Here is a 144,179-nt window from a genome sequence, read left to right as displayed (position 1 = left end):
GGAGAATGGCATGAATCTGGGAGGCAGAGCTTGCAGTGAGCCGAGATTGCACCACTGCACTCCAGCCTGGGTGACAGAGCAAGACTCCGTCTCAAAAAAAAAAAAAAAAAAAAAAAGAAAAAAAAAATCAGCCTGACAAACTGCAACTGCAACTTGAAGGAAAACCACAGGGGAAATGAGAAAATTGAATGGAATCAAGGTGATAATCTCTAGTCTGGGAATTGGGGCCTCAGATCAGGTTCAGGTATAGGACCTAAAGTTTTTACCTCCTCTCCCTCCAACTCGTGTTGGCTTTATCCTGTTATCTCCTGTGTCTTGAACATGTCTCATGTTTCCCCATGAGATCTCTGGGTATAGCTTTTCCTCGGCTTCTCTTCACTTTCTCAGTCCTTTCAATTTTTGCAAGACATTTATTTCCATTATTATCTCAAATATTTTTTCATCTCCATTTTGATTTTTTTCTGAATCGCCTATCTGGATGTTAGCACTTTTACTTCTGCATCCATCTCATGTAGCTTTTCTTTTACTTAACTAATTCATTCGTTCACTGATTCCTCCTTTGGAGGGATTTCCTTGATCTGTTTTTCCCATTGATTAATTCATTCTTCAGCCATTCATTCCAGTTGTTCTGTTCATTGTGTAATGATTCCATTTCCCATGTACAGTATTTCTCCTGGGTCTTTTTCTTTTTCCTGCTTCATATTGCTATGATCTTCCTTTATCTTCTTTCATGTGTTGATTAGGTTAATTTAAAATTCTTGTTGCCTCTGGTCTAACATTTCTGCTTTGGATGGAATTTCTGTTCCAGAATGCTGCTGCCGTTGATGTTTTGTTGTTGTTTTCTTCTGCCATAGCTGTGCTGCTTAAATGTCTAATGTTTTCCTATAAACTTATCTTTCCCCCAGGGATGTGGGCTACTATCAAGCAATGTGTATGCAGGGAGGCCAGCTTGAGGAAGTGGGCAAGCTGTGGCATCATAAAACCATAGCCAGTTACTCCTCACCTCACTAAACAGGTCCTCAGGTTGGGGTTGGGGTACCTATTGCCCCAGTAAAAAGCAGCATTTCAGCAAACCCCTTCTTAGACTGCTTGAGAGTGTGGAGGGGAAGAAATGGGGAAGGGGCTGCCTGAAGTTAGTTGGCCCCACCTGTTTTTTTAGCCTTTCTCAAGTACAGAGCTCCTGTACCTCTATGATTTTATTCCTGAGGTTTCCTAGGCTACAGATGTGAACTCCTGCAGGTATAGGAGAGGCACGGTTTGTTCCAAGACCGTGGTAGCTGAGAAGGAACTATAAGACTTCACCTGTTCCTCTCCTCCTTTGCCTGCCCACAATCTAGCTAGGCTGACTCCTTACTCAGGTCAAAGACACTCGTCCAAGCCTGTTCAAATAGGACCGCTCCCCAAGAGGTTTCTCACCATTCTCCTGTTTCTCAGTGTCTTCCCTGTCTAGCTCCTTCAGGGCTGACCTTTGGAGAGGGAGCCAGAATGGTGCTAGCTCAGCATTTTAGTCTGTCATCCTTTCCATTCAGCCTCATTTCCATCTATCCCAAACCTCTTCTAGTTTTCTAAACACTTGTCCTTTCCTACCCTTCTGCTCTTGGCCACGCTCTTCCTACTGTCTCTCCCAATGTCCTTCCTGGCAACACTTACTTAAACTTTGCAGCCCTCCCCATCGAGTCTCCTCTGATTTTCTTGATAATAAGTGTAATAATGGACATTCCATGAGCCCTTGCTCTTGATGAGGCCCTATACTAAACACTTTCCATTTATTTCCCATTTAAATTTCATCAGAACCCTGGCAGAGAGAGGTTGAGTGACTTGCACAAGTCTACCCAGCAAGTCAGTGGTGGCAGAAATATTCAAACAGGCATTAGACGCCAGAGTCCATGTGCCTAAGCACTTGATCTGCTGCTTCCTTTTCACAAGTCTTTTCCATCTCTCTGTCCTAGCGTTTACTTCTCTGGGTCATTGTTATTTGTTTCCCTCACTGTCTCTCCTGTTCATCTGGGACTGAGTTTTTTCTCTCTTTCTTTCCCTGTCCAGAGCCTAGCATAGATTCTGGCTTGAAGAAGGTAAAGGAATGGATGGAGTATTCTGCATGTCCCACTCACATCAGATGCCTTTTGAGGATCAGCACTGAGTAAAGTGCTTTATACATAGTAGGAACCAACAAACCAGTCAACCTACCAAGTCACCCATCCACCCGCCCACCAACTAACCCACCAACTAACCAACTCACCAACCAACCAATCAACCAACCAACCAACCAACCTACTAACCAACCAACTAACCAACCAACCAACCAACCAACCAACCAACCAACCAACCAACAAATCATCCAAGCAACCAAGCAACCAACCCACCAACCAAACCATCAACCAGCTATGTAACCCATTCCAGGTGAGAGCTGAGCAAGATGTCATATTCTTGCCATAGTTTACTTATTTCACTTGAGAATTAGTTAATTCAACAAACATTTATTGAGCGTCTGCTATGAGCAGTGTCTTTTTGACTCAGTCTTACAGATTTCTGCCAGAGAGTTTTACCTCTATTCTGTGATACTACTTCCCCAGGGGCAAACAGGAGTCAGATGCCCCCAGGGGCAAACAGGAAACAGGTATCAGGTGCTCGACAGGCGATGATTTAAGAGTTTGGCAATGTAACTGTAAGAATGTGAATCTTTGATTCAGAAACAAGGGAAACAAGAACTCCAGATTCTCCAAGTTTATGAACAAAAGATAAACTATTCATGAGCAAATAGCAAAACTAAGTAAGCATAATACAAAATTAATAAGACATACCTTTTAGAACAAAGTAAAGGAATTAATAATAAACTACTATTTACTACTGAGAATTCAACCCTCCTAAACCCTGTTTGGTGATCACATAATGTTAGTTTATATTATTACTTAAGAGGTGGCTGTGGTTGCTAAAATCAGATTCTCTTCAGTTTATGCTACCTTCATTCCTACTGATGTTTTTTGAGAGTCTCTTGGCTTAAATAGAGGTATAGTTCTTAAATAAAAAATGGTCTGTCTCTTCTGGGGATAAACTTTTTCTTTGCTTCAAGTCCTCTTTACTTTCATAGTCATGTTAATACTACTTTAAACTGACTTACTGCTTTTTTTTTTTATTTTTTAAACAGGGTGTGACTCTGTCACCCATGCTGGAGTGCAGTAGTACCATCATGGTTCACTGCAACCTTTGCCTCCCGGGCTCAAGTGATCTTCCCACTTCAGCCTCCTGAGTAGCTGGGACACAGTCATATGCCAATACACCTGCTAATTTTTGAATTTTTTTGTAGAGGCAAGATTTTGCCATGTTGCTCAAGCTAATCTTGAACTCATGAGATCAAGTTATCTGCCCATCTTGGGCTCCCAAAGTGCTAGTGCTAGAATTACAGGTGTGAGCCATTGCACCTGGCTCTGACCTACTACTCTTGATTGATAAGCCCTTGTAGAAAGCAGTGGTGGATGGTGTTGGTCGATCATCCAATTCTTTTCTTTTTGATTGAGTTTGATTGGGGCCAGTGTGCCCAGAACCAGGGAATAAATCAGGATTTATTTGCCAAGACAGTCATGGTGATACTATTCTTCTTAGCAAAGTTTATGTGAATGAGATGTAAGGGAAAGTTGGCTGGGGGAGTCCCAGAAAGTTTGTCCATTCTTAAGAGCGATAAAGAAGGAGAAAGCGCTTTCCCTAATCCTTCCCTCCTTTCCAGTGGTGACCACTGTCCTGTGAGGAATGTGAGCTACTTTAGCCCGAGACCCTGATAAAAAGGCCAGGAGAACCTGGGAGGGGCTGACCCAGTGCTCTGACAACATTGATTTGCTGAATAAATCAATTCTGGCCCTAAATCCAGGATTCTTCTCATGTGAGATGATTGTATATCTTTATTGCTCAAGGAATTGTTTTTTGTTTTTTTCTGTTACTTGCAGCTGCGTGCATGCCAACAGGTACAACTGTTACAGGGGTCATGCCCTGATTTCTCCGGCACACGTATGTGCCCTGCAATACACTACTCACACACACAACACTCTTCTTTTTAACTCTCTGCAGTGTCTTGTTAATACTGAAGGTCCTATTGTCTCCTTTTAACAGAATGAGAAACAGACTCAGTGAGTGATTTCTTTTATGGCAATTGATTGTGGTGCCGTGCCTCCTGGCTTTTAGTTGCTGTAATTCTCCCAGTAATGTTGGAAATAGAAATAATTCAAATTTGTGCTTCCACACAAGATGTGACACTGTCCTCTTTGAAGATCTTAGCATTGGCTAGAAGTCTTAGGCATTGTGTTGGTTAATTATATGTGTCAGCTTGACTAGACCATGGGATGCCCAGATATTTGGTCAAACATTATCTTGAATGTTTCCATGATGGTGTTTTTGGATGAGCTTAACATTTAAATCAATAGACTGAGTAAAGCAGATTGCACTCCTCAATGTGGGTGGGCCCCATCCAATCAGTTGAAGGCCTAGAAAGGACAAAAGGCTGACCTCTCCTACTGCTCCCCAAATTAAAAGAAATTACTCCTGCCTGACTGCCTTTGAGCTGAGACATCAGTGTTTTTTTTCTTGCCTTCAGACTCAAACTGAAACATCGGCAATTCCTGAGTCTCACATGTGCCGGCCTTCAGACTGGAACTACACAATCATCTCTTCTAGGTCTCCAGCCAACTACAGATCTTGGGACTTGTCAGCCTCTATAATTGCATGAGCCAATTTGTTATAATAAATCTGTTTCTATATATATTCGAATCCCATTGGTTCTATTTTTCTGGAGAACCCTGACTAATATAGGAATCATCTAACTTTGAAGCCAGCAGGATTTCCTTCTAGATGCAGGAAGGGAACAGGAACTGACAGGTTCTCTGTGGCCACTCTGTGCCAGGCACAGACACAGTATCTCATTTAATCTTCTAACAACCCCGAGAGGCTGGTCCTGCTGCTGCCTCTTATCAGTGGAGAGACTGACACTCAGAAGCAGAGTAGCTTGCCCAAGGCTACACAGATGGCAAAGGCAGACCTGGGATTTGTGGGTTTTCTGTTATATCGAACTGTCTGGGTGATGCTGGAGAAATCCGTGGGAGAGCAAATTTTTTGTTTGTTTTCCCATCAGTCCTTAAAAGAACTGTCTGCTTTCTTGTTTGGTCCTGAGACCTAAATCACCCTTCCAGCTCAGGGTCCCCCTGCCCACTTCCAAGGTTCTTGTCATTCACTCGGAAAGCTGAGTAATTTACAAAGACAATTCCTTGGCAGAGTCAGATGACATTTGCAGCATTTCCAGCCAAATGCAGATGATTCATTTTTAGCCTCATGTGAGAATTTTCTCCTGACCTTACAACCTTTATTTTTCTTTCTCTTCTCTTCTTTTTTTGGTTTTAGTCTTAGCCTCCCCCACCTTATTCCTTCCACCCATGAAAGCAATTTTAACTTCATGAAACTAATTAAAGTTTTATATGCCTATGTTCCTTCATTGGACTGATTGTAGATTTCTTAGATTGAAATGGAACCAGGCCAAGAGGGAAATGTCTCTAGGACTTTCTTACAAATGTGGGGTTGTGTGTGCATTGGTGTGGTGACTCAGGATGTCAGCCAACTCTTGGTTTGGGAATCATAGGACTTATTAATGGAACCCAAACTCCTCAGGACTAAGACAGTGTGATGGAAAGTCAGGCAGATGCCTGACTGAGAAAATGCAGAGAAAATGTTTGTTGAATAAATGAATGAATAAATGGACACAAGAGTGAAGGGGAAATTATCACTAGTCATAATTTAAAAAATACTATTAGCACTTTGGGAGGCCGAGGCGGGTGGATCATGAAGTCAGGAGATCAAGACTATCCTGGCTATCATGGTGAAACCCCGTTTCTACTAAAAATACAAAAAATTAGCTGGCTGTGGTGACATGTGCCTGTAGTCCCAGCTACTCGGGAGGCTGAAGTGGGAGAATCACCTGAACCCAGGAGACGGAGGTTACAGTGTCGAGATTGTGCCACTGCACTCCATCTTGGGCAACAGAGAGAGACTCCATCTAAAAAAAAAAAATACTGTATCATTTATGAGTAATTCTCATGTGCCAGGGGCTGTGCCACACACTTTACAGATATTACCTTACTTAATACCTCCTACTCACCTTAAAAATAAGTACTATTATTCTGTTATTCCAGATGATGAAATTGAGGCACAGAAGGTTTAAGAGTTTACCTGTACATACTCAACAAATAATTGGAGTAACTGGGATCCAAAACAGAGTATTTGACCTCAATACACTCTCTGAATGCTGAATATGTTGTGTTATTCACAATTGCTCACTCCCTTCCCTTGCTATGTTTTCCTGTGGATGGCATGGCCTTCCCCACCCCTACTACTTTGCACATTGAACAGGGGCTTTAAAGGCTCATGTGGTTTGGCTCTGTTTCTCGTGAGTTCCTTTCCTCTGTCATGAGAATAACACATCCCTGGCAAGTGCTGCTCCTTCACCCTGGGTCCCAGGATGAGAAAACACATGCAGCAAAATTAAGCAGAGCTGAGCAGATAGACACATAGAACTGACCCAGAGTCAGCAAGCAGCTCCCCAGTAATGTGAACAAAAGACAAACGTTTATATTGTAAGGCATCGAGGTTTTTTTTTTTTTTTTTTTTCCCCTGAGACCAAGTTTCACTGTCGCTTAGGCTGGAGTGCAGTGGTGCGATTTTGGCTCACTGCAACCTCCCCTGCTGGGTTCGAGTGATTCTATTGCCTCAGCCTCCAGAGTAGCTGGGATTACAGGCACCCACAACCACACCTGGCTAATTTTTGTGTTTTTAGTGGAGACAGTGTTTCATCATGTTGGTCGGGCTGGTGTCGAACTCCTGACCTCAAGTGATCTGCTCACCTTGGCCTCCCAAAGTGCTGGGATTACAGGCATGAGCCACTGCACCCAGCTGGCATTGAGATTTTGAGAATGCTTGTTATTGCCTCAGAAGCTAACTAATACAGTCTGTGTGTCATGGAGACTATTTTGCATTGCTTCCTAGAGGAAACTGAATGTAAATTCAGATGGGAAATTGTTTTATTAGGCTGAGAAATGGGAAAAGTACATTCCAGGAGGCAGAAGCTGAGAGAACAAAGGCATAGAGATGGAAAGATACATTGTAATTTAGGGGAATCAATGAGAAAATAGCTTGATTGAAGCCCATAATAGGGAACGAGGAAGACAGTTAGAAAATTGAGAGGTCATTGAGCAACTTTCTAGACATAAGAGACATTCTCTTGAAGGTTTTGGACAGGGGACCATGACAGTTTGTGAACAAGGAACATGGTGCTTTCAGGAACCTTCTCATGGTTTCTTTCCACGTATGGAAAAACATCGCTTGTCACGTATTTCCTCTTATAATTCCTGACTTATCCTGTAAACCTGTTACTCTAGCTATAGCATTCGCCAGCAGCCAGAAAGTTGATTTCTTTTTTCCTTTATCTGGTGTCTATCAGGATGAGTGACTCAGTTCTCTTCAGGGAGGAAAAATGAAGCTGCCTTAGGAATAATAATAGTGATTTGCTTTAAAAAAAATCCAAATTCTATTTATATGTGCTGAGCAGGGCAAGGTCTAAGGTAGAGGAGAGAGAAAGGCCCAACATACCTCAGCAGCTACTATGTGCCAGCAGGCTGGATTCATGTGGGTGTGACCTGTAGGGGTACACAGGGCCCTGCGCTGAGAGGCCCTGGACTTGGATGCAATGCTCTGCTATTGCATCTTAATATTTTGAATATGTTTCTTCCCCTCGCCTCCCCTCCCCTCCCCTCCCCTCCCCTCCCCTCCCCTCTCCTCTCCTTTCTTTGAGATGGAGTCTCGCTCTTGTTGCCCAGGCTGGCGTGCAATTGTGCAATCTCAGCTCACTGCAACCTCCACCTCCCTCCCCAGTTCATGCAATTCTCCTGTCTCAGCCTCGTAAGTACCTGGGCTTACAGGCACCTGCCACCATGCCTGGCAAGTTGTTTTTTGTATTTTTAGTAGACACAGGTTTCACTATGTTGGCCAGGCTGGTCTTGAACACCTGACTTCAGGTGATCTGCCCGCCTCAGCCTCCCAAAGTGTTGGGATTATAGGCGTGAGCCACTGCGCTTGGCCTATATTCCTAATAAATTTTAAACAAGAGACCCTGTATTTTCATGTTGCACTGGGTCTTACAAATTAGACAGCCAGCCCTGTGGTGCTAGGCATTATAGTACAAGTCACTTTACAGACCTTATTTCACTTAATTTTCCTGAAAACCCAGTGAGGAAGGAATGATCATTTTAGCCTATTGCTGTGGAAAGTGAAGCTGAGAGAGGTTAAGTGATTTATCCAAAGCCACACAGCTGGCACGTGGGGGAGCTGGGATTTGAAGCCTGATTACATTGTCTTCAAAGCCAGTGTTCACCTGACATGTTCACAGAACATTTTAGTTTTAAAGCACCTTTCTTTCCATCATTTCAGCTTCAGCTTCTCAACAGTCCTGTGAGGTCAAAGTCATTTTTCTCTTTGACCTTGTCACCTGAATCCCATAGAAAAGTGACTGTCCCATAGCAAGTCAGCACTAAAGTGAAACTGGAATGAAGGTTTTTCAGGCCAGGGCTCCATGAAACCTGGGTCAGCAGGGCCTGTGTCTTGAAGAGTGGGCCCATGGAGGTAGGTGAGACCCAGGGTTAACAAGAGCCCCCCGGTCTCTTCACCTACTCTCTCATCTCTCAGAGTCTCTTAGCATTCAGGGACCATACTCAGAGTTAACTGATGACCTGGATAATGGAAGTTCCGTGACAACACTCAGTCCAAACCCTTTTCTATATGTATGGTGGAACTAGGGACTGAGAGAAATGGGTAACTTGTCCAGAATCACACGCAGAGCTGTGGTAGATCTTCTGGGGACCAGGCACTATGCTGGGTGCTGGGAATGCAGAAGTGAACAGGGCAGTCACAGACCTGCCCTCAAGGAGCTCATGTCTCATAGGAGAGATGGACAAGGCATGCAGGTCCCCTGACTTCAGGGGCCCTCTGCCAGGCAGGCCCTCACTTGGCAGTTACAAGCTGGCTAAGTGCCCTTCAGTAGGAAAGTCTTGGACACTTCTGGCTGGGAGAGATCTCAACTGTTCTCTTAGGGCTGATGCTGGCTTTCAAATCAATTTGCATAAGATAGGTCCTATCCTGTTAGAACAGCAAATTAATAGCTCATTTTATAGATTGAGCAATCAACACCTACAGCCCATTAAATTTAACAACAAACTCAGCTGATGATCAGGCTTTCAGCTTGGTCGCACCGTCAACTCATGTGCTTCCTTTTCCTTCCTCCTGACCTTTTTATTTCCTTTCATCTCCCTTCTCATGAACCCTCCTCCTAGATCCTCATTTTCTCATTAGCAAACATGATGTTAATTTAACTCCCCAGTATCTTTTCCATGTTGGGGCTAGAAGGTCTTCCTAGTCCCCCAAGTGGGTTCCGTCATCAGCAAGTGCCCCAAACTCCAGGCATCAGCACACAAGCTCATTTGGGGGCCCTTGGCTCGGCCATGGGAATGAGCAATCAATATTTTATAAAGGCGTTAAGGTGGTGATAAAAGATGCATGAAGTGGTGTGCAGGGAGGAGCTCGCTGACAAAGGAGTGGGTGACATTATAGCTAACCTTGGTGGCTATGACTTACGTGGATGGAATTCGATAAGGAAGTCTCCACTCAAATCTTCCCAAGAAGATGGGAGGAAGATTTTTCATAAGGATGTTGTTAGATTTCTTAGACCCTTCAACTAAACCTTCCTTAAAAGACTTCTCATTGCTTTAGACTCATGGGCTATATGAATAAGGGGGTGAGGGCCCCAGATGATATGGTTAACTAGAACTCCATTAGCTGTGGCTTTCCATGAATTTTGCATGCTCCTTCCCACGTAGGTGGGGACGTTTTGCATTATAACTATGCCTTACTGGCAGGGTCTGAGGGGGCCTGCAGATTCTGAATAAGTAAGATTGTGCACGACAGCTGGATTATTGGTCCCTATAACTCCACTGGAATAAGATAGCACAGTCTCACCTTTTGCCACTGCTTTGCTCTTTGTAGAGTAAGTGTTGGGTTTGTCCATGTGTGTTGCTTTGGCCAATGGAATGATAGTGCGTAAGACTTGATCAGAGGCCTTCAATATACTTATGCAATTTGGTTTGGGCTCTTGTCATTCTGCCACTTGCCATGAGAAAAATGTGCCTCTGGTCCAAGGGGGTTGAGAGACATGTGGAGTGGCCCTGAGGCAAACCTGCAGCCTGAAGCCTAGCCCAGCCAAGCTCAGCCAAGCTCAGCCAATGTGCAGGCGGAAGCAGAGCTGCCCTGCCAAGTCCAGCCGAGTCCAGCCTTGATCCACCAAACCACAGTGACCTGCAGACCCATGGGCATGAGAACAAATGCCTGATGTTGTATGCCACTGAGTTTTGGGGAGATTTGTTATACAGCATTAACTTCCTCATACATGGTACAAAGGGCATATTGTCTGAAGTTTATCTCCTGCTTAATTCTTCAAGGCCTTTTTCTGCTACATTAAAGTAGATTTCTGAGAATCATTCACCAGCTGAGCCCTGAACTTCCTGCGCTGCCCTGATCTACGCTTGGCTTCCCTTGCATCCCATTCTCAGGTTGCTCATCTTGTGACCTATTTCCCAATTTACAGTTTTACTTTTCTTCTTAGAAATGAATTTTTGGCTGTGATCTCTAGTTTCCTCTTCACCTCTGAGCAAGGCTACACAGCCTTCCTGGCACTCTCATTCATTAGTCAGCTCTCATTTGTTTATACAGGTGTGCAGCAATGAACACCTACCTCGTGCGAGATCCTGTGCTGGGAATTCACAGAACACTCATAGACCCATTGTCAAGGAGTTCACGCTCTAAAGGAAGACATAATTGTTCCTCCCTCCCTGTCTCCTTCCATATTCAAGTGGCCACCAAGCTCTGCAATGTGCATCCATGCCTTCTCAATCCCATTAGAGCACCATCATTTTCAGCCTGAATCATTGCAACAGCTTCCTGACCTCCTCTCCCCTCAATTCTACCCCTTTTCCATCAGCCTTTCAATTTCTCCTCTAAACTAGTGACCTCCTCCAAACTGGCCTGATCTTTCTAAACAAAATCTGGCTGTCTTACTGTCCTGCTAAAATCTGTTAATGGCTTCCTTTCACCTGCTGGATGGAGTCCATCTGCTTACTGGCATCAAGACCCTCCATGACTGGGTTCCTGCCAACCTCACCTGACTCACTTCCTCAGCCCCTCCTTCCGCACCATTTGTCCTCCACACTCTCCTCAAGCTGCTCCCCACATCAACTAGGACCCCTCTGGTCTCTGCACTGTAGTATATGCTCTTCCTTCTGCTGGTCATGACCTTCCTCTATTCTCTACTTGTCAAAAACTTCCCCATGCTTCACAATCAGCACACACGTCACCTCCACGGGGAAGCCTTCCTAAATCCCCCTTGGGCAGAATTCACAGATCCCCTCCCTGTCCCTTACATACACCCTGTACATGTTTCTCTAGTGCAGTATTTACTGCACAGTGTTGTAATGTTTTTTGGATTTAGTAAAATACTATTTTCCTATTTACCAAGTTTGCTTCTAAAGAGAGTGGATTAAGTTAACAGGCAAGCCTTTGTTCTGCCAAGCGCCTTGGTGTATTTGTATGTTAACAACTTTGAGGTGAGAGCCAGAGTGGAGTCACTGTGCCTAATGGAGGTAGAGGATTTTAAAGATCTAGGAGTAGAGTTGGGGGGTGGGAAAGGAACTTGGGGTGGCTCTTCTCTTCCAGGGATAGAGGACCCAGTCAAAAGTCTTTTCCTTCCCTCCATCAGAAGGGCAGATGAGAAGGCACTTAGGGAGTACAGGGAATGCCTGAGACGGGGATTCTGGGCTGATCACTGTAGGAGGTGCACTATGCCTCTCCTATCTGTTATTCAGGAAAGTCTGCATCACTCACGAATGCTTTTGAGTATATTGAGAAGTTGACAAAGTTCGGGTTCTGCTTTAGAGTGGATTTAGAGTGAAAACAAAGAGAGCAGCTTCAGACCCAGGTGCGGGGCAAATGGGCCCAGGAAGCTGCACATCTCTGGGAATAAGAAGCCATGGGAAGAGCATTGTGCTCTTGGAATGAGGATGTCTGAGCCAGGCACCTGCATCTCCCAGGGTCAGGAGGGCCCAGCTGGCATCTTGGTTATATTCCTTTCTATGTTTGTCTCCCACATTAGATTAGCTCGAGGGTGGAACTTGTGCAGAATTTATCAGGATTCCTTCCCCTGTAAGGAATAGAAACCCATCTTGGGTTGACTTAAGTGAAAAAAGAAACTATTGTGTCACATAATTGAAAGGTTCCAGGGATATTTAGTGTCAGATAGGGCTGGATCTAGGTGCTCAAATGATGTCACCGGGATTTAGTCCTTAATTTTCTTTTTTCCTTCACATAAGTTTCATTCCCAGGGAGTTCTCTGTATTGGGTGGGCCTGGCAGTGCTATGGCTCTCTCGTAGCCAGATAGTCGAAAGAGAGATTCTCCTCTGAAATCTGGGGATTGGGACTCACTGGACAAATTTGGATTGCATGTGCATTTCGGAATGGGTCACTGTGACCTGAAGGATTGGCCAGACCTGAGTCATGTCCCATCTTTGATTAAGGGTGTGGAGGAGATTGGAATCAGTTTTACCTGGGTCACCTGGACTGTGAATCAGGGAGGGATATTTTCCTAAAGGAACATGAAGGAGCTGATCTAAGAAATAGAGGAAACATGTGCTGGGGCAGCAAAACCCACAGGCAATCCCATCTCATGCTCTAGTCATCTCTATATCGTGGTGCTTGAAATGGGAGAGAAGTTGACACATTTTACGACATTTGGTTTGGAAGAAAAATATCAGAATTTTGTCATACTCTCAAAATCATTCCATCTGTAAGTATCACTAATATCACCTGTTATTGAATGTACTGGCCTCTTAGGGTACAAACAAGAAACAGCTTTACTTTTCTCCCTCCACTGCCTTCAAACATGTTCTGTTGGCTCTCACTTCTTCACCCCTCCGAGGCATCTCAGACAGATCTCAGAGATTTTCAGTCACTTTTAAAAATGTTTTAAACTTGACTTTATTTCTTAGAGCATTTTTACAGAAAAATTGAGAAGTTAGTACAGAGAGTTTCCATAGTCTCAGGTTTCTGAGATCATCAACATCCTACCTTAGTATGCTACATTAATTATAATTAATGAAGCAATGTTGATACATTATTATTCAATTACTTTTAGGTATTAAACATAGTCCTACTTTAAGGAATTAAGAAGTCCAGGTCTAAATCAAAACTTCAATCTCCCATCTGATTCAAGGCTTCTCTTTGCCCTCAGCTCAGAGCTCATCTGTGGTTTAAGGACCTGTGGTTGGGAAAGGGGCTTGGTTTTGGTCTTCTCATCACTTGAACATCATCACTTTGTTTTTCCACCCCACTCTCCTTCCCGTTGATGGTTTCTCCAGGGTCAGGGCCCAGGAGTGGAGAGATTAGGGGAGAAGCAGTGATGTCTTATGGGCTTATAGGACCAGTACTGTTGTAATTTGATGGCTGGTGACTTCCTGTGGGACGCATTTGTGGTTGAATAGAAACCCACTATGGGACCTTGATGACTACACTCTCTGAAAATGCACGCACAATTTCGGTCCTTGGCAGTTCACCTTCAACCATTCTCTCTTAGGGCCTCCTTCTCCCAGCAGGCAACCTTCTAGGGCAGAGTAGTTTCAGGAACCCTCTAGGGGATCCATTCGGTCCATAGAAACTCATGCACCCCACTGACTTTCATAGCCCCAGCTGCTCCTTCGCTACCTTCCCTTGGCCACCATCACAGGCAGCCTCAGCTACCTCTCCGCTCACATTTGCCCCAAACTCCTGGGACTCCTCAGAACTCCTCTTCAATGCTCCACATAGTCCCTGGCACTGGGATCAAGAATTAACAGCTCAATGGGCACCCATGCTGGGTGGAGGATGCCAGGCTCTGCTTCTTCCCAGCACCCCATAATCTTAAGGGAGCAGTTCACTCTTAGTGTTTTCTCTCCCACAGAGAGGGCAGGGGAAGCCCCACAGCTCTTTCCCCCTACAAATCCCCCCAAAGAATTCCCCTTATTTTTCCTTATAGACTTCTGGGGCAGATTGTGTTTTCCAAAGACAACTGCAACAGTATCTTCTGTCCCACATATTTTTCTAGACACTAGAATCTTGTCATTCCTCCCTCAAGAGGTAGAGTCTAATTCTCCTATTCCCTTCTCCTTGACTCTGTGAGGGTTTGTGATGCGATGATGATGATGATGATGATGATGATGATGATTACTATTCTTGAGACAGAGTCTTGCTCTGTTGCCCAGGCTGGACTGCAGTGGTGTGATCTTGACTCACTGCAATCTCCGCCTCCTGGGTTCAAGTAATTCTCCCTACCTCAGCCTCCTGAGTAACTGGGATTACAGGCACCTACCACCATGCCCAGCTAATTTTTGTATTTTTAGTAGAGATGGGGTTTCACCATGTTGGCCAGGCTGGTCTTGAACTCCTGACCTCAGGTGATTCACCCGCCTTGGTCTCCCAAAGTCCTGGGATTACAGGCGTGAGCCACCACACCCCACCTGTGATGGGCTTATATGTGCCAGAGTGATGCAGTGTGGCTTCTGTGGTGAGGCAGGAAAGGCAGTAACATCCTCTTAGCCTGTTAAACACTCAAATTGGGGCCCTGAGCCTCTACTGAAGCCTGCTGGCCCTGGCCCACCTAAACTAGCCCATGTGAAGAGACTACAGATAGAAACCCCAAGACTACAGGAAGAGAGATAAATGTCCAACTACTCCAGTTTCAGTCATCAACGAACTACTGAGCATGAAACTCCAAGCCAGAGCTGCCCAGCTGAGTCCTTTCTGGATTCTTGATTCAGAGAAACCAGGAGAGATAATAACATGATGTTTTAGGCCACTAACTTTTGGGGTGATGTGTTACAAAGCAGTAATAACTGGAGCACCTCTAGGTTACAGGTGGTAAAGTGGGAGAGTGGTGAGAGGGTGAGTCTTGGAAACTTCTGGCTCTCTTTATTAAGTCCTATGTGGGATGGTAGCATCTCTTACAGAATGAGGGGTCAGGTCACCCTTTGTTCTTGGCTTTGCAGCCCTAGCTGGAATTCCTAGACAATGCTCTTCCTGTCGGATGGTGCTCCTTAAGGGCTGATGGACTAGTGCCAGTCTACAACTGCTCATTAGTTACCTGTGATAAGAACAGAAATTGGCATAAGTGTTTATTCCCCAAATAAATTAGAATAAAATAACTTTTCTAGCAATTTGATAGATCTGTTGACTCTAATGATAAACATTTGGGGTTAGCAATTTGGTTTTTTTTAAAAAAATTTTTGTTTCATTTTTTCTAGCAATTCATTTTTATTGTGTTTTACAAAAGCACTGGTCTGCAATGAGATGGGAGTGAGAAAAAAAATAAAACACTGATCCTTCATAAAAAATAATTTAAGAAGCACTGGTCTAGGAAAACTCCATTTCACAGCAGTCACTGGGAATGGAATAAACAAGGACCTATTAGCTATATTCCAGGAGTTGTACTAGGGTCTTTTACCATCATGATCTCATTTAACTCTTATCATGACTTTGCAAAGGAGAAATTTTTATTTCTAATATGTAGGTGAGAAAACTGAGACTCTGAGAGGTTAAATAATTTATTTATAGTCACATAGAAAGTGGCTATAATCAATTTTATTGTTCTTGCAACTATTCATCACTATCTCTTTCCCCACTAGATGATAGATTTACATCCTTTATCATGTAACTTGCCTGCCTCTGGTGGGTGGAGTATATGTCCCCACATCATTGATTTTGGGCTTAGTTGTATGATCTGCATTGGCCAGTGAAATCTGAGTGGAAGGGCAATGTATCAGTGCTGAACAGATGCTTTAAGAAGCACTATATATTTCCATCACTTCTCTGAACATCCTGCTCTTTGTCATGGGATGTCATGCACCTGATGGAGGCTATTCTTCCAGCCTCACAGAATGGGTCACAGAATGAGAAGAGAGACAGAGTGGACTCGAGTCCATATGCAGCTGGGAACAGATTTAAAGAGCTACAGCTGAACTGTAGATGACATGTAACGAGAGTGATTAATCTTTGTTACTCCAGGCCTCTGAGATAGTGGTATTATTTGTTATGCAGCATTGCTTCCAGAGAAGCTGACTGATACAATGGTAGAGCTGGGATTTTATACCCACCAAGTGGCTCTGAGATAAGTGTCCTTTCTTCCTGTCACATCTGATTTTCATCAATATTATTATTTACTGTTTTCATTGTACTTCTTTTAACTCATGTACAAGAAATACCACCTTGAGTCAAATTCATGGACCAGCCAGCCGGGATAGGCTTGTCTTGTTCTTTAAGCAAATGTCCTGAAATCTCCCTTAACTTGACACAATGTCTGAAACAACATCATTCTGGTGCCTTGTAGTCTTTTCTGTTAAGAAGTCCCTATTAAAGGGGAGAGACACTTGGCAGAGAAACAGTGTGAGACCTGTTGAAACTTTTTTCTTTTTTTTTTTTCTTGAGATAGAGTCTCACTCTGTCATGCAGGCTAGAGTGCAGTGGGGCAATCATGGCTCACTGCAGCCTTGACCTCCCAGGCTTAGGTGATCCTCCCACCTCAGCCTCCCTGGTAGCTGGGATTACAGGCACATACCACCATGCCCAGCTAATTTTTTGTGGAGCCAGGATTTCACCATGTTGCCCAGGCTGGTCTCAAACTCGTAAGTTCAAGTAGTCCTCCTGCCTCAGCCTCCCAAAGTGTTGGGATTACGGGCATTAGCCACTGCACTCTGCCTGAAACTTGTTATAGTTAAGGGAACAGTGTGGATAACTTGATGGCATATGGGTTAGGTTCTGGGATTAGAAGGGACTCACAGGAGAGGGCGTCTGAAAGGGAAGCAGAAATCTGCCAATAACAAGCTTTCCAATGTCACAATTTTACTTAAAACCAGTAATAGTTAGCCCTTGATTCTGTCTCTGCTTTGAGGTTCCATAAATGGATTCATTCATTCATTCATTCATTCATTCATTCATTCATTCATTCAGCATTTCCTGAGATCTTGAGTCATGAAATCTTAGGGACAGACCTATATCTGACCATGTCACTTCCTTGCTTAAAATCCTTCTAGCTTCCCATTGCCCAGAGTGCTGACAAAATCTCCTGGGATCTGTCCTGGGCTTACTCTCCAGCCTTATCTCCCACCACTCCCCCAGGCCCAATTCAAATGCTGGATTGGTTAGAAGTTCAGGCTCTGTATGCGGGTCCAAATTCTGGTTCTTTCACACACTGCCCTTGAGACCATGGACAAGTTACTTAACCTCTCTGTGCCTCAATTTATTCATCTGTAAAATGGAACATCAGATACTAGAGATAGAAGTGTGTAGCATCTTCTCCTCAGATTCCAGCCGTACTGAACTACTCAGAATTTCCAGCAGACATTACACTGAATTATCCTATTGCATTTTCACATTGGCTTCCCTCTTTACCTGGGACTCCTACTCATCTTCTAATATCTGTTTAATAGACACCTTCTCCAGGAAGCCTTCTTTGGGGGACCCTCTTGCTGCTTCCACAGCCAGCTGGGTTTACCTTCATTGTAGTCCTCATTGTCTGTTATTGTTTGTCTTTTAAGTTACCTGCCCCTCCAGGGATTGTCATCTTTGCATATCCAGAAACTATTACACAGTAGCTGCTTCATGGATGCCATTTTTTTTAAGCTCAGAAGATAAAATGTTACTTGACAAAGGCAGATTCAATTACAATGTACAAAATTGGATTATTTGGTAACATATGGTTTGGCTAATAGAAAGCTGTTTTAGATTCTGACTATAATTTGGTTCTCTTGTTCAAAGTAGTTTTTTTTTTTTTTTTTTTTTTTTTGAGACGGAGTCTCGCTCTGTCGCCCAGGCTGGAGTGCAGTGGCACAATCTCGGCTCACTGCAAGCTCCGCCTCCCGGGTTCACGCCATTCTCCTGCCTCAGCCTCCCGAGTAGCTGGGACTACAGGCGCCCGCCACTGCGCCCGGCTAATTTTTTCTATTTTTAGTAGAGACGGGGTTTCACCATGGTCTCGATCTCCTGACCTTGTGATCCGCCCACCTTGGCCTCCCAAAGTGCTGGGATTACAGGCGTGAGCCACCGCGCCCGGCCAAAGTAGTTTTTAAAAAACTTAACAATGTATATATACCTAGTAAAAAAATTTCAACTAAGACATCAGACCATAAAATGAAAACTAAAATTTCACTTCTTTATCTTACTCCACGATTCCTTGTGTTCCATGAGTTATGTATGTACAAAAATTTTTTCATTACCTCTTTAACACACACATGTTGTGCATACGTAAACACACAGAGGCTCATACTATACACAACATCATGGACCTTGCTTTTTTCCCAGATATTTAATCTTACAGGCTTCCATATCAGCATGCTTGGGGTTCTGCCATTCTTTTAAATGACTGCATACTATTTCATTTTATGGGTGTTTTATAATTTGCATAATCAGTGAATTCATCTGTTTTCATGCTGCTGATAAAGACGTACCTGAGACTGGGCAATTTACAAAAGAAAGAGGTTTATTGGACTTAGAATTCCATGTGGCTGGGGAGGCCTCACAATCACGGTGGAAGGTAAAAGGCACATCTCACATAGTAGCAGACAAGAGAAGAGAGCTTGTGCAGGGAAACTCCCCTTTATAAAACCATCAGATCTCATGAGACTTATTCACTATCATGAGAGCAGCATTGTAAAGACCTGCCCCCATGATTCAATTACCTCCCACCAGGTCCCTCCCACGACACATGGGAATTCAAGATGAGATTTGGGTGGGGACACAGCTAAATCATATCAAGCGGTAACCAATGAATGAATTTTTAGGTTGCTTCCAGGCTTTTGCTATTACAATACTGCAATAAAATTATTTGTTCGTGAATATATGCCAAAAAAAATCTGTCAGTTAAAATTTTAAAAGTAGAGTTGCTAGGTCATGAATTATAATCTCTCATACTCATTATTTTTCTTTTTAATTCTGAAGCATTTCAAAAATATTAAGAATTAGGGCAGCAGACATCTTCAGCAGACTTAACCGTTCCTGTCTGACAGCTCTGAAGAGAGCAGTGGTTCTCTCAGCATGGCATTTGAGCTCCAAGGATGGACAGACTGCCTCCTCAAGTGGGTCACTGACCCCCGTGTAGCCTGACTGGGAAACACCTCCCAGTAGGGGCCGACAGACACCTCAAACAGGCAGGTGCCCCTTTGGGACGAAGCTTCCAGAGGAAGGATCAGGCATCAATATTTGCTGTTCTGCAGCCTCCACTGTGACACTCAGGCAAACAGGGTCTGGAGTGGACCTCCAGCAAACCCCATCAGACCTGCAGCTGAGGGACCTGACTACTAGAAGGAAAACTAACAAACAGAAAGGAATATCATCAACATCAACAAAAAGGACATCCACACCAAAACCCTATCTGTAGGTCACCAACAACAAAGACCAAAGGTAGATAAAACCACAAAGATAGGGAGAAACCAGAGCAGAAAAGCTGAAAATTCCAAAAAACAGAGCACCTCTTCTCCAAAGGATCACAGCTCCTTGCCAGCAAGGGAACAAAACTGGATGGAGAATGAGTTTGACAAGCTGACGGAAGTAGGCTTCAGAAGGTCGGTAATAACAAACTTCTCCAAGCTAAAGGAGCATATTCTAACACATTGCAAGGAAGCTAAAAACCTTGAAAAAAGGTTAGACGAATGGTTAACTAGAATAAACAGTATAGAGAAGACCTTAAAAGACCTGATGGAGCTGAAAACCATGGCATGAGAACTTTGTGACACATGCACAAGCTTCAATAACTGATTCAATCAAGTGGAAGAAAGGATATCATGATTGAAGATCAAATTAATGAAATAAAATGAGAAGACAAGATTAGAGAAAAAAGAGTGAAAAGAAACTAACAAAGCCTCCAAGAAATATGGGACTATGTGAAAAGACCACAGTTTGATTGGTGTACCAGAAAGTGATGGGGAGAATGGAATCAAGTTAGAAAACACTCTTCAGGATATTATCCAGGAGATATTACCCAGGAGAACTTCCCTAACCTAGTAAGGCAAGCCAATATTCAAATTCAGGAAATACAGAGAACACCACAAAGACACTCCTTGAGAAGAGAAACCCCAAGATACATAATTGTCAGGTTCACCAAGGTTGAAATGAAGGAAAAAAATGTTAAGAGCAGCCAGAGAGAAAGGTCTGGTTACCCATAAAGGGAAACCCATCAGACTAACAGTGGATCTCTCAGCAGAAATCCTACATGCCAGAAGAGAGTGGGGGCCAATATTCAACATTCTTAAAGAAAAGAATTTTCAACCCAGAATCTCATATCCAACCAAACTAAGCTTCATAAGTGAAGGAGAAATAAAATCCTTTACAGACAAGCAAATGCTGAGAGATTTTGTCACCACCAGGCCTACCTTACAAGAGCTCCTGAAGGAAGGGCTAAACATGGAAAGGAACAACTGGTACCAGCCACTGCAAAAACATGCAAAATGGTAAAGACCATCAATGCTATGAAGAAACTATATCAATTAATGGGCAAAATAACCAGCTAGCATCATAACGACAGAATCAAATTCAAACATAACAATATTAACCTTAAATGTAAGTGGGCTAAATGCCCCAAGTAAAAGACACAGACTGGCAAATTGGATAAAGAGTCAAGACCCATTGCTGTGCTGTATTCAGGAGACCCATCTCACATGCAAAGACACACATAGGCTCAAAATAAGGGGTTAGAGGAAGATCTATCAAGCAAATGGAAAGCAAACAACAACAACAACAACAACAACAAAAAGCAGGGATTGCAATCCTAGTCTCTGATAAAACAGACTTTAAACCAACAAAGATCAAAAGAGACAAAGAAGGCCACTACATAATGCTAAAGGGATCAATTCAACAGGAAGAGCTAACTATCCTGAATATATATGCACCTAATATGGGAGCACCCAGATTCATAAAGCAAGTCCTTAGAGACCTACAAAGAGACCTAGACTCCCACACAATAATCACGAGAGACATTAACACCCCACTGTCAATATTAGACAGATCAACGAGACAGAAGGTTAACAAAGATATCCAGATAGCTAGGACTTGAACTCAGCTCTGGACCAAGCAGACCCAATAGACATCTACAGAACTCTCCACCCCAAATCAATAGAATATACATTCTTCTCAGCACCACATCACACTTATTCTAAAATTGACCACATAATTGGTAGTAAAACACTCCTCAGCAAATGTAAAAGAACAGAAATCACAACAAACTGTCTCTCAGACCACAGCGCAATCAAATTAGAACTCAGGATTAAGAAGCTCACTCAAAACCGCACAACTACATGGAAACTGAACAACCTGCTCCTGAATCACTACTGGGTAAATAGCGAAATGAAGGCAGAAATAAAGATGTTCTTTGAAACATCTTTGAGATGAGAACAAGGACACAATGTACCAGAATTTCTGGGACACATTTAAAGCAGTGTGTAGAGGGAAATTTATAGCACTGAATGCCCACAAAAGAAAGCAGGAAAGATCTAAAATCAATACCCTAACATCACAATTAAAAGAACTAGAGAAGCAAGAGCAAACAAATTCAAAAGCTTGCAGAAGGCAAGAAATAACTAAGATCAGAGCAGAACTGAAGGAGATCGAGACACAAAAACCCTTCAAAATATCAATGAATCCAGGAGCTGGTTTTTTGAAAAGATCAACAAAATTGATAGACCACTAGCAAGACTAATAAAGAAGAAAAGAGAGAAGAATCAAATAGATGCAATAAAGAAATGATAAAGGGGATATTACCACCAATCCCACAGAAATACAAACTACCATCAGAGAATGCTATAAACACCTATATGCAAATAAACAAGAAACTCTAGAAGAAATGGATAAATTCCTGGACACATACACCCTCCCAAGACCAAACCAGGAAGAAGTTGAATCTCTGAATAGACGAATAACAGGTTCTGAAATTGAGGCAATAATCAATAGCCTACCAACCAAAAAAAAGACAAGGACCAGACAGATTCACAGCCTAATTCTACCAGAGGTACAAAGAAGAGCTGGTACCATTCCTTCTGAAACTATTCCAATCAATAGAAAAAGAGGGAATCCTCCCTAACTCATTTTATGAGCATCATCCTGATACCAAAGCCTGGTAGAGACACAACAAAAAAAGAGAATTTTAGGCCAATATCCCTAATGAACACCGATGTGAAAATCCTCAGTAAAATACTGGCAAACCGAAGCCAGCAGCACATCAAAAAGCTTATGCACCACGATCAAGATGGCTTCATCCCTGGGATGCAAGGCGGGTTCAACATATGCAAATCAATAAACGTAATCCAGCATATAAACAGAACCAAAGACAAAAACCACATGATTATCTCAATAGATACAGAAAAGGCCTTTGACAAAATTCAACAGTCCTTCATACTAAAAACTCTCAATAAACTAGGTATTGATGGAATGTATCTCAAAATAATAAGAATTATTTATGATAAACCCACAGCCAATATCATACTGAATGGGCAAAAACTGGAAGCATTCCCTTTGAAAACTGGCACAAGACAAGGATGCCCTCTCTCACCACTCCTATTCAACATAGTGTTGGAAGTTCTGGCTAGGGCAATCAGACAAGAGAAAGAAATAAAGGGTATTCAGTTAGGAAAAGAGGAAGTCAAATTGTCTCTGTTTGCAGATGACATGATTGAATATTTAGAAAACCCCAGCTGGGCACAGTGGCTCACGCCTGTAATTCCAGCACTTGGGAGGCTGAGGCGGGCAGATCACGAGGTCAGGAGATAGAGACCATTCTGGCTAACATGGTGAAACCTGGTCTTTACTAAAAATACAAAAAAATTTGCCAGGCATGGTGGTGGGCACCTGTAGTCCCAGCTACTTGGGAGGCTGAGGCAGGAGAATGGTGTGAACCCAGGAGGTGGAGCTTGCAGTGAGCCGAGATCGTGCCACTGCACTCCAGCCTGGGTGACAGAGCAAGATTCCGTCTCAAAAAAAAAAAAAAAAAAAACAAAACAAAACAAAAAAAAAAAACAAAAAAAAAAACAAGAATACCCCATCGTCTCAGCCCCAAATCTCCTTAAGCTGATAAGCAACTTCAGCAGTCTCAGGATACAAAATCAATGTGCAAAAAATCACAAGCATTCCTCTACACTAATAATAGAGAGTCAAATCATGAGTGAACTCCCATTCACAATTACTACAAAGAGAATAAAATACCTAGGAATCCAACTTATGAGGGATGTGAAGGACCTCTTCAAGGAGAACTACAAACCACTACTCAACAAAATAAAAGAGGACACAAACCAATGGAAGAACATTCCATGCTCATGGATAGGAAGAATCAATATTGTGAAAATGACCATACTGCCCAAAGTAATTTATAGATTCAATGCTATCCCCATCAAGCTACCACTGACTTTCTTCACAGAACTGGAAAAAACTAAAGTTCATACAGAACCAAAAAAGGGCCTGCATAGCCAAGACAATCCTAAACCAAAAGAACAAAGCTGGAGGCATCACACTACCTGACTTCAAACTATACTATAAGGCTACGGTAACCAAAACAGCATGGTACTGGTACCAAAACAGATATATAGACCAATGGAACAGAACAGAGGCCTCAGAAATAACACCACACATCTACAGCCATCTGATCTTTGACAAACCTGAAGAAAACAAGCAATGGGGAAATGATTCCCTATTTAATAAATGGTGCTGGGACTGACTAGCCATATGTAGAAAGCTGAAACTGGATCCCTTCCTTACACTGTATACAAAAATTAACTCAAGATGGATTAAAGACTTAAATGTAAGCCCTAACACCTTAAAAACCCTAGCAGAAAACCTAGACAATACCATTCAGGACATAGGCATGGGCAAATACTTCATGACTACAACACCAAAAGCAATGGCAACGAAAGTCAAAAAAGGCAATAGGATCTAATTAAACTAAAGAGCTTCTGTACAGCAAAAGAAACTACCATCAGCATGAACAGGCAACCTACAGAATGGGAGAGAGTTTTTGCAATCTACCCATCTGACAAAGGGCTAATATCCCTTATCTACAAAGAACTTAAACAAATTTACAAGAAAAAACCCCTTCAAAAAGTGGGCAAAGGGTATGAACAGACACTTCTCAAAAGAAGACATTTATGCAGCCAACAGATACATGAAAAAACGCTCCTCATCACCGGTCATCACAGAAATGCAAATCAAAACCACAATGAGATACCATCTCATGCCAGTTAGATTGGCGATCATTAAAAAGTCAGGAAACAACAGATGCTGGAGAGGATGTGGAGAAATAGGAACACTTTTACACTGTTGGTGGGAGTGTAAGTTAGTTCAACCATTGTGGAAGACAGTGTGGCGATTCCTCAAGGATCTAGAACTAGAAATACCATTTGACCCAGCAATCCCATATACCCAAAGGATTATAAATCATTCTATGATAAGGATACATGCACACATATGTTTTCTGTGGCACTATTCACAATAGCAAAGACTTGCAACCAACCCAATGTCCATCAATGATAGACTGGATTAAGAAAATGTGGCACATATACACCATGCAGCCATAAAAAAGGATGATGAGTTCACGTCCTTTGCAGGGACATAGATAAAGCTGGAAACTATCATTCTAAGCAAGCTATCACAAGGACAGAAAACCAAACACCGCATGTTCTCACTCATAGGTGGGAGTTGAACAATGAGAACACATGGACACAGAGTGGGGAACATCACACATCGGGGCCTGTCTAGGGGTGGGGGGCTGGGGGAGGGATAGCATTAACAGAAATACCTAATGTAAATGATGAGTTGATGGGTGCAGCAAACCAACATGGCACATGTATACCTATGTAACAAACCTGCACGTTGTGCACATGTACCCTAGAACTTAAAGTATAATAAAAAAATAAAGAAGTAACTACTATCACATATATATTCACCAAATTATACATATATAATTTAGAAATATTATATATACATATATAATTTTAAAATATCAAAAATATTAAAAATGAACTGCTATCACATATACTCAAAATTATATACATGTATACACACACACGTATAATACATTTTGCCATATTTCTTTCAAATCTCTCTTTTAAAGAAGTACAATATCACAGCAATATGTCAGGTTCATCTTGGTCCTTTTTCTCAGTCTATTGCCAGAAGCATCCATTCCCCTAATGCATATCATTTTCATATACATATTCAAACTTTTGTTACATATATATGTTTACATTAGCAACATATAGTATGTGTGTTAGGTCTAATTTTTTGAAATAAATATTATTAAAATATATTATTTTGCAACTGTTTTCCATTTAACATTTTGTTGTTGAGTTTATCTCTGTTGTATAAAGATCAGCTACTTTAGCGTCTACATTGCATTTCATTGTACTAACAAATCATTATTTATTTAATTTGCTATTGAAGTTGGGTTATTCTGCTATTTAAATAGTGCTGCAATAAACCTCTTTGTATATATCTCTCTCTGTGTATGTGTGTGTGCATACATACAATACATTATATATGTTGTATTAATATGTTTCTAAGGTAGAAAACTAGAAGCCGAGTTGCTGTCTCTGTGTATGTGTATATATTATATATATAGTTTTCTACTATAGAAATACATTAATGTAGCATATGTAGAACCGTATACCATATATGCTTCTGAGGTAGAAAACTAGAAGCAGAGTTGATGAGAGAAGAATTTGCACATCTGCAGCTTACTAGATAGTGCCAAATTTCGCTCCCTGGTGCTTGTAAAAATTTATATTCTCAACAGCAGTGAACAAACACCTTTTTCTCTAGGTCCTTGCTAATACTTCACGTTACCAGATTTGTAACAACAAATTGGCAAACTTGGTGTGAGATAATACCTCACTGTTTCAATTTGATTGTCTCTATGTGTGTTTATTGGCAGTTTCTGTTTTCTCATCCAAGAATTGCCTGTTCCTATACTTTGCTCACCTTTCTATTGGAATTTTCTTTTCTCATTGACTTTTTTTAGTTGAATTTTTATAGTTGAAAAATTCCTGGCATAACTGTTGATTCATATGAAGTTATAAGAAGTAACACAGAAAGATCGTTGTGCAGTTTCCCCCAATGGCAGCTTTTTGTTAAATAATGGTGTAAGATCGCAACCAGGCTATATCAACATTGATATAATCCATCTTATTCTGATTTACATATATATATGTAATATAAATACAATAAATATGACAAATATTAGATTTCTGCAGTATAATTGGTACTTGTGTGTGCGTGTGTGTGCACGTGCATGCTTTTTGGTAGGTAGACATTCAATTACGGATTCAGTTTTTGCAGTTTCTGTAATGGTTATAGATCTCTTCAGGTTCTAAATTTCTTTTGAAGTCTACTTTGATAAGTTATGTTTCGAGAAAATTGACAATTTTGGTTATTGTCATTATCTTCTGAGCCCTCCCCTTGTAGTTCCTCTCAGCCTGAGGTTCTGTGATTCCTAAATTACAGAGTCCCTGGGATCCACACATCCCAGCACAGCTTCCCTCATCCATGCTAATGTGAGTCATCCTTTAGCGCAGAGTGATCTGAATGCATCAGAATCAGACCTTATTCCAAATTGCTTCCTCCATTCGGGTCTTTAATTCATTTCAAGTGGATTTCTGTGTGTGGTGGGGGGGAACCAGTTTCATTCTTTTGCCTATGGATATGCAGTTTCCCCAACACTGTTTATTGAAGATACTGTCCTTTCCTCAGTGAATATTCTTGGCACCTTTGTCAAATATTAACTGATCACATAGATGTGGTTTTATTTCTGCACTCTCAATTCTGTTCCATTTGTCTATGTGTCTGTTTTTATGCCAGTATCATACATGTTGATCACAATAGTTTTGAAATAAAGGTTGAAATCAGAAAACAAACAAAAAAACAAACAAACAAAAAACCACACCAAATTTCTTCCTCACTATGCAACCATTTTTAAAAGTTTTATTTTAAGTTATTGGGGTACAAGTGGTATTGGTTAAATGAGAAAATTATTTAGTGGAGATTTGTGAGAACCTGGTGCACCCATCACCTGAATAGTATATACTGCACCATATTTGTTGTCTTTTATCCCTCGCCCTCCTCCCACTCTTCCACTCAAGTGCCCAAAGTCCATTGTATCATTCTTATGCCTTTGTGTCCTCATAGCTTAGCTTCCACATATCAGCACACGCACGTTTATAGCAGCACAATTCACAACAGCAAAATTGTAGAACCAACCCAGCCTATCAGTCAACGAGTGCATAAAGAAACTCTGGTATGTAGATACAATGGAATACTACTCAGCCATAAAAAGGAATGAATTAACAGCATTTCCAGTGGTCCAGACGAGATTAGAGACTTATTATTCTAAGTGAAGTAACTCAGGAATGGAAAAACCTCACAATGAGACCTTGAGAAGGCAATTTAATCTCTCTGGGCAGCAGTTCCCATATCTATAAAATGGGGGTAATAACACTGCCTCACAGAGTGAGATGGAGATCAGGAAGACCTTGGTCCAGTACATGGCAAGTACCCAATTAAAGCAGCTCCCTTTCTACTTTGTATCTTAATACTTATATGCAGGTCTTTCTACCATAGGCAGTAGCAGTCTGAAGGTGGAGACTGTGTCTGATCCATTTACGCATCCTTCTGATTCTGGCATGCCACAATCACTCTGAGAATATTTACTGAATGGAAGAGTTGAACCTAGAGGAACAAGATTCAGCATTTTGGTGGTATAGAGAGGGAAGGCACCTGAGGTGAAATCACATATCCAGGGCATTGGAGCTAGGCAATGCCTGATGGTTAGAAATGCAGGCTTTGACTAAACAGAGACGGGTTTAGATCCCAACTTTGCTACTTGGTTAGAATGTAATTTATCTGAGCCTCAGTTTCTTCATTTGTTAAATGGAGTTAATAATAACGATAATAGCTAACAACTAATGAATGCTTACTATGTGCATAGACTGTGTTTTAAGCATTTAAATGTCTTATATTGATTCATTTTATCCTCATAACTCCATGAAACAGGCAATAGCGTCATGCCCACTTTACAGATAAGAAACAGAGAGGCCAGGAGTGGTGGCTCATGCCTGTAATCCCAGCACTTTGGGAGGCTGAGGCATGTGGATCACCTGAGGTCAGGAGTTTGAGACCAGCCTGGCCAACATGGCGAAACCCCATCTCTATTAAAAATACAAAAATTAGCCGGGCGTGGTGGTGGGCACTTGTAATCTTGGTTACTTGGGAGGCTGAGGCAGGAGAATTACTTGAACCAGGAAGGTGGAGGTTACTGTGAGCTGAGATTGTGCCACTGTACTCCAGACTGGGCGACAAGAGTAAACTCCGTCTCAAAAAAAAAAAAAAAAAAAAAAAAGAAACAGAGACAGGGAGAGATTACATATCTTGTCCAATACTTTATAGCCTGTAGGTTGTGTAGGTAGGATTTTAACTGAGGCAGCATGGCTTCAGTGTGGCTCCTGTAGCCTAGATTTGGTGAGGATTAAAGGCGATACTCTGCATAAAGTTCTCAGCAAGGCGCCTCCCACGTAGTGAATGCTCAGCAGGAACGTAGCTATTGTTACTGCCGTTATCCTGGGTTCCACATAGCTCTCCTTGAGCCTTCACCAGGTCCAGTCAGAGTTATTGGAGTGGACTCACAGCCCTTCTCTCGGCTTGGCATCCCATGGCTGATGATGAAACGTGCTTAATAATAGAGCTATCCTTGATCTCCTCCCTGGGGGTTGATGCTGTTTCCCCAGGCAGCTGAGGGAGAGTGTGTAAGCCTACACAGCTGCTATTCTTGGCATCAGTGCTGCCTCTTAGGGAAATGACTTTTTTGACACACCTTTTTCTGTTCTCTCCAGAAGCTTGTGTTTCCTTTGAGCAGAAACCCCTGTTGAAATGGCGAAACAGCTCCTTTTTTAAAAGGACAAAGTCATGCAGGAACACAGTCACGACATTTTTCAATTTTGTGCGCTTTTAGCATGTCTAGTGGATACAGTGGGAGATAAATCTGGAGAGGTCAGCAGGGCCAAGATTCATCTAGCATCCATCCTTCATCTAATCTTCTATTCATTCAGTGAGACATCTAATTGCCCATCTACCCATATATCCATCTATACATGCATCCATGCGTCCATCCATCCATCCATGTATCCATCTGTTCATTCATCCCTTCCTCCATTTTCCATCCATCCATTCATCCATCCATCCATCTGTTCATTTATCCTTTCCTCCATTTTCCTTCCTTCCATCCATCTGTCTATCCAACCATCCATCCATCCAAGACATTTTTTGAGCATACAGTATATGCCAGACATTGTCACATATGCTCAGTGTTCATTACATTTGCCTGATGAAGGTGATAATTCTGGGATACCAGAAGAAAGAGATCCCTGAAGGCTTCCTGAAAGAAGCAGCATTTGATCTGGGCTAGGAAGATTGTTCATACAGTGGGGATATTGGAGCTTATGGCTTAGTAAGTGAGGCAGAATGCATGTAAATGCTGATACATATGAGTGTGTAATTACCAATGAGATATGTGCTCTTAAGGAAAGGAGCCTGGCTCTGTGAGACTCTGAACTAGAGGGTGGGTGGCAGAGGAGTGGTGGCTAGGGGAGGCCTAGAGATCTGTATTTTCAAAAAAGTCCCAGACAATTGTGGTCACACATGTTTAGGATCCATGGCTGTAGATCTATGCTTACCATTTAGTAAGTTGTGAATGACTTGTCAAGGTGCTGAGATTCTGTACTCCTCCAGCCTGGGGTTGGCCAATGGGGCCTCCAGGGCTAGCTACTCCTAGCAATGAGCAGCTCAACTGTTTTCTCCAGTGTGCTGGACAAATGCTGCCATTTTCAATGTGAAATGTGAAGTGATGCAGCTGGAAGCACGACTGGAGCAGCATGAAGCCATCAGAGGTTGTTAAGCAGGGCCATGTCTTGGTCATTTGTGCCTTCTATTAATAGAACGCTCTGAGGCCATAGTGTGCAACAGGTGTTGGTGGAGGAGGGACCAGTAGGAAAGGAGAGCTGTGAGGAGGCCAGGGTGTCATCCCTGGGATACGTGGGGAGGCCTGAGCTCCAGTCATTGTGGCCATGGTAGGGGCTGGAGAGCAGAGGATGAGTCAAGGCACATGTGATGTTCTTACTTCTAAGTGGGATCTAAGCTACGGGCATGCAAGGGCATACAGAATGGTATAATAGACGTTGAACACTCAGAAGAGGGGAGGATAGGAGGTGGGCAAGGGATAAAAAAAAATCACCTCTTGGGTACCATGTACACTCTTTGGGTGATAGGTATACAAAAAGCCCAGATTTCACCATTGTACAATTTATCCATGGAACCAAGAACCACTTGTACCCCTAAAGCTATGGGAAAAAAAGAGCACACGTGGGAGGAAGAATACACACGGTGAGCGGGGAGAGCCAGGGCTGCTGCCCAACTTTCTGGCCGGGCTGATGGGGGCTTCCTTTACTGAGACGGGGACACAGGAGAAGCTGGGCTGGGGGTGGGGATAGGAAAAGATTTCAGTTTTGGATGAAATAAGGACTTTCAAATAGTCCAGATTGCATGTCTGTGATGGTCCTTTGATTACAGTCAGGGGCCCTTGAGCGTGGGCCATTCAAATGGACATTATTCCTGAATCAAAACTTTTGCCATCTGCTCGTCCCCAAAATGTGAAAGCGGAGGGAACTTATTTCCCGATGAGACTGGTAAGGAGGAAGAGAAATGCTCTTTAAATGCACGCAGGACATATGTTCTTCATTCAATATCACATTTGTCTGGAGCGCTCTGCTTATTCCTGGGGGACATGGGGGAGCAGGGAAGAGGAAAGAAGAAATTAGAGGGGGAGGCTGTGTTCCTGAAGAGGGGAGCCGACTTCAGGGCCTAGGAGAGGTCCTCCTGGGCGCCCGTGCCTCTCCAGGTTTAGTTTGTCTTCATAGCCCAAATCGAGTGTTGCTTCTTCTGGGAAGACTTTATGGTTTTCTTCTTAATCTGGGCACTGAGCACAAATAGCCAAATAGTGATTTAGCTTTTCACCAGTAGCTCCAATTGTGGTCTGCCTGTTAAGAAATTGGGTCTGGAGTAGTGGTTCTCAAACTTGGCTGCATGTTGGAATTGCCTAGGGAGCTTTAAAAAATAGTGATACCTCATCCACCCCGAAGATTCTGATGTAATTTCAGGGTGCTGCCCGGGCATCAGGAATTTTCACAGCTCCCCAGGTGACACTAATGTTTAGCCAGGTAAAACTTAATAGCTGATTAATTCCCTTCCACCTAGATATGTGGATGTGCTTTTCTTTTAAGCATTTTTAGAAGGGAAAAGCAGCAATTCCACCCAACTATCACTCAAATAAAAGGGAGCTTACTGCTCTTAGCCAAGAAGATGCCTGTTGTGGCAGGAGTATTAAATGACCAGCAGGGATGGATTCCAGGATGAGGAGCTTTTGGCCGCTGTTTGTGTCTCATCTTGCATGAGCCCGTACCTTGCTTTTGCTGTGCCGTTTTTGAAGGGCAGCTTCCTTCTCTCAGAGCACAGCCGGCAGGGCATTCCAGGGCTGGTGTTCAGATGGAGTCAAGACCTATACACACGGGTTCTGAGAAGCAGCACAACATGGTGGTGTATTCAAACTGCCTGGGAAGCATCCTGCTTCTGCTACTCAGCAGCTTTGTGACTTCAGGCAAACGATTTAACCTCTCTGTGCCTTAGTCTCACTATCAATAAAATGGGAAGATAATAGCAGCTATTCCCCAGTAGCGACTGTTATGAGGAAGAAATGACTTATATGAAAGTTGCTTAGAACAGCGCTGGGCATAGACGAACTCTTTGCTCTCATCAGTGTGGCTGGAGATGTGAGTACTTACTTCCACCAGTTTCTCAGTTTCTTCTTCTTTCTTCTTCCTTCTTCCTTCATCTTTCTTCTCTTCTTCTTCCCTTTTTTTTTTTTTTTTTTTTTTTTTTGAGACAGAGTCTCACTCTGTCACCTAGGCTGCAGTGCAGTGGCATGATCTTGGCTCACTGCTGCAAGCTCCACCTCCCGGGTTCATGCCATTCTCCTGCCTCAGCCCCACAAGTAGCTGGGACTACAGGTGCCCACCACTATGCCCAGCTAATTTTTTGTATTTTTTTAAGTAGAGACTGGGTTTCACCGTGTTAGCTAGGATGGTCTTAATCTCCTGCCTGACCTCACGATCCACCTGCCTCGGCCTCCCAAAGTGCTGGTGTGAGCCACCATGCCCGGCCGATTTTTGTATTTTTAGTAAAGATGAGGTTTTGCGAGGTTGATCTTGAACTCCTAACATCAAGTGATCTGCCCACCTCAGCCTCTCAAAGCGTTGGGATTACAGGCGTGAGCCACCGTGTCCAGCACTTCTATCAATTTCTTTATCTCTGGTTTATCGTTTTCTGCAGGACTGAGGCCTTAACTCAACATGGCCTCTGGTCAGTCCAAGGATGGCTTAAATGGAGAGCAGGGATGGGTTCCAGGATAGTCAGACTGGCTGGACCACAGGTAGGTATATTCTGAGACTGGCAACTTCCCAGAATGGATGATGTCAGAGGCAGGAGTGGGAGTGAAGGTTACCCAATTGTAGTGGACTTAGGACAGGATTTGCAACCTTGGATGCTTATCAGAATCACCTGGGGTGCTTTTAAAAATCAGACCCAGGCCACACCCCAGACCAGTGAGAGCAGACTTGCCGTGAGTGGACCCAGCCATCAGTATTTTTTAAGGCATCTGGAGATGATCGCAATGTGGATCCATAACTGAGAACACTTAATTTTGCTAAAACATTTCCTCAATATCTTTCGGGGCATAGAGCTTTGTGAATGAATGCGTTTCTGTTTCTGTTTTTATGGTTTTTTTCCCCCTCCTTGAGAAAATTTCTTTTTTTCTTTCTTTCTTTTTTTTGAGACGGAGTCTTGCTCTGTCGCCCAGGCTGGAGCGCAGTGGCGGGATCTCAGCTCACTGCAAGCTCCACCTCTGGGGTTCACGCCATTCTCCTGCCTCAGCCTCCCGAGTAGCTGGGACTACAGGCGCCCGCCACCATGCCCGGCTAATTTTTTGTATTTTTAGGAGAGACGGGGTTTCCCTGTGTTAGTCAGGATGGTCTCAATTCCCTGACCTCGTGATCCGCCCGTCTTGGCCTCCCAAAGTGCTGGGATTACAGGGGTGAGCCACCGCGCCCACCAAGAAAACTTCTTAATGGCAGGGTCTTCATCTTAGACTCCTAGTAAAAAGGAATATTAGAGATCATCGGGCAGCTTTCATTTTATAAATGAGGACTTAGAGGTGAGAAGGACTTTGCCCAAGGTCAAACAGCAAGCTGGGAGCACACAGCATCCGTAGCCTCCATTTAGGTCCTTGCTACCCCCATCCACCTCCAGAGGGCGAGCATAGTGCTCTGTAAATACTCACCTAGGAGACAAGATGACGAAGCAATCCCGCTGACAGACAAGGCTTCCCCTGACTCTGCTACTGTTTTGTTATTGGTTCCACTGCCCTCTGCCTTCTCCCCCTCCAGGGGTGCCCTGGGAGTCGGAGGGGCAGAGTAGAGAAGCGGTAGGGCCTAGGTCTCTTAGACAAGGAAACTGTCGCCCAGAGAGGGGGATAGACCTGGTCATGCGCACAGAGCGGCTCTGTGGGACAGCCTTGAACAACCACACCCTAGATACCCACACGAGGGCTCCTCTGTCCCACGCTGCCGCCCTGTCCCTGGCCCCTCTGCTGTCTCTCATTTTCGTTCCTGCCACCTCTCTTTGTCCTTGGACTAGGATTTATTTCAGTTTCTTTGTCCTTGCACTAGGATCTATTTCTGCTTCTTCCAAGCTCAGATCTCGAGGCCCAGGGTTCCTGGTACTGAAGGTGGAGTGTGGAATAGGCTGTGAGTCCTTTCTGAGACCACTCCCAGGGTCAAGTTAGTACAAACCTGGTCTCAGGCTGGCTGGTGTCTAACTTGCAAGGCCACTTTATGAATTCAACTCCATACACATCCTCTTGTTAGGCCCTGGGGTTGGACACTGGGACTAGACATTATTGATTAATTGATCTATGACTTACCTTAATCTAGAAAGAAGGTAAAGTATCTCACAGTGATATGTAACATATGACAAACATTAATATCAATAAGAGGATGAGCAAAGAAAAAAAAGTGTGTGTGTGTTGTAGGGGGTGTTGCGGGGGGACAGAAGGCAGAGCTACCATCATGGGTGGGCCATGATTTAGCCTCCTTGTTCATTCATTCCTTTATTCATTTAGTTATTATTACCTGATCACTGAGTAATTAAAGAAGTATATCTTCTTCATTCATTCAACCTTGCCTTTTATTCTGGGGCACTTTTGTTTTATCTCAGTGGGAGCCAAGTCAATGAGATATTTTCCCCATAGCAATTCAGAAGACGTGTGGCTCTGCCTTTCTGATCAAACTAGGGCCTGGGGAGAGAAGGAGGTGGAGGGAGATAGGGCAGGGAATTGCAGGGTCTGACTGCCCAGATAAGTTAAAAATAAATCTACAAAAGAGGAAATGGCTGTGGCATCATCCACGAGAGGACTCTAAGCCCACCCCCTTCCCGTTCCCCATCTACAGGGGGTATTTAAGTATGCGAGCTTCGTTTGTTGGAAAAGGACAAAGAAACTCTGCAATTGAAGATCCTGATTAATCCACCCTTGTTGCTGAGGTGTCCTGGAAACCCAGTACCCTGCTGGGAACCTGAACTCCATTCTGGGTTCCATGGCTAGTCAGAGCTGTAGATGGGATGTACACAGTGTCTGCTCCAGGATTCCTCCTCTCCCATCTCACAGATGTTAGGACTGAGATCCAGGGAGGCCTTGGCAAGTGTCTCGCTACTGTAAAGAGTGGGAATGCCGAGGCTTGGACCCTGGCCTTTGCATGCCTAACCTCCATGGACCGCAAGCTGGGATGGCCATTCTACCTCCCCTCTCTGTAACCAATCACTGCAGCCTTGCAGTTCATGAGAGCTCTCTGTTGGTATACCTACCTCAGACTGTCACTTACTGGCTTGTGTGGTCATCTCCCCCATCAGACTCTGATGCTTAGCATGAAGTGACCTAGTCTGACTCATGTCTGTATTCCCTCACAGGCAGCACAAGAGCTGTCCTTTAGCAGACACCTGGTAAACATTTGATGAATTGAACTGAACACCAAATTCCTAGCACCACCGTGCTTCTAGTACACAGACAAGAAGACTAACATTAATATCAAAATAGTACCAGTTGACATTTACTAGGGGCTTGCTATGTGGCAGGCATAATGTTAGTTACCCTTTACAACCACTCTGTGAAATAGATTCTCCAGTGCTTATAGTACAGATGAGGTCAAAGAGGTGGAGCCAGGATTGGATTCAGGTCTGTCTGTTGCCCCTGATCTTGGATACCACACTCTCTGCCTCCAGTGGATGCTGAAGAAGCCCTGGATCTGCACAACACTTGCAGTTCTGCTAAACAGAAGTTTCACTTCTGCTAGTACTTTCCTTTGAGATGTTGGGTAAATCCTCAGCCTTCTCTGCTTCAGTTTTCACAGGAGAGGGTTCTAGGAGATGAGCTGGAAGTTCTCTTCCATGTCCAGCCTTCTATGAGCCCATGAAATGTGTAAATGTGTCCTGGTAGAAGCCTTGAACTTGAGCTTTCTAATATGTTGTGGAATGGAGTTACATTCCAGGGAAGTAAGTTGGTCTGTTTATGAAAGGTTGTGTGTTTTTGTGTATCTGTGCATGTGCATGTGGTGTGTGTGTGTGTGCGCGTGCATGTATGCATCATGGGTCTGCATGTGGGAGGATGAGTTCCTCACAAATCACAAAGACAAAGTCACAGGAAATAGCTCACCAAACATGCCCTTATCAAGTGGATTTTCACTCTCTAGTTTACTAAAAATGGATCCTGATCTCAAATCATGTATATTGGAGCCGTGGTGAAGCCAGGAACTCAGAAGAAAATGCATTTTTCTTGTTCTTAGAGCAGAATAACTTACCATCCCCAACTCATCTATATTAAAACCTTAAACTTTCCTTCTTAGTAATAAAAAAAAGCCCTGTAATCCCCAGGGACCCCAGTTATATGCATCGAGAGACTCATCTTTAATCTAGTCAATGAAATTTCTTTACCCTAATGGGGGTATTAATGGAGGACTTTTTAACATCACATTAAAATATGGAATGTGGAAATCAGAGCTGCCCCCAAACATCTTTCTGGTTTCTCCACTTCCTACTGCCTCCTGCTTTATGCCAAAGTTTATGAGTCTGTAATTTCCAGGAAGTTTATATAGCATGAAAGAAGGAGACATGATAAAATATGCAATTTAATTGCAAAAACCACGTACTAATCTTGCTAATGTGCTAGATTAAGACTGTAATGCAAGAAGCTGCAAGGTGGTTAAACTGATTTAGAGCAAATTGTACCCCTAAGTCTCTTTATCTGTGCCCATATTTTATGCTACCCAGACCTAACAATATTCTTATTTTGGTTATTGATTTATAGTCTAAGAATAATAATGTCACGTCAGACTGTACATTATTTAGAATAATCTCCTCTCTTGTTGCGCTGGATGAGTATCTCTAACACAAACCCTGCTCGTGGCACTGTGCCTGTCAAAGGACTCAACTCTGCTCCTAGACCACAGGCCTCTTATTTCTGAGTCACAGCTCAGCCGCCGCCGGGGCTGGTTCCTTGAGGCAACTACCTCTGGTGATGTCCAGAAAAAGAACTTCAACTGGAAGTAGCCACTCTGACTTTCATTCCACATCCTCATAGACACCACGGGAGAGCCAGGGCTCGGCGATCACGTGGACTGGCTTTAAGCTTGCTACACACAGTTCACTCCACATCTCTGAGCCAAAGCTTTGTCATGTAAAATGAGGCTGTTCATGCCCATCTCCTGCTCATCTCATAGAGTTGGGGTGAGGACCCATTGAGTTGATATGCCAAGTTTAGCACACCCAATTATGGGTAATTCCTTCTCCTTTATTTCAGATTATCAGGGAAGGTGAGGGGCTTCTAAGCCATCTTAATAAGGTCATCATTTTTGAGCTTCAAAGCATGTAAAGCCATTTGTGGGAAAAGAAGCAAACCCAATTCACTTAGAAGTAACTGTTCATCTTTTATGTGACAAATTCTACCTCACACATATGAACTTAATAAGGAAAAGTCCTAGAGAGGAAAGAGGATGCTAATGGTATAATAAATGTGCATAAGTCATGAGTGTGTGGTGGGCGGGGCAGGGGACACTGGTGTGGAAATTTCACTGCACAGGAAGTACCAAGACTTGGACTGTGGCCCCAGATCCGTCATGCACCTGGTTGAATTGCCTTGAGCAGCTTCCTTCACTTCTCCAGGCCCCAGTTTTCTCTGATAAAGTCAAGGGTCAAACTGGGTAACATCTAAGGTCTTTCTGCCCCTAGGGATTCCAGGACCTATCTTTGGGGATGGTCACTCTGTGCTGGAAGCAGGTGCAGCTTCGTCCTGAAGGTGGCCAACAATGGAGCCCAAAGGCAGATATTCTAGGCAGATGGGTGGAGACCAAGTAGGGCCAGAACTAGGAGGAGGAATTAACATCAGGCCTGGAATCCAAAGGCAGTCATGTGATTTCCTGGAAATGCGCAGAAAACCAAAGACCATGTATCTCATTGTATTTCTTTCTGACACTTTCTTTTCAGCTCCCCTCTTTATTTCCATCCCTTTGAGATGCCACAGATCACATGATCATATGGTCATTTCATGGTCTTCAACTCTTACGACCCCTTCATAGTATGGACTTCACCATTTCCTTTTAATTTCCTAGTGAGTTAAAAGAATCATGAAATGGAGCCTTTTCTGATCTCCTCAAAAATATTTAATTTTTACAGATATTTACATAGGGTCTACTATGTGCCCTCATCATATTTCATCACATCTTACATCTCTTTCTAAATCTGTCTCTCCTTCCCCCACTAAATTTTGAAACCTTAGATGGCAGAGATTCTGTCTTTTTGTACCTAAAACCATCTGCCAGGTTCCCTACTGTGCCTTCCACATGGCGGGGACACACAAACACCTGCACCAAGCAACATGAGAGAGAACTACACTGGAAAGAAGAAATAATGAAATATTGTCATACAAATTTGAGAATCAATCCCACAACCCACAAACCACTGAGTGTCTTCTAGATGCCAGGCACTGGGCTGGGTTCTTTGGAGAATGTAGAGATTGTAGTGGGAGCTGTGGCATGCCGTGCAGATATCTCTCAGGACCCAGGCTCCCCCAGCTGCTGGAAGTACTGACTACTGTTGACTCACAGCTGAGTCCCTCTAAGCAATTGCCCTTGGCTGAAGGGAGCCACCTCACCCAAGGTTGCACCCCCTCCCTGGGGCAACACTTGGGACAACTTTGCAGTGTTATCTCTGTGTAATTTAGAGCTTTTTTTTTTTTTTTTTTTTTTTTTGAATTGGCTGAGACCTCTGTTGCAACTGCATCACAGTTTAATTTCCGTATCTGCCCAACCTTGCTTCCTTCACTCCCTGACAGCTGTTAATTCTGACAGCACCCCCAAGTAAACAACTTCAATGCAGACATCTATCTTAGAGTTTGCATCTCAGGAACCTGATCTATGATCAGATGAATCAGAATACACACTTATGCTGAGAACCTAAGAACTGGGGACATGACGTGGGAAGAGGAAGAGCTGAAAAGGGAAGACCGTGGGAAGGAGATCACTAGGGAGGCCATGGAAGGCCCTGCTGCATCAGATAATGGCAGCAACATGAAGGAAAGCCTGCTTTGGTTACCATTGGAGAGGGACAGCATTATGGGAATACATAAGCTCCCTGGCATAGTCATCTATTCTGCTCATTGGTGGATTCACATTGCCTGGCACTTAGTGCTCAGTAAACATTTGGTGAATGCTCCAGTGAAGGCAGGAGAGGAAGAAACAAGGCACTCTTCAGGGCGATGGGAGCCAAGGTGTTAGAATTAGAGAGGGGAAGGAGGAGTAAGAATGCATGGCAGGTCACTGTGTCTTACAGAATCTTCCCCAGCAAACACTTTATATGCATTTCACATGGGTGAATACAATGGTTCCTGGTTGATAAGATTTTGCCCTGTGTCTCCACCCAAATCTCATCTCAAATTGTAATCCCCATGTGTTGAGAGAGGTAGGTGATTGGATCGTGGGGACAGCTTCTCTCATGTTGTTCTCATGATAGTGAGTGAATTCTCATGAGATCTGATGGTTTTAAAAATGTCAGACAGAAATGTCTCCTTCTCCCTCCTGCCGCCTTGTGAAGGTGCCTGCTTCCCCTTCCACCATGATTGTGTTTCCTGAGGCTTCCCCAGCCATGTGGAACTGTGAGTCAATTAAACCTCTTTCCTTTATAAATTACCCAGTCTCAGGGAAGTTCTGTTTGGTGGTGTGAAAATGGACTAATACACCAGTGGAAACTTCTTCCTCTTTTCTTCTCCTCTCTAGACTCTCTTATCCTTTGTTCTTTCTTCCACATTTTATTTTCTAGCAGCATGGCTTGGAAGTGGCTACAGGAATAAGTGGGTAACTTTTTCCCCCCTTCTCAAATCACTATTTTTTTCTTCTTCAAAAGTTTACATATAGCATCTTGACATTATATAAATTCAAAAATCACCACTGCATTACCTGGGATAAACTGTGCTCTCATTTCATTCAACCATCTCTAGTTAAGATACTACCAGCATTTTTTTAGAGCTTAAAACTCAGTAAGGGACAGAAAAAGGACCAGTCAAATGGAAACTTACTCCACAAAGGGTATTTCTTAGCAGCAGCAGAAGCCTTGTTTTGATTCCTTCTGTCTCCCCAACTTCTGCCCTGGGCTGGCATGGACTCCTCTGTAGGCTGAGGCTGGCGAGGTCAGATAGGCAAACCAAACCCCTTGGGAGAGTTGAGAAGATTCCTAGATGCATAGAATGGATTAGAAACTCTTTGTGAGTTAACCCGGGACCCTGGGGGAGAAACATGGCTCTGAGGAGCCCCAGGAATTCAGATATTGAGGGAGAGGCTGGGGGTGGGAGGATTCTTTGCCCCCTTCCAGCTTAAATCAAGCCCCCTGTTTTGTTTCTTTCCCTGACACATGTTGGACTTTTGCATAAGATTTGAAAGAATTCCGTGTCTAAACCATTTGGCCAGTCTTCCCACCCATTTTACAGATGAAGAGACTGAGGTCCAGATAGAAGAAACAAGTTATCTGTGGTGACAGGGCATGTCAGGAGTTGACCTGTAGTTCCCATAGTCCTTGCTGAACCGCATGTATTAAATGAAATATTACAAACTCACAGATATTGCTATTGAATATAGGATCTGCAGTGTCTACGAAAGCTGAACATAAGCAACTCCCTCCATCCCTGGGTATCTATCTATCTTCCAAAGGCACAAGTACAGAAATATTCCCAGCAACTTTATTCATAATAGTCCCAAACTGGAAACAATTCAAATGCCCATCAGTGGTAGAATAGATAAATAGATTGTGATATATTCACATAATGAAATACTACATAGCAATACAAAAAGAACAAGTAGGCACTACACACAACAATACAAAGAATGCCACAGATGTAACATTGAAGGACAGAAGCCAGACACTAAAGAGTGCTTATGGTGTAATCCCATTTATATGAAGCTTAGGAACAGGCAAAAGTATTCTATGGAGATAGTGCTCAGAATAGTGGTTTCCTCTGAGAAGAACAGATTGGAAGGGAGCACAAATATGTTCTATGGGGTGGGAAATATTGTACATCTTAATTTGGCAGATGGTTTTGCAGGTATATGCAAATGGAAAAATTCAACAAACTGTACCCTTAAGAGCATTTCCTGTCATTGTGTGTATGTTATTGACAATGTGAATAAGGAAACTATAAATATTAACACAAAATTCGATAGTAGTAGACTCTGGAGTGTTTGTTTATATTAGTAACTGAGGTTCAAATGGAAGATGTCAGCTACTCTCAGGGCTGGGGAGCCATTGTAAAGCACTCTACAACATGCATGGGAATCACCTAGAGAGTATGTTAGTGCCCAGGTTCCTGGACTCCATCCCTGGGGTCCTGGAATCACCGAGTCTGAGGTGGGACTTGAAAGTCTTGCTTTACTCAAAAGTTCCCAGTTGATGCTGATGCTGCTTGTCCACAGGCAACACTCTGAGTAACACTGGTCTAGTGGTCCTCAGAAGCAAGTCAAAAACAATCCATGTAGCATCCCACAGTCCAGTGAGTCTCTTCCCCATGGTCCCACTCCATGCCACCTTCTCCACGAAGCGTTCCTGTATCATCCCCTTCACTGCTGTTGGGCTTTCTCTCCAGAGAACTCTCATTTTTCTCCCTCCTCAAACTTACTGCATTACATTAGAAGTTATAGCATTAATTTATTTGCTAACCTTGAGCAAGTCACTTCACATCTATCAGCCCAAGTTTCTGCACCTAGAGAGTGGGAGAGATAATCCAGCATCAAGTATTTCCTCCTAGGTACTGAGAACAAAGTCCATATTGCTTCCATGGCCCAGGAGATCCCTCTCTGGGTTACTCAGCCACCTCTTCAGTTCCTCTCCTACCACCCTTTTGCCCTTTCTTCCTCCCTTCCAGCCACACTGGCATTCTCTTGGCCTCATTGGGAAGCTTGTTCCTACCTCAGAACCTTTGCACAATCTGTTCCGCTCCTTGGAGTGCACTCTCCCAGTGTTCACACAATTGTTTCTTTCTCGTTATCTTAGTTCATGGACTGTGTCTTCACAGAGGGCTTCTCCATCTAAAGTAGGCTTCTTGTTATTCTCTCTCAGAGTACACTGTTGTGCTTCCTCATGGTACTCCTACCACAGCTTTTAATCATATATTTATTGAATCGTTTATTGTCTCTCTTCGCCTCTGCATTGCAAGCTCCATGAGCCCAGGGATGGAGTCTGTCTTGTTCACACAGGACATCCAGCACCTTGGAGAGTGCCTGGCAAAAGAGCCCCTAGCACAGTAAGTATTTGTTGAATGAATAAATGAAGGAATGAGAGTCTGTTTATTATTCTCCTTTGGAAACAGCAAAACACTGTGAAAATATGGGATTTCTTAATGTTGTGTTTTTCCTCTTCGATCTCAAGTCCTTGAGGGTAGTGATTGTGACCTTGCTTCTTTCTCTCGGCATTTGCTCCCCTTCACCCCGCAACGTAATTGTGTCCACTTCTGCATCTAGCCAGGGATTTAGCATCTCTCAGTCAGACTCTTGCAAGAGTTGCCTAACTGGCTGTATTACACAGAGCGCTGTGGGCTCCAAGGGACAGACACCCAGTGTGGCCTGACATAGGCAGAAAATGGAATTTATTAGAAGGATACTCAGTGCCTCCTAGAACCCAAGAGCAGGAGTGTAACTGGGTCTCAGAAATGGCTGGTACCAGGACTTCAAGTGCTTCCCATCCTTTCCATAAGGATGTCTTCTTTGCTTATGTTATTTTTCTTTTTCTGCCTCCTAATCCCCATTCCTGCCATTTCATCTATCTTTGCATCTCACCTCCACACATGCCTTGCCTAAAGCTTCACACCTTACAGGGCTAAGCACCAACGTGGGGCTTTCTGACTCTCTTTAAGTGCCATGTGCTAAAGCCGACTCACTCAGTTGATTTTTTTCAGTGCAAGCAGTTGTGGCCAAGACATTGGGGCATGTAGGAACTTTTCAGGACATGGATAGAGTAAGGGGAATTCCCAGAAGAAAAGGAGAAAGGTAGTTACCAGGAAAGCAAAACAAGAGGTACCTACCATTCTCCTAACCCTGGTCTTTTCCCTCCAAACCAAGTCACATAGAGTCATTTCTTTCATCAAAACACTACTGGAAGAAAAATGTTGTCAGGGCAGTGACCCTTTTAATCACTACCATATCCCCAGTGCACAGCACAATGACTGGTGCACAGTATGTATTTGACAGATGTTTGTTGAGTGAATAAAGAAAGGAAATGTGACTACAGAATGAAATCTATCTCATGAGTGTAGCAGTCAAGGCCTTTGTGGTTGGTTCTTCCCTGCTGTTATCTCCATCTCTGCCTCTCTCATATGTACCTTGCTGTAGCCCCGCTGGTCTGCTGGCTGAGCTCACTATGATCTACTCAAACAGGTTCCCATTTTCTTCCAAGTAAAACCCTTCCCAGCATTTGAGGTCTGCCCCTATGCTACCTACTCTGTGACATTTTCCTTGATTCTCTTGGTCAGATTCAGCATTTATGGAATGTGGCATCTTCCTCCATTTGGTACTTCCAGACTCTGGCATCATAGCAGGCAAGCAGTAAAAAAATGTTTAACTTGTCATTGGGTTTTATCTTAGAGTCAGCTTGGTACATGTCTGCCTCCTCTTTTAGATCAAAAGGTTCCTATTTTCCAAAATCATGCCTTTGTAGCACCCTACTGTTTAGTTTGGTACACTCTTTCCTTCTGCCTCACATTTTGGCTAGTTTGCGCTGTCTCTCATAATGGACACCAATAATTATGTTCTATTAATCACTATGTTTCCCTGCATTGGAGGAAGGCTGCAACATGGCTGTTTCAAGGGGGAAAATAATGGGTCTGTCTCAGACTTTGCTGATCACAAAAATATGCAGTTGCTGGATTCAAAAGAGAGTAGTGGTGATGTGTCAGAAACTAAGTTTCTACTTGGGAAACGAAATTTTCACTAAGATTCCACTTGGAATTTCTTGCAAAGCCTGGATAAGGTGAACCAATACTCATGTTATTAGTTCTGATATCAGGATGAAGTGTGGTAACAGAATCCAAAGGATTTGAAGCAAAAAAATAATATTGGGCATCAGGCCTTCCAAATGGTTGAAAGAATTGGGATGTGGAAGTCATGGAGCTACCAATGGTCTATTGATTGAAAGGGCACACAACTGTAGCTGTGGTCCAGAGGTTAGGAAGCTGCTGCTGATGCCTCACATTCTCCCCTCATTCATGGAGCTGGTGGCTAGACTGTGGAATACTGAGCCTAGCTGCGGCGACATCCTCGTCTCTACAGCCTTGCTTTCCAGTGGCAATGGAGGTAGGAAGGTGGCCTGTGCCTCCCTTCTGCCATCTGAATCTCACATGAATGCATCTCATTGGTGGAGTCAGATTTGCTTCCAAAACCTTAGCTGCAAGTGCATCTGGGTAGTGTAGTTAGTGTCTGCACCTTGCAGTAGTAGAGGAGGGTATGTAGAAGGAGGATAGATTTCAAGTGTCATTCAATCACAATCTACAGTTCCTACCCAGCTGTCACTGCTGATGCTCCGTGTGCTCAGGGCGCTGATGTGAACACAGGTGTTCTGTCGGGTGACTTGAGCTACTGACAGCTGTTGTCTTCTGGGGATTTTTGACACAGTTTCTAGTCTAGGAAGTCAAGTTTCAGATTGGGAAAGTCTGATAAGAATTGTTAACGGAGACAATAGTTTCCTTGTTTAGCTCAATGATCCAAAAAGAAAACTAGGATTTAGTTCATAGATGGCTAGAGCTAGAAGAAGCAACCCTGTTCTCAGCTGCCCACTCCCCTGCCATTTCTCAGATGAGGAAGCTGAGCCTCCAAAAGGGACAAAGGTCATCTGAGGAGGGCTGAGACTTAAACCCCTATGCCTGCATTTCTGTATTTTGTCTGATATAGCCTGGAGTCAGAGGCCTGCCTTCTGGTCTTGGTTCCTCTGCCTTCTAGCAGTGTGACCATGAAAAAATGACCTAACCTCTCTGTGTCTCAGTTTCCTTTTCTGTGAAATGGATTTACTAATAACAATCTCAAGAGGTCTGGTCAAGAAGGCACGAGATCATAGATTGAAAGTGCTTAGCACGGTGCCTGAAACATCATAAGTCTTGAAAAAATGTTAGCCATTCCTATTTTTCTAAGGTTTTTTCCAAGAAAGTTTCTGAGAGCCTAGTCAGGTACTATCACATTGCCCCTAGAAAGGCTGGTTTCCATAAAATAATAAAATAAAACAATATAAACTAAAACAAAGCAGCAGTTTGGGGAGGGAGGAGGTTAACTGCTAGAGGACAAGTTGATCTCACCTGTAGCTGCAATGAATGGCTACCTTGATGGGATCCTTTGGGGTGAACCACCAAATGACCTTTCTCTAGCGTTTCTCTGGCTCTGTTACAGATAGACGCTGGAGAATGCATTACCATTCTGACGATACTTCTTTGGGCCTACAGTGCGTTTTTCCCGAGGTTTCAGATGGAAACACTTAAATAAGCACCATTAATGCTGGGACTCCTACTTTTCCACCAGCTCTACTCTGGGCCAGTTCTGTGCCGGAAGTTTCACACATGCTATGTCCAATTTTCACTGCAAGTCCCCTTGGTGGAAACTACCTGGCAGCTGGCTGAGCTCCAGATCTTAAAAGAATGAGAGATGGTGGCACTGAGGCAGGCATGGGGATGGCAGAATGGAAGTCTACTAGACGCTAGGCACTGCACCGGGCACCTTGTTTTTGCTATTTCAATGACCTTTCTCAGTGGTTCTGAGAGGTGGAACATTATTCCCGTTTTGCAGATGAAGAAACTGAAGCTTAGAGAAATAACATGCCTGGATCCTAAAGCTAGTAACTGCTGGCTCCAGGATTTGAACTGCAGAAAGATTCCATTTTTCATGTCTCCTTCTGTCTTATAGAAAGGAAAATGGTAAGGGTGAAGTGGATGACCCCAAAAATATATTTGTGACTTCATCATTCCTTGGAGATAATGAAAAGGAGAGGTATAACAGTCCCGGAGGAGTAATTAGTGTCCAACTTCTGCTTATCAAAACTTTGCCAGGAGTCTTGGTCCACAAGATTCCAGGAGTCGTTTGTTCACTTGCACACTCCGTCAGCATCAACCGTTGGAGAGTTTGCTAGTTTCCATCTAATGTCTATCCTTTCTTTCTTTGCAACAGAATCTCAATCTTATTTGCAATGACAAAATACCCAACCGAAAGATTATATTTCCCAGCCTCCTTTTTAGATGTGTCCAAGTGACTGAGTTCTGCCCAATGAGATCTAAACAGATTGTGTGAAGTTTTCACGAAGGCATCTTCTTAAGGGAAGCTTATTCCAAATGATCACCCTGCTTTGCACCCTCCTCCTTCCTGAACCCCCCTGCTCCAGGCAGGACAGCCAGAATGCCAGCAGCCACCCTGGATAGTGAGGAGGATTTGCAAACGGAAGCCACATTAAAAATGATGGGAAAAACAATATAAGTTTGTATCCCCAATGTCTGCTTTTACTTCAGAGAGGAATGAATGTCCTTCTTGTTGAAACTACTGTTATACTGGGTTTTCCGTGATAAGTAGTCAAACCTGAGCTTAATGGCTATATCTACTGTGTAGAGAGAATGGTTGTAGGCACCATGGGGGATACAGGATGAATCTGTCATGGAAAGTCCATCCTCAGAAAGCTCCCTGTCTAGTAGGAGAGATGAAACAAGGATGGAAGACAGGATAAGAGCAGAGAGAAGTTAGTGAGTACTGAGATAGTTGGGTGTGTATGGAGGTCGGGGGCAACACTTGACTAGGGACATCTCCTAGAGAAGGATGTTTTGGGTCTTAACAAGCAATGGGCTAGCAACCTCTATGCAGAAGGAATGACATGGGCAGACCCGTGTGCAGAGCACAGGGCATAACTGTGAAATGGGTGAGTTTGTCTGTATTCATGAAGAATGAATGATTTGACCTGAAAGAAGCTTTGGGGAGGCTTCAAAGGCTGGGGAGTCAGGGAAGGTCATGAGCAGGAGAGCACCTTCATCACCTCATCACCTCATCGTATCTGATCATTGACATCTCCCTCCCACTAGCCGAGGCCAGCCTCAGGTTCCTCCCAACTCCAGATCCCAACCAAGAAGAAGAAACTTGATTCCATGTCTTTGCTCTTGTGAATAGTGCTGTGATGAGCATAGGTGTGCGTGGTTTTTTTTTTTTTTTTTTTTTTTTTTTTTAGATGGAGCCTCACTCTGTCACCCAGGTTGGAGTGCAGTGGTGTGATCTCAGCTCACTGCAACCTCTGCCTCCCTGGTTCAAGTGATTCTCCTGCCTCAGCCTCCTGAGTAGCTGGGACTGCAGGCACATGCCACCATGCCCAGCTAATTTTTGTATTTTTAGTAAAGACGGGGTTTTACCATGTTGGCCAGGCTGGTCTTGAACTCCTGACCTCAGGTGGTAAACCCATCTCGGCCCCCAAATGTGCTGGGATTACAGGTGAGATCCACCACACTCGGCTGCATGTGTTTTTATGGTAGAATGGTTTATATTCCTTTGGGTATATATCCAGTAGTGGGATTGCTGGCTTGACTGATAGTTCTGGTTTTGGTTCTTCGAGGAATCACCACATTGCTTTCCACAATGATTGAACTAATTTACACTCCAGCCAGCAGTGAGTAAGCATTGCCTTTTCTCTACAACCTCGCCAGCATGTTATTTTTTTTTCCCTTTTTTTTTTCTTAACAAAAATCCCCTTTAATATGGGAATCTTCAAGCTTATACAATATTAGAGAGAATGGCATAATGAAACCCCATGGCCCCATTGTCTGACTTTAACAATGATCAACTCCTGGCTAATCTTGATTTATCTACGCTCTTATTTCCAGAATGTTTTAAAATGTTATATATTGATTGATCCATAATAGCCATTCTGACTGGTGTGGGATGGTATCTCATTGTGGTTTTGATTTGCATTTCTGTAATGATGAGTAATACTGAGCGTGTTTTTATATGTATTTTGACCACATGTATGTCTTCTTCTGAAAAGTATCTGCTTATGCCCTTTGCCCACTTTTTAATGGGGTTGTTTGTTTTTTGTTTGTACGTTTGTTTAAGTTCCTTGTAGATTCTGGATATTAGATCTTTGTCAGATGTATAGTTTGCAAATGTTCATCAATGGCAGACTGCATAAAGAAAATGTGCCACATATACACCATGGAATACTATGCAGTCATTAAAAAGAACAACATCATGTCCTTTGCAGGAACATGGATGGGAATGGAGGCCATTATTCTTAGCAAACTAACATAGGAACAGAAAACCAAATACCACATGTTTGCCCTTATAAGTGGGAGCTAAATGATGAGAACAGATGAACTGAAAGAGGGGAACAGCACACACCGGGGCCTACTTGAGGGAGGAAGATAGGAGGAGAGGGAGATTCTGAAAAAAAAAGAAAAACCTATTGGGTACTATACTTAATACCCAGGTGACAAAATAATCCATACACCAGATCCCCAAGTCACGAGTTTACCTGTATAACAAACTGGCACAGGTACCCCGAACCTAAAATAAAAGTTAAAATATTTTAAAGAACACAAAAAAGAAGGAACTTATTTCACTAGTGGTTCTTGTAAACTTTGTAGTGGCTGGAGCCCCATCTTTCACTGTCCATTCCTTTTTTAGAAAACGCATTTAAAGTTTAAAAAAATTGTGGCAAAATACACATAGCATAAAATTTACCATCTTAATCATTTTTAAGTGTGCAGTTCAGCGTCTTTAAGTACATTCACATTGTGCAACCATTACCACCATCCATCTTCAGAACCCTTTTCATTTTCCTGAGCTGAAACTCTGTACACATTAAACAATCACTCCCCATTCCTCCCTCTCCCTACCCACTGGCAAGTAGCATCTTACTTTCTGTTTCTATGAGTTTGACTACCATAGGTACCTTATATAAGTGGAAACATTTAGTGTGTGCCATATTATAACAGGGCTTACTTCACTTAACATAATGCCTTTAAGATTCCTCTGGCATTGTAACATGCACCAGAATTTCCTTCGTTTTCCAAACAATATCCCATTGAAGGTATAAACCACATTTTGCTTATGTGCTCATCCGCTGATGAACACTAGGCACTTGGATTGCTTCTACCTCTTGGTTATTGTGAATAATGCTGTTATGAATGTGGATTTACATGTTCGGGTCTGTGCTTTCAATTCTTTTGGGCATATACCTAGAAGTGAAATTGCTGGATCGTATGGTAATTCTTGTTTAATTTTTTGAGGAATGGCTGTACTGTTTTCCATAGCGGCTGCACCATTTTCCATTCCCATCAAAAGTGGTCAAGGGTTCTGATTCATTATATGCGCTGTGTGTGTTTTCTTTAATAGTAGCCATCCTAATAGTTATGAGGTGGTTGCTGTTCATTCTGTTAGAAAAATTGATGTAACCATTGATTGGAAAAACAAAAACAAAAACAAACCCAGCATCTTGAGAGACTGTGGATTCCAATGAGCCTCAGAAGCTCCTGAGAATCAACCGATAACAGCAGCCCACCAAAAAGCAGCAGAAAATCCCAAAGGGCAGCCAAATGAAATGTCTTCACTCCTTTCCTTCCAAAGAGCAAACACTCCCTGAATCTAAAGAAAACATTTCTGCACACACACCAGACTATTGAAGCCAGTGTGTGGAAATGCTTCTGCTACATTCTGAAGGTCTCCTTCCATTTTTGGCCTCTGGAAGAGGAGTTCTATTTTGCCTTCTCAGTGGCATAGTAACAACCACATAATTCAAAAATAAGTTTTCCTGTGCATTTCCTTGTTGAATCTTGCACATTGAGGTTTTTTTTTTTATATTCATGCATTCTTTCTTGATGCTTAAATGTTTTCTCCGAAATATCTACTGTATTGGTTTGTAAATTAGATAGTCTTCTGTAATAAAATACTATTTGTGCAAAAAAAAAAAAATCTTTATACAGTGGCTGTTGGGAGGGAACTGGAGGGGCAATGTGGGAGGGAGAGAGCCCTATTGAGAAGGTGTTGCAATGAGCTGAGGGAAGAGTTGCGGCCTGGCTAGGGTGGTGGCAGTGAGGACTCATGGGGAGGGAGGTCAACAGACATTTCAGAGACAATGTGCAGGACGTAATGCACAGTCACTGGTCAGGCCTGAGGGATGAGGAGGAGGCAAGAATGACTCCCATTTTTCTGGCTTCATGGAGAGAGAGATGGAGAGTCAGGGAATAGAGCAGAGGGGACAGTGTTGACTTCCATTTAGCCCTTCAGGGCCCTGCAGGCCACCTGAACTTTCAGTCGTGTTCAGTAAGACAGGAGCCTGGGTTTGGGGGAGTGAAGGGGAAAGGAAAGTTGGGGGATGGATTGTAATGGGTCTTGGAGGTGGGCTTTGGTGTGTGAGCTTGACTCTTGGGGATAGAGAGCCAGAAGGTGCATGGTGAGGTGCAGGGTGAGAAAACACAGCTCTGCACTGGGCCAGGCCACTGGAGGTGGACATGAACATGGAATCCTAGGTCTGAAGGGGCCTTCATCCAGTCATTCCAGGTGCTGATGGGGAAGCCGAGTGACTGCCCAAGGTTTTTCAAAGGATTGGTGGGAGAGCAGGGACTGGAACCCAGGTATCCTGACTCCTGGGATGGGAAGGGCTGGTGACCTCTCCATTCCTCCGCCCTTCCTGATGTCCTCAGGGCATCCCATCCCCACATCCTCCCACCCTACTTCCGAGTATGCCCATTGTGGGCTAAGGCCCTGTGCCTGCTTTTGGCTCAGAGTGCCCTAAGTTCGAGTCCTGTTTCCACTCACAAGCTGGAAGGCTTGGGGTGGTGATCTTTGCTCTGAACTTCATTCTCCTTAACTTCACTTTCCTCAATGATCACATGGGGTCACTGATGCTTCTATCCCAGGGTGGGCTCGTTTAATGACATAAGGCACGTTAGAGGGCTGGCAGGTTGCTTGGCACCTGTGAACACTCAGTAAACAGTGTTGAAGTTGGGTCATTTCAGAGTCAGCCTGGACATCATCTCCTCCAGGAAGGCTTCTTTGGTCCTCTCCCCCTTAATCACACAAGGTCAGGTAAGATCACCTTCCTCTATGCCCCCAAAGCACTGAATTGGGCCATCCTCTCTGTCTGTCTGTTTGAGAACAGGGGCTGATATTTAGCAGTATAGTTTAGTTCTGGCATCTTAGAGATCTGAGTTCAAATCCTATCTCTGCGACTTCTTATTTGTGGCATATGGAACAAGTCTGTTAATACCTCTGAGCCTCAGTTTCCTCATCTACAAAAGGGAAATGGTACCAATGATAGCTATCTCTTAGGGTCTTTGTGAGAATTAAATGATAATACATAAACGCAGTCCTTAGAATGATGCTTGACACATAGTAAGTGCTCAATGAACGTTAGCTATTTATGCATTATTATTCATCATCACTGCCATTTTTACTTGTAGGCCTATTGGACTGGAAGTTAGAAGACCTGGATTCTGGTCTCAGCTTTTTATTCTGCTGATCTTTATTAAAATTTGTATGTATCTGGGACTCTTTTGGATAAGTGGTTAGGAAATAAACAAATGAAATTTTTAGTGAAGAGAAGCCCTAGCTCTCCCTCATCTGTGTTATTCACTGGTGCAGGAAAACCCTGGGTGATGCATATGTGTTTGTGGAATGCTCATTTGGGAGTAGACTCTAAAGCGGACTTTGTCTTCCTTCCCATGACCACACAGGTCTCTTTCCTGGGGCTCAAATTCATGGTGGCACCTGCTCCAAGCGGGCTGGGTTCCTATCTCCCTGCTTCCCTTGGACCCTCCCACGGAGGCCCTGTGTGTTTGCAGACACAGCTGAGGCCCTTGGCCTAGGGTGCACACCCAACTCGTTAGACCTTGTTCTCTGCACACACGCATATATACATTTTAGAAATGTTTCTCTTAATCATATCTTGAATTAATGCAGGACTCGTTCATTCCCAGCTCTCATTACCCTCTTAATTAACTCGGCACAGATGGAAAAAGTCGGAATTGCTCTAGCTGAGTTGTTCTGCTAGTTTTAAAATGAGATGGCAGATGGGAGGACGAGGTGGAACGGGCCGGCTCGGAGGGAGGAGATGAGTTTCCAAGCTGTCACCGGAGCGTCAACAAACGCTCCATCTGTCAGTGGTAAGGCCTGGCCGAGGCCTCGTGCAAGGAGCTGGTGTTCTGAGGGCCGGCATGGGCCAAAGCTCAGAGGTCCTGGCCACTGCAGGTATCCTGGGGACGTGGCCTCCAGCACTGGGAAGAGCTCCAGGATTTCTGGGGTTCTGATGCTGATGGAGTCCTCCGCCCAGACCATGAGGGAAACACTCATGTCCCCCATTCCTGTTTTGGAGCCAAGGAAGGGTTTTATTTTCCTTCTTACCTAAAATAGTCTTAAGGAATGAGTTACATCAACTCCACATGGCTGTCAGCGTGAACTTTCTAAAACACACATCACTGCTGCCGGAGACTCGTCATAGGCCCCCGAATCCCTCAAGGCAGGGCTGTCCCTGCCAGAGTCTCTAGCTCTTCCCACCCTAGCCCTCTGCGTGCCCTGCCCTGACAGCAGCCATGCTGGCCTGCTGTGGTCTGTCTTGATGCTGGGTCCTAGCATTTGCTGTTCCTGCTGTTGGAAACCTGTGCCTCCTCCTCCTCCTTCAAGACCAGCTGTATGAAATATCCCCTTAGACTCCTCCCTCTCTCTGCTTCTTGTGCTTCTCCCATCTAAGTGTTTTACAAAATATGCTTTGCTTGTAAATGAATTAATAAATGATTCTTCAGCAACGGCTTATGAGAGGATATTTGACTTGTTCAAGGACGTTTCTCAACCTGCAAAGATCATAGAACCCTAGAATTGAAAGGGATGTTAAGAATCTCTCAGAGTTCACAAATCCTCTCTTATGCATCCTGGTGAACCGAACATTTAGCTTTGTCTCGCATACTCCCAGGGACAGGGAACTCACTGTCTCCTAAGATAGATACCCTATTGATAGATAGGTCTAATTGTTCACTGTTCTCTTGGTTGGACAGGGATCAGATTTTTGTAATAGGCATGGAAATAAAATCTTCTCCCCTGCCCCACCACAGGGAAGTCCTTCAGGGGCTTGACAACAGCACCCAGGTCTTCCCTGAGCTTGTCACCCTCAAAGACAATATGGAAGGCAGAGTCCACTGACTGGTTTCTGATACTCCTATGAAATGACAGGATCTTGGGATAACTGACCATTTTGTCTTATGTCCCAGAGGTTTGTGGAGTGGTAGACAGATCTTGGACTTTGAAGTCAAATAGACCTGTTCTGCTCTTTACTAGTTGTAAGACATCGAACAAGTGCCTTAGCCTCTCTGAAACTTGGCTTGTTCAGCTGTATAATGGGGGTTGAAACAGATGGTTATTAAGGCCTCTTTCAGTTGTGACTCATGGAGTTCCACATTGCTTGTCTCTGAGCCTCCTGCTTCTAATTCAGGGACTTGTTCCTGTCTTTGACCTCCTGACTCTTGTTCCCTGCCCCTGCCCCCAACCCTCTATCATAGTCCCTGGTTTGTTGCACTAACTCTTTGGCTCCCTTCAGCAGGTTTTAAAAAATAATTCTGTTCTGAACAAATCACTCCCTGCTTCTGTCCTTATGGCTCCCAGCAGTTGCTAGTGTGTGTCCAGGCTCCCTAGAGGGCCCTCAAGGCTCCAGTATCAGGCCTTGTCAGTATCTCCAGCTTTACAAACAACTCTCCACTTTCTACTCTTCCTTTGGAATTCTCCAAAAGCACTTTCACTCCACGCTTCGTAGACACTGTTACTTCCACCCGCAAACTCCTATTGATCCTGCAAAACCCTATTCCGGTGTCACCCTTAATATCTGAAGCTCTTCCAGACCACTGCCCCCACCGAGACAAAGTTCACCATTTGTCTGTACTCCTTTGCAAGCATGATCACTGAATGAATCATGGTGTGTTTCAATAGTCATTTTCTGTGGCTGTCTTTCCTTTGTAAGAGTTGCAAGGCAGGGAGATGCTGATTTCTTCTCTGTGCCCCTAGCACTGGGGATGGGGCCTGGCAGGTCGAAGTCCCTACCTTCATGACTTTTGTTACTGAACTTTTGATCCCAGTCTCTTTCTTCACCTTTTCCAAGTGAAAATGACAGCGGTTCTTAATCAGAACTTCTTAATGACACCACATTATCCTTCCGAGATGCTTTTACCTCCAGGAACCCATTGATTCACCACTCTAAATTACTATAATTACCACAAATGATAAAATAGCAGCTTTCCCAGTTTTCTTTACCCTTGCCAATTTGCATATGCTAATGTTCTAACATCTCCTTTTGGCCCCCCTCCTGCTGGCTCTTCAGAGACATTTTCTGTAGTTTGTTCACTTGTCCCCCATCAACTAGGACCAGACCAGGGCAAGGAAGAAAGAAGTTCCCAGAAGTCCCTAATCCACCCAAGCAATGGAAGAAATACATTTTCGGTCATTTAAAATACAGTAAATACACTGAGGGAAATCTTTGTGCTGCCGTAGGAGGGGACAGGATGGTGCAAAGCAAAGGGCACTGTGGAAATGAGAGGCAGGAAGGACCTGGGTTTAAGGGGCTGCCTCCAGCAGCCCTGGCTGGCCCACCTCACTCTCTGAAGATCTCATTTCTCTTCTGAAAACTGGAGAGCCTATACCCCCTTGAGAGTTTGTAATGAGAAAGAAATGTGGATTCTTTTTGAATTTTTAAAAATTATGGTGAGACGGGGTTTCACCATCTTGGCCAGGCTGGTCTTGAACTCCTGACCTCGTGATCCACCCCCCTCCCTTGGCCTCCCAAATTGCTGGGATTACAGGTGTGAGCCCCCATGCCTGGCCCAGAATTTCCTTCCTTTTTAAGGCCAAATAACATTGTATTATAGGTATGTACCACATCTTGCTTATCTATTCATCCATCAATGAACACTCGAGTTTCTAGAAATATGAATGTACATATTAAAATATCTTCTAAAATGTAAAGACCAGCAAAATTTTAGGAGGTGGAGGTGGTTAGGGCAGTGGGCTTTGGTGCTGCACTTGACTTTGAGACCTGGATGGATATCCTTGAGCTCTAAGCGTCAATGCCTATTGCATGGGGCTGTCATGAGGTCTGCGATCCAAGACATGTCATTGACTTAGCACAGAGACTGGGATTTGAGCATTCATTCTTTTAGTCATTCATTCAACACATTTTTACTGAGCACCTACTATGTTTCAGACACAGCTAACTACTCAGGATAGAACAGTGTATATCTTGCAGAATGCCTGATGGCAAGAAGGCAAGACAAGTCATGAGCAAATAAGTAAGAGAATGTATATTATAGCGATGATGATAAGTTCTTTGGAGTGAAATGGAGCAGATTAAGAAGGGTAGTGAGCGCTTGTGGGGATGGCTCTATTTGATACAGGGTGAGTTGGGGAGGTCTCCTGAGGACGTGAGAGTTGTGCAAGTGAGCCTGGTGAGGATAAGAGAATAGAAAAGGCGATGACCACAAAGGGAAAGGATGTCTGGAGTGTCCTAAAAACAGGAACATGTCTGGTGTGGCTGGAGAAATTTGAGGCAGAAAGTAGCTGCAGATAAAGACAGAGGAGTAGCTGGGGTTAGTGCTGCAATGTCAGGTAAGGTGGGGTGAGTGAACTCAGCGGGCACTGAAGAGTTCTGAGCAGGGAAGTGATAGAATCTGACTCATACTTTAAAAGCCATCACTCTGCCTGCTGGGTTAAGAATCAGCTACAGTGGGGACAAGGGTGAAAATAGAAGGACCTATGATTGTAATCATCTAGGCCAAGGATTGGCAAACTTTTTTTGTGAAGGAACAAAGAGTAAATATTTTCAGTTTGGAGTGCCATATGGTCTCTGTTGCAATTACTCAGTTCTGCCCTTGGAATGTAAAAGTAGCCACAGATGACATGTAAACAAATGGATGTGGTTGTGTTCCAATAAAACTTTATTTTCAAAAATAGGTGGTGGGCTGGGCACGGTGGCTCAAGCCTGTAATCCCAGCACTTTGGGGAAACGAGACGGGCGGATCACGAGGTCAGGAGATCGAGACCATCCTGGCGAACACAGTGAAACCCCGTCTCTACTAAAAAAATACAAAAAAGAAAAAAACAAAAACCAAAACCAAAAAAACTAGCCGGGCGAGGTGGCGGGCGCCTGTAGTCCCAGCTACTTGGGAGGCTGAGGCAGGAGAATGGCATAAACCCAGGAGGCGGAACTTGCAGTGAGCTGAGATCCAGCCACAGCACTCCAGCCTGGGCGACAGAGCGAGACTCTGTCTCAACAACAACAACAAAAAAATAGGTGGTGAGCTGAATTTAACTGATCCCTGCTCTGAGCAAGATGGTGGTGGGTTAGACCATCAGTGGGGTTGTGAGAAGTGGTTGAATATGGGATACATTTTGAAGGTAAATATCAACAGAATTTGTGTCCAGTTGGAGGTAATGTGTGAGAAAGGACAATCAAGAAAGACTTTAAGTTTTATGACCTGAGCAAAAGAAGGTTAGAGTTGCCAATTACTGAGAAGAGAGACTCTATGGATGGAACAGGGTTTTATTTTATTTTTTTGTAAAGGTGTGGAGAGAATTAGAAGTTTGGTTTGAGACATATTGGGTTTGAGATGCCCCTAAACATTCAAGATAGATGTCAGGAGAGAGTTTAAGACTGGAGGAAGGAATTTTGGAGTTGTCAGCTTGTGGATGAGATTTGAAGACTTGAAGTTAGACAAGATCACATGGAAAAGAAGAGTGGACAGAGAAGAGAAGGCCTCTGAGGGCTGAAATGAGGAGCCACCAGCAAAGGAGACTGAGAAGGAGTGGTCACTGGAGTGGGAGGAAAGCCCAGAGAGCATGTTGTCCTGGGAACAAAGAGAAAGACGTGTTTCATAGAAAGAATAATCAACTCTGCTAAATGTTGCTGTAGTAGGTTGAACAGTGTTTCCCCTAAAATCATGTCTACCAGGAATCTCACAATGTAATCTTTTTTAGAAATAGAATCTTTGCAGATGTAATTAGTTAAGATAAGGTCATACCGGATTAGGGTAGACCCTAACTCCAGCTACTATTTTTCTTATAAGAAGAGAGGACACGCAGAGACACAAAGGGAAGAAGGCCGTGCGAGGACAGAGGCAGGTGGAGAGATTGGGGTGATTCAGCTACAAGCCAACAAATGCCAAGAAAAGCCAGGAGCTACTAGAAGCTGGAAGATGCAAGGAAAGATTCTTCCCCAGAGCCTTCAGAGGGAGCATGGTCCTGCTGACACCTGGATTTTGGATTTCTAGCCTCCGGAACTGTTACAAATGCATTTCTTTTGTTGAAGTTACCTTCAACAAAGTAATTTGTTACAGCAACCCTAGGAAACTAATATCTGCTGCTGATGGGTTAAAGAAGACCAGGACCGATGAAAGATCTCGAATTTGGCAACGTTGTGGGTGGAGCGTATCATGGGTGACCTTGACAAGCGTTGTTTTCAGTAAAATGGGTGGGGGTGTGAAGTCTGATTAGAGTGGGTTCAAGAGAAAATGGGAGGAAAGGCATTAGAGACTGGGTATAAACCATTCTTTTATTTTAAAGGAGAAAAAATGGATGGTAGCTAGAGAGGAATGGGAGAAATAAAACATGTCTAGCATTGATGAGAATGATCCAGCAGAGAGGTGAGAAATGATGATGCAGGAGACAGGGAGACTGAGTGGTGTCCTTGAGGATGGGATCAGTGGACACGTGGGGAGGCTGGAGTGTGGGAGGGTCATCCATGGGAGCAGGAGGGAAAGCAGTGAGTGTGGATGGGCATGGTTGGCAGATGCGGTGGAGGAACTGTGAGACTTCTTTTCTGATTACTTCTGTGGTTTTCATGAAATAAGAATCAAGGATATCATCTGAGACTGAGGCTGGGGAGGAGGCAGTGAAGATATGAGTAGAAAGAAGGGATGAAATGGCCAACTGGGAGAACAGGGTGTGATTCTTATGGGGACAATGTCTTTGGCTGACTGGGAGGCCACAGGGCCTGCTTGAACTTAGTGTTTGTGAATTTAGAGTGGGCAGAGTCAGTGGGGTTGTGTGTTTCCCTCTTCGCACATTCAGCTGCTGGGTCCAGGTTGAGAGCAGGGGGATAGTGGATAAAACCAGCAAGGATAGTGAAGCAAGAAAGGAATGAGGAAGGTGAGGGTTGTATCTGTTATCTATTGCAGTGTAACAAACCACTGCAGCATTTGGTGGCTTAAAATAACAATAATTTTGGTTGTGAATCTTTAATTTTTGGCAGGGCTTTTGTACCAACAGCTTGTCTCAGCTCAGCTGGGATGGTTTAACTGGAAAATGGAGGATCTACCTTTAAGACGGTCTAGTAGGTGGATAATGGCCCCCAAAGATATAGGATCTTAATCTCTAGAACCTATAAATGCTACCTTGTTTGGAAAAGGGGTCTTTGCAGATGTAATTAAGTTAAGGATATTGAGATGGGGCAGTTGTCCTGGATTATACGTGTGACTCCTAAATGCAATAACAAGTGTCCTATAAGAGACAAGCAGAGAGAGATTTGACAGCAGAAGAGGTAGAGGCAATGTGACCACAGGGAGGAGATAGGAGTCATGTAGCTACAAGTCAAGGAATGCCTATAGGACCAGAAGCTGGAAGATGCAAAGAAAAGATTCTGCTCTAGAGCCTCCAAAAGAGTGCGGTCTTGCTAACACTTTGATTTTGGACTTTTAGCCTCCAGAACTGTGGCAGAATAAATTTGTGTTGTTTTAAGGGCCACCCCAGTTTGCTGTAATTTAATATAGCAGCCCTAGGGGACTAATGCAGATGGTGAATCACGTGATTGGCAGGTTGGTTCTGCCTGGCATCTGTGAGCTGGAGCTGAGGACTGAGGGCTTTCATTCTCCACATGGGCCTCTCCTGGTGTGGTGGCTGGGTTCCAAGAGAGAGGCAGAAGCTCTTTTGTCTTTTATGACTTGCTTTGATATCACTCATGGCATAGTCATAGCCCCACCTAGAATCAAAGGGAGGAAGCACAGACTCACCTCTCAATGGCAGGGGCGTCAAAGTCAGATAAGAAGGCAATGTGAGATGCACATGCATAGCAGTACATGTGAGATGGGAGACACTGTTGTGGCCAGTTTTTAGAAAATGCAACCTACCAAGAGGGTAATGCAACATGATGATAATGATGGTGGTGGCGGTGGTCGTAGTGATGATAGACTGTGACCTCTTAATTGGGTAAAGAGGGAAGTGGGAACATATGGAATAAAGGGCAGTGAAAATATGGCAGAATTAATGGACCCTAGGACCCAGTGAGGTGGAAGAATCATTGACCTCCGAGTGAACAGAGGTCAGAGTGTGGGATGCTTGAAACTGAGTTATGGAATGAAAACAGTTCTTGTAATGATAAGTTACACAGTGTGACCACAAAGGTGAGTGACTGAGGTGTGGCTTTTGGATGCCAGGAAGTCAAAGAATGATAGACCAGGCTTTTGGGAGGACATCTATGTAGACATTGAAACAAAGTCTGTGTTGAAGAGAGTGACAGTGATTCAGGAGAGAGAATCTCTATGGGCCGAGGGTCAGTGACCTCCTGCAAGCCTGAAGATGACCATGAAAAGGAGAGGGTAATGGTTTCTCTAACATGATGGGATGAGCTTCAAAGGTGGAAGTTTTGGGGAGTGAAACAATGTCCTGAGAGCATCAGGGAGGAGCATCAGTATGAGCGACAGCGGGTGTGTGGGAGAGAAAACAGGTGCTCTTGAGGGAGCTGAGGGAGCAGAGGGTCCCTAGGGAGAGTCAGATTTCATCTGAAGCCAAAAAGCAAATGTTAACTGAAGAAGTGTAGTTGAGAGTAGGAGGGATTGCAGAGCGCACGGTGGGAGGTTTTGAGGCACTGGAGAGAGTAGGGATATAGAGCACAGTGGGGATAAAAGTCTCCAAAAGGGGCAATGCCCTGGAAACCCTTGGCTTCTTAGGGTGACTGATGTGAACCATGATGCATGACATGATGGGATTATATTTTGGGTTCCTAAGGCAGACAGTGATGGTGCATCTGGGCTCTGAGGGATGGAGGGAGGAGAGAGAAAGGGTTAAGACTGTGCCAGGAATCCCAGAGCTCTGGGTTACTGCTTTACTCCTGCCCATAGCAGTGGGAGGCCAGAGGAGATGCCAATTATCCAGGAGGACTAGGAGCTCAACAGACATTAGTTATTGCTACCATCGTCATCATTTTCTAGGTTAAGCTGCTGATTTCGTAGATGGGGAGTGGGCATCATTGCACTTGTCACACTGTGCTGTAATTATCTGTTTTCCTGACTTCCCCACAGGATGTGAGCTTCTGGAGAGTAGGGTCTTCATCTTGTTTTCTTGGAATCTATCCCTAGTACCTAGCACTGTGAGCAGCCTAAAATATTTATCAACCAGCATATATTGAAGGAAAAAGTCCCAGAGGGATGTACTGACCAATCCAAGGTCATACAGGAAAAACAGAGCATGGACAAATCATTTGGGTTCCTGATGCTCAATTTTTATTTGCACTCCTGCAGTATCCAAATTCCTCTAATCCTTGTAGTGGTTACTTCTTCCGTCTCTCTCCCCTTTGCCCATTTATTTTTCAGTGAGATCTGCAGCTCCAGCTGGAGTTGGAAGCCCAGAACCTCCATCAATGTTCAAAGCCTCTCTCTTTTTGCTCATGTTTAATCTTCAAAAGGCCCTTTTCTCCCACTGGTGATTTTCCCTGGGGTGCCCTTGACTGGCCCTACTAAAATAGGAATTACGGGCTGGCTAAATAGGGATTTTCAGCTAACAGAAGAAATTACTGACAAGGGAGAAAATAGGGGAAAAAGGCGGGTAGATCTGGAGCTTTCTTATCATCTGCATTGGTCTTGGCATTGGGGGCTGCTTAAGTCCATTAGCCTCTGTTAATTTCTCTAGTTCTTTATGGTGAAGGGGATGTAATGGGCTGGAAATAATCCTTAAGTGGGGGTGGTTCACATCCGAAGCTGACAAGCTGAGATAAACCCATTTAGGAAAAGAAGCACATCTTGTCAACCCATCCAAAAAATTTGAGGAATGGGAGGAGAGAATCCCATGGTTCAGTGCCATCCTCTTGTTCACAGACTCTCTTCTGGGATGCTGTCAGCTGGGACCCTAGTGCTCCAGTACTGGTGAGTTCCTGCTTTGTGATCAGCTCAGACACAATGGATTCCATTCCTCAATTTTTCCTCCTGGAAACTTCAGAACCTGGACAGGCACCAGGGACACAGCTAGAGATGAGCACAAAAAGGAAGCATCAATCCTACCATTACAGCGATCCATGGGTGCATGTATGTGTATGTCCATGTGGAGGGTGTGTATGTGTGCATGCGTGTTTAGTGAATGGGTGGGGGATGTAACTATGAGGGAAGAGAGAGAGACAAAGACAAAAGACATAAGAAGCAGGAATATCAGCAAATGCCAGCATGTGGGAGTCCTTCCTGCCAGCATGTGGCCTCAAGAGAGAACATCCATGATATGGTTTGGATTTGTGTCCCTGACCAAATCTCATGTCGAATTGTAATCCCCATTGTTGGAGGAAGGACCTGGTGGGAGGTGATTGGATCATAGGGGAGGACTTTCCCCTTGCTGCTCTCATGATAGTGAGTGAGTTCTTATGAGATCTGGTTGCTTAAAAGCATGTAGCCCCTCCCCTCTTTCTCTCTTCCTTCTGGTCCAGCCATGTAAGACACGCCTGCTTCCCCTTCACCTTCTGCCATTATTGTAAGTTTCCTGAGGTCTCTCCAGCCATGCTTCCTGTACAGCTTGTGGAACTGTGAGCCAATTAAACCTCTTTTTAAAAATAAATTACCCAGTGTCAGGTAGGTCTTTATAGCAATGTAAGAACAGACTAATAGAATCAATTTCTTGGAGCGAAAAAAGGCAGGAGGGGGATGAAGTCTCAAAGTCTGTGGAGGGAGTGCTGAGGAAAGGAAGTGATTCTCCTTATTGGGCCTCTAGAGCAGAGAATTGGAACTATGTGGGGTAGATGTCACTAGAAGACAAAAAGCAGCACACTTTGGAAAGGCATTTCCTATCATGTTGGGAGTCTCCCGTGGGCTGCTGTGGGGCATGAGGGCCAATGCCCACAAAGTGTGGACCCTTGTGTGAAGACCAGCGGGCACCACACGGCCAAGTGACCTCCAAGGGCCACCTGGGGCAGAGTGGAAAGCAGGGAGAGAACGTTCAGGGTTCTTCTTTTCCCTCACCTCCCATACACAACCCATGGGCAAGTCTTATTGGTGCCAGAACCCAGTTATAGCCCATCCTGTCTGTCGCTTCCAGCTGAGCTGCTAGCATCCTACTCCAAGGCATTCTTTCCTCTCTTTGGACAGCTGTAGTAACCCCTTAACTGGTCTCCTGGCCTCAACTGTTAGTACTCTATGTCTACTGTCTTATAAAATGTAAATTAGATCATGGCTCTCTTTATTTAAAAAAAAAATCATCCAATGGCCACTTGTTAGGATAAAATCCAACTCTATCCAACCCAAGAGACCATGCACCATCCATGTCTGCTCACCTCTGACCTGCAGTGAGCAAGGGCCACATCTTTTCTCTCTTCCTCAAACGGGTCCTTTTTATCTCAAGGCCACGGCTCCTGTTGGTCCCTCTGCCTGGAATCCTCTTTCCACAGATATTTGCATCTTTAATTTTCTTTATTTTTTAGGTTTCAGTTCACCCACCTGTCACTTGCTCACTGGTACTCCCCTCTTATCCCCCAACTGGAGTTAGTCCCCCTTCCCCACCTCTATACCTTTATCTGGTTTTATTTTCTGTTTTTTTTTTTTTTTTTTAAATTTCCTGCTATTTTAAGTAATCACATGAATGTATTAGTTGGTTTGTGGATTTTCTGTCTTCCACTATGAAAATGTGAGTTTTGGGAGAGCAGAGAGCTTGTTCCAGTGCCAGGCATGTAGGAAACTCCCAAGACAGTTATGGAATGAATTAATGAATGAATAAATGAATGAATAAGTCAGGAACACCTGGGTTTGACATCTGGATCTACCACCCACAAGCTGAGTAACTGAAAAGGTTAGTTCACAACCTGGGGCCTTGTGTGTAGAGTGAGGATCGTGACATTTACCCTAAGAGTGCCATGTGGCACCAATGCTGTAATTAAGTGAAACTTTCAGCTTAGTACTTGCTTCCAGAAGGTAGTTAATTAAACCCAGTTCCAAAGGAAAAAGAAAAGCCAGGTCCCTTTTCTTCCTGGTTTTCCAGGCGTGGATTCCACATGAGAGGGGAGGATCAGGAAAGTCCACCCTCTCTCAGTAGTACCATTGAGAAGTCTGACCAAGGGGAGGGACAAAGGAGCACCTGTCTTCCACGTGCTTACCTGGCCTCCTAGTCCTGATCTTGTCCCCATTTTCCACCTTGCTCACTGAGTCCCAGAATTTAACTGTAGCCCTGTTGCCACTCCTCTCCCAGCACCCTCGTTCCTTCCAACGTCTGCTTCGTAATACTCAAGCTTCTAATTTAAGCCTAGCACTCAAGGCTCTTTAAATAAAGGTTTCATTTTATCTGTCCAATTTTATGCCTCTGGGCTTTCAGCTGCCCTTTTACTCTGCTCAGGGTGTTGTCTACTTCATCCCTTGCAGTCCAGTTTCAGCCTTCTTTAAACACACTGAGAGCTGGATCATTAGCATGCAAGCAATTAATGTGCTGATTACAAAGTGACCCATTTATATTCCTTAAAGTGTACTGGCAGCAGTTTTACTAGGATATACTTTCAAAACTCACTTGTGTTGAGCATTTCTTTTCTATTTTGATGCTTCTTTTCTGGTAGTATAAACTTTCAGGGCAGGGAAGAGAATCTTGTCTAACTCTCATAACAGAGGGGGAAGTGGGGCCCAGAGAAGTAAAGTGCCTTGCCCAGGTCACACAGCAGGTCGACAGCAGAGTTGTGACTAGAACTGAAGTCTCTTGCCTCTACACTAAGAATTTTGGCTGCAGGGAGCCAGTGGCTGAGCTCAATTTGGATTCAGCTTGGGAAGGAAGCCCATGGTCCAGTCTGGTTTGGCTGTGCCCACAGGCACAGTGTGGATGGCAGCAGCTGGAGGCCATTAGGGGTGTGTGAACCTCTCTTTATCACACCCCCTTCTACAAACATTATCCTTGGAGCCTGCCTCAGCCGGGATGGTGCACCCATGTGTCTGTCTAATGTGCCAGCTTGCATGCCCCATAGCCTCCTCTGAAGCCTCTCTATTTGAGAGGTTTGAGCTGAGCTTTCCACCAGGAGAAAGGGTACCGGGCTGAGTCCCTGATGGTTCTACCCAGGCTGATGGGTTCCTGGGTTCAGCCAGTCTTCTAGTGGTTCTCAAAGGTAGAAGTGCTACCTCCTGTTAGGTATTTTGGTTAGAGATGTGAGTGTTTCTGATTGTCTCAATATTTGAGAGAGCTCTTAGCAATTGGTGGGTGAGGGCCAGGTATGCCCATTATACTGCCTTGTGCTGGTAAATTGCATGTCACAAAGAATCAACTTGAACCCTGTGACACTTTCACATGTCTTACTAGACGCGTGTAAGTGAAAAATCCGTTTATATACGCCTAGAACTTTTTCTGTCTTTATCTATCTATCTATCTATCTATCTATCTATCTATCTATCTGTCTGTCTGTCTGTCTGTCTGTCTGTCTGTCTATCTATCTATCTATCTATCTATCTATCTATCATCTATCTACCTACTTATCTGTTTGTATCTATCTATCTATCTATCTATCTATCTATCTATCTATCTACCTACCTACCTATCTATCTAATCAGTCTATCAATGAATGTATATAAACAAAGTATTTTCTGCAGAGTTTTAAAATTCATTTAACTTTCCAAGAATTCAACTACTGGGTAGAACAAGCAAAGACTGTTAATTTGTTTTGTTCAAAATTTCATCAAGAATTGTTCACCATTTCAGAAAATCATGCAGAGGTTGGCAAGGCCGCTGTGAAATTGAAGACACCAATACAATCCCCTTGTCTCAACCTGCCTTTGTTGTGACAAATATAGGAAGGTACTTATTTAGCCCTTATTTCAAAATGTCAGATAGAGAGGCAAATGTGTCAACAATATTCAGTTAAATATTGGTTTCTGTCTCTTCAGTCCCAACCTACTCATTAGAAAGAGGTGCAAACATCTGATTACTTAGGGTGTCTTCTTTGCAGTCACATCTGAATGTTTACTTATTGAAATATATATTATTTGGTTATAAGTTGTCTCCTTTTATTTATCTTTATAATACATTTTATTGATTTTTTAAAAGTATGTAGGTAGGCTATACTATCCATGGATTCATCATACTAAAAGGGATGTTACAATATAATTCTACACAAAGGGGGCTTTGAATCTGAGGATAATAAGTCTTGATACCTCCCTTCCAGGGACACACATCTGATTTGTCAATACCATTTAAATCCCATCTTCTGGATGAAAAATCTCCTGTTTTTTTCTTCTTGGATTCCTGAATAACATCTAGGTATGTGATCCTCACCCATTCATTTATTCATTCAACATATATTATGCTCATTCATGTGCCAGGCATGTTGCTAGGCACTTCATGTACATTTTCTCATTTAATCCTCATGGTACCCTGCAGAGAAGCAGTTATTAGCCCTCTCTTGCAGACACAGGTCCAGGTCCTAATGAGGTCCCAGGCCAGTGGAGGACACAGATAAGTAAATGGGTATTTACTGTCCAGCATGGTCTGTGAGTTCATGGGGCAAGCATAGGAGCTGCAACACCCAGAGGATGGGTTGTCTAACCCTGTTCCAGAGGCAAAGATGACTGTTTTCAGGAGGGTTCCTGTTGGATCAATATCTGAGCTCCGTCTTGACAAATGGGTAGAGGTCAGCAGATAGAAGAAGAAGGTAGTTCTTGGTTGAGCCAGTGCAGTTGCTAGGGCACGGTGGCAGAAATTACCATGTCAGGCTTGGAGTTCTGCATGCTGTTCACTATGGTTGGAGCTCAGAGTGTGAATGGGGATGGTGAGACAGGAGGCTTCTGGTAGGGAGGAGCCAGTCTGTGGTGGTGGTACATGTAATGATCCTCAGTTAAAGCCCTGAGGAGCTCTCACTTTGTCCCAAAGGCACTAGGGAGCCATGGAAGGGCATATGCAGTGGAATGATGCGTTCAGTGTTGTGGCTTAGAGTGATTACTGATGTTGCAATCTGGAAAATGATTGGTGGAAACTGAGGAGACTAGATAAGTGGCTCTTAGCACAATTGAATAATTAATTAATTACTTCAAATATTTATTGAGTGTCTCCCATATTGTAGTCACTGCATGAAATTGGCCATAAACTCAACAAGTCAGAAGTCTGGTCACGTGTTAATTCCTATTAACCCAATATGAGCCAGAATCAAGACAATTAAGTCCCTGGGCTACACTGGCCCCATAGACTTCTGTGACCCCAGACACTGGGTACCCAAGTTATTTATTTACAGTGCTAATCCAGTTACCACTTCTCCTCCTAAACCAGCCAGGAAGCCCTTTGGTTACAGGTTGGACTTAATTATGGATAATTTACTATTATTCTGCAGCATTGTCTTATCGACTGAATATTAATTGGAGTCCCACGCAGAAGATGGAGATATTAAACTGTCATTACAAAAATGCTTGTTTGTGTTCATCCCACACAGTGCAATCATTAGTTCTGGCTGCCTTGAGAAACATGTCCTGTATAGAGATCCCCCCACCGAAGCTGAAATTTTTTGACTTTAAAGGCCAGTTAGTCACAAAGATGACTAACAGAGACCCGCAGGTGAATAGGTGACTGGAGATGCTGGGGAAAAGATGACTAGATGTCTGATCTTTAGGGAAATGTAAAGGGAAGATCATGGAGCTGTAACAAGCTGACCGAGGGATCCTTTCTGGCTAAAGGCTTTAGAGACCTACTTACCCTCATTCACCCACTCAATAAATATTGCTATAGCACCTGCCATATATCACAGAGATCAAAATGACACAGCTCCCTTGTGGAACTTATAGTTTATTTACTGAGGGATATAGATATTACACAGTAAATTACACAAATAATTATTTAATTGGAGTTATGATGAATGCCATGAAAGAAAGGAAAGTTCAGGGTGGTATGAGAGAGAATGAATGGTTTTGGGGCAGGCTTGTTTGAGGAAGTGATGTTTGAGGTGAGACTGGGGAGCATGCAGGAGACCACAAGGCAGGGTAAAGAGTGCAATAGGCAGAGGAAATAGTGGCTGCAAAGGCTCAGACATGGCCACCCCAAGAAGGCCAACAAAGGTAAAATGCAGCCAATGAATGTGATAGGAAAGTGAGAGAAAGGGCTCAGGCCAGGGCATCTTTAACCCTCTCAGCTGACACAGGCAGGGAGAAAAGAGCAATGGCTTGGGTCTTCTCAAATACTTCAACAAAAAGAAAGGGTCAATTAGACTCTAGGATGGCATGTAGAGGATATTTTGATCTAGTAACAATGGAGTTTGCCCAGGAGTACTCTGTTGAGAAGGATTCAGAGATTCTATTCAGCTTTCATGATGAAGAGTGGCAAGATTGGTTAGTGAGGTCTGCATGGGTAAGGGAAAGGAATTATTTGCCTACGAGGCCTTTATTTGTTGTCCCAGTTACCAGTGCTATGAGCCAACCACCCCAAAATGTAGTGGAGTGAAACAACCAGTTTACTACACTCACAGATTTTGTGAGCTGGCAATTTGGATGAGGGATAGCAGCAGGGATGATTTGTCTCCACTTCATGATATCCAAGGCCTCAGCTGAGAACACATGAAGGTTGGAGGTGACTGATGGCTAGGAACTGAGATCATCTGGGGGCTTTTTCACTCATATGACTGGCACTGGGCTGGGCTCACTTGAAGGCTGGACTCTGCTGGGATGGTTGATCAAAACATGTGCACTTGCCTCCCCGTGTGGCCTGGGCTTCTCTCCTATCATGGCAGCTGGATTCTGAGCGGAAGCACCCTGGCTAATGTCAGGAAAGGGAACATCCCAAAATAACCATTCAAAACCTTGCATGGCCTTTGTTTACCTAATCTCCAAAGTCAGACACTGTCACTTCTGTGGCATTCTCTCAGTTTTAAGCCCAAACTCAAGGAGAGGGAAGAAAGACTCCACCTCTCAATGAAGGGGTCAAACAAGTATCAAAGAATCTGTGGACATGTTTTAAAATGGCCACATTTGCTGACCACTTATATTAATAAGTTTCAGCTGCAATAAGGCTGAATAATAAATAGCTCTGAGATTTTAGAAGCTTACCTCACATGTCAGTTATATACTCTTGGGTCTGTTGATTGGCTATGATTTGACTTATCTAGGTGGGGCTTGTGGACTCACTCTAGACTTCTGATTGGGTTCAGGTCTGCTCCACATGAATTAATTCCAAGATCCAGGCTAAAAAATTAGTAGCTCCCTGGGTCATACTCTTGTCTTGGTAGGGCAAGAGGTCAAGTCAAGCCATATAAGCATGTCTACTAACATTCTGCTAGCTCCAGCAAGTCACAAAGGAAGCCCAACATTAATGGGGTGGTGGGATATACTGCAGTTACTTTATTGGGTGGCACTACAGAGCCACATGGTAAGGGGTGTGGCTGCAATTCCATAACAGAGAGAGAGTAAAGAAATGTGAACAGTGATCCAGTCTGTCACATTTTTATAGATGAATTTTAAGAATGTTTGTAGCTTAAATGTGTGAATTATATTCTAAATATGTGAATCAGTTACTCAGGCTGAAAGTCCAAGAATACTTTTGACTCTTCTCTTTCTCTAAACCAATCACAAATTTCTCTCTGGTTCACAACCTTTTTATCATCTATCTATGCATCTAGCAATTTAACTATCTGTTTGTAGTGCTTTGCTTTTCTATTCTACCTGCCTTAATTTAAAGATTGAATCATTACTCCTTTTCCAGACTATGAAACTTGACTCTATTTATTTATTCCATAAACAGAAATAAAATGTATTTATTGATTGTCTGCTATGTATTAGGCACTGTGCAGGGGGCTAGAGCTGTGAATCAGAAAGAAAAGTTGTCTGCCTTCATAGATCTCATGATCTAGTGGGGGAGAGATGTATTAATGCATAAATAAATAGAAAATTTATATATTTCAGCAAACGCTTTGAAAGATATGGCATTCTGAGATGCAGAATAATGATGATGGTGTGGGGGAAAGTTTCGTTAGATATGGTGGTCAGGGAAGGCCTCTCTGAATAGGTGTCAAGACCCAATGGAAGAGAGATAGCTAGGGGTGAGATGAATGGGTAGAGGAGGGTGTTGCAGGCAGAAGGAAGAGAATGTGCAAAGGCTGAGAGGCAGGAAAGTGCTCAACGCAATCAAAGATCTGTAAGGATTCTAGTGTGAGGAAGTCACAGGGAAAGATAGGGAACATGGCAAATGTGTGATCATCCTAGACATCAATCTCTTTTCCTCCAATCTGCCCCTCACAGTCACCTAGGCTGGACTATCTGAAGTCTACTCCTGAAACTTCAGGGGCTTTAAATTGATCTCAGGATCAATTTAAACCATTCATTTCTATCTTTGAGGCTTTGATCATATAATAAGTATTTTTCCTCTGCTCTTATGCAGCATTTGCTCTGGTACAACTGGTCTACCCAGCAGTCCCTGGACCCATATTAAAAACAGGGATTTTCTCCACCCCTTCTTGTTCAGTGAACAGGAAGGACTCAGCCATAACAGAATTGTGTTTAGGTTTGTAACTCACTCAGTTGGAGGGTTGACAAACTGGTGGACTTGGTGGGGAGGGTATTGGAGCTTAGTACCCAGGAACCAGGATAATGTTTAGCCTAAGGAAAAAGAAAATCCACAGCTAAACCTCATGGAATGCTTCTTTTGTGTCAAGCACTTTGCTGAGGTATGAGGCAGATACTATTTTTTTTTTTTTTTTTTTCGAGATGGAGTCTCGCTCTGTCACTCAGGCTGGAGTGCAGTGGTGCGATCTCAGCTCACAGCAACCTCCGCCTCCTGGGTTCAAGCAATTCCCCTGACTCAGTCTCTCGAGTAGCTGGGATTACAGGCATGTGCCACCACACCCGGCTAATTTTTTTTTCTTTGTTTTTTTAGTAGAGACAGAGTTTTACCATATTGGCCAGGCTGGTCTCGAACTCCTAACCTTGTGACCACGCTTGGCCCAGATACTATTTTTATTCCTATTTTTCAGATGCCAAAACACAGGCTTGTAGAGTCTAAGTAACTTGCCACATTCAGAAAGTTTTAGCGCTAGGACTCAAACCCAGGAAGCCTGACTCCAGGGAGCTGGCTCTTAGCCACAATGCTAGCCTATTTTATGATAGACCTGCATTATTCAACGTTAAATAGTGAAAACGCTTATTGCAATCCTCCTGTGTGCCAAGCACAGGGCTACATTAAAAGGCCTGATTCATTCACAGTTGTTCATGCTTATATCACTTTCCTCTCTCTTTAATTCAAGTATTTAGTGAGTGTCTACTATGCTTCCGGAGGTTGGAGCAGATAAGGCTGAAGAGATTTGTCTCATAGATGGGGAAGAGGTAGAACTCACAGAAGAGTTTTCCAACTTCTTGGAGGCAGATGTCAACTCTAATCTGGAGGCAATTCCTGATAAACAGAGGCCTCTCCTATGGAGAGGGCTTTGTTGGTAGGCAGTGAGCTTACCATTTTTGGAAATGTGCTAGTATTGCTGAAGGAACTTCTGCCTTCATGGAGTTGGGTAAAGAGCTTCTAAGGTTTTTCCAGTAGTAAAGTTTCATTATTCAAAATCAGTGTTTCTCAAAAGGGGTCTCTCCAAATGACCTTGGAGTATAATGTGCATATTTAAAATGAAGATTCCAAGGTCCACCTCAGGCTTTTGAATCAGATTCTCTATTGAAGTAGTACAGGAATCTGCATTTTAGCAGTTTCTCAGTGACTCTTGTAAATTCTGAGGTTTGGGACTCCCGTGATATCAAGAAAGAGCTAGTGATGGGACAAACACTCTGGATGAGTTTGGAAACCAACCACCAAGTTCTGCCCTTTCTAATAGCTCACTCACTGTGTGACCTTGGGAATGTCTTCTCTGGACTTCAGTTTCCCATTCTATAAAATAGAGGTGTCACTCTAAGATTTCAAGAAAGTGAAAAATTCTTTTGTGAAGGAAAAACCTAACTTCTAACTTGATAAAGCTCTATTTTTTATAGATTATTGTAAAAGTAAAAAACTGCCCAGAGACTCCACACATTTATTTTTATTATGTAAGAACACTTAACATGAGATCTATCCTCTTAACAGATATTTAAGTGCATAATGCAGTATCGTTGACCATAGGCACGATGCTATACAGCAGGTCTCTAGAACCTATCCATCTTACGTAACTGAAACTTTATGCCCACTGATTAACAACTCTCCATTTCCCCCTCCCCTCATTCCTGGCAACTACGATTCTACTCTCTGCTTCTATGAGTTTGACTATTTTAGATCCCTCCTGTAAGTGGAATCATGCAGTATTTGTCTTTCTGTGACCAGTTTATTTCACTTAGCATAATATCCTCCAGGTTCATCCATGTTGTCTCATATTGCAATATTTCCTTTTATAAAAGGCTGAATAATATTCCACTCTATGCATATACCACATTTTCTTTACCCATTTATCCATCAATGGACATCTAGGTTGTTTTCACATCTTGGCTATTGTGAATAATGCTGCAATAAACATGGGAGTGCTAATATCTCACTGAGATCCCAATTTCAATTCTTTTGGATATATTTCCAGGAGTGGGATTGCTGGATCATATGGTATTTCTATTTTTAATTTTTATGAGGAATCTTTGTACTGTCTTCCACAGCGGCTGCATCATTTTACATTCCCAACAGCAGTGTACAAGGGTTCCAATTTCTCCACAGCCTTGCCAGTACCATTTTTTTGGGGGCTAATAGCTATTCTAACAGGTGCAAAGTAATAGGACCCAAAAGCTTCATGCTTTTTTAAAGGAGCTAGATAGGTTGGTTGTTGTTTGTTATTTGTTTATTGTTGTTTGTTATTTGTTTATTGTTGTTTTGGTGATATGTTTATGAGATCTAAAAACAGATAAACAAAAAATTTGAATTCCTAAAACATACAACTAAAAAAAGAGAAAAAAGAATGAAAGGACTTCAGAAAAAAATGTTTAATGTAATTGACAACTTAAAAACAACTTGAAAGAAGACTCTGCCTTTCCCCCCATGGTTCCAATAGTGGTAACAGTGATGCTGACAAGTCCTTAGAAAAAATCATCTTGAAACTACCAGATTTTACCTCAAAAGATGCCCACATGGTTTGGAAATGGATCCAGTTGGTGGGGAGGGGAGGTAGCTGTCTTATATTAGGCTTCCTGAAGATGGACTCTGAGAAGGAGATTTGCAAGCAGAAAGTATTGGTTCAATTTAGATCTTGGGATGACTCCCACAAGAGAGAAAGGAAGCAGGACTGGGCAGAGGAAAGACTTGAGTTGCAATGTGTGTGCAGCAGAGACCTCCGCTGATCTTGTAGGAAACCCTGAAGCTGGGATGGTCCTTTAGAGTTGCTCTTAATCAAGGTAAAGTGGCTAGGTCTTTGCACCTTCACATGGAAGTGGGCTGTCCCTGAGGAGGGGGCATGACTGTGCATAAGCCAGCTCCTTTTGGCTAAGGGCAATTCCTGGAGAAGGATGCTTTGTGAGCCGCCAGGAGCCGATGCTCCCAGAGGAAGCTAGGGGAATGAGCACCTTGGTCCCAGAGGGGCACCTGGGAGGCACACAACAGTGTCCACTATAGCAGTGGAGAGGGTCTTGCCATGGGAAGGCATTCTTGGCAAGTCTGCCATCCACCTGGGAGGACATTTGCAGGAGTATGAGGCTCATGGGGCAAGATTCAAGTCTGGTTTATCTTTCAGGTTAATTTAGCCCCACAGATTCTAGGATGAGAATACTCAGGCGACTTTTTTTTTTTTTTTTTTTTTAACATGAATGAATGAATGAAAGAATAGGAAGGTGGAGTTAAGTCATATTGGAGAATTATTCTGAAAGATACGGCTGCCCCATGGGAGGAAAAGAAATCCAAGTGTTGCAGTTTTATTTCTAGTCCACATGTATTATTGTTTTATTTCATTCATTCATTTACTCATTCATCCACTTAGCATTTATTAAGCAGCTTCTCTATTCTAAGCCTTATACTAGGCACTCTTGATGCTAGTTACTGAGGACATAGTCTATCGAGTGAAACCAAGTCACCAACAAAAATGATTCCTGTGGCAAGATATGAGTTTCAAGAGGGATGTATAAAGAGCGCAGGGGGCACCTAGTAGGAACAGAATGACTGCCTGGAGAGTGGTATCTTATAGGAGGTATATTTTAATAGGACTTTGAAGTATGAGTAGGAGTTTGCCAAGCAGGCAGGAAAAACCAGTTCTTTTCCTAGTATTATTGCATTCTTTTCAATCCAGGACAAGAAAGGTTATTTTATACTTTCATTGCAACCAACAAAGATTGAGTGGAAAGAGATACAGAAAATTTTGAGTAGCTTTGGGAATGATATGACTCAGTTTCTACTAACCTCAGGCTTTCATGGCAGTAACAAGGAAACCTATGGAGAGGAATGTGCTTTATGTGGAATTGGTTTGGTTTAGCTCAGATGTCTCCTGCTGCACCGTATTACTCTTCGATAAAAACCAAGCCCAAATCACTGAACACATAGATTAATGTATCATGGTGAGCCCCTTTTCCCCATCCATGCCTTTTCCCTGGGATTTAGCATCTAATTAGCCAAACATTCGTTATCCAGGGAGTTCCAAAGTTTTCAATGTAATGCATTGGCCCTAAAAAAGAAACCAGCATCATATTTTAAAAGTCACGATTGCAGTTGTTTTTGGTGAATTACCATTTATACATTTTCCATCTGTGAGTATTTTTCTGGAGTACCACCTGTTTTTCCCCCACTTTGGTAGTAGAGAATCCAACAGATCATATCTCAGAATAAATGCATTTTATCTATAGTAGTTTTCCACATTTTCAGCAACTTTTTTTTTTTAATCTTACAAAATAATCTCCTCTAAATACAAACCAGCTTTTAGAGCTACAAATAGACATGGAGGCTTTAAAATTTTTTCTTTCTTCAAATCTCTCAGGAGAGCCCTGGGAAGTCAATTTAAAGAGAGAAATTCAAAGTGACAGTGAAGATGATGAGAAACCCGAGGTGGGAGACACATCTTGTCCTAAGAGCACTTCAACAAACTGCGGAGGAGACAGACAAGAGAAACTTCAGCATCGTGGGGCTCCTGAGAGAGGAGAAATCCTTTCTTAGAATCGTGGGGTCCTGGATTTCACATTTCTCCGTGCTCCTTATTTTTGTGAGACCTTATATAAGTTACTTAACCTCACTGGCACTTTATTTCCTCATCCGTAATATGGGGATAATGATGCTAACTCCAGAATTGTGATTTGATGAAATGATGCCCAACATATTATAGATGCCCAGTGGTGTTAGTTTCTTTTCTGTTCAGGTTGCTTTCTCTGCAGAGTTTCTGGGTGAAAATTTATCTTTCCACTCTCAGCAAGCAGCTCCCATCTGATAACAGCAAAGGCCTCTGGGATTGCCTTTCTGAGAAGCTTGCCAGGAGGGTATCCAGAGCCCCTGAATAAACATAGAGCATCTTCCAGGTGGTTCAGTTTTATACCTTGGCAACTAATTTAAAGCACAGTTTTCAAGTTAAAATAAACATGCATATGCTTTAATATAGATGGAGAATTCTATGTGTTTCCCTTGAAAATTCAGAATTCAGAATCTCTTGCGGAAGCGGAGGGCAGTACCTGTGGGCCTTCTGGGGGCACAACTTTCTGCTTTTCTGGCTTTAGGGACTTATCATTCTGGGGAAGGGTTTGGAAGCACTGCTTAGGAGCTGGCAGAAAGACCTTTGGTCATTTTGCCATCATCACATGCCTTCCAAGAGACAATCAGGGAAGTCGTGTCAAGGAGCTGAAAAGAACTTTTGAAATATGATGGCTTATTTTGACAGATGGGTATGAGAAAAATGTGCAAAGACTATAGGACAGATGGTTCCAAAGTAAAGCATCATGGTCATCCATTGGTGAGGAGTTGGGGCTCCTAAAGGCAGCTTTTTTTTTAGTGCTCTATCAATGGGGTGATCATGTCATCTATCATTCAAACTGGGACATCTGAGAGTGCAGGGGGCAGCTATTAATAATTACACTGGGGCAACAGGCACAAACCAGGACTGTAGGGTGATCAGAGCATAGAGTGGCCCTATGTATATTATCATTGTTCCTTGATTCTAAGAGCCCATGAATCATATGACACATCATTAACTTAATAACAGCCTTTTGGAAACAAAGAAAAAAAAATTAGTACAGCCATTGTAGGAGGCATGCTGATTTCAGAGGTGTCTGATGTCAATGTTTTAGAATTGAGAAAATTCATGTGTTTGTGAAGCTGGCAATTCTCCTCAGCATACTATAGCTCTGAGGAGTGGTGTCAGGAGGAAGGCTCTTTAGCTGGGTGTAACCCACCCTCCACGAAACAGCCCCTCACATCCTCTGGACCCCTAGTTAGGCTGGCTAGGGAGTGTTGCTATAGGTAGCTGATCCATGCTCCTTCCCCAAGCTCATGCCCACAGGCCTACCCTATTTCCTTCCCTCTCATCAGCAGCCATCAATGAATGGCAGCCATCAACATCTTCAAGAAGGCCAACTGAAGCTTCATAACTGATGTATTCATTCATTAGTTTATTCATTCCATACCCTGTACCAAGTACTTCCCTGGACACTGGGGAGATGTTTCTACTTTCAAGGGTTTTAGAGTCTAGATGAGGAGGTAGCCAGGTAAACAGGAAATCACTGTAGTGGGAGATATAGGGGATGAGGGGTGTAATCCAGGGTGTGGATTGGGTAAAAGGTCTCTCAATCCCCAGGGACAGCCCAAGAGTGGAGGTGCTGCAGTGGATAGGTAGGGTGCAGAGTTTTAAGGAAGGAAGGGCTCCAGTCAGGTTCACATGTTAGGAAAAGCACTCTGGCTATCTGCTTTTGGAGTAGGCCAGGCTAGAGGCTGGAAGACCAGTCAGGAGGTACCAGTCTAAGCCCCTCAGTAGACCACGGTCTGGGTGCGAAATGGTGACACTTGATTAAGTAGTAGTGGTGGGAAGAACAGCCAGGAAAGAGTCCCCTTCAATTCCTGGGTTCCCAGGACTTCAACCCTATTGACACATAGCATGAAGCACGCAGTGTCTTTATACAAATAAGAAAAAGGCATCCCTTTCTCCAGGTAGTTGTAGCCCTGAGTCAGGGCTCAACAGCTTGGCCAGGAGTCCCTGCTCGGCTCCAGACTGAGGTGCCCCTGGGAGGATACAACCTTCACATGGGACACACAGCTGTAACGAGAGAAAATGTACAGAACTTAGTTGTTGTTGGGTAGAGGGATGGGCTTGGAAGAGGGAGGGAGTGGAGGATGATGTCCTGGTTCTGGCAGGGAGGTGATGGGCAGCCCAGCAGAGGAGGAGTGATATGGTTGTGGAGGGAGATGTTGAGCTCTACTGGGAACCTTCTGAGGAAGAGGGGCTGCCAGTCAGTGGGACAGATGCCCATCAGCTAGTGGCTCTGTGGATATGGGACTCAGGAGAGAGCCCAGGCTAGAGAACTGATTTGTGAATCTTGGATTTGTGGGTCAGAACTGAAGTCATGGGAGGGATGAGACTATCCAGGGAGGGGATGCTGAGTGAGAGAGAAGAGGAGAAGAGCATCTTTTTCAATATGGCACCCACAGGAGGGACCAGGAGACATGGAGTCCAGGCTTGGACACGGTGGCTGGAGGTACCTGTAGGCCCTTCAATGGCAAGAGTCAAGAGGTTTAGGGCTCAAGAGAAGTCAGGAAGGAGTTATGGATTTGGAGGTCTTCATATCTCAATTACTGCCTTTGGGAAGGGAAAGTATTTTGAATTGGCCAAGGAGTACTGGAGTTCTGGCCATTTACTCACAGTATGACCTTGAGAAGTTATCTCTTTGACCTCCAGTTTATTCCTCTGAAATGAAGGTGATTTGACTAGAGGTAAGATTCTAATGGTGTGTGTTTTAAGATGTGCTTGATGAATTGATCTTACAACACAGATTATATTCATTCATTCATTTGTTCATTCTTGATGGATGCTTGAGTGACCTGAATGATAGGGATTGAGCTATGCAAAGGTCTAGACAGAGTGTCCTGGGAAAAGAAGAGTAAATGGAAAGGCCTTGGGGCCTGGCACAGAGTGGTCAAGGCCAGTGTGGCCAGAGCTCAAGCAGGGAGAAGAAGATGGGCTACAGCCAAGGTCCAATATGTGGGTTGGGGACCTACCAGACCATGGGGAGAAGTTTAGATTTCATTTCAGACATCCTGGGGAAAACACTGGAGCATTTGAACAGAGCGGTCACAGGTCTGATTTGTATTAAAAGTGACAACTCACATTGGCTGCTGTGTGCATGGTGGATGGCATCTCCTTAGAGTGCTAGCAGCGAGCCCAGTGAGGAGGCCCAAGCAGGGATGGCAGTGGTGACCCCTGACTTGCTAGCATTCAAAAGATCCCTGGTGAACTCTTGCCTCCAACAGTTCATGTTGCCAGTGTTTACCTCTGAAACCCTGGGTCAGGGTGGTTTGCCCAGTGTGGCAAAGCAGAAAACGAGACAGACTACATCAATCACCCAGAGGAAAATTTCAGGACACTGGACAAGGGGATTAAGGAAAAGGATAATCCTGAAAAAAACCTGCCTCCTGGTTATCTCAGTGCTTCAGTGATGCAAACAATGCTGGCCTGGCGAGGAAGTGTCAGAGATGCAAAAGGCAGCGAGAACTCTTTTTAGCCCCAACCCTTCTGCTTTAGGGGAACATGTTCATAGTGCCATTTAGAAGCACAGAAGGTTTTTGTTTCTTGGACCCTTCTGAAAATATTCCTTGGATTGTGGGGACAAGAGTTACCCTCCCTAACTGTCTTCCCTGCCCCGTTCTCTCCCCACCATCACTTACACTTACACACGTTCATTGGGTCTAGGAAGGTGGATAACAGGGAGGAAACATCTGCTCCTTCTTCCCGTGCTCTGCCTTCTTCACCTTCTCTATGCCATTCTGTTCCTAAATGGGAAAAGAACAGAACAATTGTCTTATGAATGTCTTGGTTTTTGAGCAATCAGAGGAGAAAGTGCTAATCTGGTAGGTCAGAACCCGACATTCGTAAGACAATAACTTCCTACTGTCTATTTCCATGGACTCCCTTACAGTGGATCCCACTGCAATTAGGATAGAGACTCAGATCCTTAAATGACCTTTAAGGCCTTGCAGGGCATGGTCCCAACTCCCTGTCTAGGTTCAATACCCACTGCTTTCTCCTGCTCTTTCTACAGTCTGGCCACCTGCTATTATTCCAGTCTTTCATGCATGCTATACTCTTTCCAGCCCCAGGGCCTTTGCACACGATGTTCCTTCTTCCTGGAAGACCCTTGTCCTCATTTCTGACACAACTGGCTCTTTTCCCTTTGAGTGTCAGCTCTGCACCCATGCTCTGAGTGGTCTTCCCTAACCAACCCTACTGAAATAGGTTTTCCCCTTGTCATCTACCATCTCAGTTTTTTGTGGTTCTTTTTTATTTATTTCAATAGTTTTTGGTTACAGTTGGTTTTTGGTTACATGCATGAATTCTTTAGTGGTGATTGCTGAGATTTTAGTGCACCTGTCACCCAAGCAGTGTATACTGTAGCCAATAGTGTCTTTTATGCCTCACCCCCCTCCCAACCTTCCCTGCCAAGCCCCCAAAGTCCATTATATCATTCTTATGCCTTTGCGTCCTCATAGCTTAGCTCCCACTTGTAAATGAGAACATGCAATATTTAGTTTTCCATTCCTGAGTTACTTCACTTAGAATAATGGCCTCCAGCTCCATCTAAGTTGCTGCAAAAGACATTATTTCATTCCTTTTTATGGCTGAGTAGTATTTCATGGTGTATATATATACACCACATTTTCTTTATTCGCTTACTGGTTGATGGGCACTTAGATTGGTTCCATATCTTTGCAATTGCAAATTGTACTGCTAAAAATATGCGTGTGCATGTGTCTTTTTCATATAATGACTTCTTTTCCTTTGGGTAGATACCCAGTAGTGGGATTGCTGGATCAAATAGTAGTTCTACTTTTAGTTCTTAAGGAATCTCCATACTGTTTTCCATAGTGGTTGTACTAATTTACATTCCCACCAGCAGTGTAAAAGTGTTCCCTTTTCAATTCTGTGGTTCTTTTCATAAGCCTGACACAATCTGCCAGCATAGTAGCTTGCTTCTTTATGTCAAGTGTCTTCCTTTCGAGAAGGTGAGCAATATGAGGACAAAAATGACTTCTGCCTTGTTCACTGCTATAGCCTGAGTGCCCAGGAACAGTGCCTAGGATATATTAGGAGCTCAGTACATATTTGTGGAGTGAATCTATGATTACTAAATTAATCAGAGGGTCAGAGGAGATCTCTGCAGTCATCTCCATCTCTAAGAGCCTTTGTGTTTAGAAATCCTTTGTCACTGAAGCAATGGTGACCCACCCCAGAACCACGACACATAAAAATGTAAATCATTCCATCTGGATGAAGAGGCCTCTATACCAGACACAGAGAGACTGACCTGGAAGACAGGGAGTCTGCACATCTTCCTGCCGGGGCCCATTCAGGAAATTGGATGTCATGCCCTTCTTCCTGGCATGCGTACCCATTCCAAACACAACATTAGAGCATGCTGACCCCCATGCCAGCTGGAGTCTCAGCAGCAGCCGTATATCACACAGCCATCCTGAGGCGGGAGCATAACCTGGGCCTGAGTCATAGATCACCAGGCACGTGGCGGACATCGTATATCACCTAACTCCATAAAGCCTCTGCCTGGCACCTGGGGAAGCTCACGTGAAGCGCTTCGCTGAACAATGGCTCGGGGAATAATTGTCCTCATATGTAACTTTCCCTGTACTTAGGAGGGCCATCTTCTTTTCTTTTTCATTCTCTCTCTCTTTTTCTTTTTCATTCTATTTTTCTTTCTATCCTTCACTGACCCCTCCTTCTCTTCTTTTCTCTTCTTTCGTTTTCTAGGACAAAGCAGTGCTACTGTTGTCTTTGTCTAGAAAAACATGATGTGCTCAAGGTAGGTAAACTGAGGCAAGAGGTGGAGGACACACAGGGGGTCACAGAGCACAAGGATGGCAAACCCAGGAGAAAACCCCACTGGGATGTGAACCTGCAGGGAAATTTAGCAAGGCTGCTGTGATGTGCTGGGTTCTCCAGGAGTGGAGGTGTGGTGAGTGGTTCGTGGGGGACAGGAGTGTGGTCTTGGGACCTGGTTCAAATCCTAGCTTCCTCCTTTACTTCATGATATGTAGTAAGGAACTTCACAGTATCTAGAAATGAGGGTGGACCCTGGAAATAGTCATGTATACTTCCAAATGCCTGTCCCACTATTCTTATAAACTGAGTACCCTCCTCCTGCCTTGCTTTTAGTGGGTCTCCCATGATGCTGTGGTGAAGAGTGAAGGAAACGACAAGCAAGGAGGCGCCTGGCACACTGTAAAGTGCCTTATGAACAGATGATAGCGACGGGCAGGCTCATGCATCTCTGTGAATGATGCAGTAGCACTGCTCACAGGGAGCAAGGTCCAGAGCATTGTCCCCTGGAGCTGCCTCCTTGGGAGGAGATTCTGGTGCCTTGTTCTGCTTCACCCCAAGCTTTTGCACATGCCTGTCTTTCCTCTGACCCACCCCAGCATAACATCAGAGGGAGGTGGCCCTGATATCCAGGTCATCTTTTACTTCCAGCCACCTCTGTTTTCCTCTACCTGACAGTCCATTGCACCCAAACTATCCACATAGAAACTATAGTCAATCACTTCTTCTGAACTTGGTCCTCCTGCGAGATGCCCCATTTCCGTGTTCAGCATCATCCCCCTATCCCAGACCAGACACTTGGCATCATCTGTGACTCTTCCCTGTCCTCCACTCCACATATACTGTCTGTCACCAAGTTGTGCATCTTTACCTCCTAAATATCTCTCAGCCCTACTCCCTGCAATCCACAACCATTTTCTCTGCCCGTGCTGAGGCCTCTTCTCTTTTCTGGACTTTGCTACATTTTTCTGCTGGGTTCCTTGCCTCTGGGCTGACTTCTGCAATCCATCCTGCCTGCATTCAGATGAAAATTCCTGAAGCATAGCTCTGGCCATGGGATGCCCCTGATCAGAATCCTTTTGTGGTCTCCTTCTGTGACCTTTGGAATGACATTTGAAACATGAGACCTTATGCTACCTGGTGCCACCCTCTCTTACTCCTCCTTCCGTCATCCTACACTGAAGTCAAATGACTGGGTTGTTCCCACGCATACCTGCTGCCTCTCTGCATCTGAACCTCTGCCAACTCTGTTCCTTCTTTCTGGAACGTCTTCATATGCATCTCTGTATGAGCAGACTCCCTTCTGAGATCACATCCCAAGTGGTCTCCTCTGGTCTCTCAATCAGGAAGTTTGTTTCCCACAGTCTCAAGCAGGGACACTTCATCTGCCTATTAGGCTAAGAGAAGTCTTCACTGTTTCTCTCACATCATTTCTCACATCCTGTTTTCTCTCCTGACTCAGCCAATAAATGAATCCCCACATTAATCTCAGGATTGGAAGGAACCCCAGAGGTCAACTATTTTGAACTACCCCTGTGTGGTTGAAAGCTTCTGAAGGGCCTCTGAAATAACCTGTTTCTGAAAACATCATATGTGTTATCAGAGGAGGGGAAAAAAAGATTATAGATCCTTGGCCATTTGCTGTTTGCATGTCGCCATGAGAGCTTGAGAAAGGAGGCCCTGTGTGGCTCTATGAATGGACAAAAAACCAAAACAACAACAAAAAAAGGCTTTTGTTTTCTTTGGCCACTGGTTGACCCAGGAGATGGCAGAGGCATAGAATGGTTATGTGTGACATCTGTTCCGTATTTAGCAGAGCCATTGGAGCAGCTGGACTGGTGGCAGACTGGCTCAAGTGTCAGGAACAGCATGGGCTCTGGAATCCCACAGACCTGGGTATCTGTATGACCAGAGCATGTTATTCAAACTTTCGAAGACTCAACTCTTGTACCTAGGAAACACTGTTGAAGTCTAAAGTCCCCTGAGGATTTCTGAGAATTCCCTGGGTCAGGGTGGGGTAGGGTGGGGCATTCTAATCCCATGGTCACCCAGGCTGCTGCCTCTGTCCTGCATTGGTTTTGTACCATGATGATTCAGATGGGAAAGTCCTCAACTTCTCCAACATCCTCCAGACACAAAACACTTGGATCCCAGTTTGTGAAGATCTGGGAGGGAGCTGGAGGAGGTGTTTCTATCACAGGGATCCAAAGACTTTAAAGTGGACTCCAGGCATCTCCATCCTTAAAATGTTGGTTGCTCTCCACCTGTTGGTTGCTTCAGCTCTTGTACCCCTCTCAGACTCACCCCTTCTTGCTGGGTTCTTGTATTGATTTCCCAGGGCTTCCATAACAGAGTGGCATAAATCGGATGTCTTAAGACAAGAGAAATTTATTTTCTTACAGTTCTGGAGGCTGGAAATACAAAATCAAGATGTTTGCACAGTAACACTCCCTCCGACTTTGAGAGGAGAATTCTTGCCTCTTTGAGCTTCTGGTGGTTCCAGGTTTCCCTGGCTTGTGGTTGCACAATTCCAATCTCAATCTCATCTTCCTGTGCTGTCTTCCCTCTGTGTCTATGTGTCTCTGTCTTCATGTGGCATTCTCCTCCCTGTGCCTCCATTTTCTCTTCTTATAAGGTCACCAGTCACATTGGATCAGGACCCAGCAGAACTAACTATGTCATCTTAGCTTAGTTGCATCTGCAAAGAACTTATTTTCAAAAAGGGTCATATTCACAGGTGTCTGGGATTAGGACTTCAATGGATCTTTTTGTGGGGACACAAGTCGACCCACAACAGTATTCTTTTCTCTTATTTCATCTCTGTACCTCCTCACCTTGCTTCTCTTGGAAAGCACCCCAAAAGGCTCCACTTCATTCTCTATTATGCAGAGCCCTTTATCTTTCCTGGTGACCTATAGCCAATGTCTATTCTCAACTTATCTAAAGTGACCAAAATAACTATGGCTTTCAATTTAGCAGGGTCCATCCTCCCTACAAGCTAGACCACAGCTCCTTTCTTTTTCTTTCTTGTTATACATAGTGTACAAATGGGATCCATACTGTTATATATCTCACTTTGTAAAATACTTCTTAATAAATCATGAACATATTTCCATGTCAACAAATATATTTCTGCAACAGGCTTTTTAAAGGCCACTTATAACTTCATCATGTGTGCCTCTTCCATAGTTTAGGTTAACCAATCACCAATTGTCAGACACATATGCCGCATCTACTTTTGCACAGCTGATTGCATTACTGTGATGAATACCCTCACACATGTCTACAAATATGAGTTTTGGAATTTGGTGGTTTCCCTGGTGGGCTGCTATCCGTGTGCACATTCTCTGGGTGAACAGGAGGCACACGCTTTGCCAAGCCAGCAAAATAATTGCAGCCAGAGCTAAAGATGGGGGCAAGTTCCTGACGCAGCACCTTGTGCTGTCCATTAATAGGGCCGAATGATGCTCTTCGATGCCTTAAATCTGCAGGCCTGTCTAATTCTAGAAGGAAACGGATGGTGCCCATCCTAGAATCAGCGTTTGGAAACATACAACAAAAGGGAAGCTTTATTAACACTGGAAATATACTCTCAGCTCTGGCTTCCTTTTCAACACCCGTCTTGTTCATCTCACAGCTCAATGAACTGTTAACGTCACATATATCTTTTGTTCCAGCCGCGAATCCAGTTACTCCAGGCTTCTGCTAACTGCAGACAGATGAGATTTAGTTTTCCTAGGGAGCAGGGGAGAGAGAGAGGGAGAGATTAAATCTGTGTAGATGGCCCTGGCAGGGCCAAGGTGGGGTGGGGGTGGTGCATATTGATCTTTTGACCCGAGCAGCAGTGGACACTTATATCTTCTTGTGGTGTGATTGTAAACTTCCATTTTTCCTGTGTTGATGAAGGCCTTTATTCAGTCCATTCTTTGGCAAAAAGTATTGAGTTGACTATGGCTGCTGCTTGTGCACTTACAGAGAAGCTGAGAGTCAGCAGGATTCAAGAAAGGGGCAACTTTCCATTCAGGCCCAGAGGAGGATCTGTCATTTAACCCCAATTTCCCTTGTATCTAAGCCCACACCAAACGACATAGTGAGGTTATGGCCAAGGGCAAATTTAAAGACAAAAAGTAGGATGCGTTCTTTTACTTGCCTGAATGGGGTTGACATCCTCCTTGACTTGACCTTGAAGGCTTACTAACTGATGTCGGTCCTTGCCTCTAATCCTTGTTCTTAAGCTCCCTGATTCCCTGTCAGAACTTTTTCTTGCCTATCCTAATCCAGTGGTGTAATGTGTTTGGAAGGGGGAGAAATATGTTAGGGCTTCATGATAAATTTCCAGTTCAGAAGAGCCCTCTCAGGTCTGGTTGCCTTTCCAAATCAGTCACTACCCCTAGGCTGCTTCATGGACCTGTGGCAATGAGGCTGGAACTCCTGCAGCCAAATCAGGCCCTGAAAGCAACAGGGCTTTAGAATCAGACTATAGGCTCTAATTCCTCCTATGGTTTATTAGTGCTGTCATTTTGGGTGAGCCAAGATCCTCCCTCTCCTGCAAAATAGGGCTTATGAGAAATCTAACTTCTGTTCACCTCTATGGACTTTTGCCACTTTCAAGGAAAATGTGAATGAAATAACACTTTGGGAAACTGCCAGGTGCTTGATAACTGAGACTCACTGATTTCTGGAAAACAACTGTGAGTGGTAATTTGGAGTTTGGTGGATGGGGGTTTGAGCACCGTTTTCACCGCTCTGAGCTGAATTTCCTCATGTATAATATTTATAATAGCTAAGACTCATTGAGAATTTACTCTGTGCTATGCGAAGTCTGAAATGTTTTGTGTGGGCTAATGCATCAATTTGCAATATAACCCTCATTGGGTAGGCACCATTTATATTCTCATTTTCAAGGAGAGAAAACTGAGGCACAGAAAGATAATGTGCTGAAGATCATCCAGCTAGTAGTCGTCATAGCTGGGGTTTGACAAACCAGTCAGAATTCTACCTCCCTCATTGGGTTTTTGTGAGAATCAATGTCTTCCAGATTTCTCAACTAAAAAGTTGCCATTTTTCCCTTTGTCATTGGTGTTATGTGGTGAAATATTCTAAGATTATGCCAATATGCCATTACTTATAAAACCTCCACTCACCAACTTTAGCATCCATTGACAATTCCTGCCTAAATAACCTCTACAATGATGGTTGCCAAATGGTGATTTTCTGTTTTCATCATTCCTTGCACATTTACTAGTTGACATTCTATGTAAAAAAGAATTTTTTCTTCTCCTTCATTTGCTAATTAACAAATATCAGTGCAGAATTCATAAAGTCCTATGTTCTTTAGTGGGATATAATCTATTACTGTCATTATTTACTTTGAAAATTGTCCCAGATTTTCCTAGTGGAAGCACCTTCAACCTGCCTCTCATGTGCTCTTGAGCATGTCTTTACTTTCTAGTCCATGATGTTCTAGATTTATCTTGTACTTTGCTACCCTGCCCTGGTCCTGGAACCAGCCATTTCTTCAAAGGTTCGTGGTTTCTGTTAGTGGAGGGTGGTATTTAGAAACCAAGAGGTGGGGGGCCCAGGTGCTCATTTCTACTGGGTCATCATTTCTAGACCATCTCAATAGACAGAGCTAGGAAACATAAGTATGTATATACGCATACACATACATCTCTATGTCTCTGTGTCTTTATGTCTCTATCTAAATCATAAGTTCATGGTGATACTTCCAATTACAATTTGACACCTCAGTGTTCATTCTAGTCTTCTCCTTTCCTGTATTTTTAAATCTCTTCTCTGACAGTGAACAACCTGGTTCTTATTATTCTCATCATATTTACTTACTTGCTAATAGCCTTGTATTTAACCAACCTCTCAATAAGATCACACTGACTGCTTCTAGGACCAGCAGGATCCACTGTCTCCCAACTCCCACTGCCTGTCGGACACCAGGCATGCTTCTGCCTCTACTCCTCTCAGGAAGAGAATTTCAGGGAGGAGCTCTTGATATGAAAGGAAGGTCTTCCATTTGGGCTATTGAAGGAGATAAAGGGTCATGGTGACATCCTTGTATATCCAGGTGCATTTATTGACCTTTTGCTTGGTGCCACTCACGGTGCCAGATGTTGGGAACACATGGAAATTAACCCTGACCTGAGCTTCAAAAACCTCAGTGTTTCATAAGGGAAGCAGATATGTGGGTTGATAATGCTAATCATAGTGTTAAAGATGCCATGTAGAGTCCCAGCCATGTGAGTGACTCTTCTGGGAAAATAAAGGAGGCCTAACAGGGAAGGGACCTCACTGGGTGAATACGAGTCATCCAGGTGACTAAGAAGGCAGGAGTGAACAGGAGCAGGGAATGCTAGGCAGAAGGAACAGCAAGTCAATGGTGCACAAGCATAAAACTGTACATAGGTAGTGTGGCAACTCACATCACCCCCTGGCAGTCAGGAAGTTGACTCTTTTTTTTTTTAAACTTTTATTTCAAGTTCAGGGGTACCTGTGCAGGTTTATTATGTAGGTAAACCTGTATCATGTAGGTTTGTCATACAGATTATTTCATCACCCAGGTATTAAGTCCAGTACCCGTTAGTTATTTTTCCTGATCCTCTCCCTTCTTCCATCCATCACCTTCCAGTAGGTCCTGGTGTCTGTTGTTTCTCTCTGTGTCCATGTGTTCTCATCATTTAGTTCCTACTAATAAGTGAAAATATGTGGTATTTGGTTTTCTGTTCCTGCGTTAGTTTGCTGAGGAAAATGGTCTCCTGTTGCATCCATGTTCATTGTAGCACTGTTCACAATAGCAAAGACATGGAATCAACCTAAATGCCCATCAATGGTGCCTAGATAAAGAAAATGTGGTTCATATACACCATGGAATATGATGCAGCCAAAAAAAGAATGAGATCACGCCCTTCACAAGAAGTTGACTCTTGAAGGTCAGATGATTGATTACTCATGGTCAGCGATAGTCAGAGACATGTGTGTTCACTTGGAAGACTAATAATTTAACATCCCATCAAACTTACAGTATTTAAATATTAATTCAGTATTCATTTGGGAGGAACAGGAAAATGGTGGTTGCCAATTCATGAAAAATATGTACCTCTTTATTGAATTAAAAAATAAAATACTTGTTACCAGATCTTCCAGGTCATACAGCTCTTTTGGAGGTAGCCTAAACAATCAGATGGCTGGTGTGGGGCTGGTAGTATGGAGTACAGTTGCAGTATGCTCTTTGTACAGATTTAGGTGGGTGACTGCAGGACTTTCTGTGACAAGGGAGTAGAACCAGATGACTTTTCCATTATGCAAGGAGTTGCAGGTAAGAAGCTGAGTTATCTTTCTCAGATGGGCACCGCATTTCAGGTGGATTTCAACGAGACTTTATTTAGCACCTCTTATCGACTGGTATCCTGAACAATTGTCCAGTTGACCATTGCTTATTCTAGTTTTCCCATGGTTCCAGAGTGAATCAGAGGCACAGCGAATTCTTCCAAATGATGGTGATATTCTTTCACTCTTGTGCTTTTTTATTTTACCTAAAACTCATCACTTCTATTCCTATCCAAATATTTACTCCCTCAAATATCAATTGGTCTGCCCAGCTTGGACAAAGAACAGAATAGAAGAAAACAAACAAACAAATGAACAAACAAAAAAACAAACAAACAAAAGAAAACATTTCTTTTAAGGTGGGCTCCCTCCAAAAGCTCTTGAGATCCCATCTGCCACCACTGAGACTAGAGGCAGCAATTATGAATTTGTCATGATTCTCTCACACCTGGGCCAAGTGCTCCTCTGTGCAGGCCATGGAAGAGAAAGTTGGAGAAGCAAGCTGGTGTTGTAAACAAGCTCTCCAGGGCAATGTTTTCTCATGAAAAGAAATTGTTTACAAGCTCCATGGGAGCATCATTTACATAAAACAATCACTATGCTCATTACCCAAGCATTCTCATTTATTCATTAAAACAGGTACCTGCAGGACTTGGCAAACCTGTGTTCCCTGGGTTCTGTGGATTCCTGTTCCTCCAGAGGGACAATATTCACTTTTTTAGCATTTTCAACATGGTGATAGTAACAGGTACCATTTACCGAGTGCTTACTTGGTCAGGGCTTTTGGATGCATTTTATGTAGTTTAATCTTCACAACAACCTGGTGAGGTAGGTATTATCATCCCATTTGACGTATGAAGAAAATGAAGCTCACGAGTATACAGTGGCTTGCTCAAGATATCCTAGAAGGTAACCAGCAGGGCTGGGCTGGCTGCTTCTATGGGGACAATTGGATGGGATGGAGCTTTTGCCAGTCAGAAAGAGGGCATAGACTAAAGATCAGGCAGGAAACATGCACACTTACTTGGGTTATTTCTTTGTGCAGTTCTATTTTTTGCAGAGGGCTAAGAAGCTCCAAAATGTTTGCTGAAAGAGAGATTTTACAGTTAGTTAGTGAAAAATAACCCATGACTGAGTCAGTTTAGGTGTAACCTTGACCTGAGTGAAGACATCTGGGTCCAGCCCTGCCATATTAATTTGAATCTCATTGCTTCTCTGGGCCTCTGGTTCTTTGCCTATAGAATGAGGGGGGAAATAACTAGTTTGAGGAATTCATGGGTCTTGATGGGATCCATTGATAGGGGTTTTGGATGAGGAATCCATGAATTCCTTGAAATTAAATGCAAAATGATGTGTAGGTGTGCATTTCAGATTCTCAAAATGATTTGTGGCCTAATAATTATGATAACAATGACAATAATGAAGACCATTTATTAAGTGCTTCTTAAATGATGAATCTCATAAACTCTATGAGTGAAGGATTATTATTATTTTTATTTTAAACACAGCTAAAAACTGAAGCTCAGAGAGGCTGAGTAGTTTAGTTAAGACCATGGGTAGCGGAACTCAGGGTAAGACCCTAGGGAGACCTTGTTCTTTTTTTTTTGTTCTGTTTTGTTTTGTTTTGTTTTATGAGATCCAGGCTAGAGTGCAGTGGCACGATCTCAGTTCACTGCAAGCTCTGCCTCCCAGGTTCACGCCATTCTCCTGCCTCAGCCTCCCCAGTAGCTGCGACTACAGGCCCCTGCCACCACGCCCAGGTAATTTTTTATATTTTTAGTAGAGATGGGGTTTCATTGTGTTAGCCAGGTTGGTCTCGATCTCCTGACCTTGTGATCTGCCTGCTTCGGCCTCCCAAAGTGCTGGGATTACAGGCATAAGCCACCATGCCTTGCTGCCCTTGCTCTTAACCACGATAGTATGTAATACCCTTCTTATTCTGAGTTGTTTCCTCAGGCCTCAAAGATGTAAGGAATGACTGAATGGAATGAAAACCTCAGGCAAATTGTGGTTTGGAAGAGGGGATTATTAGGAGTTGTTGATTAGTACAACCCTTAAGCCTCTCCCTGAAAGGAAAGTCCACCATTTTGTTGGACTACTCAGTCATTCATTCAACAAACACTAAACTCCCATAAGGGGCGGACCTTGTGCCAGGTGCTGGGGATGGAGCTTTCTAGAGTTCATGGCCTGGCCAGAGAGTCCTAAGTGACAACCAAAGGAAGATGTAATCAGCACCAAGGCTGGGGCCCAGGGAGGGCAGGAAAGTCTTTGCCAAATAGGCAAACTAATTTGGGTTTGAAGAGCTTTTATGAGTCTGGGACAATCCCAGTGTCCATGCCAAGAGAATAGTGACAACAAATTAGTGTTTATTGAGCCTTTACTATCTTCCAGGAATTCTTCTAAGTGCTTGCAAGCCTGATTTCATTCAACTCTTGCACCAATTCTTTGAGTGGGTACTGTTCCATTTTACAGTTGAAGAAACCAAGGCTCAAAGAGATGGAATAACTTGACAAAGTTCATGCAACAAGTAGTGGCAAAGACAGGATTTAAACTCATGTCTGATCTGATCCCCAAATATAGGCATGTCCTCACTGAGCACACTGCCCCTATCATTCTTGCAGGAGAAGACTGATAAGAGCCTAGAGAGTGGCAGCCTTTGGAGAGAGAAGGATTCCTATGTTTGGCATGCCCTGCACAATACAATGTATTCTCTCCATTTAGAAGATGCAGAACTGAGACCCAGAGAGGCCATGGGCCCTGCACAAGGCTGTGAAGGTAATCAGCTCTGAGATTTTCCTGCTCAACCACAGAACAAGTGTTTTTAACTCTATGCCCCGACTCTAGGCTAAAGAATGCCCACAATCAGCTTTACCCACCCCAATGGGTTATTCCAGTTTAGGGCCATCACACAGCTCAGGCTGCTTTTGAATCTATGCTCTGCTTCTTATTAGCTGTGTGACTTTAGACAGATTATGTAGCCTCTCTGAGCATCTCTTTTCTCAACTGTAAAATGGGAGATAATAGACGATACCAACTTCAGAGGGTGAGAATAAAGATGAAACAAGGCACAGCACCTGGCTAAGAGTAACTAACTGCTTCATCACTGCTCACTTTCACTGTCATTGCAAATAAGAAGGCATGGCATTCAATAAATTATAAAGTTGCTGTACTGATGAAGGAGGGAGGAGGGGTGTTAGAATAAAGGCCTTTCGACCTCTCCTGAGCCTGTGATTCTCAGATTCGGTTATTAGACTTGTATGTGACATTTTTCACACGCCTACTCTGGGAAGCTAAACCAGGCACCTAATTAGCAAAGGCCATTTAGTTCCAAGAGGCTGGGTTGTGCAGTTGCTGGGTGACAGCCTGGTGGGGGACTGTGGAGTTGTGGGAGGGGTGCCAAGGGCCTGGTTTCTGGTCTTTCTCTTTGCAGCCAGCCTTACTCCACTTCTCTCTCCCCATCCCACCCGCTTGAGCTCTGGAGCTGCAACCTGTGTGCTCCCAAAATAGGAAGAAATGCAAGTCATAGGCCTGTCCCATCACACTTACCAAATTAATCTAAGAAAACAAAGATGAGGCCACACACACACACACACACACTCACTCACTTAGGTTTAATTATGAGGAAGGAGGAAGCTGAGACCCAGGTATTTATGTGAGGCCTGGGGTTGCAAGATGCAGAGCTGGAAGGCAAGCCCTGGTTTTTGTCCCCAAAGGAGTTCTCTTTCTCCCACACATACTGCCTCTCTTCTTTTTGTCTCAGTCTCTTGAGACTGAAATATACAAGTGGACAAAGACCATCTATAACAATAGAGTTCTAACCCATAACTTTTGCAGCAAAAGGCCCCAAATGGTCAGGACTTGGCCAATGACTGCCAGCTTCCCTTTGTCCCTGCTTCTGTGGACAAAAGTTCTCTGAAAAGGAAATCAGAGGAAAGAGACTTTATTCCAGTGAATAGTTTGCAAACCTGGGAGACACAGCCTCCAGCAGCCTCCTACATGATGTAAAACGAAGGTGCATTCTATTCTAGAGAACAAAGAGAAGCTTCCAGTTTTATAGCAAAAAGCCCTGCCTAGGTTTTCAATCAGGTCCATTCATGCAAATGAAGAATTGAAACTCACTTAGTTCTGATTGGCTGATACAGCTGAGCCCTGATTGGCCAAGGCAGGCGAGCTCTGATCGGTTGGTTCAGGTGAGTGCTGAAAGTCCCAGAGTTAAGAGGGCCAACGTGATGAAACCCCATCTCTACCTGAAATACACAAGTTAGTTGGACTTGGTGGCAGGTGCCTGTAATCGCAGCTATTCAGGAGGCTGAGGCAGGAGAATTGCTTGAACCTGGGAGAGGGAGGTTGCAGTGAGCTGAGACTGCACCACTGCACTTCAGCGTGGGCAACAGAGTGAGACTCCATCTCAAAAAAAAAATAAAAAAGAAAGTCCCAGAGTTAAAAAGGTACAGGTTTTGAGGGGAGCTCAGAGTATGTGCATGACTTTTGGTCAGCACACGGCTGCTTGGCTCTGTTTTAAATTTAGTCCCAGTTAGCCACTTGGGATCCATCTTCAAGGATTGGCTCTTTTGGGCTCATATTTGTTCACATGTCTCACCAACCAGAGAAAGCCAAATATATATGCTTCCTGGGCCAATTTCATAAGATGCCCACTTCTAGTCAGCTTGCTTCTGACTTTCTCATTCCAACAGTCTCCAATCTGAGTACACCTGAAGCCTCCTTCCATGTCCCCACTAAAATCTTTCCCATTTCCCTGCCTGCTTTTGAGTCTGAGTCAAATGCCAGTGATGGTGGCTGACTCCCTTGCTATGGAAGCTGTGAATAAATAGCCTCTGTTTGTTCTCATGTAGGTGGCCTTTGTTTATTTCCACACAATCCAGCCCGGCAAATCTACTCTCTAGCCCAGGACAGCCTTCCTTTGAATATGAACTATTGTATCAGCCCCTGGGGAATCTCACTGCCCATTCTTTTCACTACTTATTCATTGCCTCATGAGTCTTCCTCAAATTCGGTGACTCTGTCACTGAATTAAATTAAATTAAAACCTACCAGTGACTCCCCATAGCTCAGGAAGCAAAGTATTGCTCCCATTTTGCTGGAGAAGGATGTGGTTAATGTGGTCATTTCAAGGTGGATGGCTGGGTTCAAATCTTTCCTCTGTTACTTACTAAAAGGAAAACTGTAAGTGTGTGCTCAAATGGCTCTGGATCTTGGTTTTCTCATCTGTAACATGGGCAGAATGACAGTGCTTCCCTTATGAGACTGCTTTGAGTTGTGAGAATTAACCAGTTCATTTCTTAAACCAACAGATATTTACTAAGTGCCTACCTACTGTGTGCCAGGCATGAGGATATAGCAGTGAGCAAAACAAAATCCCTACCCTCAGGGAGACTGCATTCTACTTTGGGCAGACAGAACATGCCACCCTCCCCCCTACACACGTGATGTATCAGGTGATTAGTGGGAATAAAAATGATACAGCCACTTTGAAAAACATTTTGGCCTGCTTCTGTTTTTTTTTTTTTTTTTTTTTTTTTTTTTTTTTTTTTTTTTTTTTTTTTTTGAGACGGAGTCTTGCACTGTTTCCCAGGCTGGAGTGCAGTGGTGCGATCTCGGCTCACTGCAGGCTCCGCCTCCCGGGTTCACGCCATCTCCTGCTTCAGCCTCCCGAGTAGCTGGGACTACAGGCGCCGCCACCACGCCTGGCTAATTTTTTTGTATTTTTAGTAGAGACGAGGTTTCACTGTGTTAACCAGGATGGTCTCGATCTCCTGACCTTGTGATCTGCCCGCCTTGGCCTCCCAAAGTGCTAGGATTACAGGTGTGAGCCACCGTGCCCAGCTGGCCTGCTTCTTATAAAATTAATGTATTTTTACCGTAGGACCCATCACCTCATTCCTATATATTTGTTCAAGAGAAAATAAAAGCGTTTGTTGACACAAAAATCTGAACAAAATTATTCATTTATAATCACCCCAAACTGGAAACAATGCAAACGTCCTCTACTGGGGAATGGATATACAAACCATTATACATCCCTGGAATGGAATACTATTTAGCACTAAAAAGGAGCAGACTACTTCTATATGCAACAGTACATTATGCCAAATGAAAGGATCCAGACTCAAAGAGCTATATGCTGTGTGATTCCATTCATATGACAACCTCAAAAAGCAAAGCTAAAGGAACAGGAAGCAGATCAGTGGTTGCCAGGGGCTGGAGGTCAAGGGAGGGGTTGACTACAAAGGGAATTTTTTGAGTTAATGGAAACTCTTCTTGATTGTAGTGGTGGTTACATGACTGCATTTGTCAAAACTCATGGAACTTACAACAAAATAGATGAGTTTTACTTTATGTAGGTTGTACCTCAAAAAATATATTAGTGCTAAGAATATAATATATAAATGTTAGAAGAAAAGTAAAGCAGGATAAAGCAGGTCAGAGAAGGGCGTACCAAAAAGGGTTCAGGGAAGACATTGGGGCAGAGACACAAGTACTGTGTGGACATTTGGGATGATACCTCTAGGAAGCAGGAACAATGCCCAGAGTTCCTGAGCTTGGGGCAAACAGTCAGGGGACTGGGGCAAATGGTCAAGAGGCTGGAGTAGAGGTAGGTGAGGGGCTTAAGAAATGAGGCTGGGTCTTTATAATAGAATGATTTATAATCCTTTGGGTATATACCCAGAAATGGGATTGCTGGGCCAAATGGTATTTCTGTTTCTAGATCCTTGAGGAATCACCACACTGTCTTCCACAATAGTTGAACTAATTTACACTCCCACCAACAGTGTAAAAATGTTCCTATTTTTCCACATCCTCTCCAGCATCTGTTGTTTCCTGACTTTTTATTGATCACCATTCTAACTGGCGTGAGATGGTATCTCATTGTAGTTTTGATTTGCATTTCTCTAATGACCAATGATGATGATTGCAGCATTGTTCACAACAGCAAAGACTTGGAACTAACCCAAATGACCATCAGTGATAGACTGGATAAAGAAAATGTAGCACATATACACAATGGAATACTACGCAGCCATAAAAATGGATGAGTTCATGCCCTTTGCAGGAACATGGATGAAACTGGAAACCATCATTCTCAGCAAACTAACACAAGAATAGAAAACCAAATACTCCATGTTCTCACTCATAAGTGGAAGTTGAACAATGAGAACACATGGACACAGGGAGGGGAACATCAAACACTGAGGCCTGTTGGGGGGTGGGGGTCTAGGGGAGGGGTAGCATTAGGAGAAACACCTAATGTAGATGACGGATTGATGGGTGCAGCACACCACCATGGCACGTGTATAGCTATGTAACAAACCTGCACCTTCTGCATGTGTATCCCAGAACTTAAAGTATAATAATAATAAAAGACCTGTCACAGTAAAAACAAAACAAAACAAAACAAAAAAAAAACACTGAGGCTGGGGAGAGGGAAGACATGGAAGATTATGCAGGCACTTGTAGACCACAGAAAAAGTCTGAGTTATTCTAAATGTCCATGAAGCCACTGGAGGGTTTTGAGCAGGGACAGGCAGGATCTGATTCCCATTGTATGTGGAGCTACCTGGTTGCTCTGAGCAGAATAGACTGGGAAATGGGGATGGGGTCTGCATGGAAGGATTGTATAGGAAGTAAGCACAGGATTGGTCAGCTTGCATCTTGCACACTATGTGCTCAATAAACTTCAGTCATATTATTCTTAATTCCTTGTGCCTTCCAACATCAGGAATCTCCCTTCAGCCAACTGGGCCAATTGCTGTCTTCAAAATGTATCACATGAACATCTTTCTTCTCTGCCTTTGCTCACCTGTAACCCTGCCTGGGATGCCTTCCCTCCGGCCCTCCATCTCAGGACTTTGTAGAGAAGAGCTAAACCTCTCAGAGCCTGGGACTAGAGCAGCACAACTGGCTTCCCTGGTCTTTTGTGAGGGGAAAATGAGATGCATGTGGTCATCTCATACTGAGAAAGACTCAAGTCATTTAAACATGATGAGTCCCTGGTTATGACATGGCCCTGAGGCTACTGAGGACTTTCCTTGCACTCTAGGCAGAGGGGGCTGGCACATATGCCCTTTAAGAGTTTTGAGTGGGTTAAAGGAGTTGCCTTACTTGAAAGTGCTTTGATAGCTCTGCAGTGCTTTATATACAGAAATGAAGGCTATTAAGGATTGTCAATCTTTTACTTGGCCTTTCATGGCCTCAGTTTCCATTTCTATCAAGTGGCCTCTTGTTGTGTGACTTATCGGGGCCATCCTATATAAATATGCACCCCATAAACCCCATCTTTATCTTTCTTCTTAGCACTGATCGCTATATATGTTACTTATCCTGCCTATTGTCTGTCTCGCTCACTGGAATGTAAGCAGGGGATTTTGCTAATTCTATTTGGTGCTGTGTCCTTGGCACAAAAACAGTGCCTGGCCCACAGTACCTGCTTAATCAATATGTGTAATAAATGAATGAGTAAATCTTATGGATCACCCTATCTCAAACAACTAGCTCAGAGGCTGACCGAGATGAGGTGGTTCCACATGTTTGCTGAATCAAGGAGTGAATGAACATGCATGCGTAAAAGCACAGACCCACAAGATGCAGAAACCGAAAACAAAACCCAGTTTCACCTGTGGGAGACTCCTTGTTCTTTCGGTGTCTGTGACTACTTGGTTTTTATTAAAATTTGCATTAGCCAACAGAAACCCGTCCTTTGTTCTTTAGCCTCCATTGTCATTTGTTGGCACCTGGGCCCACAGCCACAAGCATCCCGGTTCCTGCAGGAGGGGTGGGTTTGGAGACGCCCACGAATTGTCCATGAATCCTGCCCATCCACTTCCATAAGATTTGCATCCACTTCACCCCACGTCCCTGCCTTGCTCACTCGCTCTATGATAATCCTTTTTAAGCAAGGATGGGCCCCGGCCGCAGCTCTGCTCCATCTCCGTGTGGTCACTAGGCGCATTTCCAGACTGTTTCATATGTATTAGGCCGAGGCACGGAGTCCTCCCATGCTTCTCGGTGTATTTTGGAACCTTGTGAAATTACATTATAGATTCATTGTGTAAACAGGACACTGAGCATAACCATTGTCAAGCAGACCCACAGTTGAATGGCCCCCGTCGGGAGGCCGGCTGAGGCCCAGGCTGGCAGCATGCAAACCTTGCAATAAACTGGTCACACGTTTGTTTATTTAATCTCCAGCTTCTAAGGGCCAATTTGCTAGTGAAAATAACCTTTTCGCACACTTTAGCAGGGAGATAATGGGAAGAGGGTAGTGGCTGGCAGATGCAATGCAGAAAGTGTCCCCTTTCAAGTCTAAATGAGGATAAGGGGGGCAAAGGTTGGGGGGCAGTGCAGGGCCAGCTGCTCACCAGCTGTGCAGCCTTGAGCAAGGAACTAAGCCCCTCTGAGCCTCAGTTTCCTCATTGTCAGAAAATGGTTGATACTATCTGTACCATCTTGTTATAAGAATTAAATGATGCGTGTTGTGGATGAGTACGAGGCCTGACTCCTAGGAGGTGCTTAGCAAATATGACATTCTATCCTCCTCCGTGGAATCTGGTTTCAATGAACTTCACTCCTTCACTCATTCATTCATCGCTCAGGGTCCATGGATAATTGAAAACACAGCACGCACCTTCACTCACACCTCCCCGCCCCAAGTGACATTTGTGTACCTGAAAGAGCTTGACCTTCACAATTAGTGTCCTGGGTTTGAGTCCTAGTTGTACCACCTCCTGGTTGTAGGACCTACAGGAAGAAGCCTGTGTGAGCCTCAGCTTCCACATTTGTCAAATAAGGATTTCCATCTTATGTGATTATTATTGGGATCAGATGGAATAGAGACTGTGAAGGTGTCATAGAAATGACAGATGTGACACTCGGGTTAATCATTAGCATAATGGTAGTGCGCACTTAAAAAGCACTCTTCTAAGCATCTAACATGTATTTAACTTACTTTTTCTTTTTAACAACCTAAAGGATTGGTATTATTATTATGCTCATATTGCACATAAGTCAACTGGGACACAGAGAGGTTAAGTAACTTGCCTCAGGTCATCCAGGTGGTAAGAGGCAGAGTCAGAAACTGCAGCCAGGCAGTCTGGCTCTAGAGTCCTGTCTTGTGACCACTAGTCTATGCTGCCCAACACTAAAACAGTCATGATAATAATAGCCATTCCTTACTTAGTGCCTACGTTGGGGTGGATGTTGTTTCGGAATATCCACCCATGTTTTCTCAAGTCCACACAGATCTGTCAGTGCTGGCTTCTCGTTAGTTCTTTTAAAAAATTATTGTAATTGACAAAAATTGCACGTATTTATTATGTACAACATGTTGATTTGAAATATGTGTACACCATGGAATGGCTAACTTGAGCTAATTAACATAAACGTTACCTTACATACTTATTTTTTGTGGTGAGAACATTCAAAATCTATTCTCTTAACAATTTCTAAGAATACAATAAATTGCTATGAACTGTAGTCACCCTGTATATAATGGATCTCTGAAACTAATTTCTCCTGTCTAGATCAAAGTTTGCATCCTTTAAGCAATATCTCCCTAAGCCCCTGGTAACCACTATTCTACTCTCTACTTCTATGAGTTTGACTGTTTGAGATTCCATGCTTGTGAGGTCGTGCAGTATGTGTTTTTCTGTGCCTGGCTTACATTACTTAACCTAGATGTTTCTTGATGGCAACAATAGAAGCCCATTCTGATCCACTTAGAAATAAAAATTTCTTGGGAGGGTATGTGAGAACTCACAAAATTAATATGAAGGTTGGAGAACCAAGAGGCAAGAACCAAGGGAAGCAAATTCAGGCAGGATCTGGTCACCTCTAGCCCCGAGCTGCCCGCAAGCCTGCCTGCCGTGCCTCAGGCCTCTCAACTCTGCTGAAGTCGTTATGGGTGATCTCTGACCCTGTGCCCTGCAGGTCCTGGGCAGAAACTGGGGTACTGCTCAGGTCCCGTGCTGTGCTTTAAACTCTGTGTGACTTTAGGGTTGGGTAGACAGGGGATCGGCCTGTTTGGTTTCCAGAATGGGAAGAGGGCTTCGTTTCTTTCTTAACTTGGAATTGACCCAGTAGGGAGGGATTTGGATATTCTGCAGCCTCAGATGGCAGACGGCAGAAGGTCTTATCCCATTTAACAGACATGGAGGTCAAATGCTTTGCTCCAAGTCTTGGAGTTGACAAAAGAGCTCAGCACTGCCAGGCTGACTGCCCCTGCTCCTAACGGGACCCAAGCTGCCTTTCTGAGGATACAGGGGGATGTGATGTAATTCCCCCGATGTTTCTTTCTTAATTTTCAAAATCCAAGGATTTCTAAAAAATATTTATACCCCTTGATCCAGTTTTTCTACTTCAAGTTTCTTGTGGTGTGGAAATAAAGACTATGATACAGATTTACACAGAAGGGTGTTCAAGGCAACTTTATTTCTTATATAGTGATACTGGAAATAAACATTCAATATCAGGGAATCTGATATTGAAATAGGTTAAGTGAGATGTCTATATGGTGAAATATTATGTATTCATTAAAGCTGATTGTTTCAAAATGTTTCCAATGACTTGAGAAAAGTAATAAGTAAAAGTAAAACAAAACAAAATAGAACTGAATAGAGAATATAATGTAAGTTTTTTTGGGAAAATATTCTCCCATATGCATAGAAAAAAGACTGAAAGGAAATGTTTAACTTTTTGTACTGATTATTTTTGGTAGGAGGGGTTATGATTAGTTTATCTTTGTTTCTATCTGGATTTTTTATAATGAACATTTTTCTTTTGTTGTTTGTTTTTCTTTTTTCTGTTACAAACAGGAAAAAGGCTGAGAAAAACAAAGTTAGAACATACAAAATGATACGGCTTCATGGTGAAAATAGTACCGGTGAACTCCACTGGTGTAGCATGAGTTGGTGCAATCTTTTTGGGGATAAAAACAAAATAATAGATAAATGTTCTGAAGAGGTTTATGGCCTTTGACTCCAAACACTTACTTTGGGGAATTTCTCCTTTATTCTGGGGATATAATTCACTAGAGACCAAGAGCTGTGTGTAATGAAGATGCTCATTATAATGTTATCTGTAACAACAAACACCGTATAAAAGCTAAATGTCCAATGATTGGTGAGCAGTTCCATAAATTATGGTGCATCAACATGAAGGAGTATTATGGCACCATTAAAATGATAATTATGAAGACTGTAGCAATGCAGAATACATTTCTGATAGGATGCAAAGTGCAAAATGCAGAGTATCAAGTCTGCAGAAATATAACACACACCCAAACCTAGAATAAATACTCAATATATGGGAAGCCATACAATTATTGAGGTCGAGTGAATGGGATTCAGGGAGATTATTATTAATTAGTTTTGTAAAAACTTGATTTAAATACGGTTGATGCTGCTTCTTTTTGCTGGAGCTTGCATTTCCCTAAAAACAGCTCTTTTGATACTGGTTTAAAGCAGGCTGGTGGAGTGATGGGGGCGCTTTATAAGATTCAAATACTTGAGCGAGAGGCAGCTGAAGAGCCTGGGTGTGGTGTGGATGGGGCTTTGCAACCCTTTGTATACCTGGGATTTCAGGTTCACTTCTGGAAAATGGAGGGATGAGGAAGAGGTTTAGTTGCTGAGAGTCTCCCAGCTCTGATATTTTTCAAATCTATGTTTATTCAGCCTTCAGTGTCAGACACATTGTTATGCATTTTGCTGATAACTACTCTTTGGGGTTGGTCCTATCACTGACATCATTTTGAGGACATCGAACGTCAGATTCAGAGCAATGAAATGGCTCCTACAAGGCTAATAGCCAGCAAGTGGTAGAGAAAATGTCCAATTATTTCATCCCATCTCACATTTTATTTTCTTGGCCCAGCATCACTTTAGCCTGTGAGGCCCATTGCAGCCTGTTCTTTATTCACTCCTTCCTCCTTTCCATCTCTAGAGATCTGAGACCCAGTTGACTTGTTACAATTGCCTTTTGACTTCACAGAGCCTTCAGGTTCACCAGTCAGTAGGAGAATACATACTCATTGTCTGGAGATGAAGATAGAAAAAGTATAGGAGATTTGCTTTTACATGTGGGGTTTAAAAGTGGATTAGGTTTTGGGAGGCCGAGATGGGCGGATCACGAGGTCAGGAGATCGAGACCATCCTGGCTAACACGGTGAAATCCCGTCTCTACTAAAAAATACAAAAAACTAGCTGGGCGAGGTGGCAGGCACTTGTAGTCCCAGCTACTCGGGAGGCTGAGGCAGGAGAATGACATAAACCTGGGAGGTGGAGCTTGCAGTGAGCTGAGATCTGGCCACTGTACTCCAGCCTGGGCGACAGAGCGAGACTCCGTCTCAAAAAAAAAAAAAAAAAAAAAAAAAAAAAAAAAAAAAAAAATGGATTAGGAAATCATTGTTATGACCTTATCATTATTACCATTTTTTTGATACAGGGTCTCACTCTGTTGCCCAGGTTGGAGTTCAGTGGCATGATCTCAGCTCACTATAACCTCTGCCTCCTAGGTTCAAGTGGTCCTCCTGCCTCAGCCTCCCAGGTGGCTAGGACTATAGGCTCACGCCACCACCTCTGACTAATTTTTGTATTTTTGGTAGAGACGGGGTTTTTCCAGGTTTCTCAGGCTGGTCTCAAACTCCTGGGCTCAAGAGATTTGCTTGCCTCGGCCTCCTAAAGTTCTGTGAGTACAGGCATGAGCCACCGCACCCAGCTTGAACTTATTTTTTATTACGTATATTTTTTCCCTTAAAAGTGCAAAGGTCTGGGAAATAAATTGATTAAACAAGGTACAGGCAGTTATGGCTAATCTAAAAATTTCCATTTTTGTTAGTACAAAGAGTTGTAATTGCTAACATCATTTGTATCTATTAATAAATTAAACCACCACATATTTCTTGAGGATCTATTAGGTGCTAGAGATGAGAGAGATGAGGTCTGTAATTCGAGGAGTTCAACAAAAAGTGCCTTAGAGTCTATTCAGGCTGAGTGGGAGGCAAGGAAGATCTGATGTAGAGAAATCAAATACAGGATGTGTTTCCCAACATACCTAAATTGTCCAGGTGGTTCGTGAAGTGAAATAATAATTTTCAAAAATTAAAAAGAAGAAAGTAAGGCAGAATGGGAGTGTAGGGATTACACGATTTGGTGCAGAAGCACATTCACCATGGCAGTTAGGGTGCCTTGGATGATTTTCCAGTAGGTTATGAGCTTTTGTGAGTTATCACCTGTTTTGAGAAGAGGCACTTCATTTGGGGCAGGAAGAACCGTGGATTCAGGGACAGGCTAGACCTGATCTAGTCCCAGTGCTGCTACCTATTGTGTGACTTTGGGCAGGTCATAGAAGCCTAGGCCCTTTGTGGGATGGGGTCTTAAAGGGGTAATCAGTTCAACCCCCATCCCATTCTGAGCCTGGAAATGCCTTTACCCCATTCGGTGAAAAGGACAGTGAAACGACAGCTAAGACAATAGCCACCCCTGTTTGAAGACCTACTACGTGTCTTTCCAAGCTGCAGCATTCAAGAATGTGAGACTCGAGAGAGAAAGAGAGCAAGCACTGTTTATCCTGGGGAATGTTCTGGGTCCACCTAAAAGTTCATAGCAGAGATGAAAAGGATGGAAATGGCCAGGGAAAGCAAGATTTCTGGGCTTCCCCTCATACAAAGATAGGGCCCTGGACCAGATTACTGGCATAAGGGAGAACTGTGTCCATGCGCAAAGCCTTTATTGCACAGTTGCCCTCCCTGCTAGCAAGCATGGCTCAGCCCAAATCCTGGAGTTTGATTACTCTATTTATAACTCTTTTAGAGGTGGGTGTATGTGGGGGAGAATAGTGTTGGTTGTGGCCAGCAACAAGAAGGAAGTGTTTTGAGGTCCCCCTTAGAGATTTTACTCTTGATAAAATTGGGATAATAATATCTCCTCTAACTGTTGCAATGAGACACAAGTGAACAGAAAGGGTCTCCAGATAAACCAGAAAGCACTGTGTCCGTGGATGGGATGGTTTGTCGTCTTCTGACCATGTCTATGTTATATGAGGTGTGCCCCAAGCAAATTTTCTGATGAAGGGGAATCACTTCCAGATCTCCTTTGCTCCCCTCTCATCTGTCAGGAAGACAGGAGAAGCATTGCTAACTTTTGCTGGTCTTGAAACATACCAGGTGCACTCCCAGACCAAGGGCTGTGCATTTGCGAGTTTCTCTGCCTAGAACACCTTTTCTCCAGATGTATTCTCCATGTTCTGCTCCTTCATTTCATTTATGTCCCTGTTCAAATGTCATTTCTGCAAAGAGGCCACTCCTGATGGGATGCAGAAGGTGCTACAGGGGCCCCGCCCAGATCCCACAGTGCTGTGAGTGTTGGCTGCTTGTGGGCACGGTTGCCTTCTTTCTCCGGAAGACTGACCTTGGGTGATGAAAGTCTTCTCACTTAGCAGATTATGCCCCTCAGTCTCTCTTATCCCTCACTTTGCCAAAGCTTGACTTAAGCAGATCTGTATCTTTAATCCCATCTCAGCTCCTCATCCAGGCTTATTCTGCCTCCCTCCCTTCTAAGTTTGACTGTATGCACCTGAGTCCCAGTTTCAGGGTCTGCTTCTAGGGAATTCAGATAAGACCAACTCCTCCAATTAGAACCACCTGTGGTCACTCTTGAGTCCGATCATCCTGCTTCATTTCTGCTTCATAGCCCAAATTCTGCCAGACATTGCATCCTGCATTCATTTGTTTGTTGTCTGTCTCTCTCCTGTGCAATGCAAGCTCCCTGAGAGCAGGTCTGTGTCATTCATACCTGCTGCTTTGTCCCTAGGTCCTACGGCAGGGCTGGGATCACAGTAGGGTGATCCTTTTTGTGGAATAAAGAGCTCTCTGTGTGGGAGCGTAAGAGCTCAGAATGTTCCACAGTTGTCAGCCTAAAAGGATCCAGAAATGAGCTCTTCTGATTCTCAATTCTAAAAGAATTTTACTCACTGTCAAGAGAAGGTCAACTAGAGCGAGATTTCATACAACTTTACTTCAGATTTCTTTTTGTGTGTGTGCTTAAAATGTGAAGGAAAAAGGCAAAAGATTGGAGATGTGTGACATTAATAATTCTGAGACACGAGGTATTATGGAAAGGGTTCTAGTCTCAACTTTTGAGAACAATTTGTTTATTTATTTGGCTAACATTTCCTGAGGGATCACTCTGTGCTGGACTTGGTGCTGGGTCCGAGCAACCATTCAAGACATGGCCTCCACCTTAGGAAGCTCCGAGAGACCTGGATTGTAATATTGGGTTCATCCCTAATCAGCCCCGTGACCTCAGACAAGGTTTGCCCTTCTCTGGGTTTGGTTTTCCCGTTTCTAAAGCAAGGGTACTGGGCCGGGTGATCTCTAAAGCTCTCTGCCAGCTCCATGTCTCAAGGAGTGAGTCTTCCTTTCAGACAGGCTGTCTGATTTTCATGGCCATCAATATTTCTCTAATCATCACCTTCCCTTATTTTCTCTGGGGACTGGAATTAAAGCTAACTGCTTTTACCAGATATAATTTTAACATTGTCACAGTCAATGCAATTGGATCAAACCTGGACAGAGAAGAAGGTGGGGGCTCCCCACCCATATTAAGCTTAGTTTGAGTCCATCGGTTTGTGGTCCTGATGATGCCCCATTATCCACCGTGGCTCCTCAGACTCAATTCCCCTCTGCCACAAATGCCTGAAACCGGCGTTGTCTGCATCCTGCCTCATACCCCCAGCACATGCTAATGAACGCATCGATTTTCCTATTCTCTACCACAACAGTTATTTCAGAGATAAATGCCTCCTGTTTGTGGTTATTAAATCTGCTTCATGTTGGACAGCTGGGGGTGGGTGGGTGGGAAGACTGGTCTGGGTAGAGCTAAGTTGGGGACAATCTGGGACAGATCCCAGCTCTATATCTGACAGGCTGCAGGACCTTGGACCAGCCGCTACTGTCCCAGCCTCAGTTTCTTCATCTTTAAGATGACTGTTGTGGTGGGTCTGAGGTTTAAAACAAAATTGCTTAAAGTCACAGAATGCTTTGATTACAGAAAACCTTGTGTATGTGACAATGTGTAAACCATAGAAAGGAGAGGCTTCATTTGGAATGGGGTTGTGGGGGGAGGCTCCCCATCCAACCTCCTCCTTGTTCTCTACCCAGAACTCTGGGACACCTTCAGCAACACTGAGGCTCTGGGGAGCATAGTTTGAAAACTGCCAGGCTAGATGGACTCAACTAGTATTTTAGAGTTCTCAACAACAGATGAGGAGATGGAGCATGGGGACATGGCAAAAGGAAAAGACAGATCAAGTTGTCCTGATGGATAAACTCAGCTACATCTGAGGAAGTGGCTGATCTGATTGCTCTTCACTGAGCACTAATTTCCTAATGCCTGAGTTTCACTGCCTTTTGTCCAGAATCTTCTTCTCCAGATAAATCACAGGTAGAGGCAACCTGGCCCCTGTGGGTGGTTAAATGCACAGACTCTCTGGTTTCAATCCCAGCTCAGATATTTTCTAGCTGTGTGATCTTGGACAAGTCTCCTCACTTTTCTGAGACTCAGTTTTCTCATCTCTAAAATGGGCATGATAACCCTCAGTTTTCTCATCTCTAAAATGGGCAAAATAACACTCAGTTATCACTTCCCATATGCACCATGTAGCTCTCTGATTCAGTGCAATCATATGCATTTTAATCCTTAGAAACAATAATAATATAATGCTAATCTTTATTGATCACTTACTACATATCAGTTCCCATGCCTTTTAATACCTATGTCTATTCTTCACAACCACCCAGCAAAAGAGGGGCCATGGTAATTATCTTCTAGGTGGGGTTTGGAGAGGAAAATCTAAAAAGGGCTCCAAGATTTGAACTCAGGTTTGTTTGACTTCAAAGATTATTAGGTTTTTGATTCTTTACTAACCGTCTGAAACTCTTTTAACCACCCTTCTCTGCTATGGTTGGGAAGCACTGAATCAAACCATGTTTGTCAGAATCTTTCTGACAAACAGGTCCAGATCCTTGGCCTGGAAAATAACTTGGAGAGTTGTTTTATCTACTTTCCTCCTCTCAGTAGGCTGCACATTCACATTGCTTTGAAATTCCTGCAAGACACAGAAGGCTGACCTTGACCTTGTCTTGGCAGGCTGTCACTGGTTCCGGCGGTCCCAATTAATCCAATTACTTGCAATCATTGAACAACGGAACCACTTATCTGTAGCAGTTACTATATTGCTTGTTGGGTACAAGGGAGTCAATGAGACACAATCTTTGCCCTCAAGGAGCTCACAATTTAATGAAAGAAACACACAAGCATCAGAAAACAATCTTGCAGAGTGGAAACTATTATAAAAGAGGGATTCTGGGAGGACAGAAAAGCCTAGAAGGCTTCCTAGTGGAGGTGGGCCTCAGCGTCAGACTAAAGGATGAATGAGTGATAGTCAAAGCCACCCGAGAAAAAGAGTAGGCAATGGGGAGCTGGAAAAGCAGAGAAACATTATGTGCAAAGGTATAAGGGTAAGGAAGGGCATGGGGCATTTGGAAGAATAGCAGTAGTTCAAATGACTGGAGGAGGAACAAGGGGGCAGGTTAATGAAATGGCAGTGGAGAGGCCTTGGTGTTCTGAAACAAGAGAGCCAAGCGGCTGCAACTTGGAGCCACTGAAAAGTCTACAACAGAATTCTGGAAATATTATTAAAGGAGTTCCATGGAGGCTGTGCTGGAGCAAGAGCCCCGGGAGGAGGCTGGGGAGGTGACCCTGGAGAGAGATGATGGAGTTTGGATCAGAGTGGTGGCAGTGGGGTTGGAGTAAGGGAGGCACATTGAATACATTTGGGGGCTTGAGTATCCAGAATATCATGGCTATTGGCTGTGGAGTCCAGGATGATTTTGAAACCGTGCCCCAAAGAGTTAAAGAAACAAGGAACTAACAGAAATTCTTGAGTGTACAGGATGACAGATAAGAAAAGAAACTTGCTGAAATGTTGAAACTCCCTCAGCTTGTAAAGTAACAATGCTGACTGAAGTCAGTTAGAAACAATATGGCCAACTACAGTGTGCACAGAACCAGCTTGCTGATGTCACAGCCCAAGGTTCTACCGTATGTTTCATACTAACTCCTCCTCAAATTTGCGCTGGCAATCCATGAGGGAGCATGAAGAGACAACTGCGCATGCCCAAGGAGTTTCCGGCCCTTCCCCTTTCTTCCACCAATCACCTACTAACCTAAGAATCCAACTTCTAAACCTTTTCTAATAAAATTACTGTCTTGAAACCAACACAGGGAGACAGATTTGAGCTGGACTCCTGTCTCCTCATTGATTGTCTTGCAATAAAAATCTTTTCTTTTCTCAAGAAAACCCGGTGTTATAGTATTGGCTCCTACTACATCAGCCAGCGAGCTCCTTCTGCTCGGTAACAATTTCAGGATTTTTCTGGCTTGTGCAGTGGGGTGGGTAGTGATGCCCTTCCCCAGGCTGGGAATCCTGGAGGAGCAGGGCTGTGTGGCTGAGGATGAGCTCTGTGTGGGACATGCTTGGTGTAAAGGGCCAGTAGTGGGGGAAAGGTGGGGCATTCAGGTGGAGACATCCAGGAAGTTCTTGGCTACATGGGCCTGAACCTGTAAGTTAGGAGAGGAGATTTGGATCACTAGCTCACATACTGAGAGAGGTTGAGATGATTTGGAAGTATATGCAGAGAGAGAAAAGGAGACTGACGAGGAAACCCAAACCCATCTGGGTGAATCAAGCCATAAAAAGGTAAGAAGGCTCTTTGGAAGACAGAAGCCTTTTCCTGGGGCATGTAAGGTGTTTTGCAATTCTGCAGCCTCTTTACAGAGCAACACTGGAAGATGCCTCCATCTCAGGGTGCAAGCATCATGTTCTCACAATATTATTTGAGGGGTGTTACTAAATCCATATCACATCCAATTTTTCCATTTTTACAGAGGATAAAAAAAATAAAGAAAATAACTGTTCAGTTTGGTTACTATTTCTTTCTAACTATATTCCCTTAATGAGGCATTTGCCTGCAACACGGTCTGTTATGTATTCCATGTTTTATAAAAGATCTCTTGGGGAAAATAACCCAGGAAACACAATTTTTCGGCACCATCTCCTTTTATTAAGAATAATGAAAAGGAAACAAGAATCATTCTCCCAGTCAAACACACTTCTGCTGCCTCTTATTGGTGTTTTTATGACAACTGCCAGGTAGTACAGGCGGCCATGAAGTTGCTTTCACACAGATGTGCATCCATTTTATGGCCATTCTAATGCCCGGTTTCATGTATATCAAGGCAGGTGGGTGTATGTATATAAATCTATTGTACACATATATTTATATATCGCCTATATCTGAGTAAGTGTTTGGGATGGTGCAAGCCCTTAAAATTACATACACAAAATAGGCTCTTTGCCCAGAAAGGCAATCATCCTCCAAAATGGGCAGAAGAGCAAACAGGGAAATTAACCCAGGAGGGGAAATGCAAAACAAAAGTGATTCTGTTAATTGGAAACCCTGCTCGGGTTTTTGGACATAGCTGGGGGTTCCTCACACCCTCTCTCTGGATGTGTTTGGCCAAGCTCGTGGCTGGACTGCTGCCCACACACAGACAGCTCCTGCCCGTGGCTCCAGCCTAGACCTCCCACCAACACTTCAGATGTGTAGATCCTACTGCCAACTGGACATCTTCCCTTGCATGTTCCACAAGCACCTAAACTCTGCCGGTATAAATCTGAGTCCGATTCTCCCTGCCTCCTCTTCCTCAGTTAATAGCTCCACAAGTCATTCCATGGCCTCAGGCAAGGGTCACTCTTGACTCCTCCCTCTCTTCTAACAAAGTCTGCAGATATTTACTGAGCCACTAGTAGGTGCCAAGCACTAGTCTGGACTCTGTGTATTAAAGGTGACCTAAAACATGTTCCCTGGTCTCAAGGAGCTCGTAGTTCCACGACGAGGCAGAATCACTCAGTAGTTAAGAGCCTAAGGATACAAATTCGGAAAGATCCAAAGTCAAATCCCACCCCTAGCATGGATTTGTGCCTGATCCTGGGCTCCTAAGCTTCAATTTCTTCCATTGTAAAATGAGAGCAATAATAACAGATTCTACCTCATAGGTGTGTTGTTGTAAGATTTAAATGCAATCCTTCATGTAAACCACTTACCACAAAGCCTGAGCACAGACTAGAAACTTGACAAATGTAAATCCTTTTTAGGTATCGGCTGAACGATAAAACAGAGATTGCCTATTAACTCCTGTGTCTATTTTCCCCTTCTTTCTGAGTGGTGTTTTAGTGGGCTACATGGCTGCCCGAAATGAAGACACATTTTCTAACCTCCTTTGTGGTTTGGTGTGGTCAATGTGGCTCAGCTATGGCCAGTGAGACTTCTAGAAAGGCTGCTTAAGAAGGGATGCCTTCTTTACTCATTTCTCCAAACTGCTGTCTGGAATGTGGATGTGATGGCTGGAGTCACAGCAGCTCTGTCAAACCATGCTTTAGTCAGGGTAGATGTTGCAGGTTGGGTTCTCCAGGAGGCAGATACTGAGATGGAGTTAGTGTGCAAGAGGTTTATCAGGGAGTGCCACTGGGATCTAAACCTGAGGCAGGAAGAGGGAGGAAGCAGGACTGGGCAAAGGGAGGGGCCAGTTGTGACACAGTAGTGATGGGGTGGGCCTCTATACCCCTCTACTTCTCTGCTTCAATACTGGGATGTGGGCTGCTCTAGGAGGGGCATGACTCCAGAAGGTAGCTCTGTAGCAGAGGCAGTCTTTGAAGGGACAGTTGGGGGTTATGTGCTAGCAGCAATTGGGACAATATACCTTTTTTGAGGGGGAACCTGGGAGGTGCCACTTCGTATCCATCTTAGTAAGTCACTGCTGTAAATGGGGAAACACAATAAAGTTTATTATTCACTCCTGTGACAGCCCATCACATGGATTCCTGGTCTGGTGGTGACTCAGGGACACAGGCTCCTTCCATCATGTGACTCTGCCCTCTTCTAGGTCCTCAGAATCCTCTTAGTTCAACAGGCAGAGGGGAAAGAGAAGGTAGGACTATTTGGGAGGTTTTGTGGGCCAGGCCTGGTAGGGAGGTTCTGTCCACATTTCATTGGCCAGATCTTGGCCAGTGGGAAATGTCATTTAGATGCAAATTCATGAAGACAATAGACAGGATTTGGGGAATGCTGGAGCAGTCTTTTTCAGAGACTACGAAGATGAAGGCTAAACTCTGGGAAAGGCAGAGTGGTGGCTTGGCAGGAGCCTGGGTCTAGGGAGTTGGGGCACCAACATGCCCACTTTGGACAAGTTGCCTTTGGGCTTGGCTTATGTAGGACAGACATAAATGTCTACCTTTTCTCAGCCTCTGTTATGCTGATTACAATCTAATCCCAACTAAACTGGGCGGGGAGGGGTGGCGGTAGGAAAGCAAACAATACTGGGTGATGGGTGCTGAGACTGAGTAAACACAAAGGAGGGGCAGTTGCTTTCTCTTCAGGGCTCACAGAGGGCTTCTTGGAGCTGGTGACCCCTGAACTGAGATTTGAAGAGTGAGTGGGAGTTGACCAGCGGCCAGAGGTGATGGTGGGAAGAGTGAGTGGGAGTTGACCAGCCGCCAGAGGTGATGGTGGGAGGGTGCAGTTCTAGTCACTGACCCAGAGCCAGGGCACAGATGGTGTTTTGCATGAGTCTGAAGACTAAAAAATAGGTGCTCCTGTGATAAACCCCCACAGGACAAAGAGGTTCATGAAACAGGGAGGATACTCCTTTTGTTCAGAGACTGGTGCAAAAGAGAAATAAATAAATGAATGTGTGAAAATTTCTCGACCAACCCCAAAGCAATTTGATGATCCATTGTTCCCTTGGGGCCCCATAATCATCCCTGACATAATTCTGTTATAGTACATATGATGCTGTGCTCTAATTACTATTTGATGTGTCTGACACTCCACTTGACTTCAAGGTCAAGGACTTTATTTTTATTCATTCCTATGCCCATACCACCTAATGCAGTCTGGCACATGGAGTCCTAAACAAATGTTTGCCAAATGAGTGAACAACACATAAGTCCATTTTGTTACAAAGAGCAAGGAAGCCATTCTGTAGTTGAACTGAAATCTATTTCCTTTTACCTCTCACCAATCCAACTTCGATTCTCAGACATTTATTTGGTGCCTGTGATATTCAAGGCTCTGTGTTAAATTGCAGAAGGTAGGCTATAAAGACAAAGAAGCCCCTTCCTCCACCCTCTGGAGCTTACCAGACTCTATCATAATAGCCCACCAGGGAAGAAAGAAGAGTTCTTATTCAGCAGCTTCCCACTGGCTCTGTGTGTGAGTCCCTGAACCTGCCTGGCTCCTCGCATCCAGGTTGCTACACCAGGGGAGGTCCAGCCCAGGCAGAGGAAAGCACACTCTCCTGTGTTGCTGGGACAGCCTGCTGCTTCTAAGCTTTTGAAGTAGGAGTTTCAGAATCTGCCCTTCACCAGTGTGCAAGAGCTCTGTCCCAGATGACTGCTCCTCATTCATTCATTCGTTCATTCCATTTCATAAAGCAAGCACGGGGCCAGGCACTGGGTGGGCATCAGGGCTTTAGAGATCAGTAAGGTGTAGCAGATGCTCTACCCACTGTGGCTCTCACTACTCCCATCCACAACTGCTTTCTACTGCCAGCACCTGTGAAGTTCTACCTGCGAGCTTTCTCTGGCTATTGTGTGTCATGGGCTGGCAATGCTGGGAATCAACCTGTGACAGGTGGGAGATGGTGAATAAATATTTCAGCTACCTCATGCATCATGTGGGGCCACTCTGGTGCATGCCTGACACTATCTCCCAAAGTCCCCAGGGCTTTGAGCTCTGGTGGCCCACAGTGGAAACCTGCCCATCAGTGCACCCTTCCTATCTTTCTGTCTCTGTATTATTTCCCTATCCTCCTATGGGTGCTTCCTGGGATTGCCACCTACATCAACTACATGCACTCAAATTCTAGTCTCAAGGTTTTCTTCTGAGGGGAGCCCAACTAACCTAAGACACTAGATATCTGTCCTCACAAGGCTGATCCTCTATTGAGAAAGTTTGATGCTTAGTTATATGACAGGAGAGTAGATGCTATAACAGGGAAGATACAGGAGCCAGAGGAGCTCACAGCATGGGCCCAAGGAAAGTCTTTTGCAGGAAGCGACTTGAAGCTGGCTGTGTAAATTTTGTGAAATTTTTGCTTTGGATATTGATATGGTTTGGTTGTGTTCACACCCAGATCTCATCTTGAATTGTGGTTCTAATAGTCCCCATGTGTTATGGAAGGGAACCAGAGGGAGAGAATTGAATCATGGGGGAAGTTACTCCCATGCTGTTCTCACAATAGTGAGTGAGTTCTCATGAGACCTAATGGTTTTATAAGGGACTTTTTCCCGTTCGCCCGACATTCATTCTCTCTCCTGCCACCCTGTGAAGTGATGCCTTCCGCCACGATTGTAATTTTCCTGAGGCCTCCACAGCTATGTGGAACTGTAAGTCAATTAAACCTCTTTTCTTTTTTTTTTTTTTCTTTATAAAGTACCCAATCTCAGGTATTTCTTCATTAAGAGAAAGTGTGAGAAAAAACTAATACAGATATCTTCTATCTACTATACCTTGTTATGCAACAATAGGTCTGAATAGCCTTCCACCCCTGGTGTTGTGTAGCGCACTCTGTTGGGATTCCTTCTGAATTCCTTTGGAAGGAAAGGGGGATTTGTGAGAAGCAGCTGCAGGTGCCAACCAGGAAGGTGATTTATATTGGCCATCTTCTCTAATTCTAATTCTCAGGTCAGTCCTGGGGGGCTGGAGTCATGATTCACAGTTTAGAGATGAGAAAACAGACTCAGATAGGTCCTTCTTGCCCAAGAGCACACATCATGCTTTGGAGATGACCTTGAGCAGCAGGAATTATCACTCTGATGTTACTGATGAGGCAACTACTGTGGCTCAGCCAGCAGGAGTGATGGTCTCAGAGGCACATTGTGTTGGAGCTGGAATCAGAAAGCACCACTGCCTGACTTTGGTCCTCCACTCTCTCCTCCCTCTCAGGCTGCCTGTGAGCCAGGTGGGATGCCCCTTGAGACCACTATGGGGAGTGCCCACCAAGCACAGCCTTCCACAGGGCTCTGGGAGCTCCAGGGAAAGGATGGTGCTACAATATAGTGTCATGTTTAAGAAACAGCTCTGGACTTGTACCACCTGTATGCAAATCTTGGTTCCGTAAATTAGAGTGATATGATTTGGGCAAGGCATTTACCTTCTCTGAGCCTCAATTTTCTCATCCATAAGATGGGGATAATCATAGTAACTACCTCATGGGGTTGCTGTGAGAATTAAATAGAAGGAAAGTGCTCCAGATAGTGGCAAAACAATACACAATCCATGAAGCACTATAGATTCAACTTGCTTAATGTTGCTAGGAATGGACGCTGAGTTGAGATACTTAGAAGCATGATTCCATTTTGTCCTCAAGAATCAGTAAGTTTTGGTTACTGTAGCCTTGTAGTATAGTTTGAAATCAGGTAGTGTGATGCCTCCAGTTTTGTTCTTTTTGCTTAGGATTGTCTAGGCTATAGGGGGGTCTTCTTTGATTCCATATGAAATTTAAAATATTTTTTTCTAATTCTGTGAAGAGTGTCAGTGGTAGCTTGATGGGAATAGCATTGAATCTATAAATTACTTTGGGCAGTATGGCTGTTTTCATGATATTGATTCTCCCTATCCATGAGGATGGAATGATTTTCCATTTGTTTTCTGTCCTCTCTTATTTCCTTGAGCAGTGGTTTGTAGTTCTCCTTGAAGAGGTCATTCACATCCCTTGTTAGCTGTATTCCTAGATATTTTATTCTCTTTGTAGTGGTTGTGAATGGGAGTTCATTCATGATTTGGCTCTCTGCTTGTCTATTGTTTGTGTAAAGGAATGCTTGTGATTTTTGCACATCGTTTTGTATCCTGTGACTTTGCTGAAGCTGCTTATCAGTTCAAGAAGTTTTTGGACTGAGATGATAGGGTTTTCTAAATATAAAATTATGTCATCTGCAAACAGAGACAACTTGGCTTCCTCTCTTCCGATCTGAATACCCTTTATTTCTTTCCCTTGCCTGATTGCCTTGCCAGAACTTCCAATACTATGTTGAATAGGAGTAGTGAGAGAGGGCATCTTGTCTTGTACCAATTTTCAAAGGGAATGCTTCCAGCTTTTGCCCATTCAATACGATATTGGTTGTGGGTTTTTCATAAATAGCTCTTATTATTTGGAGATATGTTCCATCAATACCTAGTTTATTGAGAGTTTTTAACATTAAGGGATGTTGAATTTTATCAAAGGCCTTTTCTTTATCTGTCGAGATAATCATGTGGTTTTTGTCTTTGGTTTTGTTTATGTGATGGATTACATTTAGTGATTTGCATGTGTTGAACTAGCCTTGTATCCCAGGGATGAAGCTGACTTGATCGTGGTGGTTAAGTTTTTTGATGTGCTGTTGCATTCAGTTTGAGGATTTTTGCGTCAATGTTCATCAGGGACACTGGCCTAAAGTTTTCTTTTTTTGTTGTGTCTCTTCCCAGTTTAGGTATCAAGATGATGCTGGCTTCATAAAATGAGTTAGAGAGGAGTCCCTCCTTTTCAATTGTTTGAAATAGTTTTAGAAGGAATGGTACCAGCTCCTCTTTGTATTTCTGGTAGAATTCAGCTGTGAATCCATCTAGTCCTGGGCTTTTTTTGGTTGGTAGGTTATTAATTACTGCCTCATTTCAGAGCTTGTTATTGGTGTATTCAGGGATTCGACTTCTTCCTGGTTTAGTCTTGGTAGGGTGTATGCATCCACAAATTTATCCATTTCTTCTAGATTTTCTAGTTTATTTGTGTAGAGGTATTTACAGTACTCTCTACTAGTAGTTTGTATTTCCATGGGGTCAGTGGTGATATCACTTTATCATTTTTTTATTGTGTCTATTTGATTTTTCCCTCTCTTCTTCTTTATTAGTCTAGCTAGTGGTCTGTTTTGTTAATTTTTTCAAAAAATCAGCTCCTAGATTTGTTGATTTTTCGGAGGGTTTTTCGTGTCTATATCTCCTTCAATTATTCTCTGATCTTAGTTATTTCTTGTCTTCTGCTAACTTTTGGATTAGTTTGCTCTTGCCTCTCTAGCTCTTTTAATTGTGATGTTAGGATGTCAATTTGAGATTTTTCTAGCTTTCTACTGTGGACATTTAGTGCTATAAATTTCCCTCTTAACATGCTTTAGCTATGTCCCAGAGATTCTGGTATGTTGTCTCTTTGCTCTGATTGGTTTCAAAGAACTTCTTGATTTCTGCCTTAATTTCATTATTTACTCAGGAGTCATTCAGGAGCAGGTTGTTCAATTTCCATGAAATTGTGTGGTTTTGAGTGAGTTTCTTAATCCTGAGTTCTAATTTGATTGCACTGTTGTCTGAGAGACTGTTTGTTATGATTTCAGTTCTTTTGCATTTACTGAGGAGTGTTTTGCTTCCAATTACATGGTTGATTTTAGAATAAGTGCCATGTGGCACTGAAAAGAATGTATATTCTCTTGATTTGGGGAACAGAGTTCTCTAGTCTGCTAGGTCCACTTGATCCAGAGCTGATTTCAAGTCCTGAATATTCTCGTTAATTTTCTGTCTTGTTAATCTATCTAATACTGACAGTAGGGTGTTAAAGTCTCCCACTATTATTGTGTGGGAGACTAAGTCTCTTTGTAGGCCTTTGAGAACTTGTTTTTAAAAATCTGGGTGCTCTTGTATTGGGTGCATATATATTTAGAATAGTTAGCTCTTCTTGTTGAATTGTTTCCTTTACCATTGTGCAATGCCCTTCTTTGTCTTGTTTGATATTTGTTGGTTTAAAGTCTGTTTTGTCAGAGACTAGGACTGCAATCCCTGATTTTTTTTTCTTTCCATTTGCTTGGTAAATTTTCCTTCATTCCTTTATTTTGAGCCTGTATATGTCTGCACGTAAGATGGGTCTCCTGAATACAGCACACTGATGGGCTTTGACTCCTTATTCAGTTTGCCAGTCTGTGTCTTTTAATTGGGGCATTTAGCCCATTTACATTTAAGGTTAGTATTTTTATGTTTCAATTTGATCCTGTCATCATGATGCTATTTGGTTATTCTGCATACTAGTTGATGTGGTTTCTTCATCGTGTCACTGGTCTTTATATTTTGGTGTGTTTTTGCAGTGGCTGGTACCAGTTTTTCCTTTCCATATTTAGTACTGGTACCAAAACAGACATATAGACCAAAGGAGCAGAACAGAGACCTCAGAAATAACACCACACATCTACAATCATCTGATCTTCGACAAACCTGACAAAAACAAGCAATGGGAAAAGAATCTCCTATTCGTTAAATGGTGCTGGGAAAACTGGCTGGCCATATGCAGAAAACTGAAACTGGATCCCTTCCTTACACCTTATACAAAAATTAACTCAAGATAGATTGAAGACTTAAATGTAAAACCCCAAACCATAAAATCCTAGAAGAAAACTTAAGTAATACCATTCACGACATTGGCATGGGCAAAGACTTCATGACAAAAAGTGCCAAACGCAATTGCAACAAAAGCCAAAATTGACAAATGGGATCTAATTAAACTAAAGAGCTTCTGCACAGCAAAAGAAACTATCATCAGAGTGAACAGGCAACCTACAGAATGGGATAAAATTTTTGCAATCTGCCCGTCTGTCTAATATCCAGAATTTACAAGGAACTGAAACATATTTACAAGAAAAAAAAAAACACAACCCCATCAAAAAGTGGGCAAACGATATGAGCAGACACTTCTCAAAACAAGACATTTACACAGCCAACAAACATGAAAAAAAGCTAAACATCACTGATCATTACAGAAATGCAAATCAAAACCACAATGAGATACCATCTCATGCCAGTCAGAATGGTGATTATTAAAAAGTCAGGAAATAATAGATGCTGGCGAGGCTGTGGAGAAATAGAAACGCCTTTACAGTGTTGGTGGGAATGTAAATTAGTTCAACCATTGTGGAAGACAGTATGGCGATTCCTCAAGGATCTAGAACCAGAAATACCATTTGACCCAGCAATCCCATTACTGGGTATATACCCAAAGGAATATAAATCATTCTACTTTAAAGACACATGCACACATATGTTTATTGCAGCACTATTTACAATAGCAAAGATATGGAACCAACCCAATTGTGCATCAGTGATAGATTGGATAAAGAAAATGTGGTACATTTATACCATGGAATACTATGCAGCCATAAAAAGGAATGAGATAATGTCCTTTGTAGCAACATGGATGAAGCTGGAAGCCATTATTGTCAGCAAACTGACACAGGAACAGAAAACCAAACACTGCATGTTCTCACTCAAAAGTGGGAGTTGAACATTGAGAACACATGGACACAGAGAGGGGAACAACACACATGGGCCTGTTCTGGGGTGGAGGGTGAGGGGAGAGAACTTAGAGTATGGGTCAATAGGTACAGCAAACCACCATGGCACACATATACCTATGTAACAAACCTGCACGTTTTCCACGTGTATCCCTCCCTTTTTTTTTTTAAGAAGAAATAAAAAAGAGTCAGTGAAGCTGGCATTATTGCCTTCTGTTTTACAGAGGAGAAGAATGGGGCACAAGGAGCTTAAGTGACTTGCTTAGAGTCACACAGCTGGTGGCAGAGCTGAGCAGTCTGACTCAAGCTGGTGCTCCTGACTGCATAGTGACCCTTCCTCTTGGTCTAGCAGTGTCTGTGACTGCCATTGGAACCTGATCCAATGAATCCTAGGCTTGTCCTTCACTTTGTATGTCAGCACTGGCTCCTGGTATCGAGGCCTCTGAGGGCAGTTTGGCCATTTTCCTAAGTAGTGTCCATGGCAGCTCGCTTCCTTTGCTGCCAACATGGAATGCTGGCAGGAATGGCCAGAGCTGGATTCATGCTGTCTCCATCCGAAGTCCCAGATTGCACAATCTTCTCTCATCTCCATTCTGCAGGGACCCCACAAGCCCTCCAAAAGGTGCCCATGAGAGAACTCACACTACCCACATCCCAGACTCATCTTCCCATCTCAACAGTACTTAGCAATGTACCCATCTTTTAAATTTTGGGCCCTGCTGTAGTATTAAGGCAGTAATTTATACACTTGGCTCCGAGGTCCTGGCTGTTTCAAAGGCATTGATCACCCCGGAGCACTCATACATGATTCAGGCTTACTCCTCCAACTCCTCTGCCAGCTATTGATTCCAATGACATTATTTATCAATTACGAAAGGTTTATTCCTCACTCGCTCCTGCACAAAAGAATCCGCGCATTTATTTTACAGCATGATTTATTGACACGTCACCATGCATTACATGGAAAATTGAATTTTTGGAGGCTGGAGAACGTTAGGAAATTTCACAGGTTCAATTAGACAGGAGAACATCAAAGAATTTAATGATACAATTTTTCATCCATTTGCTGCAGCACTGGGAAAGGAGGGGCCCCAGGGCCAGGTCAGTTCAGAGCCCCAAACTATTCTTTAGTTCAGGTGTGCACTTAAGGATGAAGTCCTCACTGTCTGAAACCCTCCCTCAGACACTTTTAAGCCCTGGCTCAGGGCTTTTATTTATGACTCTCAAGGTCAGAATATTTCTTTAAGTTGGGTTCAACTTTTGTCCCCAGAGCAATAAACCTTTCCTTGGGCTGTTAGGGAGACTTGGACAGATCTTTCCTTGAACCATGATGGAAGGAAGGACCATCTGCATTGGTGGATGAACCTAAGAGAGAAATGGTGGTGTGATGTTTAGAGCCCATTTTGCATCATCTCTCCATCCATCAGACCCAAGCTTAATTGTGAGTTCCTAGAGGAAGGCTTCCCACATCTCCCAGGTGGATCAGACCCCCATCTATACTCTCCCAATACTTTTCACAGCTTGTTTATATATTGCTGTGATTATTTGACTAATGCCACCTGTACCTTGGCCTGGGACTCCCTGAGGGTACTGTGCAGGAACTTGGCAGTGTTCCCATTCCCATCCGCTGCTGAGAACTTTGTTTCCCAGAATCTGTTTCCCTGTAGGGTTCCAGGTTAGAGTCAGCAGCAGATGAGAGGAACCTGTAGATGCTTTAGATGGTGAAGCAGAAGCAATTATTCTCATGATGGTCCTGCTATGGGAGCTCCTCTCCTGGAGTTCTCACTTTGGGACCTGACTTTGGCCCCTAAATGTAGTGGCTTCTTAGACTTCCCTGTGAGCTCTGGCTTCTCTAGCTATTCCAGCACTTGGGGCTGAAATCTTATGGGACTATTACTCTGATCCTCTAGGCCTTTTCCTTCTACCCCTCCATTTTCCCAGCTCCTTGCACATGGGTATAAGTGCTAATTCCCATATTAAATCCTTTATTCCTGTCATACTCCTGACAAGTCCATTTTCCTGACAGGATTCCATACTGACACAGTAGTGGAAATGTCTGTTTTCTTTTTCTTGCATTCCTCATGGCCAAGTGCATAATGGAGTATATAATCAAATATGTTGCCTTTAATTGATACCTTCTTCTGGCTGGTTAACTCCTACATGTCCTTTAAAACTCACCTCCTCCAAGAAGCCCTCCTTCATTCCAAGTGTGGGTCAAAGACACCTCCTCTGGGATCCTGTAATCAGAGCACATATGGTGCTAGATGACAAGTATGTGTTCCCTTGCCTATCTGCTGCAGTAGATGATGAGTTCCTTAAGGCTAAGAATGAATCTTAGTGATCCCTGTTTTGTTACTTTTAGAGGCCTGACCCTCAAAGGGTCCTTAGTAGACATTTATGGATGGAATTAATTATTCATTTACCCACCCTTCACTGTTGGGTATAAGAACAATATGTATGGGCTACTGCACCACCCTTTCACATCCAACCTCTTAGTTGATCCACATGATAAATCCACAGACTGGGCAGGTGGTGGCTTCCCTGGGAGGACAATGACACAGCACGAGGGTTGCCCATCTGGAGGAGACACTCAGGGTTGGAAGGGAGCCATCCTTTCCCCAATCAGGGTGTGCTCCGCAAACCTAAGCTAGACAAGCTTTGGAACAAGCATTAGGCAAATAAAAGGAGGAACAATAATAAATTATATATTTGGACCTAATATAGTGATAATCAGGCAAATTGGATATTAAAGAAGCAAATGGCATCTATAATTGTAAAAGGCTCAAATTTAACATTAAAACTGGTGCTTGAAATGTTTAAAAATGACAGATCATTTGGATCACTAGAGCCACCATTTATTTAATCAACTCTCTAGTTTCTAAAATGGGCTAGAGATTAATTTATATCCCTTTGTAACTGTGATAAAGACACACGTCACTTGCTATGGATACACTTTAAGGAACAGATTCATTCCCCTAAGGCTAGCCTTGAAGCAAATTTCTCTAAAGTGAATTAGATTTTCTCATTGATTTACATGATTAAATTAAAGATGTGTCCTCATGGGAAAAGTTGACCAATAAATGGAATTAAATTTTTTTTTTAAATGCAAGAATGGGGTAGGGGAGCACTAGCAGAATATTATGGGTGCGGTGGTCCATTACTAGCACCGTGCCTGCTGGGAGTTATTGTTCTCTCCCCACCGTTGACTTGCTTTGTGGCATCATTTTTTTTGCAATGTATAAGACACTTTTTTTTCCAAACTTTATAAATAGGTGGGGGTCAGGCAGAAAGGGTGGCCAACATTTACTGGGTCCTTATTCTAAGCTGGTTGCTAAAGGAGAAACTTTTAAATTCTCACAACTACCTTCTGAAGGAAGTATTTTTATCCTTATTTTAAGGACAGAGAACTTGAGGCTCAGAAACACGAAGCCACTTGCCCAAGGTCCTGGAGCTGAGTCTGTCTGACTCCAAGGCCTATGCTTAGTGAGCTTCATTATCAGGATGGAAAGTGATGGTAAAAATAATCCAAAGCCTCAGATAAAGACAAGATTGACTTTCTGTTTCTCTTTTGGATGAGATCATGTTCCTATACTCAAATATAGAAATGTCAATTGCCTATGAATTCTCTCAAAATAAAACAAAGATGTTGCTTTGTGGGTACTTGGTCCTACTGGCATGGTGGCTGCCTGCTGTGTACCTCCCTGTTTCCGCCTCTAAGTTGGTGACAAGTGCTTCGGTCTTTGTGACTCATACCAAACACTGGCTCACATCTCTGGGGAAGCAAAGGGGACACCGGTTGGGCGGGGCGGTGAAGCAGAAGTGCTGCATTTTCATCCAGGTTCTGTCTCTCTCATTAGCTGTGTGATCTTGGCTAAGTCCCTTTTCCTCACTGAGCCTCAGTTTCCCATTTTTTTTTTTTTTTTTTAAGACAGAGTCTTGTTCTGTCACCCAGGCTGGAGTGCAGTGGTATGATTTTGACTCACTGCAACCTCCACCTCCTGGGTTCAAGCAATTCTCGTGCCTCAGCCTCCTGAGTGGCTGGGATTACAGGCATGTGCCACCACGTCTGGCTAATTTTTGTATTTTTTGTGGAGACGGGGTTTCACCATGTTGGCCAGTTTGGTCTTGAACTCCTGACCTCAAGTGATCTGCCTGCCTCAGCCTCCCAAAGTGCTGGGATTACAGGCATGAGCTACCCATCACGCCCGGCCGTCAGTTTTCCATCTGTTAAATAAAGGGGTTACACTGGAGATGCTCTTTGAGGCCACTTCTCCCTCAGATCTGATTCTCTTGGCTTCTTTGATTTCTCTCTGACTGCTCTCAGTGTTCACATGAAACCAAGAATTGACCATAAGTATGGAAAAAACTGATTGGCCATTTTGTGTATTTAACAACTGGCATTTAAACTGAGAGATATTTCAGGTTAAATAATGCTATTTGCAAACATAAAAAATATCATAAAAGTCAAATATATGCAACTCATACACACACCAGTATCAAATCAAGTACACAAACAGAAGTTGTGTTGCATCGTTATAAACTCCTGATTAAGAACCAAGCTGCAGCAGTTTTGAAGGCAATTTTCATATAAAAATTGATTTTGTTCATGCCTCTCCTATGATTAAAATGAGAGAGGATGATGACTTTTGTTTTAAATGAAGTAGGTTCTTTAGAAACATGAGTTTTGATGTTTAAGCTCATATTAAAATTTCTGAATCTAATGCATCAATGACAAATGTGAATTGGTCTAGAAGACCCCAGAGATAGAGGCAAAGCCTTAAATTTCATATTGTATAAAATTAGTTGATAAAGTGCTTTTCTGTGTTTCAATCAAGCTTCATGACCTCATCAGGCAGGTAATGTAGTTCACATTCTACAGATGAGGTGAGGCTCCCAAAGGAAAAGGAACTTCTCTAGGATTAAAAAACTAGTAATTGGCAAACCTGAGACTTGACTCAAGGGCTTCTGACTCCAAATTCAATGTTCTTTTAAATGAGACGATTATTTGTCTGACAATTTTTTTTCTATTTCCATAGGTTTTTGGGAAACAGGTGGTATTTGGATACATGAGTAAGTTCTTTAGTGGTGCTTTGTGAGATTGTGGTGCACTCATCACCCGAGCATTATACACTGAACCCAGTATATAGTCTTTTATCCCTCACTCCTTCCCACCCTTTCCCCCACTCAAGTCCCCAGTGTCCATTATATCATTCTTATGCCTTTGCATCCTCACAGCTTAGCTCTCACTTATGAGTGAGAACATACAATGTTTGGTTTCCATTCCTGAATTACTTCACTTAACATAATAGTCTCCAATCCCAACCAGATTGCTGTGAATGCCATTTATTCATTCTCTTTTTATGGCTGAGTAGTATTCCATCATATGTATATACCACAGTTTCTTTATCCACTCATTGATCGATGGGCATTTGGGCTTATCTGTCTAACAAAGTTTTATTGTGTGCTTAGTACATGCTGGCTCTTTGTCTTAGATTCCAGATGATAGACAGAGGTGCCACTTTTGGTAAGTTCACACAAGTATTTTCAACAACTGAGTCCATTCTTGCTATCCAACATGCTCCACCGTCCTCAAATTTCTTATAAGCCACCATTGGGAGTTGGGGCTTCATGTTAGAAAATGAGTGGCCATGTCTACGGTTCTGCTTTGGGAAGATCACTCTGGGCAGTGTGGAGGGGGAGCTTGAGAAAGGAGTGGAACATACAGAGGCCAGGAAGCTGGAGGGATGCTGTCTCAATGATCCAGGTGGGATATCAATTCAGGTGGAGAAGAGGGAGAGGACCCATGACTATTCCCAAGTTCAACTCAATGAGACTTGCCGATGCATTTGATGGGAGGAAGGGAAAATTTGAGGTGACTGTCAGCTGTAGGGGGTTTGAATAGGCTCAGTAAATAGCAACTTCCTCCTGCCCAAGTTTTTAACCAACTGGGAAATAAAGCAAGGGGTAAGCAACATAGAAACAAAAATAGCACTTTTATTACAGCTATAATAGAGGCAGGAGAATGTGGCTTACATCTCAGCCACAGGTGCTTCCCGATACTGAACCTTAGAATCCGGAAGACCTCTCTGTCTTGCAGCATGGATGGGACAGTTTGTCCCTGGAGGCCACTTGCTTCCAAGAGAAAGGAGAGAGGAGTCTGTACTCACATACCTTTTGCCCCAGGGCAGGAGTGAGTGATGGGTGGAGAGATACTGGGCTTCCTTCTCATGGCAGCAAACATCGGGAGTGCGAAAAGTTTGGGTTTCTGATTTGTGCCATTTATTTAGGTAGCAAACACAGAGTAGGGAGAGATTTGGGGAGAAGTTGATGAGCTTGGTTTTGGGTTCGTGAGGATCTCGTGTATTACCCAGTGGAGATGGCTGGCAGGTAGCCAGCTGGCTCTGTAGAGTCCAAAGCTCAGGAGAGATTGATATAGAAGCTGTCAACAGATAATAGTGGTTGGAATCATGGTAATAAATGAGGGTAGCCAGGGTGAGGGATGACTTTCTTGAAAAAGAAGAGAAGGCAGAGGGCAGAATGTGAATGAGAAGAAAAAAAAAAAACAGCTTTCGAAGGAGACTGAGAAAATGTAGATAAGAGATAAAAGAAAAATAGGAGGGCATGGGATCAACAAAGGCAAAGAAAAATAATGTCTTCGAAAGGGGAAAGAACAGAGCAGGAGACTTTGATCCTAAATAACTTGGATTCGAAATGTATTTCTGTCATTTTTTTGCTATGAGATATCGAGTTAGGTGCTTTTTAAATGGTAGCTATGAAGATAATGGTGACAAAGATGATGATGAAGATTGAAGAAAGTGGTTGCAAATGTTGCAAGAAACAGGAAGATCAAGCTGGACAAGATCCAAAAAAGTAGAAGAGAATAGTTTACTCCTGTAAAATCTATTTTGAGGAACAAGACGAACACTCATGAAACAATTAGATTTTCTCCTCATGACTTCACCTTACACTTTCCTAACATACTTGTTCTAATAAGAAGGTTAAAAAAAACCCCCAAAACTAATATTACAGACGTGGAGGCGGATGCATATGCAAGGAAGTTATTAAAACTGCCTTGATTTTAATAAATTTACCACCAGGTAGCAATCTCTCAATGTCGCCTCTTTCCAATTTGCATGTGTAACTGGCATCTCGTTAAAACATCATTAAGAAATTGAAAACCAGGAAGACATAAACAGACACAGAGAAGAAACAGAGGAGCTCGGGAGGAGAGGCTGTGGGTAGCAGAAGAGAGGATTTCTTGCAGGAAACGAAACAAGAAACCTAACTTGGTTCTCCAAACCCAACCTGATTAGCAAGTGATGGGAATCAGAGTTTACATAGATACTGTTTGCAAATTGGCAATTACAAGACTCGTGTGAAATCTTTATTTTCTTGGAATGATTGAAAATTACAATACAGGATGCTGTCACTTTTCCTCAGCTGGATCATCATGTAGATGTTTGGGAGAGCTTCTTCCAAGAATGCACACAAGCCTTGGATACACAAGGTGCGTCCTTGGAAGAAGCTCTCCTGAACATGTAAGTGTTGGTCAGGACAAGCCCCACGGTGACTGGGCTCTTGGATATTGCATCCTCTTCTGTGGCCAGATTAATTTTTATTTATTTATTTTTGTATTGGTGCGTTTAAGTGTGTGTTTTACTGTTATAAAAGTAATAAGTAGCCACTGCTGAAAAACTAAACAAAAAACAAATAAACAAAAAACTATATGAAAAGACATTTGGCCAAACTAATCTTAACAGGTGATATGGTTTAATGAAAAGAGCTCAAGTTTGGAGATAGGCAGGGGTGGGTCTGACTCCAGGTTCTGCTGTTTAATTATTGTGTGCTACGGGTCAGAGTTTCCTTGTCTGTAAAATGGGGAATGTTGTTTTGGGCGGATGAAATGAGACAGTGTTAATGAAGTGTTGGCATATAGTATTTTGTACTTTGAAGCATTCAATATATGGTTGTTACTATTTAAAACGATCTTCCTTTTCTTCCTTCTAGAAATCACTCTACCTCCTTAGAATTCTTTACTGGCTTTATGAATACTGACAAACACTGGCAAACAAGGCTTTCCATTATCTGGCCCTAACATATCTGTTCAGTACTTTTCTGTATAAGTATCAGAAAGACAGAAATTGTTGTGTGTGTACATTTTACTGGTCTGTGTAGGCTAATGATTGAAACAACCCAGACATTTCAGGGGCTTAGCCTGGAATTAAAGCTTGTTTCTTTTTCATACCACAGTATGGCATGGGATGGGGGTTCCTCTGCTCCATACAGTCATTCAGGCACCCAGGCTCCTCCTACTTTGTAGCTCTGCTCTTCTCTAGGTCCGTGGACTTCTCACCATTTACCCACAGAAATAGATAATGACAAGGACACAGCCACTCTTTACTGCCTAGGCCAGATGGTGCCACACTTATCACTTCTGTCACATTCTGTCAATGAAAAATAGACCCCTGGCCCCATCAAGATGTGAGGGCAAGCTGAGGACTATAGTCTGTCTGTGAGCTCTGAAAACAGTGAGAATTTGCAGATGGGGGAGGGAGGGAGTTCTCCCAGTCTCTGCTCCATGTGTGGCTGCAACATATAGAGGTCCAATCAAACAATGTGGAAAAGACTCTAATTGGCTCGTCTTGAGTCATGCATGTAGCCTCCTGCACAAGAGTTTCCAGGTACTCAGAATGACATCTCCCAACCTCAGTCACATGACTCAAGTGAGAGAGGATCTGTTTCTTGGAAGAAGGGGGAAAACCATGCTGAGCAGACTAACGTAGCTGCTGACCACTACAACTAAAGTGTCCAACACCCAGCTGGGTGGCCTGAGGGATGGACATGTGTGATGGAGAGGACACAATCCTCACTCTCAACATGCTTGCACCTACCAAACCTTAGGGAATAATTCTGGCTGGGGTTGAATCAAATGCTAGATGATAGGGATTATATCAATAATGCAAACTGAATTCAAAGAAGAAAGAAATGGGAGTGCAAATGGAGCAGCCACAGTGTGGCAGAAAAAGGATTATTTGTTTAGGTAGGAGACCATCCCTGTGTAACTTTGGGCAAAATGAAACTTTGGTCTCTTTCATTGTTAAAATGAGGGATAATTCTATCCCCATACAGCATGGCCGAAGGTGTAAGAGAGATAATATACAGTCATGTGCTGCATAACCACATTTCAGTCAAGGATGGACCACGTATACAATGGTGGTCTCATAAGATTTTAATACCATGCTTCTACTGTATCTTTTCTATGTTTAGATATGTTTAGTTACATGAATATTCATCATTGCATTATAATTGCCTACAGTATTCAGTACAGTACCATACTGTACAGGTTTTAAATCTGCAGCAATAGGCTATACCATATGGCCTAGGTGTGTGGTCAGCTGTACCATCTAGGCTTGTAATAGGCTATACCATCATCAGCCTAGATGATATAGCCTAATACACACCTAGGCTATATGATATATTTCCATTGCTACTAGTACACTCTGTGATATTTGCACAATGATGAAATTCCCAGACACATTTCTCAGGACATATCCCCGTCCTTCAGTGATACATGACTTTACATGAAAAGTTCAGAAGAAAAAATTTAATTTGATAATCACTAGTATTCAGCAAAGACTTCATGGAGAAATAGAATTTCTGGAGGTTGGGTGGGTCAAAGGTACAGGGCGGGTATGCAGAGAAGAGAGGTGCTGACGGCATCCCCAGCCAGGGGAACAGTGGAGGCAGTGGTCTGGAAGTGGGACTGAGCCTGTCGTGTTGGGACAGTGGAAGAGATTCCTTGCATGGACCTCAGCCTACAGAACTAAATTTTCCACTCCTTAACTCCCCAAGTCCTTCTCATGATAAGAATTTGGAACCCAGGCCAGGTGGTTCTGCCTGTGTATAACAATTCTCCAACTTTCCATGGCCAGCTGGCCAGACCAGTTTCTGAGGACGATTTACAAACCAGGGGCAGGGCTGCTGCCCGCCTGGAGATCCAGTGTAAATTTGACTTAATGAGTCCCTGTTTTTCTGGCTTTACACACACACACACACACACACACACACACACACACACACGTACACTGCAGATCGCACAGACCCATGAATTACTGCCCAGGTTAATTACCTTCATATAAAAGGCTCCTAACTCTCCTCCTGGTGCTGGGGGCAGCGTCTCCTGAACTCGGACCCTTGATGTGTGAAAGCTAAGTGGGGCCAAATGGCTCTACAATATGTATCCAGCTGATGAGAGAGGAAGGCTGCCTTCAGAGTCTTGTCCCAGAGCTTCTAGCAGATGTCTGTTCCGTTCACATTGTTGCCCTGGAAGGATGTATAACAACATTTCCATTTCACCAAGGAACATAGTACATAGTGAGGCCTGGAGCCCTCAGACGGCTTGTTTGAAATCATGCAGATATACTTGTGGATTTTTGTAGAGTGCCTTCTACACGCCAGACACACACTACATGTTGCCTCTGACCCTCACAAAAGTACTGCGAGGTAGATGTTTTTATTCCCATTTTACTTATGAAGAAAATGAGGCTCAGAGAGAAAGCAATTTTCACAAGGTCACACAGTAAGTAAAAAAGACAAAGCTGGGATTTGAGATGAGATCTTTCCATTACAACCAGCAAACACCAGGGATAGTGGTTATTTTGATTATGAATAAGATTAGCAGCAAATGTGTATTGCACACTTGTTCTGAACCAGGCTTTATGCTGAGTGCCTTTATATATAAGACCTCATGGGGGGGGGCGGAGCAAGATGGCCGAATAGGAACAGCTCCAGTCTCCAACTCCCAGCGCGAGCGACACAGAAGACCGGCGATTTCTGCATTTTCAACTGAGGTACTGGGTTCATCTCACTGGGGAGTGCCAGACGATCGGTGCTGGTCAGCTGCTGCAGCCCGACCAGCGAGAGCTGAAGCAGGGCGAGGCATTGCCTCACCTGGAAAGCGCAAGGGGGAAGGGAATCCCTTTTCCTAGCCAGGGGAACTGAGACACACAACACCTGGAAAATCGGGTAACTCCCACCCCAATACTGCGCTTTAAGCAGACAGGCACACCAGGAGATCATATCCCACACCTGGCCGGGAGTGTCCCACACCCACGGAGCCTCCCTCATTGCTAGCACAGCAGTCTGTGATCTACCGGCAAGGCAGCAGCGAGGCTGGGGGAGGGGCGCCCGCCATTGCTGAGGCTTAAGTAGGTAAACAAAGCTGCTGGGAAGCTCGAACTGGGTGGAGCTCACAGCAGCTCAAGGAAACCTGCCTGTCTCTGTAGACTCCACCTCTGGGGACAGGGCACAGTAAATAATAACAAACGCAGCAGCTCTGCAGACGCAAACGACTCTGTCTGACAGCTTTGAAGAGAGCAGTGGATCTCCCAACACGGAGGTTGAGATCTGAGAAGGGACAGACTCCCTGCTCAAGTGGGTCCCTGACCCCTGAGTAGCCTAACTGGGAGACATCCCCCACTAGGGGCAGTCTGACACCCCACACCTCACAGGGTGGAGTACACCCCTGAGAGGAAGATTCCAAAGCAAGAATCAGACAGGTACACTCGCTGTTCAGAAATATTCTATCTTCTGCAGCCTCTGCTGCTGATACCCAGGCAAACAGGGTCTGGAGTGGACCTCAAGCAATCTCCTACAGCTACAACCTACAGCTGAGGATCCTGAATGTTAGAAGGAAAGCTATCAAACAGGAAGGACACCTACACCAAAACCCCATCAGTACATCACCATCATCAAAGACCAGAGGCAGATAAAACCACAAAGATGGGGAAAAAGCAGGGCAGAAAAGCTGGAAATTCAAAAAATAAGAGCGCATCTCCCCCGGCAAAGGAGTGCAGCTCATCGCCAGCAACGGATCAAAGCTGGACGGAGAATGACTTCGACGAGATGAGAGAAGAAGGCTTCAGTCCATCAAATTTCTCAGAGCTAAAGGAGGAATTACGTACCCAGCGCAAAGAAACTAAAAATCTTGAAAAAAAAGTGGAAGAATTGATGGCTAGAGTAATTAATGCAGAGAAGCTCACAAACGAAATGAAAGAGACGAAAACCATGGCACGAGAAATACGTGACAAATGCACAAGCTTTAGTAACCGTCTCGATCAACTGGAAGAAAGAATGTCAGCGATGGAGGATCAAATGAATGAAATGAAGCGAGAAGAGAAACCAAAAGAAAAAAGAAGAAAAAGAAATGAACAAAGCCTGCAAGAAGTATGGGATTATGTAAAAAGACCAAATCTACGTCTGATTGGGGTGCCTGAAAGTGAGGGGGAAAACGGAACCAAGTTGGAAAACACTCTTCAGGATATCATCCAGGAGAACTTCCCCAACCTAGTAGGGCAGGCCAATATTCAAATCCTGGAAATACAGAGAACGCCACAAAGATACTCCTCGAGAAGAGCAACTCCAAGACACATAATTGCCAGATTCACCAAAGTTGAAATGAAGGAAAAAATCTTAAGGGCAGCCAGAGAGAAAGGTCGGGTTACCCACAAAGGGAAGCCCATCAGACTAACAGCAGATCTCTCGGCAGAAACTCTTCAAGCCAGAAGAGAGTGGGGGCCAATATTCAACATTCTTAAAGAAAAGAATTTTAAACCCAGAATTTTATATCCAGCCAAACTAAGTTTCATAAGTGAAGGAGAAATAAAATCCTTTACAGATAAGCAAATGCTTAGAGATTTTGTCACCACTAGGCCTGCCTTACAAGAGACCCTGAAGGAAGCACTAAACATGGAAAGGAACAACCGGTACCAGCCATTGCAAAAACATGCCAAAATGTAAAGACCATCAAGGCTAGGAAGAAACTGCATCAACTAACGAGCAAAATAACCAGTTAATATCATAATGGCAGGATCAAGTTCACACATAACAATCTTAACCTTAAATGTAAATGGACTAAATGCTCCAATTAAAAGACACAGACTGGCAAACTGGATAAAGAGTCAAGACCCATCAGTCTGCTGTATTCAGGAGACCCATCTCACACGCAGAGACATACATAGGCTCAAAATAAAGGGATGGAGGAAGATTTACCAAGCAAATGGAGAACACAAAAAAGCGGGGGTTGCAATACTAGTCTCTGATAAAACAGACTTTAAACCATCAAAGATCAAAAGAGACAAAGAAGGCCATTACATAATGGTAAAGGGATCAATTCAACAGGAAGAGCTAACTATCCTAAATATATATGCACCCAATACAGGAGCACCCAGATTCATAAAGCAAGTCCTTAGAGACTTACAAAGAGACTTAGACTCCCATACAATAATAATGGGAGACTTCAACACTCCACTGTCAACCTTAGACAGATCAACGAGACAGAAAGTTAACAAGGATACCCAGGAATTGAACTCATTTCTGCAGCAAGCAGACCTAATAGACATCTATAGAACTCTCCACCCCAAATCAACAGAATATACATTCTTCTCAGCACCACATCGTACTTACTCCAAAATTGACCACGTAATTGGAAGTAAAGCACTCCTCAGCAAATGTACAAGAACAGAAATTATAACAAACTGTCTCTCAGACCACAGTGAAATCAAATTAGAACTCAGGACTAAGAAACTCAATCAAAACCGCTCAACTACATGGAAACTGAACAACCTGCTCCTGAATGACTACTGGGTACATAACGAAATGAAGGCAGAAATAAAGATGTTCTTTGAAACCAATGAGAACAAAGATACAACATACCAGAATCTCTGGGACACATTTAAAGCAGTGTGTAGAGGGAAATTTATAGCACTAAATGCCCACAAGAGAAAGCAGGAAAGATCTAAAATTGACACTCTAACATCGCAATTAAAAGAACTAGAGAAGCAAGAGCAAACACATTCGAAAGCTAGCAGAAGGCAAGAAATAACTAAGATCAGAGCAGAACTGAAGGAGATAGAGACACAAAAAACCCTCCAAAAAATCAATGAATCCAGGAGTTGGTTTTTTGAAAAGATCAACAAAATTGACAGACCACTAGCAAGACTAATAAAGAAGAAAAGAGAGAAGAATCAAATCGACGCAATTAAAAATGATAAAGGGGATATCACCACCGACCCCACAGAAATACAAACTACCATCAGAGAATACTATAAACACCTCTACGCAAATAAACTGGAAAATCTAGAAGAAATGGATAATTTCCTGGACACTTACACTCTTCCAAGACTAAACCAGGAAGAAGTTGAATCCCTGAAATAGACCAATAGTAGGCTCTGAAATTGAGGCAATAATTAATAGCCTACCAACCAAAAAAAGTCCAGGACCAGATGGATTCACAGCTGAATTCTACCAGAGGTACAAGGAGGAGCTGGTACCATTCCTTCTGAAACTATTCCAATCAATAGAAAAAGAGGGAATCCTCCCTAACTCATTTTATGAGGCCAACATCATCCTGATACCAAAGCCTGGCAGAGACACAACAAAAAAAGAGAATTTTAGACCAATATCCCTGATGAACATCGATGCAAAAATCCTCAATAAAATACTGGCAAACCGGATTCAGCAGCACATCAAAAAGCTTATCCACCATGATCAAGTGGGCTTCATCCCTGGGATGCAAGGCTGGTTCAACATTCGCAAATCAATAAACATAATCCAGCATATAAACAGAACCAAAGACAAGAACCACATCATTATCTCAATAGATGCAGAAAAGGCTTTTGACAAAATTCAACAGCCCTTCATGCTAAAAACGCTCAATAAATTCGGTATTGATGGAATGTACCTCAAAATAATAAGAGCTATTTATGACAAACCCACAGCCAATATCATACTGAATGGGCAAAAACTGGAAAAATTCCCTTTGAAAACTGGCACAAGACAGGGATGCCCTCTCTCACCACTCCTATTCAACATAGTGTTGGAAGTTCTGGCTAGGGCAATCAGGCAAGAAAAAGAAATCAAGGGGATTCAGTTAGGAAAAGAAGAAGTCAAATTGTCCCTGTTTGCAGACGACATGATTGTATATTTAGAAAACCCCATTGTCTCAGCCCAAAATCTCCTTAAGCTGATCAGCAACTTCAGCAAAGTCTCAGGATACAAAATTAATGTGCAAAAATCGCAAGCATTCTTATACACCAGTGACAGTCAAACAGAGAGCCAAATCAGGAATGAACTTCCATTCACAATTGCTTCAAAGAGAATAAAATACCTAGGAATCCAACTTACAAGGGATGTAAAGGACCTCTTCAAGGAGAACTACAAACCACTGCTCAGTGAAATCAAAGAGGACACAAACAAATGGAAGAACATACCATGCTCATGGATAGGAAGAATCAATATCGTGAAAATGGCCATACTGCCCAAGGTAATTTATAGATTCAATGCCATCCCCATCAAGCTACCAATGAGCTTCTTCACAGAATTGGAAAAAACTGCTTTAAAGTTCATATGGAACCAAAAAAGAGCCCGCATCTCCAAGACAATCCTAAGTCAAAAGAACAAAGCTGGAGGCATCACGCTACCTGACTTCAAACTATACTACAAGGCTACAGTAACCAAAACAGCATGGTACTGGTACCAAAACAGAGATATAGACCAATGGAACAGAACAGAGTCCTCAGAAATAATACCACACATCTACAGCCATCGGATCTTTGACAAACCTGAGAGAAACAAGAAATGGGGAAAGGATTCCCTATTTAATAAATGGTGCTGGGAAAACTGGCTAGCCATAAGTAGAAAGCTGAAACTGGATCCTTTCCTTACTCCTTATACGAAAATTAATTCAAGATGGATTAGAGACTTAAATGTTAGACCTAATACCATAAAAATCCTAGAGGAAAACCTAGGTAGTACCATTCAGGACATAGGCATGGGCAAAGACTTCATGTCTAAAACACCAAAAGCAACGGCAGCAAAAGCCAAAATTGACAAATGGGATCTCATCAAACTAAAGAGCTTCTGCACAGCAAAAGAAACTGCCATCAGAGTGAGCAGGCAACCTACAGAATGGGAGAAAATTTTTGCAATCTACTCATCTGACAAAGGGCTAATATCCAGAACCTACAAAGAACTCAAACAAATTTACAAGAAAAAAACAAACAACCCCATCCAAAAGTGGGCAAAGGATATGAACAGACATTTCTCAAAAGAAGACATTCATACAGCCAACAGACACATGAAAAAATGCTCATCATCACTGGCCATCAGAGAAATGCAAATCAAAACCACAATGAGATACCATCTCACACCAGTTAGAATGGCGATCATTAAAAAGTCAGGAAACAACAGGTGCTGGAGAGGATGTGGAGAAATAGGAACACTTTTACACTGTTGGTGGGATTGTAAACTAGTTCAACCATTATGGAAAACAGTATGGCGATTCCTCAAGGATCTAGAACTAGATGTACCATATGACCCAGCCATCCCATTACTGGGTATATACCCAAAGGATTATAAATTATGCTGCTATAAGGACACATGCACACGTATGTTTATTGCAGCACTATTCACAATAGCAAAGACTTGGAATCAACCCAAATGTCCATCAGTGACAGATTGGATTAAGAAAATGTGGCACATATACACCATGGAATACTATGCAGCCATAAAAAAGGATGAGTTTGTGTCCTTTGTAGGGACATGGATGCAGCTGGAAACCATCATTCTTAGCAAACTATCACAAGAACAGAAAACCAAACACCGCATGTTCTCACTCGTAGGTGGGAACTGAACAATGAGATCACTTGGACTCGGGAAGGGGAACATCACACACCGGGGCCTATCATGGGGAGGGGGGAGGGGGGAGGGGGGAGGGATTGCATTGGGAGTTATACCTGATGTAAATGACGAGTTGATGGGTGCAGCACACCAACATGGCACAAGTATACATATGTAGCAAACCTGTACGTTGTGCACATGTACCCTACAACTTGAAGTTTAATAATAATAAATAAATTAAAAAAAAAAAAAAACAACTCTAAAAAAAAAAAAAAGAGAATCACTTGAACCTGGGAAGTAGAGGTTGCAGTGAGCTGAGATCACACCACTGCACTCCAGCCTGCCTGAGCAACAGAGTGAGACCCTGTCTCAAAAAAAAAAAAAAAAAAAAAAAAAAGAAAAAAAAAAAAAAGCCAGGCATGGTGGCACACACCTGTAATCCCAGCTAAGATTACCAACAAAAATAAAAAATAAAATAAAAAATAAATTAATAAATTGTTAAAGAATAAAAGGACATAAGGAACAACAACAACAACAAAATCAACGAAAGAGAAGCAGCTGCATGAAGGATTAAGGGTGCTTAGTTTGGCTCCTACTAAAGGGTGATTATTTTGGGTCGAGTGGCCTCACCCTCGTCACTAGTATTTATGGAGTGCCTATTCCCTGTCAGCCACCATATTACAACTGAAATGAACTGCAGACCAATACAAAGTTCTTCCCTAAAATAACTTATGGTCTGTAAAAGAGTTTCTGAAAAGCATTCCCAAACCATTTGTGGTTTTTGCCACATTCCAGTGCTATCTATACTATTACCTAGTATTTTAGTAGATTATCCAAATTAACTCTATTTTCCCCAACAAACAAATATATAACAAAATAAAAACTGGCTTATCTGTTAAAAAAAAAAAAAAAAAAAGACCTCATTTAATTCTCATAACTATCCCAGGAGATTGGAATGACTGTTACTGTGGCCATTTCACAGGTGTAGAAACTGAGGCTTGGTCAACTTGAGTTAAGTAACTTGCCCAAGGTGCTCTAGAAGAAAGTTGGGGTGTCAGGCTTTGAACTCAGGCCTTCTGACTCAGTTCCTCTTGCATAACCACTGCATTAAACTGCTTTGGTAAGGGTAATCCTTACATTTCTTTAATTTTTTGTATACTCTTATGTGTCCTAGAGATGGGTATAGGAGGATAAGGTACTACTATTAGGTTAGTGCACAACTACTTTTGCATCAGCCTTTTAGTGAGCACCTACTCTTTTCAGTGCTCTATGTAAGTTACTTCAGTAACCCTCACGACGACTCTACATGGTGGGAACTCCTGCTATGTCTGTTCCTTAGATGAGAAAACCAAGGCTCAGAGATTCAGGGTGACTTGGCCAAGGTCACAGGGTGTGACCAAAGATATCTTTGGTCCGTATAACCAAGAAGCCTGGAATCTCCTTGAGATGGCTGGGCATAAACATTTATCCATTATTGGTTTAGGTCAGTATGTGGCAAGAACCTGAAGAGTTCCACGCTGAAACAAATTAGGGCCACTGATGAAAAGGATTAAGGAGCACCCAGCTAGCTGGTAAAGCAGTGTTTCTGTTTGTCTGTTGAAGGTGTTTCCAGAAGAGATGAACATTTGTAATCTCTTGGTAGACTCGACAAAGAAAATCTGCCTTTGGCTGGGCGTGGTGGCTCATGTCTGTAATCCCAGCACTTTGAGAGGTCAAGGTGGGGATCATTTGAGCTTAGGAGTTTGAGAACAGCCTGGCCAAATGGTGAAACCCTGTCTCTACTAAAAATACAAAAATTAGCCGGGCATGGTGGTGACACCTGTAAGCCCAGCTACTCAGGAGGCTGAGACAGGAAAATCACTTGAACCTGGGAGGCGGAAGTTCCAATGAGCCAAGATTATGCCATTGCACTCCAGCCTGGATGACAGAGCGAGACTCCGTCTCAAAAAATAAAATAAAATAAAATAAAATAAAATAAAAGTCTGCCCTCACCAGTGTGAGTGGGTATCATCCAGTCCATTGATGGCCAGGATAGAACCAAAAGGTATAGGAGGGGAGAATTCACTTTCTCTTGAGCTGGGACATCCACCTTCTGCCCTCAGACATAGGGACTCCAGGTTCTCAGGCCTTCAGACCCAGACCAATTTATACCACCAGCTTCCTTCAGTCTCCCGCTTGCAGACTGGTATGTTGTGGGACTTCTTGGCCTCCCTAATTGCATGAGCAAATCCCCATAATAAATTCCCTCTTATTTGTCTATATATATATAACACACAGGGCAAGGGTTCAAAATCAGATATATCTGCTGTCAAGGGCATTTCTCTAGTGTACATTACTGCCCTATGTTTTTCATCCATGTTCCTAATTTCTTTCAGCATGGGACTCTTTAGGTTCTTACTGCACAGACTGAACCAACAAATGGATAAATGCTTCTACCCAACCACCTCAAGGAGATTCCAGGCTTCTTGGTTATAGGAACCAGATGTTTCTTTGCTTGTATTCCCCTAGGCTAAGAGCCCCATGAGATCAAACAGGGAGAGATTTCTGTTTAAATCTTACCATTCATTGAGCACACAGCCTGTGTCAGGTATTGGCCTAAGCGCTCTAAATACTTTAATCTACCCACGACTTCAAGGTAGGTATTGTTATTCCTGGGATCAGAGGGGATGGGTGACTTGCTCAGGGTCACCCAGCTTGTGAGGGGAAGTGCTGTGATTAGAACCCAGACCTCCTGCTACTAGGTCCTGGCTGGTTTCCATTGCATCACTGCCTTTGGGGTGGTGGAGGTTTATAAAAAGAAAGAGCTGGTACCAGAGTAAAAGCATGTCGACTGCCCTACAAGTTAGAAAAAAAAAATGTGTAGGTAACTTTATTTGACTCCAAACACTTTACTCTCTTTCCTTTTTTTTTCCTCTTTAATGTATTTGGAATTAAAGATAAGCTTGAAAGATGCCAGCAGGGCCTGCTAAAAGCCTGCAAAAATGACAAGGAAGATTACACAGCTGGAAAAAAACTGTTTCAACATTTCTTGCGACATAAAAAAGCAAAACCTGAAACAACAAAAAACCTCCACGTAAGAGATGAGACTATCTGTGGAAAACCAGTGGGTGAAAATCACAGGAATCCCGGCTCTAAATCCATATAAAGAAGACCTCCAGCAGCCAGAGTCATCCAATAGCAAGACAGGCTTCTGCAGAGAGAGTGAAGTCCCAGTTCCTAGAAGTATACAAGGGCTGCTTACCGGATGCTGAAGGGGCAAGGTAGGAGGTGACTCAAACATCTAAGGACTTGACTAGGTAACCCCATGAAATTAATCCCATCTTCACCCTATTGTATAGACCAGAGGCTTACCATGACCATTTTTACTGATTGGGCATATTTTAATTGCCAGGCACTGTGTTAAGCAATTTTCTTACTCAACTCAAGTATCAATGGGGCATGCTTTACTCTTTAAGAGCTAGATAAGATCAACTTGGATCCTTCCTGATTTATAGAAAGTCCAAAACCCTCCCCATGGTCTCTGTATTTCCAGGCCAGTGTGTGTATGTGTAGATATGTGTGTGTGTGTGTATGTGTGTTTCATGTATGTGTGTTTCATGTATGTGTGTTTCATGTATGTGTGTTTCATGGGGTTCACTCAAGGGCATCTCTAGCTCTGGGTTTCTGTTTCCATTGAGTTCACTTTGTGGAAGGACTTTCTTTCTGCACATGTACCTGTTTCAAGATTTGGAACTCAGTCTCATTCCTTGATTTCCACAAAGAATCACTGGTGGACCTGTAATGGACTGTCCAGAAGGTTTGCAGCCACAGAGATTACTTAAGTTTACTCTCACACTTGTCTTTAAGGTAAAAAAAGAGAGATGATTGAAGCCGTAGTGTTGAAAGCAGCAAGGGATATCAGCCACCCCAGTTCTTAAAGGAGCTTTTTCACTGCCCCATTCTTGGGCATTCTGCACTGGCCATCCCACCTTACATAGAGTCTGGTCATCTCCTCAGCTCTCTGGCTTCTTTCTTCCCTTCTCTCTTTTCTCCCTTCCCTGTCAAACAACCAGCCAATGCACCATCCTATCCACAGACTAACTAGTCACCCAGCCAGCCAACAAATCAATCAACTACCTAGCCTGCCAATCATAAGCCTATCATTTATTTATCTAGTTTTAGTTGCCCAGGTTGGATTTGAACTCCCGGGCTCAAGTGTTTCTCCTGCTTCAGCCTCCCAAATAGCTGGGACTGCAGAATTGTACCACCATGCCTGACTCTTGACATCATTTAAAAACAAAAAGTCACCACATTACATGCCATATCAAACTTGGAAAAAAAAAAAAAAAAAAAAACCATATAGAAAGGAAGGAGAGAAGGAAGGAAACAAAAGAGAAAAAGCAGCCTCTTCTTTACTAATGCAGAGCAATTCTGTACTCCCTTGGCCCTGAACTCCAGACCTACCTTCTGGTTTCCTTCCACCCAAATAGTTTATCAAGGTGTTTTTCAAAACTCACACCCACATTTACTTTGAACTTTCTGCCTCCAGTCCAGGCACTGTCAGGCACTTCAGGTTTGCAATCTCAAAATCTTCTTGAATCCTTGTAATGACCCTGTGACACAGGGAAGACTATTATTCTCATCTTTCATGTGAGGAAACTGAAGCTGGGAGGTAAGAAGTCACTTCCCCAAGGTGCATGGCTGGTGAGGGGCAGAGCCAGGAGTGTGACAGGGGCAGGTTGTCCCATACTCATACATCTGAAAGATCAGAGGCCCCTTCTTACCACCTGAAATCTGGTGCTATTATTAACACAACATCTTATTTTTTGACTCCACCAAGCAAACATTATATCATTTTCTCCTTAGAGCAGCCCTGGAGGTAGGTATATTCATTCCTACTTCACAGTTCCAGAAAACCAGGGTTTAGCAAGGTGGCTTGCCCAGGGTACCAATCCCTCTGAGGTAGTGTAACCAGGGATTTGAATCCAAGGCTCCCTGCAATTGTAAAATTCTGCGCTTGACCTCACTGTACATGCCTCCTGGATACAGGCATTAATGAAATACAGAGATACAGAGAAGTGGACATCTAGTGATATTCACAATGATCAATTATGTAACAAGACTTCTTGGAGCCTAAGTATCATGGAGGAGGCATGGCCAGCTCTGCCGCCCCAGGGAGGCTTTACAGAGGAAGTGACCTGGAGCAAGGTTCAGAATGGTAACTAGTAGCTTACTACACAAACACACCTGTGAGCAGGGGAAGGGCATTCCAGGCAGAGTGAACCTCCTAGGGAATGACAGCCTCATACAATAGTTGTGCCTTTGTGGGGAGCTACAAGCAGGTTGGAAAGACTGGCTTCTCTGTAAGAAAGGGAAGTGGTACAAACTGAGGTCAAAGAGGGCAGCAGGGACCAGCTCTGGAAAGGCCTTGAATGCCAGGCCAAGGGGTTGGACTTGACCTTCAGGTCGATGGGGAGCCATGGGAGGCTTCTAAGCAGGGGAAGGATGTAGTTGCTTTAAGCAGGGTGCCAGGGCTGCTGTGGACACCACACACACACAGGCACGTGCCTTCCCTTTCTCAACCACATTCATCTTCTTTTCAGGAATGGGTATGGAGATTTTAATGAACTCATTACTCATTCCACTGTCAGGTGAGTCCAGTTGCAGTGGGAGGGCGGGCAGAGGGCTCTTCCCGCTGAGGACATGCTGTTGCAATCTCATCAGCAGCCGCCCTAGCCCTGTCCCTGGCAGAAACTCACCCAACCTGTTCCACCATGGCCCTCCCCTCCCACCTCCTCCCAATCCCACGCTTTGCTGCCTCCTGAACTTGCCAACATCCATTTCAATGGACTTGATTGGAATCATGTCTCCCCAGAACTTACTACCATCGGTCTCCCTATGCCATTGTCTCAGTGGGTGCCTCTGCATCTCTGTTTCGTGGCTGGGTGCAGGAAGCTTCTGTTTGTACCCTGGACAAGCAGTCTGTCTCTCTGTCTGTCCTCTTTGCACGCCTACCTCCAGCCTGGGTCTGCCCATCCAGCATCTCCTCCTTCCCCTTCTCTTCTTCTTGGACTTTTAGCCTGACTTGCTCTTTCTTTCCTTACCTTGAACTCCTTGTCTGAATGTCTGTTTTTCTGTCTCTTCACACCTTAGTCCCTCTGACTGTTCACCTCTTTCACTCTCTACCTCTCTGCCATTTCCAGGCATTCTCTGGAAACAGACTGCTCCAAAGTCTATTCAATAGAAGGGTATATGGTTTTGCAAATTCCCAACCATGTGGATTAGACTAGAGTAATCTGTGGAAGGGACTTCAAGTGAGAAAGGAACTTGTCTTTCCGCTTATCACTGTGAAGGCAGAGATGAGACCACTAGGGACATAAGCATGGGGTACTCTGTTGTTCTGGATACCAGGCACCTCCTTTTCTTCCTCTCCTCCTTTACCACATGGCCCTTACGCAGGCAGGAGCCACAAGTCAACCTGATGTTCCAAGTTAGACTTTAAGCAGCCAGAGGGCAAGGAAAACCTTCTGTGTCATGGGATCATGAGCTTCCATGGGTGAAAGGACCCCTTGAGATTCATCTGTTACCAATTTTCTATTTCCCAGATGAGAAGTTTGAGGCTGAGAAAAAGGTATGAGTTTAATGACTGGCTTAAGGTCATTCATAAAGAGTCAGCCTAGATTCTAGGCCTGGTGACCTGCAGATGAGGGTGCTTCAGCCCAAAGAAGCACATGGCATGTGAAGTTCCTGTCTGGGGCTTCCAGGCACAGGGTAGACAATGGTCTTCTGGTTTGCATGTAGCCTGATTTCACATCTCTATAGTAACACAAACAGACCATAGCAACTCTCTTCCTTCAGTATTTATGGCATAATGTTTGCCAGAATTTATGATTTTCTTCCTTAGTGCAGGGTTGTTTCTAGGGAATGGCTGCCCAATCATAAACTACATTTCCCAGCACCCCTTGCATATATGGGGGAATATGTAATTAGTTCTTGACATTGGATTGTGAGTGGAAGCAATGTGTGTCATGTCTAGATGAAAGTGTTTAAGAAGAGGTTGTGCCTGATCCACACATTTTCCTTTTTCATGAGCCAGATGCAGAGACTCCAAGGCTGTAAGGGATGGCAGAGCCACAAGACAGAAGGAACCTGGGTCACTGAATCATACAGATTCCACCTGCCAACCAGGAGCACCCACGTTGACCTGTTACCTGGGCAAGAAGGGATTTATTTGTTATAGCCGCTGGCATCTCCTTAAAAAAATACAGTGTTGACCATAGATTTTATACTTATAGGGACTCACCAAATCTGCTTCCTAAGGTATAGCCATTCTCATTCACCTATCTATGGTGAAGAGGCCCTGTCCTGCTATCTTCTAAATTGCCAAATTTCAGAAAACAAGTAAATGGTAGAGGTGAGACTGACCCATCACTGCCTGATCATGGCTCACACAGCTCTCTGGGCTCTCCTGGTTGCCTTGAGTTCTTACCTATCCCTCCAACTTTCCCTTCCTCATTATTTTGCCCCACCAGTAGTCTTTTTAAAAATTTATTTTTTATTATTTATTTAGTAATAATTATTAATTTTTATTTTAAAAATTGCTGTGTTAAGCTGTTTATGTTGCTATAAAGGAGTACCTGAGGCTGGGAAATTTATAAAGAAAAGAGGTTTAATTGGCTTATGGTTTTGTAGGCTGTATGGGAAGCATGGTACTGGCATCTGCTTTTGATGAGGGCCTCAGGAAGCTCACAATCATGGTAGAAGATGAAAGGGGAGTTGGCAGTCACATGGCAAGACAGGGATTGAGTGAGAGAGCAAGAGACAGAGAGAGAAAGAGAGAGAGAGAGAAAGGGGGTGCCATACACTTTTAAACAACTAGATCTTGTGTGAACTCAGAGCGAGAGCTCACTCATCACCAAAGGGATGACCCGAGCCATTCATGAAGGATCCACTTCCGTGATCCAAACACCTCCCACTCAGACCCCACCTCCAACATTGGGCATTACATTTCAACATAACATTTTCAGGGGACAGATAGCTAAACCCTATCAATTGACAAATAAAAATTGTGTATATTTATGTCACATAACATGTTGTTTTGATATAGGTGTATGTTGTGGAATGACTAAACGAAGTGAGACTTTGGTCTTTTATTCTGTTCTTCAAACACATTAGGTATACTCCTACCTTAGAGCCTCTATACCTGCTATGGTCTCCTCTTGGTCTCCTCTTGGATTGCTCCAACCCTAGATCTTCTAAGCCTGTCTTTTTTTTGTTAACCAAATTCTATTTCAGACACCCCCTTTTCAGTGAAGTCTTCTCTGACCACCCAGTCAAATGCAGTTGACTCCAACTTGCCATCAACTATTGTCCAACCTCTATCACAGCTTCATGGTTTATGTCTTTAATGGCCTTTGTCACTACTTAAAATTATCTTGACCATTTATCTGTTCACTCAGTTATTGTCACCACATACCTCCCTTTAGTCTCTGCTTCATTTAAGGAAACAGATACTCAGGAGGGTAGTGTAACTCACCAGAAGTCACATCACCACTAAATAGTGGTCCCAAGATTTGAACAGGTCTGACAGATTCTGCAAACGATGGTTTCTCCTTTACTATGCTGTCCTCTAGACACAGCAATAACTAGAGGGATGCACTTGTTTTATTAGGACATAACTTTAATCGTGAATGCCAAGGCAGGGTGGTATAGGGGAAAGAGCATGAATTATTGGGTTGGCAAGCCTAGGTTCATGGCCTGGCATTGAAATTTTCCAGTATTAAACATCTCTGCATGTTTTTCTCTCAAAACAGAACTAACGTACTTACTTCAAAGAGGTAACATACATTACCTTCAAAGAGGTAATATGAGGACTGAAGGAGATAATGTATAGAGCAGGTAACCCAACGCCTGCACACAGTGGGTCCTCAGGCATGCACTTCATGTCTTTTCTAACAAAGATATCCACATTTATCCTGAGCATTCTACCTTCATCAGTGAAAAGAGAAAATTGTAAATTTGAGTGAAACCACAAATGATTCTAAAAAGTGGCTGATTCATTCCTAACTTCGTTCCCAGGCTTTTTTGGGAAGTTAAAATCCAAGTCAGACTCCTAGACCTCATCCCAGTTACTGTGCTGAAAGCAAACAGACTTTAGGATTAAAATTTTCCCCTCATTTTCCCCCCTACAAAGCACAAATGTCATGGACAAGGGGCAAACTCATTATAGCTAGGTTTCTATCTGCCTAGTCCAGATGTATGTGCTAAAATTTGAGGCCAGTTCCAATGGCCAACATCCAGGACCATGTGCACTGTGACTAATGTATGTAAAACACACACAGGGCTCCTCTTTCCCAGCATCTGGACCCCAAAGCAAAAGTTAGCTACAGAGAAATTTCAGACAGACTCTCCAAAGTCTTCATGGCTTTTCAAGTTTGTAGGCAGTGAATCTGGCTTAAAGCAAAAAAGCCCTTAGTTGGGACTGGGATTTTTTTTTTTTTTAATGTGGACGTTACTATCCTGATGGTGTTCACTGGCCCCTGGCTAAAAGTTCACATTTTCTGTATCAGTCAGGACAGCCTAGGTTGTATACTGATAACAAATAACTCTGATTTCTCAGGGGCTTAAAACAACAAGGGTTTGTTTGTTGTTCATGCTGCAGGTCTAGTGCAGCTTGCCAGGTGATCCATGCTTACTATAACCACTCAGGGTCCTAGGCCAGTGGAAGAGTCACCATTGCAAACTTTGCCAGTTGTTGGGCCTGGAGGAGAAGAAGAATCTCATACTGATAATTAACTGTTCAGTCAAGAAGTGACATCTGGCTCTTACACTCCCAAAATATCTGCCAGAGCTGGCCACATAGCTCCATCAACCACAAGGGGAGCAGAACCTGCAAACCTACTATATGCCCAGAATGGGGGGAACCAGAAATATTTGTGCACAGCATCTTATTTCTGTTCCTCATGCTTCCTGGATGGGTTACCAAGTCAAGGTGATTCAAGTCTCATGAACAAAAAAAAAATCTCATTCCCTTTGCTCCATGGCTATGAACCCTGCTTCAGCTCAGGCTTCACAGCAGTTAGGCTTGTCTGCTAACTATTGCATCCACACCAATCTTGTCTCTTTGCCACTCTTCACCTTGTATTTCATCCTTGGCTTCTCAGTCAGAGTGATCACCCAGACCTCCCAATCCACCAGGTCATTCTCTTCCACATAACAAAGCTTGGGGCCTTCTGACACCATCTTTCCTGCAACCCAGGTTAGATTTGTAGAGAGAGGAAGATAGAAGATATGTTTGTTTGTTTCTAGGAAAAATCCTTTCAGGACCCTTCTGAAGCTGTGATTCTAGAGCTCTATTATTATTCTCATCCATGAAGCTGCAGACACACACCTCCTGCAGGGTGTCCAACTCAGACACTTAATTAGCAAAGAAAATTAAACCCCAAGGAACTGGGTTCCACAGTTGCTGGACGACTTCTTGTGTGACCTGCTGCTCAGCTGGTGGGAGGGACGTGAGGTGTCTGGGCCTCAGTGTTGGAGCATGCTGGACCCTTCACAACCCACTGGCCTTACCTTGCCTGGCTGCCTTGTCCCCAGGGATGTCTCCCAGGCCCTCCTGCATATTCCACCCACTTTCCCTTGGGGGATGTTATTATTCTTTCCCAAGAGATGAGCATCAAAATGCAAAACCCCCATTCAGTCCATTCAAATAAATGATAACCCTCCCTCCAATGAGCACAGGCCCACCCCGTTGACAAAGCATGTTCACTGACAGTGGCGC

The sequence above is a fragment of the Chlorocebus sabaeus genome, chromosome 12, assembly GCF_047675955.1.
Source record: "Chlorocebus sabaeus isolate Y175 chromosome 12, mChlSab1.0.hap1, whole genome shotgun sequence".
Lineage (NCBI taxonomy): Eukaryota > Metazoa > Chordata > Mammalia > Primates > Cercopithecidae > Chlorocebus > Chlorocebus sabaeus.
The sequence above is the reverse complement of the archived record's forward strand: the minus strand, read 5'-3'. Positions refer to the sequence as shown.